Here is a 144,179-nt window from a genome sequence, read left to right as displayed (position 1 = left end):
ATTACCCAAAAAAATTGGGTTATGGAAAATTCACTCTCGAAGAACTTGTGAAAAAGGTAAATAAACAAGTTTTTTCAACTCTCGTTTCTTGACGTGTAGATGACGTGGCTTTGCATTACAGAAAATTGTGATACAGACCGTTTTCCAGGAATGCAACCACCACCCCCCCCCCCCCCCCCATTGTAATGCAGGGGTCACCTGTACTGACACATGATACCTCTTATCACTGTTGCTCCTTGGACAACCCCAAGACAACTCAAATGGAGGACTACTTCCCTAGCTTTCAGAGCAAATCTGGGGAACACAAATGTCGTTTATATTTGTTATACAGTAAAACCCCAATTATCTGCTATCTAATTGTTGGAAATGTCAGTGGGTCCACATCTGGGTCACTGGGGTCCTGCTTCCAATGCTCCCTTTAAAGTCAGTGGGGCCACATTTCCCACACTCCCGTTAAATTTTCCGGTTTTGCTGGAAAATTTATTATACTACTTTGTAACATCTTAAAAAAGTGAATTAAAAGTGCATTGGAGTATTAATTGGAATAAAATCCAATAGTCTGAAAAATCTGCCAGTCTGACACCACCGAAGCCTCGACCATGCCAAATTAAAGGGGTTTAACTTTGAGTTCACACCAGTAAAGCAGGATTTATTGCCCACTCTCAACTACCCTGAGTAGCTGGAGGTCAGCTGCTGTCTTGTATCACAAAGTTCCTGTGTTGACAGTATATACAACAAATTGCACAGAATATAGAATGGCAACGATGTAGAAACAATAAAACTGAGTTTCTGACATTCTTCCAGCTTCGTTGGTCGTGTATTCCTTGAGCAATAGAAAGGGACATTACACATTCTATAGAATGTACATACTGCAATCACAGTACAACAGTACACAGTAGTGATGGAACAGGTAGATTTTTGAACCTAATGGCAGATATATCAAGTAAATTGCTCAGTCTGTGTGCCAACCTTTGTGCCCACTCTGGCTGGCAGCATTAGTAACAAGCCTAACTAAGCTCTTAATGGGTAGATGCTGGATGTAGTCACATTGTAAATGACTTGGTCATACCAGAATGAACTGAGAATCTCCATTAATAATCTAATTTCAAATAATACCATTTATATCCAATTTTCCTTGCACAGCTGCTGTTTCCTTACCTTTTGCATCTGGAGCATCTGGATTACTGCCCCGCTTAATAAGTTTTGCAGCAAAACTGTTCTCATCAAACGAGGTGCCATTCACAACCTGAACGTCATCAAATGGATTCACTGACGGATCAGAATCCACTGTTATATCCTGAAGTGCTAACCACAGTGCAGTATTTCCTTCGTGGTCCTTCAGCTCCAAATCACACCTAGAACAAGCAGTTAAAAATTGGTGCCGAATCCTCCAAGGTATACAACTTGAGTTCAGAATTGGAGAGTTTCCTCTTAGAAGGCAATGATACATTTAATCAAATACTTACCGTTTACACTGCAGTAACTGCGTGAAGACATATTCATTCCCTGCCAATATAGAGGTGTGCAAAGGTGTCCTGTGTAGGGAAGGGAGAGAAATCATCGAGGAAGTGAAATGATACAAACACTTTGTAACTGAAGAGCTGATTATCTCAAATATTCCCAGAAATTCATGTCATATTTTCCAGTTAGAAACAAAATGATGCATCACTCCATTACAAATCCATCACCACAGGATCAAGTGACCACAGTTCCATTTGATGGGTTGAACTGCGAGCATATTTACGATTAAGGTCGAGATCTTGACACCCTCAACTGAAAAAACTAGGATGGTCCAACTTAACCCATGAAGTTGTTACCATCATTTACAAAATTACTTGAATGGAAACCTGCCTCTACACTGCTACCAACTGCAAAGCAGATTCAGAGTTGCATAAACACATAATAAAAGGTACTTTTACTTGGGTAACAAGCACCTGTTTTAAAGCTAATATTTTGCAATGGTAGCCAAATGTATAGGTAGAAACCTCAAATAATTTTCTTTAGCCACTTGGTGGCATCATTTCTGCCCCAAAAATACACTTCATCTGTAAAATGTGCACAATGATGCTTGAATGTATTGTCCATTTGCACATTTTCTAAGAACCAACATTTAATTTCCCATCCCTAGTTGCCCTAGAGGTGGTGGCGGTGAGCTCCCTTCCTGAACTGCTGCAACCCTTGATGTGGAATACCCACAATGCTGTTTGGGAGAGTTCTGGGATTTTGACCTGGGTACGATGAAGGCAGCATATTTCCATGTCAGGATGGTGTGTGGCTTGGAGGGCAACTTCCAAGTGGTGCAAGGCAGATTGCACTATTTGTTAATGAAATTCACATTATACCCAAAGGATTTTTAAAACAGGTTTCAGCCCCTCAATGAGCAATGGCAAGAAAGCTTAAACAGTAATCTTACTCCATACAGACTTTGCAGTGGCTGCATTAAGCTTTGTTGTGTCCCTTAGCATGCTGCCCTGGACATTGGAAGGTGCCAGTCTGCTTTCATGTGATGTGACTATGACTAGGATCCACTATCTCCATCTCTTGCAGAGACTATAGGATACTCCACTTACACACAGATTCAATTTCTTACAAATCATAGGAAAACCAAGCTCCAAACATCAATTTACTGCTCTGAACTCTACTATATTTGAGAAGTGCAAGGTGCCAGAGCTCTTCACATTTTCGAAGATTTTGTTGAAGTCACAGAATTAGTGACAGGAACATTAGCAATCAGCGGCATTGGGTCATGGTATTAATGCGTGCGGCCTAATCCCAAATGGAAACACCCCTTGTAGAGGCAGAACTTTAAACGACACGATGGTTTCCACCTGGGTGAACCAGTAAAACCCTTTACCAAAACAGGTGAAACCCACCAGCTGGATGAGCTGCTCCCCTAGGGCCTCATCAGCTGCCAAGAACTTTGCTTCTGAGTGTTAGGAACATTCAGAAGCACTCATTCAAAAACTATTTAAAATGACCAAAAATGTTAAAAGTCACCTTCTAATCCATTAAAAATATTAAACTATTTCAAAAGTTACCTTCTCTGTGTTATTTTTCCTGTAGTCATCCCTCATCATTTAATGTCCCTCCTATACCAGTTCTAACTTTTAACTGCTGAAAAAAAATGCAGCAAGTTTGTGCTCCAGTGTGGGAGAGCAGCATGTTTGGGACTTCCAAATCCACTTGGGAATTCCATACTTCTTGATGCTGGAGTGGAGACTAAGCGTTGGCATTCCCCAGCAGGTTCTAGCCCATTACATAAATTGACCAAGGAGCATTTGGATTACGCTCTTGCCTCCTCTTCCCTACCTTCCAATGACCCCTTTGGATGTCACTCACTGTGCAACATACCTAAAAAAAAATGATCTCAAATGGTTACTCACCGTCCTTTGCTATCCTGCATATTAGGATTGGCAGCTGCTTCCAGAAGTGCTTGTGCAATACGTGCCATTCCTGCCATTGCTTCTAATGAGTGCCTTTTGAGACTATACGAGGCCACAAGGTGAAGTGATGTCTCCTGCTCTCCATATGTTGCTGCATTTATACAAGCACCATTCCGAATCAAGAAGCTAGCAGAAAATTCGTCACCTGGGTTAAGACAAAATGTTGAACACATTTAGTTCCAAATCCACATACCACTTATTTCACATGTCTATGATCAATATTTGGCTGTATTGTAAAAACTGAAATCATACATCTCAGCATAATGTGCCTAAACAAATGCTGCATTTGGCCAGGGTAAAGGAAATGCATTACAGAACCACCAATGAATCAAGTCCTTCCAGCCAGATTTTCATAACTTTACCATGGAATGTCCAATTAGACAGGAACAGTGTTTCAAAAAAGGATGAAAATAAAACTGCTTAACCAAGTTTAAAAAAAAACAACAGAAAATAATAGAATGTGTAAATCATAAAGAGTTTCAATGTTAATGTGAAGCTGTTCACTGGCACGAACTGGAGGACACAGATTAAGTAATTAAGATAACTGGCAAAAGAAACTACAGTAAGGAGCAAAACAAATGCCATCGAACAGGTTATGATCTGGAATGTAAAACGTAATGAAAACAAATTCAAAGGCTTTGGAAAGGGAACTGGACTAATACTTGAAGCAAAATAAGTTAGTGTGCTGAGGAGAGGAGAGCAGTGGGTTTAATTGTATAGATCTGGGGGTGGGGGGCGGGGGGGAGAGAGAAAGAAAGAGAACCTGGTGGTGTCACAACAGGATGAATGGCCTTCTTTTGTGTATGCCATTCTATTATGATACCGGTCTCTGGTTAGACCATGGAGAATGGCCAAGGACATCTTCCATCGGGGTTGCAAAGCTCAATAGGATGGATCCAGAACTGACTGAGCTCCTCATCCATCAGGACATGAATCCACCAAGTTACAATGAATATCCACAGGAGATCTGCTGGTCCATCTAGAGTATACCTGTAACAGTGCACTACTTACGTCATAGAATCACAATCTCACCTCAGGAAGATCATGATCAGAACCCAAACAGCAAAGTGAAAATCATAATCAGCTAAACTGTCAAATTTAAGTGTTTCATACAAGTATTAGCAGACGAAACTCAGGCTCTTGACTATTCTGCCTATACCCCTGCAAGACTGCCAAAAAGATTCATTATAATCTTTGCGCTTCTTGGCCATTTTCCTCCTTCATCATCATAAATCTATGTGCATGATCAGATTAGCTAGAATTGTAACATCTTACTCAAAACTGATTTATATTAGAAACAACCATTTTCCTGTACAAAAATTTGGCTTTTTGGAGGCCCAGCGTCTGACTTGGAAAGTTTGCTTCACCCTTCAAATTTGGGGAATTTTTAGCTGTTGTTTGCAATCTTTTCAGATGGCAAAAGAAAAAAAAACAGTCATGGTAGTTTAACCAGGCAGAAAAGCATCAATGAATTTATAAGCTCCCACTGGCCAGTTCTGGAGGGAGAAATGCAAGACAGCTGTCCTATTTCCATCTCTTCAACAGCACCTCTGAAACCTGCAAACTTTACCACTTTGAAAATACAAGTGAAGTACAAGGAGGAAAATTCCACCTGCAAGCTCCCCCTCCATGTCACACACTACCCAGACTTGGAAACATACAAACATTCCTTCACCATCACTTGGTCTAAATGTTGAAAAACTCTACCTAAAACAGAGTACCTTCACCAAAGCACTTGTCGTCATCTTCAAGGGAATTAGTGACAGATAACAAAAACATTGCTACTTCGCCAGCAATATTCCACAAGTAATAGAAAAATGCAAAAAAATAACAAAGTGAGGTACAAAGGAGCAAAAAAGGAATTTCCAGTCCTGTTTTGTTCTTAAGAAATGCCTGTATAAAACTGAAGTGACCATTTTCAGTTGTTCTGAGACACGTAGACACTACTCCAGAGTTGGTCTGCAACCAAATGAAGAGCTGCCAGTAAGGATGCTGGTCTTCCATCACCGAAGGATACAAAAGAACCACTGGGGTTTATCAAGCTTTCACTGATATTTTTCTAGTGCAAATCAACTGTCAAATTTATTAAACTCGAAAGTGAGCAAGGGGATTTGTAAAGAATCTCTGGGTTTACAAAGAATAATCGCTGAGCTACTGGCAATTTTCAGCTATTAAATAACCATGAGAGAGGATTACTTTTTGTAACATCACTGAGCATTATTGTGCAGTGCCACAACTGGATGTTTATGTAGGCAAGTTTTAACAAAAAAATAGCTACTGCAACTACAAGTACTAGATCCAGACAGCTCTAATAGAAATGGAGAAAACAGAAGTTCTTGGATGGATTAACAAAACTCGAACTGAAGGAAAAAATTTATAAAGTTGATACATTCTACAACTACAACAATTCCAGAACATGGCCACTGCCCCCGTTCCGCAACTCTTCCCCCTCACTGCCACCCACCCCCCTTCCCAGCAGCTGGTGAAAATAGTCTTTTTTTTAAGACAACATCTAGCCACTGCTGCCTTTCACCTTTCCAGTTAATCTCACCTGCCTTCATCTTCTCAGCTTTTGCCATTTGTTCTCTTTTCTCCCTCATCCGTCACACTCCCTCTGTACTTGTTTAATACCCATCATCTCTCTAGCTTTTTCCAGCTGTGATTAAAAGAGAACAACCTGAAAGATTAGCTTTTTCTCTACCCTTGCTCACATGCTGCCAAGTACACACAGTTCTGGTATTTTGGTTAAATTTCAGTTTTTTTATTTATATTTATATATATATATATATATATATATATATATATATATATTATATATATTTAGCTTTTGCAATTGCAGCATAAACAGGTAGGCCATACCCGTTTAGTATTTACATCTTCATGGGTTGCATAATATTCTATTAAGCCAATTCCACATTAACAAATCACTTCCACAGAGACCATGCTGAACATCAGACGAAACTCTGGACATCTAAACCATCAATACATAGAGCTTCGTCTGTTTGCCGTCACTTTACCTCTTTGGATAGCTTTGTGAAGTAAATTCCAGCCATTCTTATCCACCATGTCAACATCTGCTTTGTTATTAACCAGCGTTGTTGCAATACTCTCTAGCCGTCGAGAGAGCGCCAGATCCAAGGCCAGGTCTCCATTATCATCAAGTTCATTTAGTTTACCAGGCAACTGCAGATTAATAAGATGCTTTTGTGAACGATGTGAGAAACAAAAAGACTTTACACTACTGAATCAAATTGGCCAAAGATTTATGTTGGTACTGTTACTAAACAAGCTTGATTCACTCAGGAAATGCCTTTAAAAAGAGGAAAATATCTGTTCCCAAAATTAACTCTATTCTATTTGCTTTTGTGTCACCTTTTGACCAATTATGTTATGGACTCCAAGTTTTGTAACTTTTAAGCACTGTTGCTTCAATTTATAAAACCCAATAAACTGAGATTGATCATCAGCAATCCAGCATATACATGCAAAAAAAATGGGAATATATATTTTAAATCACAAAACAGAAATAAGTAGCTCCCAAAGATGAAACAAACCTGGGGAATTCTTAGCAAAATTGCTTTCAAGTCAGCTTTTGCTTCAAAGGTTTCATTTGTCAAATCCCATAATTCATTCACAAACTTCAAGTCAAAGAGTATGGAAACAGGCCCTTCCGCCAATTCAATCTTCACTGACTATCAAGCACCCATTTACACAAATCCCGCATTCCCATCACCTACCCCCAGATCCTACCACTCACCTAAACACTGGTGGCAATTTGCAGTGGCCAATTAAACTGCACTTCTATGATATAGGGAGGAATTCAGAGCACCTGGCAAAACAAAGTGCAAACTCCACACAGACAGCACTCACAGTCAGGTCTGAACCTGGGTCTCTAGAGCAGTGAGGCAGTAGCTCTATCAACTGCAACAATGTGCTGCTCCATATCTGCAGCAGCATTCAGTGCAGTTGCAGCTTAGCTTGAAAATCTACAGCAAAAATGTACTCTTTTCAGCTAGCATACGAGGAACTAGACAAGATTGCTCAATGCAACACATATGAAGCTTAAGAATTAAGGATAAGCAGTCACAGACCAATGATATTGGTGTTTAAGGCATTTTGGTTAATAGATATTGTTTCTACCTGAGAGTCCATCGCAATAAGGTGGAGGAACACAACATCTTCTCTTTCCACTTTGATAGCTTTATGCAAAGGGTATTCAGTTTTTGATTTTATCATTTTGTATAACAAAGGAGCAGTCATGCTGCTGAAATCATCTTTCTGCAGATCATCCTGGATAAATACAAATGAATACTTTTAGTATACGACATAGACCAATAGCTAAGTAATCCAAAGCAATTTTTTTTTTATTTATATATATATATAAGAGCTGTTGAGTGATTAAAAAATTAACTGCGAGTTAATGACATAATCACACTGCAAACAGAAAACCAATACTTTTGAACGGTCCAGTGAAAAATGCTTTGGCTTGCTAATCTTCAATGATGTAAGTTAAAATACTCATGTTCAAATCCCTCAATGGGCTTGCCCACTCAACCTTCTCTTTTCCTTGGAACATTGCATTCTTCCAACTCCAGCCTCGTGCACGTTCATGAATTTATTCTCTCCACTTTCGACAACTGGCCCATTATCTTGACAATAGTTACTACTAAACCTAAATGCTATGAATAGTGTTTCTGGGATAAAATATTCCAAGGATAGAGCAGCAAGGAGCCAGAGCAGACAGGTCTGGTCATGAACGTCCTTCACTCTCCAAATGCTTTGGGCATTGATAGCTGATGCAGAATAAAAACAGAAAACAGTGGAAATATTGAACAAGTCAGGTGGCATCAGTAGAGAGAAACAGCTAACATTTTAGATCAATGACAATTGGTTCTGATGAACAGTTAAGGCAATAAGAATAATGCAATTCAGTCCAAATCTGACAGGAGTTACAGACCCATAGTAGAACCAATTACCAACAGACCCAGTGCCAAGGGAACAGCACCAAACCCAATGCTGAGCCTGAATACATGTCCCAGGAGAAAGCAACAAATCAAAATGATCTTGTTTCAGTTATAGGAGCAAAATCTAGATATCTGATCTGAGACTCTGCCGTTTCTAAAGACTGGCTTCTGCCCACATCCAGTCTTTCTAAAAAGGTCATTTACCCAGTTACTACTCCATACCAACCTGGTTTAGTAGTGCAGTTTAGGACCTAGAGGGAGTATTATAATTATTCTTCAAAATATGATTTTAGCTCAATAAGCACAATTTATATACAAGAAATGTTAAGTCCCCTTCATTGATCAGAGCAATTAAGTGCATTTGAGAGCCCCAGTTATTGTGTATAGCATGCTTATTGTGATCTCTTCATTCAGCTCTCAAAGTTTTCTGCAAATTATATTTCTACACATCAATCACAAAGGACAATTCAACATTCTATACATGCTGTGGGTGAGAATTACTTTAGAAAGGCAATAAAAGCTTTACAGAAGACAGTCAATGAAAGTGGAAGAGTGGTGTCAGAGGTAAGAAGGAGAGCTGTGTACAGTTTTGGTGACCCTGTTATAGGAAAGATGTGGTTAAACTGGAAAGTGTGCAGAAAAGATTTACAATGATGTTGCTAGGACTAGAGGGCCTGAGTTGGAAGGAAAGGCTAGATCTTTATTCCTTGGAATGTAGGAGAATAGACCAAATAGAAATGTTTAAAAATTATGAGAGGCACAGATAAGATGGACAGGAACAGTCTTCTCTGCAGGGCAAGGGAATCAAAAACTAGGGGGCATACATTTAGTGGGAGAGGGGAAAGATTTAAAATGGACCCGAGGGGCAACATTTTCCACACAGAGGGTGGTGAGTATATGGAACGAGCTGCCAGAGGAAATGGTAGAAGCAGGTACAATAGTATCATTTAAGAAGCACTTGGATAGGCACATGGAGGGAAGGGGCCTGGAGGGATATGGGCTGAAGGCAGGAAATTGGGACTAGCTGGGTGGATAACATGGTCAATGTGGACTAGTTGGGCCCAAGGGCCAGTATCCATGCTGTATTGCTCTATGGCTCCATGACTCCATAATGAATGGTGACTGGTCTCAGGGAATGGAGAGAGAGATTGGGGTAGATGAAATTGCTGAGAGGTGGCTTTATTATAGCTCAAATCATGAAGCCCTTGTACCGGTTGATTTATTACTATTCACCGAGTAAACCCAGTGACACCGTTTATTGAAGGATCCATAACTTCCGTGGATGGACACGAGTACAGAAGTCTTTCACAGGAACATCTAGCACTGCATTCCAATATTTGATGCTAAATGGAACAAAATTCTACTGTTGGAGAGACTACAGTTGGATTTCTCAGGTACCATGTATGGAACTGCAAAAAATGGAGTATTTATGGCCATCAGATTCTATTATCCAAGGCATGTATTAAAGTAACATGGTCTCTAGAAGTGAAAATGTTCTCCTCCAGACAAACATTCTGAAAGAAAAATACTGCAGATATTGTAGATCAGTCACTGAAAATCATTGAAGCAAAATGCTAACACTGCATCTCTCCACAGATGCTGCCTGCCAGTTTTTCCCAACATTGTGTTTTACCTTCAACTCAGTCAGGGTACACATTTCACAAGGGCAAGTCATGGTGGGAAATATAATCTGTGCTCACTACTAGACATTAACCTGAAATAACTGGACCATTAAAATACTGGTCTATCCTGTATCCAACTCATCCCAATGATTTTTAAACAACCAACTACTTTTGAAGTGAACTGGCTGTTAAATTGGAAGATATACAAAAAAATTTGTTGCCACCAAGTCCTGCAAAAGCAAGTGAATGAATGACCCAAAAGCTAATACAAAATACATATTAAGAGACCAAGTTGGCTACAACATGGAGGGTGGGGGGGGGGGGGGGGGGGGGGGGGGGGGGTGGGTGGAGAGACTTGGCCCTTCAATAGCAAAGGCTTATGTCCAATTGAGGAGTCAAAGACAATTTTAATCTTGCATTTGACCGAAAAACAACCTTTTCCTTAAGGAATGTGCAAGGCAAAAACTGCAGTTACCACTTTTACAGTGGAAATGAACCTCAGCAAACAAGTTCAAACTGGTCCCCTTCTGGGATTATATGACTGAGGATTTAATGTGGAGGGAAAAAAAAACTATTAGATCTCCAATTTATAGTGAAAGTTCTGTGAATATTGTTCATGTAGATAATGTACATAATTTAAAGCAAATCTAACTTCAAAGTTCTGGATGAATTTGTGTTAATAAAGTAATAATATCCAGCGTACTCATCAAGTATACTAAAGTAAACTCTCCAAAAACAAGTTTTCCATAATCCTGAACCTGCTGCATTGCTAAGTTCCACAGTAGCACTTCAATACTACAGACTTGCGAAAGTTAGGAGTGTTACTGAAAGATCTGTTTCTCATCTGAAATTGCACCCAAAGAGAAAGTATTGTCGTCCAAAAATATCCCATTCATTTATTTAACAGAAAGATCTTTACAACTAAATCAACCAAAGTAGATTTTCAGCAGGTCACATCACCAATTTGGGAAATGAGGCACAGGATGTTAAAGTCACCCATTTGATATGGGAACAGAATTTGCTAATGTCACAACAAAAGCAGCATTAAACAGTTGCCAAGATTAAATAAAAAATTCTCAATAACTGAGAAATATGCAGGACAAATACAAAAATATTCTAGACATGTGGCACGAAACATAACTTAGACATAAGCATTATGCCTTAGGTGCCGCTCTCCTGCCAAGTATCTCAAGACATTTCACCACATTGAAGGTGCTACTTAATGCAAGTTATTGTGATCCTGTAACTTACCCAATGGCTGGCTATGATTTCAGAACAGTAATTCAATAATGCAACAGCATTCAGCTCCTCTGCAGTCTGATAGAACCGAATACAGTTCCTAACGTTAACCAGCGACATTACTCCTTTTTCACACCTGTCAGTAGGAAAAGAGTAGGCAATTTACCGTGTCTGCTGATTTTTTTTTAAAATACAGGCACCTCAAAAATATTTTTAGTTGCCAGCAAAAAAAGGGTTAGCATTCAAACATCTTATAATGGTGGGTCACAACATTCATTATACATGCTTATTTCAACAAGAGTGTGCAGTTGAAAATGCCTAGACCCTTCTGGGGTATCAGTATTTTAGCTATGCAGAAACAGACAATAAAATAGAAAATGAATAAAGATACCAGTGTCACAGCACACATAACTCACCAAAAATGTTTGTATTCTCATTAAGGTTTTCAAAACTGACCTACCTTTATAATTTTTGTTTTGAAGTAAAAAGGGAAATGCAGACATGGACTTTAAAAAAAGATATCAGATAATGGATTCATGATAAAGACACACGTTGGAGTTGGAGGACAATTAAATGGACTGCAAACTGGCTAAACAAATAGTTGTGAAAAACTATTCGAATTAAGTGGGAAGTCATGGTTCACAGGAATCAAACCATTATCACTATTATCCATAATTTACATATATAATTTGGATTTGGGAATCAGCACCCTTAAAATTTATGGGTAGAAAACTTGGGAGTATAGTTAATAAATAACAAAGGCTGAAAAAAAAATAACCTAGACTTGCAGAAAAGACATGAAAATTAGTTCTAAATGTAGACAAGTGTGAGAGTTATTTGGAAGGAGGAATAAGAACCATTTACTCCCTGGAAAACTGGTCTATCTGGGGTAGAGGAGCACTAATTCAGTAGTTAAAAAGGTAAAATCATGGCGTAATGAAGCCATACACATAACAGGGGACCATTTCCAGGCAAAGTTTACACTAAACTTCTGTAACCCTGGTTATATCACAATCGAATATTATGCACAATTTTAATACGACAAAAAGGATATGGAAGCCACTGGAAATAGTTCAGAAGATTTACATAAAGAGTATACCAGAAACACAGGGACACTAAGGAGGACCAAAGACACCAGAACACTTCTAGAACAGAGGTAACCAGATTCTGGACTTTAAAAATTATGAAAGGGTTTGATTGTGTGGACATAAAAATATTTGAACCTGGTGAGTTGGGGAAATGAATTGGCAGCATACAAGATAGTTGTGAATAAATCCAATATGGTCTTTGTTACAGTTGGAATGAAGAACTTGCAACCACAGTGGCTGGAGTGTACAGCATAGATACACTTAAGGGGAAGGATAGAACAGGACCTAGTGGTGGGGCCAAATGAGGCAAAGTCAAGATAAATCAGTGAAATAGTCCTATTTCCTGATCTTGGGATTTAAAACCAAAGATTTTCATAAGACTTCAGAATCCCTGTTTGTAAAATATGTAGCAATCATACTTTAGTGCTTTACAGCACACCTTTAACATATATTTCTGCCAAAGTAAATGTTGCTGTGAGTTATGAAACTAATTATAGAGATGCATTTAGACATGTCAAAGCATACTTGAGAATCAAGAACCAAGGAACAATGCCACGTCATTTTGACCACAATTGAACCACATGCAGGTGAATGCAATGCATAAATACTACATGACCCAGTGCTACAAGGAAGCTACAAAAGATGATGCTGACCTTCGCCAGGTTCGTATCATAATCCTGATAATGTGTAGGGAACAGAAGGTCTTGAGAGATAGTGACCATGAGATCAAGTCTAACATGATCTGATATTCAAATATACCAAAGACTAGGAGTATAGAATGTGAAATAAGCCTTTAAGGAAATGCAAAGGAAACAGTTTAGCATTTGACACTGTCCAATATTTCAGAGGCTAAGTGCAATATTTAAGGTTACCTTACATTTTTTATAAATGCATTTTTAGAACCATCAAGAAGAGTTTAAAGAGATAACTTAAAAGCAAGGGAGAAATGACACAAAAGTAAGGTATTTTCCAATCTGTATTTTTGATTACACAACTGCATAAGCAGAGTACTAAATCAAGACAAGTCACAAATGAGATGCAACCGAGGATGGTTCCATGTATCTCAAGAAAAGCCATGAGGGACATCTTCAACCAGAGATAGTTAAAGTTAGTTGCTAAGAAGCTTCCAGCTTGCTATGGGAAAATACATTCATGGTTCCCCTGGCTGGAATGTCTGAACCACAGGCCACAGTCTGAACATAAGGGATCAACCATTCTTACCCAAGGCAAGAAATTTTTTTCAGCCAATGGATATGGAATCTTTGGAAATTCTCTACCCACAAGAGTTGTGGAGGCCACTACTCAGCATATTCAAGACAGACTAGTGTGTTTTTGGATATTAAGGGAAAGGGACCTGGGGGTCAGTGAAGGAAAATGACACTGAATGGGGAAAAAAAGAATCAGCCACATTGAATTGGGAAGTGGGTATAAAAAGGGGTGCAAGACCAACTCCTGCTCCCATTTCTTAAAACTTACAGTCAGTAATATTGACATACATCTACTGGTCTTAAAAGACCAGAAAATTTTTAAACAATCAATGCAGAGCAGAAAAATTGGTGTCTGACAGATTGCTAAATTCCATAGATGAAACAATGAGAGAGAAAGTGTGATTTTGGGGCTCTAATAGCCAGACTTCAGATGTTTCTAGCAAAGTTAAAAGACAAATCTAGGATCAGTGCTAAATCTCTCCTTGTAAGACAATACCCCACAATTGCAGAAATTGATCTAGTGAACATTCTCTCAGTTCCTTCATTCACAAATATTCATGACTCCCCACTAGTGGGAGCATCTACCCCGTCAAGGCCTCTTAGAGTCTTGTGTTTGAATAAGGACACGCTCAGTCTTCTAAACTCCAAGGAATAAAAAGTCACACAGTCCAGCCTCTCTTGATAGGACAACCCTCTCATCCCAGGGATTAGCTGGGTGAATCTCCATTGGATTGCCTGGATTCTTCTCTGCATTCTCTCTCATGCTTCCATATCCCAAATTCAGCAACCAGAACTGCAGTGTGCAATATTCCAAGTGTGTCTAGCATAACTTCTCAATACAATGATTCCAGTGCTAGGTTTGAATTCTTTATTGGCTTGGAGGGGGAACAGTTAGTGAGTGGTGTATTTGTACTGAGACCCTTTGTTCCATCACTTCACCTGGAAGGTACAACTATAGTGCCAAGTGACCTCTCTTCCTACCAAAATGTACAATTTTGCATTCATTTATGTTGATCCTCAACTGCCATTTATTTTCCCATTCCACAAACTTAAGTCTCCTGAAATTTTTCCAGTCCTCAGCATCAACTATTCCACCTCCCCAAATATAGATTCACACATATATTTAGAAACAGCACTTTCGATTCCAAAATTTAAATTGTTGACATACACCATGACCCAAATGTTCCCATTCTTTCCTACTACAAATCTTTTCTCCTCAAAATTCTTCCTCTCCGCTCATAAACCACCAGACCTTTGTTTTTCCTGAACTGAACTTCAAAAAATTTTCCAGATTTGATTACAAATTTAGCAGTGAAATAAATGCCAAATTAAAATCCCAAATGCGTTTCAAGTAAGATCTGCTCCATCAATTTTAAACCTACAGAGGTGAAATATAAACCAGAGTAGACATGAGCTGAGATCTCCTTGTGTGCAGTAAATAATCTACCAATCTCTCTACCTTTCCCGGAGTTGATACAGCTGAAATTGATTGGCCAGTTTCATCAGGTTGATAAGGAACACATCATCTTCCTTCAGTTCCAGATCATCTGTGTAAACCCATCGGAGCATTGACATGGCCACCTCTGGATCAGCATCTAATACGAGAAAGAAACCCATTACATTAGGAAGACTAGCAGTTACAAGTACAAAGGAAAGATCATTTTTAAAGAAAGTTTTAAAAATTGCAGGTGCTGGAAATCTGAAAAAAAACAGAAAATGTTGGAAAGGAGGGGTATTGGAATTCAGGAGTTGTTGAAATTTGTAATCTTTGACACTGGAAAGAAAGGGGAAAAAGTCATTTGTTCCTGTTAAGAATGCAGTGGAACTGCGGCCCTTTCTGCCTTAAGTCACCTTTGATACTGGTTTACTTTTTCCATTCTCCACTAGCAAAGCCTGCTCTGCATTTCATAACGTTTACATTTCTTCCTTTGTATTCTCACTGCCTACCTGCCATCATTTCTAGCTTTTGTTAATTTTCTCACTCCAACTATCCCATTAACCCAGCTAACCTTGCCTATATGGTAATCCTAGCCTCACTTTATCAGAGATATTCCCTTTATCCCATCCATCCCACCCCCACCTTCTCCAAAAGGAATCTAACTTGCTTTCCCTTTCCTAATTCTGATGAAGGGCCTTTGACCACAAACATTAGACCACATCTCCAGAGAGAAATGGAACTAATCTGCTGAGTGCTTCCAGCATTCTTGTTTTTATTCCAGTCAGTTGTTCAGGATGAAAATGACTTCATATACTGAGAGACTTTAGTTAATTGTTTTAAAGGAGCTGGGCATCACCAGCAAACCCAGCATTTATGGCCATCTCTAACCGCCCTGCAGAAGACGGTGAACCATCATCATAAACCATTCCAATCCTTCTGGTGAAGGTGTTCCCACAGAGCTTCAGAGAAGGGATTTCAAGCATTTAGACCCAGGAAAGATGAAGGAATATCAATACATTTCCCAAAGTCAGGGTGGTGTGAACCTGGATGGGAACCCACAGGTTCTGGGTGTTCCCATGCTTCTGAAGCCTTTTTCCTTCTTGATGGTAGAGGTCACAGATTTGTTCGAACCACCTAGATGAGCAACTTAATTGCCTTTTGTAGATGATGCACACTGTATGTTGGTGGTGGAGGGTATAAGTGCCTAGGATGGCAGATGGGCTACTAATTAATCACGTTGCTTTCTCTGGGTGGTATCAAATTTCTTTAATGAAGTTGAAATCGAAAATAAAAGCAGCTATTTACCAACCAGATGAATGGCCCGTGCTTGCTATAATACACTTTCAGCGTAATTTATAATTTTCTAGTCAAAACAAGGGACAACAGGATATAGCTTTTCCTTCTACACAATACTTTCAAAGCTGTACTGCACTTAAGCTGAAAATGTCCAAATGATTCTAGGTTGTACAGACATGACAAATCACCAAGTCAGCTGGATCTAGACCTCTAAATAATTATATATCCAGAAATAGTTTTACAAGTAACAGGGTAACACTGCACAGTGGTTAAAAGGAACAAATAGCTGCTTTCCAACCAAATTCACACAGGCCTTTTCTGTTGAAAGCTGGAAATGCCTCTCAAATCATTTAATACTAAAGCAGCATGTACGGGTAATGACACTTGACTGGTAATCCAAATTCCACTCAGGCAAGATGTGACACCACATTCAATAGATCAACATAAAAGCCACTCTGGTCAGGCCAGCGCCCAAAAAATGATCCTGAACACTAGCAGATTGTCACTATCTAAAGTCTCTTGAAACAATGCTACAGGCAAGCAGAGTGAAGGTGATTGGATAATTCCCATCAATCAAGTTTGATGACAAAATTGAAGACTGCAGATACTAGAATCTGGAACAAGATGACAATATTAGAGGCCTTTTAAGATAATGCTAATATATATTTTGCCTTTTTATGGCACTGATGGCCAAGTCAAAAATTGTCAGAGGTCTAATGTTGCAGAATGTGTAATTTTGGTAAAATCATTCTCCAGGTAGGGCCTTAAGCATGTAGAATCTGATGGGCTTTTACAACAACCTAGTTTCATAGCTACTACTGATGCAAGTTTGTTTTTAAAAATTCCAGATTTATTTAAATCTGAATTTGAATTCTACAGCTGTCAGGGTGAGATTAGAACTCAAAAGCCCCGGCCCTCTGAATGCCAGTGCAGTGACAGCTACTGAACTATATACTTCATGTAACCATTCTCCACTCACTACCTTTCACTGAAAATCAAAAATGGCACTGATTTGATTGAGAGTTGCTGTGGCTTCTGCTTCCAATGCTCTTTGAAAGATATTCCAACCTCCCCCCATGACCTTTGCTGTACAAATTTCTGTCGCTAGGAGACTCATATGCACCTCTAATTCACTGGTTGGCACAGTGCTGTGAATAATCCATGTTATCACTAACCCCATACCAGGTCGACAATGCTTCCAATCCTACAAGGGAAACAGTGCCCATCTCTAGCTGTTCCAAGAACATTAGTTCATCCTTCCCAGTGCCACTAATACCCTAACTATTTGCCTACAAAAAAAGTTCTGTTCCAGTGACTTATAATGCTTAAAAAAAATGGTGCCACTTGAGATAAAATTAACAAACCCAGGGACACTGCTATGCAAAGAGTATACAGTAATTTTACTTGCTTTTGGAAGGAGGAAGATAAGTCATTAAATTAAAAGTAAACAAATTGATTATGGCAATTAATTTTGGAAATAAACTCTGATGTTAAACTGTTCACTTCAAAAGAATTATTTATCACCACTTGGGGTAAAAGATTGCCACTGTTTGTTATTTACAGCTAATAAACAGGAAAAAATGCCTTTTTCAAAATGTTTAAACCCAATGAAGGAGCAATTTCCAACCTTAGCAGTCAAAGTTAAAAGCAAACGGGGTCACAAAGAATTCAGTAGTTAACATTAGATTGATATTTCCCCCACTCTTCAGGGTAACTGATTTACCACCACAATAACATTTCTCTTCAAAAGTTTTACAATAATCCATCTGCAGTATAAAGACCATAAATAGGTACAAAATTGGAACTAATGACCAGTTACATGTGTGACACCTACATCACTTGGGGCAGGGCTCAAAGTGGGGTTATACCGAGAAAGATTAGCAGTCATTGCAGTAAAATATCAAGATTATACACCAAAAATTTCATTGCTTTTTACATGCTAGATTATAAAATGTCTAAAACTCCTACTAAATAACTTTGTATTCCTCCAGGAGTAAACGTTGCACAATAATTTGACCACAAATGGTGCTTACACTCTTCAGAAGGGAAAAAACAAATCATACCAGAGACTTAATGATGTTGCAAGTGACTTTCAAACCTAAACTGGCTGACATGCTTGAGTTTCCATAGGGCAATTTTGTCAACTTTATCACAACAGATGTCATTCTAAAACAGCTTCCTGGTTAGTGTGTCAGATCTTGTCACAGAATGTTTTCAAGCCCAGAGAATTATTCAATTCTTACACTTCTATTAGCAGCACTCCACAAGCTTCTTTCTCACACAGTGAAACTATCCCACTAGAGACTCCACATCAATAATTTCTAAGTATTTTTTTAAACCTCTGCCCTACAAAAAGCATCTGCTCTAAGAATATATTCATTCAAAGGTTAAATGATCCAGACATTTTAAATACTTGCTCTTCTAGGGGCAATAAAGATGGACTATTTTCTAATTTGAGCTATTCATGGCAATCATGTTCTTTATGTCATCTCAGTAAAAATACACTTCACTTCTTCCCAGCTTTCCAAGAAATCAACCCAATTCTATCTTGCTTCATTCAATATACTGACATCATGCTTGTCAGTAGGTCAACTCACTTCAGTACTCAAACTGTTCTAGAGGCCATGATAAATGCAAATTAAAATCACAAACAAAAATTAAATAATGATTTAAAAACCATAAATAAACTTCCTAGAAATCCACTGAGCCAAAGACCCAGTAAACTAAATCCCTACCTACCCCATACAGGAGACCAATAGTCAGTCTGGAATACACAAATTCAGAATGTCAGACTAAAACCTACTAATAAATGTGCACAAACCTGACAGATCTAGCTCATGGGTAGAAGCAAGATTTGCAAGGCTCCAGGTATCACTGCGTGCTGCCAACACAAACTTGTGAACATTGAGGTGCTTTTCTCCAATCTTCACTTTCAGGTCACTGCAAGACACAAAAGATAATTTTGACATCATTATGCTGGCACCATTCACAAACCCACACCAGGAGATGAACAACCAAAAGGCACCACAGACGGTACAATTCACATAATGAGGGAGTTCAACCAATTTGCTTACTTTGCAAAAAAGCTGCAAGGAAACTCAATTTTAAATTAAATATGACTAAGAACAATGTCACAACTCCAAGTTTGGATGGAGTCCAAGCAGTTTAGAAAAGGCAGATGACAAATGGGAAGTGTTTCAAAAACAAAAGCAAAAGAATTAGTGACACTTCAGAAATGCAAGTTGGGTAGAGGCACAGAAACCAAAAGAGGGGGGATAAGAACTGCACAGGGCAAGTGGCCTATTTTAATGCTGATTTGACAGAATGTTCAAGACTAAATATGATCCACAAAGATTGTTAATTACCAAAGCCAGCTCTTCAACTTACCACAAAACTGACCCATAAAGAGGCACACTCAAACCCACTGCCCAGGTGACAATTTACTAACGTGGTGACTACCACCAGTGCATCTTAATTCCAGAGTATATGGCAACGTCACATTGCTCAAATGAATTTGGCACGTCAGTACTTTTGAAAAATATTCAGACAATCAATCCTCACTTATCTTGCATTAGGTAATCTGTTAATTTGGCTAGGTTCTGTTTTTATATGTCCCATATTCTAAATTACCTTCTACAATATCACCTCTCACACCTCCTTTCCAGACCAAAAAGCCCAAATCTATCAGGACCTTCCTGATTACTCAGGATGGGATCATCGTCTCATCTCCTCTGCCCCCAACGCTTGAATACTCCCTTTGTTTCTCAGCGAGGGAAACTGTACACAGACTTTAAGATATCTGACCTAATCATTGCAATGTTTACATTTTGCAAGGCTTCATCATTCCATTTCTTTTGTTAATTCCTGCTTCACGATAGATGAGCAGAATCCAATAATACCCTTAGCAATCTGAGTTCCGGTTATTGCCCGTTGCCTATTCTTTTCCACCTACATTTATACATAGCCTGCTCATTTTTGTTCTGTAATCTCAGATTTCGTAATCTTCTCAGATTACAAATTCAAACATCTTATTTGATTATCCAACTAACAGTTGGCACTCCAGCCAAACCAATAAGTGAATTCAAATTGGGAAGTTTCTACATTAGAATGGTTGCCAACTCTGTGCTGGATTAGATACCATCTCTAAACAGCAGGTTTATGGGCCAGAGTTTACACTTCCATATACTAGTTATAGATTTATTTTCTCTCCTCACTTCTTGCAACCACCACTTTGTGTCTTACAATGTCTTCCCAGCCACATTTGTCAATTAACTTGTACAGATGCTTGAGTGCTGCATTTGCACAAAATGATTTGTGCAAGAAGCACTACTGCAGTGGAAGAGTACTCCAAATCCACTAGAACCCCAGCTGCTGCAGTTCTGATGCTTCAAGGACACAGCACCAAATATCAGAATGTCTGTAGTATTACCTTGCCCATGTTAACTCTTGGGCACAGCTATCAAACTGATACCACTCCTGCTCTTTCCTCAGTGCACCACTTTTCTTTACCCTTCAGCTTTATAAATCCCTCTCAAAAGTCACTACGGCATCTGCTTCCACCATTCTTTTGGGCATTGTATTCCAGATCACTATAAACTTCTCTGCATAATGTTCTTTATGTTGCATCTGCTTTGTCAATGCCCTTAAAAGTGTGAACTCAGATCAATCTGCATCTGGAAATAGTGTCTCACATTATCAAAATACAAATAATTTTTAATAATTATTAAATATCCTCTATTTCATTCTCAAGTAACATGCCCTTCATCCCTGATCCCATTCCAATGAATCTTCTGTCATTTAAGGCCCTCAAATTGTTCTCAAACTGTGGTTCCCACTGTTTTATAAAAGGATTAGCACAATTTCCTTTCTTACTATTATATTAAGGATTTCTTTTTGAAAAAGCATCAGCTTGTCCTGGCACCTTCAAAGATTTGTGGAAACACCAGTCTTTATTCTCAGCTGCCCTACAAAATTTAGTTATTACTTCCTATTTATTCACTTATCGATGCTTTAGTTAGCGTTAAATTTTACTACCCAGTCTCTCAACCACTTCTTTTGGACTATGTATTACACAAATTCAAACAGCACAGAAACAGGCCCTTCAGCCCACCACACCTCTGCTGGCCATCAATTACCCATCCATACTAACCCCATTTACCAGCACTTGGCTCCTAGCTTTTTGTGTTTTGGCAATTCAAGTGCTCTAGATACCCAAATGTTGAGAAAGTACCCAACTCCACCACTCTCAGGCAGCGTTTCAAATCCTAACCACCCTCTAGGTGAAAAAAATTCTTGAGATTCCCTCTAAACTTCTCCCTTACCCTAAAGCCCTTCTAGTTTTTTTTGACCTCGCATCCTAAATATTGTTTACTACATTAAGTTTACAAAATCAAAAGTTGAATTTAACCCCCATACACCCAAATTTAAGTCATTAACATGAAACCAAAACACTGGTCTTATCACCAGCTCCAGAGAACAGTGTTCCACATGTCCTGCTCACCACCACCATCTGTCTTGCATCCCTTGATTTCACATCCATACAATTACTGCTCCTTCAGTCTCCTGGGCTTCAACTTTGTCAACATCCACCATGATATTTTGTCAATTGTACATTAAAGTTTCATATACTGCATCAATCACACTAACCCTCATCAACCCTGTTATTTCAAAAAAAACTCAAGTCAGTCAAACATTAACAGCTTTTAACAAATCCACAGTGGCTTTCACTTACTAACAAAATTTTCCAAATGCTTCTAATTTTTTTTTTGTTAATATCTTCAAGGATTTCTCCCAGCACCAACATTAGGCTGAGAAGATCTTTGTTACCAGGATTATCCTTCTCCGTTTCCTTGAATAGGAACAGGTGTAATTCTCCAGTACTCTGATAAGATTCCCATATTCAAACCAAGGGAGGAAGACTGGCTAGAGTCTCTGCAACTCTCACCCTTATTTCCCTCAGTAACCTTGCATATATACCACCCAAAGGGGGTGACCTTTCTACTTTGGAAACAGTCAACCTTTTAATTACATCCTCTATTTTTACCTTATCCAATATCACTATTGCCACCTCATTCACTTTTAGGGGAACAATGGTTCAACATTCTCATTCCAAGTTCTTAGTTAAACTAACTCAGGCCTGGTCAGTACTTGGATGAGAGGCCAACCAGATGTAGAAGGCTCACTGCCTGGAGGAAACTGATGATCAAAACCGTAAATTGAATTGATGACCTGACAAGAACCTGAGTTATAATACATAGAACATTACAGCACAGTACAGGCCCTTCAGCCCACTATGTTGTTTTATCCTGCTAAGATCTATCCAACCCTTCCCTCCCACATAGCTTCCCCCCCCCCCCCCCCCATTACACTGGCTTAAAAAAAATTCACTGCTACATTGGTAGCATCCTCAAATGAAGACAAAAGTACCCATTTAATACCTTAACTGTGCCCTTCATCTACACAAGATGATCCCTGGTTGGTCCCACACTTTTTGAATGCCCCTGTATTAGCTATCCTATTTTCAATCATAGGATGTTTTTGGGCCCCACTGTTCTTGCTATATTCAGCTAAGTTCTCAACTGTATTATGAACATGTCGTAAGATGTTCTAGACTGTTGTGCATCTAATACTGAGCATTAGATATTCTATAGATCAAAATATAGCCCAGTTTACTTGAGATGGCACCAGACTATGGCAACTCGTTGCAAGCTCCTCTCTGCAGGTCTACTCATTACTTCTACTATAATCTTTCTACTCTTAAATTTAAATTCTGTCACTAAATATTACTAATAACGTTTAGCACCTTATTGTCTACCTGCAATGCACTTCCTCTGTAGCTGTGACACTTTACTCTATATTCTGTTATTGCTTTTACCCTGTACTACCTCAATGCACTGTGTAATGAATTGATCTGTACGAACGATATGCACATTTTTCCACTGTACCCCAGTACAAGTGACAATAATAAACCAATACTTCTATTGCAAAATCTGCAGGGAATGAATAAATCTTCACATTTTTCCCTCCTCTTCCCCATAACCCACTATGAAAACTACCCTTGGTGCTAATTTTATAAATTAGAAGTCTAAGATAATCCATTAAATAGATGCAAATACAAACAATTGGAAGATTACATTAAACATCAAGATTTTTACATTACTGCACCCACTTTATTATTCAATTATTTACACTTAGGATACAGTTAATCTGCTATATCAACTTGCATCTCAATGAGTTGTTCTACAAAAGAGCTTGATCCAAACTAGTTTGTATAGAAGCAAACAAAAAGACACCAAGTGATCAATTACATCAAAAGTTTGCTGCAGTACTACTGAATTTTGATATTCCTATGGCTAATATTTACAGTTTTGACACTAATAATTTAAAGAGTGGAAAAGCTATTATCCCACTTCAACCAAATTAAAGGATTTGTCAGTTTTACCCTTTCAAGTTGAGGCTTCATCACCAAAGATAAACTTTACTACAAAGACTTACCTGTACTGTTCTTGCTGATAAAGCTCTGAGACAATAGCAAGCAATCTGGAAATAAAGGAGTCAGTGGTATTCCCAGCATTGGATGTGGCTGCGAGCAAGGCACATCTTTTCTCGGTCTCTGCCAGCTTCTGTTGCAGCTTCACGTACTCCTGGCGGAGGAGCGCCAGATGCTTCTGTAGCTTGGCCACCTCCTCTGTTAGCAGAACACAGCAACAAATAGGTGGTAAGTCAAACTAAAGACAAAAACCCAACTGATGAGTAACTAAAGCGGGAATTAGTGGGCAGTTACTGTAAAAATGATTTCGCAGAACTTAAATTGCCAAATATGAATCTTGCAACTATTCCCATGGCATCATTTTAACATAAAATCCATAGCTTGAAAGATAGTCAGCTTTGCCACTATTTGCTACTGACTAAACTGGACAACTTATAACTGGAACTCTTTTCTCACTTATCAGCAATGCAGCCACCAGTTTCTCAAAGAGTCATAGTCCAGTTAGCAAAGCAAAAAAAAACTGGAATGACAATTTCAATTCCCTCAGAAATTGGTATTTGAGTGTTGATATCAACAATTACAGTGCTATTATCCTGGTAAACAGACTACAGAACTGGACTAAAGCATTCAGACAATCATTATTTCTTCTGTAAAAGACAATCAGTACACAGAAGTGACAATTACTGCCCAGTGAACCCACTGACCCGATTGGTGTAAGCACAAAGTTAAAACCAATCATATGCAAGTACAAAGTTAAAAGTCTTTAAACCACAAAGGTCTTTAAACCATGCTAAGAACTTCAGATTGATCATTTGGATCCAGGCAATCTTTACTCCCTTTTCCTTAAAACACATGCATATAAATTCAAATTAAACACAACAGCTGTGGCAAGGTTCTGGCATGTGAAAAGTAGCAATATCTGAGACTCAACTAAAACAGTTCATTCCCAATGATATGGAATACTTATTAATTGTCCACTCATGATCACTTAGCAAGCAAGAGAATGAATTGATTCTGATCAGAGCTTATAACTCCGAAACTTGAACTTTTTTTTCTGTTCCCTTTCTTTATTTTTCTATTGCCATCTCAAGGGACAGCTCACCCACTAATATTCATTAGAAATGCACAGCTACCTTGACTATACACCCTCCACCCCTTCTTCTAGTTTCACTGGCTTTGTTGCCTCTGTTCTGACACCTTGCACACCGGTAGTTCTGACACGTTCTTTTCCATCAGCTGCAGTTTTGCCTCCACCATAGTTTGCAGGGGTCCCAAGTGTGTCTGTTCCATCCCCTGTGCTTCTGTTCTTACCTCTCTTATCCTTGTCCTCAAATTCCACCCCACCAACCTCCACATTCGAAAGATCTTCTGTAATTTCTGCCATCTTCCATACAACACTGCCAAAAGGTGCAACCTCCCCTTCCTTCTGTCAACATTCCAAAGAGGCACTTACCTCCACACTTCCCTGGATTGTTAATTGGTTTACTATTGTCATATGTACTGAAATACAGCGAAAAGCTTTTGTTTGCATGTCATCCAGACATCATTACATACACAAGTACATTGAGGTGGTACATAAGGAAAAAAAATGCAGAATGTGTTGTTACAGTTACAGAGAAAGTGCAGTGCAGGTGACAATAAGGTGAAAGGTCCACGATGAGGTAGATTGAGAGATTGAGAGTTTATCTTTGATGTACAAGAGGTCCATTTAAGAAAGCAGCGGATAGAAGCCATCCTTGAGCCTTGGTAGGCATTCTCAAGCTTTTGTATCTTCTGCCTAATGGAAGGGGGTAGGCGGGGGCGGGAAGAGAAGAGAGAATGACTGGGCTGGGAGAGGTCTTTGATTACATTGGCTGCTTTTCCAAGGCAGCGAAAAGTGTAGACAGTCAATGGAGGGGAAACTGGTTTACATGATGGACAGGGGCTGTGTTCACAACTCTCTGCAATTTGTTGCGGTCTTGGGCAGAGCAGCTGCCATACCAAGCTGTGATGCATCTGAATAGGATGCTTTCTATGGTGTATCTGTAAAAACAAAAATTGGTGAGAATCACCAAGGGCACGTCAAATTTCCTCAGCCTTCTAAGGAAGAGGTGCTGGGGTGTTTTCTTGGCCATAGTGTCAACGTGGCTGGACCAAGACAAACTGTTGGTGATATTTACACCCAGCAACTTGAAGCTCTCTTCCATATTCACCAACACCCACTTCCCTCCTCATTGCACCTTCCCACATAACCACAGGGGAACCAATGCCTGGCCTGTTATCCATTCCCACTATGCAGGAACCCAAGAATTCCTTCCAGGTGAAGCAGTGATTCACTCACATTTCTTGCATTTGGTACCAATGAGAGGAGGGGGTGGTCTCCTCTACATTGCAGAGACCAGATTACATAACCACTTTGCAATACATCTCTTTTGCCCACCAGGGTAACCCTGAGCCAGCCAACTCGCAATTCACAATCTGCTTGGCTACCTCAAGAACTGAAGTCCTCCTCCTCCTTCCACTTCCTATCCTTCTGGCCAGCAGAAAATAACAGTGAAAGTTGCAGCTTGTGCAAGACAGGAGATACGAGGAATTTGTTAATTTTCTGGACAACTGGTTGCACACACAAACAAAGCAATAATTCCTCCAGCTGGGGCAGAGTATTTCATCACCATCAATTTCACTAATTACAATGGGCAGAATTCCACTCGTGTGGATCCTCTCACATCTAACCGCCAGTGAATTATGAAACATTCATGCCAGATGTTTCATCAGCCATACAATTTTTGGACAGCAAGTCCAATTGAAGAGAGATACTTGCAATATGTTAGCAACTATTATGTTGCAAATATCCAGGTCCTGTGTTTCAGATTTACTTATCAAGTGCTGCTGGCACACAGCTGGCAGGTACTACCCAATTTTTCCCTTGGGTATACTGGGCGCTGGGGATGTTAGGCTTGGATGACTAAGACTGGGCAACACCGCTAGAAACCTTAGGGGCCTAGTTGCTGATTGCTTTGAAGATCTTTAAAGGAGAATGTTGTCAAGAATGTTAACTTAAAGGAATAAAAATCCACATGCCACCATGACAGCTGTAGAATTTAATACAACCAAAAACAACTAGTCTCAAATGATAAAACCACATTGGGTTCACCCATGTTCGCCAAGGGAGGAAATGCACTAACTTTGCCTGGTCTGGTGTCTTCAGATTCACAATGTGGCTGTTAAACACTCCCTAAAACAACCTAGCAAACCACTCAGTTGTACAAAAACCACTACAAAGCAGGAAACAAAACCAGACGGACAAACCGACATCAACCAAATTCAGTTATAGCAAAGTTGTTCACAGCTTAGTCAACCCTATTTGATTGGTTTATTATTGTCACTTGTACCGAGGTACAGTGAAAAGCTTGTCTTGCAAGCCGATCGTACAGGTCAATTCATTACACAGTGCAGTTACATTGAGTTAGTACAGAGTGCATTGATGTAGTACAGGTAAAAACAATAACAGTTATTGCAGAGATCCCCTCATAAAACAGCTCAAGTCTGTATTGAAAGAGCTGGTCCACTAGCAGCTTGCTGTAGTATGCTCACAGAATCATACCTCACAGATAGGTGCCATCTCCTCCATCACAATCTCTGGATGTGTCTTGTCCCACTAGCAGGACAGATCTGTCACAGAATTTAGCACAGTGGTATACAGTAATTCCCCAATTTACCAACATTTTACTTACTAATTTTCACTACAACACCATTGACTCTTTGGATAGGAATCATTGTAGGAAGCTTTTTCACGATAATGAACCATGAATGCAAGAGCTTGGACTTCATGTTACAGTTTATAGAATATTGGTTAGGCCACACTTAGTACTGTGTGTAGTTCTGGTCACCACACTGCAGGAAGGATGTAATTGCACTGGAGAGGGTGCAGAGGAGATTCACCTGGATTGGCGCATTTCAGTTATGAGGAGAGACTGGATAGGCTGGGTTCAATTTCCCTGGAGCAGAAAAGGCCAAGGGCTGACCTCATACAGGTACAGTATACAAAATCATGGGGTAGATAGTGGCCAACATTCCCACATTTAAGCAGCATCTACACATACACCTGAATCACCAAGGAATAGAAGGGTATGGACCTAATGTGGGTAAATTGATTACTACAGATGGGTGCAGCGGATGGACGTGGTGGTCCAAAGGGCCTGTTCCTATGGCATTTGACTCCATATAGAAATACACTGTACCAAATGTTAAGGGCATTTTGCATAAAGTGTTGGATTTATGACATTTTCCAGGACTACGTCCCTTTTATAAATTCAAGAATGGCTGTACACACAGGAAGCAGCTGAGTCCTCAACATTGCCTCATAACCCCACAAGGACCTGTGTATCAAGGCAAATATGGACAAGAACACCTCCCAGTTACCATCTACCATTGCCTGACAGAACAGTGCAACTCCCTGCTTAGAAATACTTGGAAAAAGCACCAAAAGTAACAAGGGCACAGAACGTATATTGGAGGTGGGACTTCCACATCCATTAGCGAGCAGCCCAGACGGAGCTGACTCCAGTCCTGAAAGATGGACTGGGTCTGCATCAGGAATTGGGTGATTTCAGAGGAGCGGTATATTTACTTGACCACATCTTCACCTATCTGTCAAAACAGCATTAGAAGAGATGATCTCTGAACAATCCTAGAGGAGGCAAAGTTCCAGCTTCACAGCAAAGACGCCCTTCATCACTTTGTGCTGCATTACCAATGTGCTCAATAGGAAACTCAAAACTAATCTCGGAAGCTCAAAGCTTGACATGAGGTGCTGTGAACCACTACCATAATCTTTGGTTTAGAGTACAGATGAGTGTGCCAGGAGCAAGACTAGGTCTACCTAAAAACGAGGCATTAATCTGCCAAAGCTGTAACGAAGGAATAGGTGGACAGTAAACAGCAAAAACTGCATGCAATAGTCAGAGGTTAATGAACCCACAACCAACAGATCAGATCAAAGACCTATGTTGCAGCACATCTAGTCAAGAATGGTGATAGGCAATTAAACGGCTAACTCAAGGAAGAATCTTCATGAATACTTCCATCCTCCAGTATGGCAAGTCCCAGCATGGAAGTGCTAAAGCCTGTTTAGCCAGAAATGCAGAACAGGTGATTCATCTCACCACCACAGATTTCTGCCAACACAGAAGCCAATTTGATTCAAGAAATGGTTAAGAATACTGGATAAATCAAAGGTTATGGTATTGGACAACGTGCCAGGTGTAGTACTGAATGGCAATGCTCCAGAACTAGATATTCCTATAGACAAGCCATTCCAGTACCGTTCCAACACTGGCATCTACCCAACCATGTGAAAAGTTGGGTAGAATATAATGTCTGTGCAGAAAAAAGGTCAATTTGTCCAAGTACCATCCAGAGCACCCTCAATCAGAAGCCAAGTAAAGGAAAATATTTCTATCAAGCAGGACCTTCTCTCCATTACCCTGCTCATTGATACCCAGTTTCATCAAAAATCACAGCTCCAGATCTCAAACACAGCATTGGTTCAAATATGGATCAAAAAGCTCAATTCCAGGTAACTGCCCTTAACATTAAGGCAACATTGGACTATGTGTGGCATTAAGGAGCAACGACAAAAATGAAGACATTGGGCATTAAAACATTTCATTGGCTCATACCTTACACAAGAGAAGCTGGTTGCAGTTGACTGAGGTCAACCATCCTGCCCCCAGGACTTTATTGCAGGAGTTCCATAGGATAATGTCCTGAGCATAACCATCTTCAGCTGCTCCAGCAATGACCTTCCTTCCATCACATGGTCAGAAATGGGAATGCTCCCTGAACATTCCACAATGTACACTTCCATTCACAACTCCCCAAAAAATGATAAAGGACCAGGAGGTACATTGGAACAATACCATTTAGAGGATCCTTACAAGTTGCACTCCATACAGCAACATCTAGACAACATGCAGGCATAGACTAATGAGTGGCAAGTATCATTCACCTCACTGAAGCCCTTTTTGGCATTAGCAGACTGTGCTATTGCATGAAAGTCCCAAGAAAGAGATGCCATTAACCTTACATCGTAATGATCTGTCACCAACATCCTCAATCCCCACACATCGTGACCAACGACCCTTCTGATCCTGTCTTGCGATCACCACCACAATCCTCACCCCAACACTTCCTCTGTACAATGGCAGGAGATTATCAAGGATTCATTCTTCCACACAGTTCCTGAGCCTCAAAACAGTTGGCTATCCTGTTAAAGCAACTGCTCTTTTTCTGGGGTAATCACCAACAAGATAACCAAAAGATCTCATTGCCCACAGCTTGAGCACCCTTGTTTCAGAATATTACAACCCAGCACAGCTTTGTCACATCTACTTCATCAAACCCCTTTACAAATATTGAAGAAGTCTTTTTCAGGTCTATATTTAGTATTTTCTCAAGCTAAGAGCCCTAGCCTCAATTTCAATCCTCAATGGCTCCCAATACTTTTCCTCAATACCCTCCTGTTGAATGGACACTGTGCCCATGAGTCCAAGTATACTCAATGATCGATATCAATTGGAATGGAATTGATTTATTATTATCATAGGCACCGAGGTACAGTGAAAAACTTGTCTTGCATACTGTTCATACGGATCAATTCATTACACAGTGCATCGAGGTAGTACAATGAATGTCACAGCTACAGAGAAAGTGCAGTGCTGGTAGACAATAAAATGCAAGGTCATAACGAGGTAGATTGTGAGGTCAAAAGTTGTACTAGGAAACCATTTAATAGTCTTATAGCAGTGGGATAGAAGCTGTCCTTGAGCCTGCTGGTACATGCTTTCAGGCTTTTGCATCTTCTATCCGATGAGAGAGGGGAGAAGAGAAAGTGTCCGGGGTGGATGGGTGGGGACTTTGATTATACTGGCTGCTTTACTGAGGCAGCGAGAACTGTAGACCGAGTCCATGGAGGGGAGGCTGGTTTTCGAGATGTGCTAAGCTGAGCTGTGTCCATAACTCTCTGCAATTTCCTGCAGTCACAGGCAGAGCAGTTGCCGTACCAAGCCGTGATGCATCTGGACAGGATGCTTTCTGAGATGCATTGATAAAAATTGGTGAGGGTTGACAGGGAGGTGCCAAACTTCTTTAGCTGCCTGTGGAAGTAGAGGCACTGGTGAGCTTTCTTGGCTGTGGCATCTAAGTGGTTGGACCAGGACAGGCTATTGGTGATGTTCAGTCCTAGAAACTTGAAGCTCTCAAACCTCTCAACCTCAACACTGTTGATGTAGACAGGGGCACATGCACCACATCTGTTCCTGTAGTCAATGACCAGATCTTTTATTTTGCTGACACTGAGGGAAAGGTTGTTATCATGACACCATGTCACTAGGCTCTCCATCTCCTTCCTGTACTCTGACTTATCGTTATTTGAGATATAGCCCACTACGGTGGTATCATCTGCAAACTTGTGGATGACAAAAACATTGCCTTTGTATTCAATCTCACTCCACAGATTTGAACCACAGTACCTGCTTTTACACATCACCTCATTGGCTACTTGTAGAAGTTCTTAAATTTTACTTCCAGATTTCTTAACTCCTTTCCAACCAAGAAATAAAACTGGCTAATTTCTGAACCAAACTACCTCACACTTTCCCCTGCAAAGCAAATTTTCTATTTGTTAACAGACACATTCTACATTTCTGTTTCCACTCTACAAATTGGTCATCAGTATCGAAAAGATTCAAGATGGATTTGAAGGAATTCTCTGAGTAATGTCATTCCTTCAGACAACAGTGTAGAATGAAGCAGCCATATATTTCTTCATATTTAATGTACTTAATAATTGAAACCTTCATTAGTTAGTACAAGGATTATGTTTCAAAAGAAGCTAAATAGATGACTGGAAAGTACATAAACTGAATGTTCTGACTGCAAACCTAACGGTAGGGCCCAGACACGCAACCCCTTACCACCCGACACACACCTGTTCCCTCCCTTGCAAGGGAAATGGTTTCAGAACACTGACCCAGAGGGTGTAATGGGAAAAAGGTAATAGGGGCAGGCTGTATGAGAAATAGAAAGGGGTGGGGCAGACAGGAGAGAGAAGAGTTGGCGGCAGAATGAGGAATGCACAGAATACAGGGCGTGTGGGGTTTGGGGGTTGTGGGTCGAGGGAAGATGGAAGCAGGGCTGGCAAAGCAAGGAAAGGGAGGCTTTGAGGCAGGGCTACAGTTTGGGGTGGGGGCAGGGCAGGAGCAGGAGGTTGTGGGGGTGGGAGGGCAGGGGAGAAGAACTGAGAGGTGGGGTGACGGGGGGAGGGTGACGGGGGGAGGGTGACGGGGGGAGGGTGACGGGGGGAGGGTGACGGGGGGAGGGTGACGGGGGGAGGGGGAGAGGTGGGGGGGTGAGGGGGGAGAGGTGGGGGGGGTGAGGGGTGAGAGGTGGGGGGTGAGGGGTGAGAGGTGGTGGGGGTGAGGGGGAGAGGGGGAGAGGTGGGGGGGGTGAGGGGGGAGAGGTGGGGGGTGAGGGGGAGAGGTGGGGGGGGTGAGGGGGAGAGGTGGGGGGGTGAGGGGGGGGAGAAGAGGGGGGGGAGGGTGAGGGTTGGGTGTGCGGCGGAGCGGTGAGTCCTCGAGGAGACCCACGCTCCCTGTCCCAGGGCGGGCGTTGCCCGGCCGGCCGCGGACACCCCGCTCGGAGCGGCAGCGCCGCCGGTTCCCCGCCCGGTCACACCCTCCGCCCATCGGAGCTCCCAGTCCTACCGTCCGCCATGTTGGATCTGTGCAAATCTCGCGATATCTCCCACTCCCGTAGAAATGGGGACGGCGGAGCGCGCGGGAACCGCCTCTTAAAGTCGAACCGTCACCGAACCCCCTCCGCCTCCCCCCCCTCACCCCTCCCCTCCTCCCCTCCCCCTCCCCAACCCCCCCTCCCCCTCCCACCCCCCTCACCCCTCCCCTCCTCCCCTCCCCCTCCCCAACCCCCCCTCCCCCTCCCACCCCCCTCACCCCTCCCCTCCTCCCCTCCCCCTCCCCAACCCCCCCTCCCCCTCCCCAACCCCCCCTCCCACCCCCCCTCCCCCTCCCCAACCCCCCCTCCCACCCCCCCTCAACCCCTCCCCCCCTCCCCCTCCCCAACCCCCCCTCCCCCTCCCCAACCCCCCCTCCCCCTCCCACCCCCCCTCACCCCTCCCCTCCCCCCTCCCCAACCCCCCCTCCCCCTCCCACCCCCCCTCACCCCTCCCCTCCCCCCCTCCCACCCCCCTCACCCCTCCCCTCCCCCCTCCCCAACCCCCCCTCCCCCTCCCACCCCCCTCACCCCTCCCCCCTCCCCCACCCCTCCCCCCCAACCCCCCCTCCCCCTCTCACCCCCCCTCCCCCTCTCACCCCCCTCCCCTCCCCCCCTCCCCCCCAACCCCCCTCCCCCTCTCACCCCCCCCTCACCCCTCCCCCCTCCCCCTCCCCAACCCCCCCCTCCCCCTCCCACCCCCCCTCACCCCTCCCCTCCCCCCCCTCCCACCCCCCCCTCACCCCTCCCCAACCCCCCCTCCCCCTCCCACCCCCCCCACCCCTCACCCCCCCTCCCCCTCACCACCCCTCACCCCCCCTCCCCCTCACCACCCCTCCCCCCTCCCCCACCCCTCCCCCCTCACCCCCCACCCCTCACCCCCCCTCCCCCTCACCACCCCTCACCCCCCCTCCCCCTCACCACCCCTCACCCCTCTCCCCCCCACCCCGACCCCCCCACCCACCCCCACCCCCCTCACCCCCACCCCGACCCCCCTCCCACCCACCCCCACCCCCCTCACCCCACCCCTCACCCCCTCACCCCCACCCCTCCCCCACCCCTCACCCCCTCCCCCCCACACCTCACCCCCGCCCCCCCCTCCCCCACCCCTCACCCCACTCCCCACACCTCACCCCACCCCCTCCCCCACCCTCATCCCCACCCACCCCACCCACCCCCACCCCCAACCCTCATCCCCACCCACCCCCACCCCACCCCCCCACCCCTCATCCCCACTCCCCCCACCCCTCCCCTCCCCCCACACACCCCCTCCCCTCCCCCATTCCTCCCCACCCTTCACCCCCACCCCTCCCCCACCCCCCCACCCTTCACCCCCACCCCTCCCCCACCCCCTCCCCGACACCCCCCACCCACCCCTCCCCCACCCCCTCCCCTCCCCGACACCCCTCACCCCCCCACCCTAACCCCCACCCTCCACCCCTCACCCCACACCCCCCACACCCACCCCTCCCCCTCCCCTCCCCCACCCCTCCCCCTCACCCCCTCCCTCCCCCCACCCCCACCCACCCACACCCCTCAACCCCCCATCCACCCCTCACCCCCCACCCCTCACTGCCCCCCCTCACCACCCCCCACCCCTCACCCACCTCACCCATACCCCCCACCCACACCCCCTCACCCCTCACCCCATAACCTCACCCCCACCCCACCTCACCTCTCCTCCACCCACACCCCTACCCCACCCTCACCCCACCCCCCTCACTCCCACCCTCACCCCACCCACATCCTCACCCCCATCACGCCCGCACCCTCACCCTTAGAACTTAGAAATAAGAAAGGGATGATCAACTTGGTAGGTCTATGTTATGGACCCCCCAGTAGTTAGCTGAAACTTGAGGAGCAGATGTGTTGAGAAATTGCACATAGTTGTGAGAATAGTAGGGTGGTGGTAGTGGGAGATTTTAATTTTCCCGGTATTGACTGGGCCACCCAGAGTGCAAAGGGCCTGGGTGGGGCGGAATTTGTGCGGTGTGCCCAAGACAATTTCCTCATGTAATATATAGAGGAACCTATATGTATTGGTTCCTCTACATATCCTTTTCAAAGACAAAGGAACAGTTGACAAGTGGGAGGCTTTTAAAAGGGCCATATCAAGAGTCCAGGGGCAGCATGTTCCCGTCCAGGTGATGGATAGACATACCAAGTTCAGGGAACCCTGGCTGACGATGGATATTGAGGCTCTGGTCAGGAAAAAAAAGAGAGTGTACGTCGCACTTAGGCAGCTGGGTATGAATTAATCCCTTGACGAAGTTTAAGACCAGGCTTTAGAGGGAAATCAGGAGGTCATGAGATGGATTTGGCAGGCAGGGTTAAAGATAATCCCAAGAGGTTCTTCAGTTATATTAACAGCAAAACGGTGACCAGGGAGAGACTAGGTCCTCTTAAAGACCATCAGGGCCACCTATGTGTGGAACTGCAGGAGATGGCTGAGTTTTTTAATGCCTATTTCTCCTCGGTGTTTACTAAGGAGAATATCATGGAAATGAGGGTAGTGAGGTCTTGGATCATATGCTTATTACGAGGAAGGAGGTATTTGCAGCCTTGGAGCGCGGTAAGGTGGGCAGATCCCCAGGGCCTGACCAAGTGCACCCCCAGACCTCATGGGAGGCCAGGGAAGAAATCACGGAGGCCCTTGTAGAGATATTTGTCATAGAGCAAGACAGCACGGATACAGGCCCTTCGGCCCAACCAGTCTATGCCAACCACAGTGCCCACCCAGCTAGTCCCAATCTCCTGCATTCAGCCCAGTCCCTCCAATCCCCGCCCCTCCATGTACCTATCCAAGTGCTTCGTAAATGATCCTGTTGTACCTGCCTCACCCACTTCCTCTGGCAGCTCGTTCCATACACTCACCACCCTCTGGATGAAAAACTTTCCCCTTTTAAGTCTTTCCCCTCTCAACCTAAGTAAGCCTAGTTCTGGACCCCCCTACCCTGGGGTAAAGACAATTACTATCCTCCTTATCTATGCCTCTCATAATTTTAAACACTTCTATTAGGTCGCCCCTCATTCTCCTACGTTCCAAGGAACAAGGACCCAGCCTGGCCAACCTCTCCCTATAACTCAGGCCCTCTAGTCCTGGCAACATCCTCGTAAATCTTTTCTGCGCTCTTTCCAGTTTAACCACATCTTTCCTATAACAGGGTGACCAAAGCTGTACACATCGCTCCAAGTGCAGACTCAACAACAACTTATACAACTGCAACATAACGTCCCAACTTCTGTACTCAATGCCTTGACTGATGAAGTCCATCGTACTAAACGCCTTTTTCACCACCCTGTCTACCTGTGACGCCACTTTACTACCCATCCCCGCTCACCCTGGAGAAGCTGGTGGCGAGCTTCACCTTCTCGAGCTGTGGCTACGTTCTGGTCTTCTCTCCAAGGGTAGTCTCTGGGTCTTCTAAACGGATTCCATGTGTTCTGTAGTGGCTGATGAGGACAATGTGGAGTGCGCAGACTCGGCCACAGGTGGGGCAGGGGTAGGTTGAATGGGAGGCAGTGCATTTCCATCTGTAGTTCTCCCTGGGCTTTGCCATGCAGCCTGCAAAGAGACTCAAGGTTCCCAGTGCCTTCCTGCGTACTCCTTCTGCTAGTGGGGGAGGTACATTTATTTGAGGGGGCTTTGAGAACATCCTTGAAGTGTTTGTCAGTCCTTCTGGTAATCCTTGCCGTGACAGAGCTTGGAACACAACACCTGCGTCAGGAGTCGGGCATCATGGTCTGTCCAATGGACCAACAAAGCCTTATTACTGGGGAGGCTAGAGAGGATACTGATGTTGGTTCAACTACCCTGCTATTGGATTCGGGGGTGGTTTTGAAGATGACATTGGTGGAGCTCTCCAGCTCTTTGAGGTGCCTTCTGTTGATAGTCTACGTCCCTGAAGCCAGTGATCACTGCCCTCCGAAAGACCCCGACCTTTGTGCCAGGTTTGAGGGATTGGTCTTCAAACGCTCTTTGCCTCAGACGGCCAGTTTCTCTGGACCATTAGAGGCTGATGGTGTATTTCTTCCTCGATGTCTACCTTCACTGACGGGTGACCCCTGAGAAAGTGGTCCATGTTCTCCAAGGTCTTCTTGTTTTCAAAGGAACCAGAGTTGTGCAACAGGGGCAGGTTGGTGGAGGAACTCTGTTCTGTGGATGCTCAGTGTTGGTCCCATTCTCTTGCACACTCCAGTGTCCTTCTGGTAAAGGTGGCTCCCGCAGCACTGCTGGGGAGGGAGCGCCACAATTCAGATGCAATGATGATCAAGGATGGGCTGTGGCTTGGAACGGAATTTGGAGACGGAGGTGTGCTCAAGGGTAGACGTCTGTTTGTGGAGGCGTTAGTGAACTTTGTACATTCAGGGTGGTAGATCAGTAAGTGGGAGAAGTGATGAACGCAGAGTAGGGACAATGGTTTACATGGACTTCAGTAAAGCTTTTGACAAGGTCCGACATGGTCGGCTAATGTTGAAGGTCAAAGCACAAGGGATCTGAGGAGTGTTGGCAAACTGGATCCAAAATGGGCTTGGTGAGAGGAGTGGTGGATGGGTATTTTCCTGACTGGAAGTCTCTCCCAATAGGTGTACCACAGGGATCAAGTGCTGGGACCACTGTTGTTTGTAATATATACCGACTTAGATGAGAATGTTGGTGTTATGATTAGTAAATTTGCAGATGACAGAAAGATTGGTGGAGTTGTAGATAGTATAGAAAGTTGCGTAACATGGATCAAATGGAAGGTTACGTGGAGCATTTGCAGATGGAATTTAATCTATGCGCCTCGTGATTTTATAAACCAGTATAAGGTCACCCCTCAACCTCCAACGTTCCAGTGAGAACAAACCCAGCCTATCCAATTCTCTCCTTATAACTACAGCCTGGTGAATCTCTTCTGCACTCTCTCTATTGCTATCAGATCTTTCCTATAGTGTGGTAACCAGAACTGTACACAATACACTAAGTGCGGTCTAACCAATGTTGTGTACAGCTGCCACATGATAGCCCAACGTTTTTACTCAATGCCTTGGCCTATGAGGAAAGCATATCAAATACCTTTCTCACAACCTTATCAACGCTTTCAGGGAGCTATGGATTTGCACCCCAAGGTCTTTCTGTATATCAACACTCCTCAGGTCCTTGCCATTTATACATCCTGGAGATGCAAGAGACTGCAGCTGCTGGAAATATGGATCAATGCACAAAGGAGCTGGAGGAACTCAGCGGGTCGGGCAGCATTTGTGGAGTTCTCAATATGTCCTACCAGAATCTGACCTCCCAAAGTGCACTACCTCACACTTCTCTGGATTAAATTCCATCTGCAAATGCTCCACGTAACCTTCCATCTGATCCATGTTACGCAACTTTCTATGCTATCTACAGCTCCACCAATCTTTCTGTCATCTGCAAATCTACTAATCATAATTTGCTTCGTCATTAGCTACTGGCGAAGTTCCAGAAGACTGGAGGGTAGTTAATGTTGTTCCTTTGTTCAAGAAGGGTGGCAAGGACAGGCCAGTGAACTACAGACCGGTGAGCCTGACTTCAATTGTAGGGAAGTTACTGGAGGGAATTCTGAGGGGCAAGATCTACCACCACCTGGATAGTCAAGGCCTGATCAGGAATCATCAGTGTGGATTTGTACACGGGAGGTAATGTCTGATGAATCTTTTGGAGTTTTTCAAAGAGGTAACTAAATGGATAGATGAAGGTAGGGCAGTGGATGTTGTCTGTATGGACTTTAGTAAGGTCTTTGACAAGGTCCCGCACGGCAGGCCGGTCTGGAAGGTTAGGTCACATAGGATTCTGGGGGAGCTAGCGAGGTGGATTCAGAATTGGCTCGATGGTAGGAAGCAGAGGGTGATGGTTGAAGGTCGATTCTCTGATTGGAGGCCTGTGACGGTGGCCAGTGTTGGGACTTCTGTTATTCATTATGAATGTAAATGATTTGGATATGAATGTACATGGCACGATTAACAAGTTTGCTCATGGTACTAAATTAGGGGTCCTGTTGATAGTGAAGCAGGTTACAATGAATTGCAAAGAGATCTTGATCAGTTAGGGAGATATGCTGAGGAATGGCAGATGGATTTCAACTTGGATAAATGTGAGGTGATGCATTTTGGACATTCAAACCAGGGTAGGACGTATACAGTGAATGGCAGGGCACTAACGAGTGTTGTGGAACAGAAGGACCTGGGAGTACAAGCGCACAGTTCGCTGAAAGTGGCCGCACAAGTAGACAGGGTGGTGAAGAAGGCGTTTAGCGTGCTGGCCTTCAGTCAGGGCATTGAGTTTAAGAGTAGGGACGTTATGTTGCAGTTATATAAGTCATTGGTGAGGCTACACTTGGAGTATTGTGTACAGTTTTGTTCACCCTGTTATAGGAAAGACATTGTCAAGCTGGAGGGGGTGCAGAAGAGATTTACGAGGGTGCTACTTGAACTAGAGGGCCTGAGTTATGGGGAGAGGTTGGCCATGTTGGAGCATAGGAGAATGAGGAGTGACCTCATAAAAGTTTATAAGGTCATGAGGGATGAGGATAAGGTGGACGGTCATAGCCTTTTCCCCCAGGTTGAGGAGTCCAAAACTAAAGGGCACAGATACAAGATAAGAGGGGAGAGGTTTAAAAGGGACCTGAGAGGTAATTTATTTACACAGAGGGTAGTGAGTACCTGGAATGAGCTGCCAGAGGAAGTGGTCGAGGCAGGTACAATTGCAACATTTAAGAGGCATTTGTACAGGTACATGGAGGGGAGGGCCTTGGAGGGCTATGGGCTGAACGAGGGCAACTGGGACTAGCAGGGAGGATGCTGTGGTCAGCATGGACCAGTTGGGCTGAAGGGCCTGTTTCTGTGCTGTATTACTCTATGACTCTACTATCTGGAAAACTAGCACCTGGGTTCAGAACCCACAGCCACATGTATCTGCTTGCTTGTTTCAAAGGGAGAAGTGGGAAATAAGAAACTTGCACTTGTTTTGCATGTCATGGCCTGGGATGTAAAGTGTACTAGTCTCAGTGTGGGTCTTGTTATAATTTAGGAACCAATCAGGGTTCCAGACAATCTGACAAAAGGAAGTAATAGAATAGCCAGATAACTTCCTTAAGTGATTTTATTTACTCATTTTTGGGATCTGTGCGTCACTAGCAAGGCCAGCATTTCTTGACCAGCCCTAAGTACCCATGAGAAAGTGGTGGTAGGAAGTCACCTTGAACTGCTGCAGATCTTCTGGTGAAGGTGCTCCTGCAGTGCTGTTGGGCAAGGCATTCCTGGATTTAGACCCAGCAATGACAAAGGACCAGCAACATACTTCCAGGTCCGGATGATGTGCGACTGGAGAGAAACCCATGCACCTACTGCCCTTATTCTACTTTGTGGTCGAGGTTGCCAGTTCAGGACATACTGTCAGACTACATTGGGTGAGTAACTGCAGTGCACTTCCTTGCTGGAACACACTGCAGCTACTGTGCGTTGGTGGTGGATGAGGTGCTAATCAAGCAGGTTGATTTATCCTGGGTGGTGTAAAGAAGGCTACTGAATCTACACAGATCCAGGCAAGCAGAGACTATTCCATCATGTTCTGATTTATGCATTGGGATCACAAGACAAGACAAGGGAGCAGAAGTAGGCCATTCGGCCCATCGAGTCTGCTCGATGTCACCGAGGTCAGGAGGCGAGTCACCCACCACAGAATACCCAGCCTCTGACCACGGTATCACGTGGCTGGAACAATTGAGCTTCTAGTAAATGGTGAGCCCCCACCCGGGATATAAATGGTGGGGGATTTGACAAATGTAATGCCATTAAATCTCATGAGAGGCTGGATAGACTCTCTCTTGATGGAGATGGTCTTTGCCCGCAACTTTTGAGACACAATGCTACTTGCCATTTATCAGCCCATGCCTGAATGCTGCTTGTAAGCATGGACTGCTTCATTTGCTGATTAGAATTGAACATTGTGCAATCAACCGTGAACATCCTCACTTTTGACCTTGGGATGGAAGGAAGGTCATTGATAAAGCAGCAAAAGATTGTTGGGCCTAGGACACTGCCCTGGGGAGCTCTTACAGTGATGCCCTGGGGCTGGGACGATTCACTTGTGACCACCACGACCAACGAGTCCACCAGAAACCCAATCCCTGTACAGACTGAGGATTGCACCAACCCTCCTCTCAATTTTTCTTGCTGCAATACTGCCCCTCACCTCCAACAAGCTTCCCTCTGAAGTAAGGCTAATCTAAGGGATGAACAGATAACTGTACACTCCAGAACCAAGGTGACTCTAACCTCAGTCAATGTACTGCTGTACAGAGAACACTTTTGTACATGTGCACTTGGAGGCTGAACTCCAAGTCATCAATTCATTCACTGAAGTGTATGGGAGAATGAACCTGATACTAAACCACTCTGCCCTACAGCACGGCACTGATGCCGTCCATAAAGATCCACAACTGGACACTGGGAAGAAAGAAACAATATTAGAAATACTCAGCAGGTCAGGAAGCATCTGGGAGGAGAGAAACAGACCCAATATTTCAGGTTCAGAACCTTTCATCAGGATTAGGTTTATTATCACTGAGATATATGTTGTGAAACTTGTTGTTTTGCGACATAAAATTACTATAAATTACAAAATAAATAAATAGTGCAAAAAAAAGGAAATAATGAAGTAGTTTTCATGGATCATTCAGAAATCTGATGGCGGAGGGGAAGAAGCTGTTCCTGAAACATTGAGTGCGGGTCTTCAGGCTCCTGTACCTCCTCCCCGACGGTAGTAACGAGAAGAGGGCGTGTCCCGGATGGTGAGGGTCCTCAGTGATGGATGCTGCCTTCTTGAAGAACTGCCTCTTGAAGGTGTCCTCGATGGTGGGGAGGGTTGTGCCTGTGACGGATCTGGCTGAGTCTACAACCCTCTGCAGCCTCTTTCGATCCTGTGCATTGGAGCCTCCGTACCAAGCGGTGATGCAACCAGTCAGAATGCTCTCCACCGTACATCTGTAGAAATTTGCAAGTCTTTGGTGACGTACCAAATCTCCTCAAACTCCTAACAAAGTAGAGCCGCAGGCATGCCTTCTTCGTGATTCCATCAATTTTATTGATACTTAAATAGACATATCAATCTTTTCTGGCCAATTTGGTACCTAATGTGCAAGTACAGCAACTGTTTTAATGCCAGGATACTTGGCACAGTGCAGCTTCTGGAGGAGCAGGTCAATTTACTGCAAAATGCAGGCCACAGTATTTCAGTGTGTGAAAATCCCATAAGTAGTATTTGATATGATTGGACTCTGCATAAACTCAATCCATGGTTACAATTTGTACTTATTAGTTTAAGTGACCAGTTGCAATTAATAGGCTTGAAGAGGGCTTGTATACAAGCATTTCTAGTAATTTCTTGCAAAATATGTAATCAAATTTAATAAACTTTTTGAATTAATTTAAACTACTTTCCCAAAAAGACTGTTTTACCATAGGTTCTCAGTGCTATTGACTCTTAGCCATCTGAGATTCTACCAACAATAGTGGTGTCATCGGCGAATTTATAGATGTGTTTGAGCTGTCCTTAGACACACAGTCATCAGTGTGGAGAAGGTAGAGCAGTGGGTTAAGCACGCATCCTTGAGGTGCACCTGTGTTGATTGTTAGCGAGGAGGAGGTGACTGTGGTCTCCCGACAAGGAAGTCGAGGATCCAGTTGCAGAGGGAGGCACAGAGGCCCAGGTTTTGAAGCCTGTTGATTAATACTGAGGGGACGATGGTGTTGAATGCCAAGCTATAATCGATAAAGAGCAGCCTGACGTATGTTTTGCTGTTGTCTAGGTGTTGCAAAGCAGCGTGGAGAGCCAGTGAGATTGTGTCTATTGAAGACCCATTGTGGCGGTAGGCAAACTGCAGCGGGTCCAGGTCCTTGCTCAGGCAGGAGTTAATTCTAGCCATGACCAACCGGGCAATAGAACTGACCAATTCTAATACAAACTAGAAAACCAGCTATCTGATTTTTTAACTTCAATATTAGAGCTGTAATGTACGAAGTCAGAAAATGAGATGCTGTTCGTTGAAATATTGGGCTTCAATGGAACAGTGTAAGAGACCAAAGGTAGAGAAGTCAGAGCGGAAGTGGGGTGGAGAACTAAAGTGTCAGGCAACTGAAGCTCAGGTCACCCTGCAGAGTGAATGGAGGTGTTCTACTGAACAGTCATGCAACCTGTGTTTGGTTTCTCCAGTGCTGAGGTGACCCCCTCATCAGCAATAATGCAGTAGACTAAATTGGAAGAAATGCAAGTAAGTCATTGCTTCACTTGGAAGGAATGTTTGGGTCCCCGGATGGTGGGAAGAGGTTAAAGGACAGGTCTTGTATTTGCTGTGATTACGTGGAAAGGCGCCGAGATGGGGACTGGCTATTGGTAGAGGTGGAAGAGTGAATTAGGTCAGGGTAACAGTCCCTTTGGAATGCTGACAGGAGGGCAAGATGCTTCTGGTGAAAGCAACACATTGACGGCGACATCGTTTGAATGTGGAAACTGGTGGGGTGGAATGTGAGAAGAAGGATAATCCTATCCTTGCAATGGGGTGGAGGTGGGGATGAGGACAGGAATAAGAACAGGGAATGGAACAGACATGGTTGGGACCCCCACCAACTATGGTGGAGTGGAAACCGTGGCTGAGGTATCAGAGGCATCGATGTAGAAAGTACACGAATAGATACAAGACTGGAGAAACTGGGAGAATGGAATGGCATTCTTATTGGTAACGGTTAGGGGGAGAGTGTAGTCAATGTAGCCGTGAAAGTCTGTGGGCTTCTAATGGATATTAGCTGCTGACCTATCCCTGAGATGGAGATCGAGACACCGAGAAAGGTCAGAGATGGACCGTGTGGAAGTGAGAGTAGGGTGGGAGCAGAGGTGATGAAATCTTCATCCTTCAATGAGAGCAGGAGCAACACATCTATAGTTACCCATATACTGGACAAGGTGTTGATAGAGGGGGCTTGAGGAGGCCTGACACAAGGACCATTGCTCCTATTCCCACAGAGACAGACATGGCATCTACCCAGGTGGGTTCCCAGAGCTACGTCTTTTGATTTGCAGGAAGTGAATGGGGTTAAAGAAGTTGTAAGTGAGAGAACAAGTTCAGCCAGGTGGTGTTGGAGGGGTCCAAGATGAAGAGCTGTTTAAGATCAGGAAACTGTCACAGTAATGAAGGATGTCAAAAGTGTGAAGTAAGGGGACAAGGGGGGGGAAGAATAAATAGACAATAGACAATAGGAGCAGAAGTAGACCATTCGGCCCTTCGAGTTTTCACCGCCATTTTGAGATCATGGCTGATCCTCAACAATCAATATCCTGTTCCTGCCTCGTCCCCATATCCCTTGATTCCCCTGTCTATAAGAAACCTATCTAGCTCCTTCTTGAAAGTGCCCAGAGAATTGGCCTCCACTGCCCTCTGAGGCAGTGCATTCCACAAATTCACAACCCTCTGGGAGAAGAAGTTTTTCCTCACCTCTGTCCTAAATGGCCTAGCCCTTATTCTTAAATCATGCCCCCTGGTCCTGGACCTAAAGGTAGGAAGAAATAAGTTCTTTGGGGAAAGAAGCTGAAACCAATACTGTCTCAGTAACCAACAAATCCATTGGTAGGATAAGCAAACGAAGGCCAGAACCCCCCGCTTCCAGGGTAATTACACTCAGCATTTGATAGGCAGGGCACCGACTCCACACTCCCAGAACAGGCTGTCTGCTGCCAAGCTCAGACACAGCAAGAGGGGTCCGCAATGACAGACAATATGCTTCAGGAATATTTCAAAAGTCTAACATCCTCACCCTTGTCCGTGACTGCTTAAAGTGGTGAAGCAGCATCCTGGAAGGCTCCAAGAACCTTGTCTCTATAATGGCAGAACAAGGGAGCAAACAAAGAGAGAGGAAGGAGGGCAGAACCTACTAAACAACCCACCCGCCCATCCTATCAAGCACCTCCTGTTCACCCGTGGCAGTATCTATGGGTTCCATGTTGGCCTCTTACCTCAGAACTGCAAGTCATTCTCCACCCCAAGGGACTTCCTAAAAAGAATTGGTACATAATCGGACTTCCTAAAAAGAATTGGTACATAATCAGGAAAACTTCCTGCTCTTCAAAACGACCCTCTGGATCTCCTGCATTCAGCTGAGAGAGCAAACTGAGCCTTTTCTGAAAACTCCCTCAGAACTGCACAGAAGCACAAGCTTTCATTCTGTGTTCAATTCTCTGGGGCATGAATTTACAACCCCTACCTTCCCTATCCCCTGCAAGTTTCTGTCTTAGGTGCAAGAGGTCCAACAATGATCCACAGCCAACACCTATACGTAAATGAGGGGGCAGTTTAAAAAACGAAGGGCAGGCACGGTTAGAGTAATGCTTTATAGCGCTAGTAACCCGGGTTCAATTCCAGCCGCTGTCTGTAAGGAGTTTGTACGTTCTCCCCATGTCTGCGTGGGTTTCCTCCCACATTCCAAAAAGACGTACGGGTTAGGAAGTTGTGGGCGTGCTACGTTGGCGCTGGAAGCGTGGCGACACTTGCGGGCTGCCCCCAGAACACTCTACGCAAAAGATGTCTTTCACTGTGTGTTTTGATGTACTTGTGACTAATAAAGAAATCTTAAAAAAGTAAAATCTAAATTGTTTTGCTATGCCAGGTTTGAGGCTTCACCTTATCTCTGAGATGGCAGGACTACTGTATGAGGAGACATTAAATCGAATAGTTTTAATATTCACGATAACTTTGAAGAAATGAGAGGAGGTCAAAGTGAAACTTGCTCAATTCTGCTTAGGCCACACAAGTTGATGTGGGGAGGATGTTTCTCCTGGGTGAGGTATCCAGAAAGAGTGGTTACAGTCTTGGGGTATAGGACAAGAGATTTAGGACTGTGATGAGGAGAAATTTCTTCATTCAGAGTGTGTGGAATTTACTACCACAGAGGGCCATGGAGGTTAAGTCACTGAATATTGTTCATTAGGTAAATTTCTAAACATTATTGGGGGAAGCAGGAAGACAGAGGATCAACCACAGAATAGCTGGAAGAGCTTAATGTCCTACTCCTGCTCTTCTGTGATTCTAGGGAGAACAAACTAGAGGGGTAAAAACCGAGGAATATCCAGTTTATTATTATCCTGCTGCCTTATTCACACTTAGTCAGAAAAAATTCCCTTCTATCCTTTAATATGTTATTTCCTGTTGTTCAGAAATGATGTGGTTGTTTTATGAGCTACTACCTAAAAACAATGGTCATGGAGGTTAAGGAAATGTGAACACAGTTGTGAACAGGTGTGTGCAGCACCAAACTTTTGACACCGTGACACAATGCAGTTTTACTAGCAGGGAATCATTGTCACACCACAGAGAAAAAAATCATTCAGCCCATCAGGTGCGTGTACAACCCCTTCCTCAGCAGTCACTCTCACCTCACCTCTGGAATTCAGCTCTTTGGTTCGTGTTTGAACCGAGGCTGTGATGGGGTCTGGAGTGGAGTGGTCCTGGCAAAACCCAGACTGCGCTTCACAAACTGATTATTGGAGATCAAGTGCTTGATGGCACTGTTGAGGACACCTTCCATAATTCTGCTGATGATTGAGAGTAGATTGATTGCACAGCAATTAGACTGGATTTATCCTGCCTTTTGAGATCCTTGTATACCTGGGGAATTTTCCACATTTAGGGCAGATGTCGGTGTTGTAACTACAGGATGAACTTGGGCAGGGTGCAGCTAGTTCTGGGGCACGTCTCTTCAGCATGACAGCCAAGTATTGTCTGGCCCCATAGCCTTTGATGATGCAGTGCTCTTGGCTTTTTACTGTTACAAGGTAGGGTGAATCAAATTGGCTGGTCTGTTTTTTGTGATGGTGGAGTTGTCAGGAGGAAGGCAAGAGGGATTATCCACCTAACACTTCTGATTGAAGATGGATGCAATGCTTTAGCCATTGCTATCAGCACTCACACGTTAGACCCTGCCAACATTAAGGATCAGCATATTTTTGGAAATTTCTCATCCCAGTAGCTGTATAATTCCCCACCACCAATCATGACCAGATGCAGCAGGACTGCAGACCTGCGACCTATTGATTGTGGGATCGCTTATCTTTGTCGCTTGAATATTCCTTTTGCAGTTTAACACAGATTTTAGGGTACAGTTAGTGCTGTACACTTCTGCAGTGCTTCCTGGATGCCCGGTTTTGGGCTGCCAGGTGTATTCTGAGTCCATCCAATTTAGCACTAACACAATGGAAGGTGCCCTCAGTGTGAAGATGGAACGTTGCCTCATTCTTATCTTTGCTGTAATGGATGGATGGATCTGCAATGGGGAGACTAGTAAAGGCGAAGTCAAGCTGATTTATCCCTTGTGTAGCATGCTCACCACCAGCTCACACCTAGTCTGGGAGCTATACCCTTAAGGACTCGGCCAGTGCTAGTGCTACCAAGCCACTCCTGGTATTGGAAGTCTCCCACCAGAGTATGTTTTTGTGCTCTTGCTATCTTCAGTGCATCCTTATGGAATTGTTCAACATGGAGTTGCACTGATTCCTCAGCTGAAGTTGGATGGTAGGTAGTATTTTGACCTGATGCCATGAGGCTTTGAGAGTCAATTTTGAGGAACAGGGCACATTGTCGACGTGGGTGGTCAATCCAACTTCTTCTCTGATATAATTGAATGCTTTGCCAGGCCATTCAAAGGCCAGTTACAGCCAACCACTTTATGGATCTGCAGCGACATATAGACCTCACCAGTTATGGGCAGCAAATTCTTTTCCCTGAAAGACATTTACAACAAATAGTCACAACTATTGAGACTTCTTAAAAAATGCCCCAATTATTTAATTAAATGCATTTAAATCCCCCTAGTGGACACGAAGGGATTTGATTCGTGACTCTGGATTGTTCGTCCAGCCACTGGCTGACGTGTGGTACATTATCAAATCTCAACTGCTGTAGCTGAAAATCAGAAGTCCAGAAGCTGGAAATCTGAAGCAGAAAATGCTGGAAAATTTCAGCAGGTCAGGCAGCACCTGTGAAAAGAGAACAGTCAATGTTTCAGGTCTTCGATCCTTCACACCTGAAACAGTAACCATTTCTCTTTCCACAGATGCTGCGTGGACCACTGAGTTTTCCCAGTATTTTCTATTTTCACTGCTGTAGCTGGCTGGTCGAGGAACGGAAGTGCAGGCAACAGGACGAAGGGAAGCTGAAGACAATGGGTGGAACCTATTATTGAACCCTGAAGGTGAGACCCCCCCCAGCACATTCCCTGCACTTGAAAGATACCAAAGCGCTATTCAAAGACGGTCAAGGGACTTCTCACTGGTGTTCTAATATATATCATTCAACCAGCATTACTTAAAACAGCTTATCTGGGATCAACATACTCCTGTTTGCAGTTTGCAAAATGGTAGTCATATTTCCCTATTGCATTCACAGCTTATTATTTCATTGTGTATAAAATACTTTGGGACATCTCAGCACTACATAAAACCTTTCTTTAATCACACAGCACATTCCCAATGAACTGCGCAATCAAAAAGGAGCTTCCACAGTAGATGATTCAACATTCAAATTGGGTAAAATGACACATATTCCCTGTGAAATTCAAGGAGCTTTCTGGCAGACCCATTTCCGCCAAGGGCTTCTGTACTTTTTTTCTTTCAGAAGGAGTTCACAACCCCTGTAACTGAAGGAGAGGTAACATATCCCAGGCCTCTAATATTAGCTAGCCACCACGAGGAAGTGAGAAACGTACACAATTTTCTGGGCAGGACACACAATGCAATCCAATGAGGCTGCATCTATTAGCCCGAAATCATCAGCCTCCAACCCTCATGACTATTGCACCATAAAAGTTCAGTGTGAAGTGCCCTGTAAGATTCCAGATTTGAACCATGGCAGAGAACAGCATCTCAAGAGTACTAAAAATATTCTAAGGGACATCACAGAGCCAAGGAAGGAGATATTTGCACAAATAACCAAATGTCATCGCGGTAAGTTTCATGCAATGTCTTAAAGGTGCAAAGGGTACACTTCGACTCGGTTATTCAAAACTTCTACACTGCTACCGTTTCCAGAATTAGGTTATTTTTAAATGAAATCTGATTCTGAGTTGCCTCCTGCATTTCTACCAGGAGCACCTGTCACTCATTCCCAAGCAATAAAGTGGTGCTGGTCCAAACACACGGGAAACTTCATGCTGTTATCATGTGATGGCAGCTCATGAGCTACATTGCGACTACTGGACGGAGCTACGGGGATCCTGTGGCTTCCAGTACTACCTCTGCTTCCAATGCTTCTGTTTGTTGGTGCCCTCTGATTGTTTCTTCAGAAGTGACAACCAGAATCAGATGGCACTTCACACACGAACACATGTACACCTCTTGAGAACAGCCTGAAAGAACCTGCAGTCACTGATGTAATATGGCACATCTGCCTCATCTCACTGAAGTCCCACGAATACCAGTGAGGTGAATAACTAATTTATGTGCTTCAGTGCCGTTGGCTGATAGCTGGACATTGACCAAGACAGCAGGGTGAACATCCTGCTCTTATTTCAAAATAGATCAGCAGGATCTTTTACATCCAGCAGATGTGGCAAATCCATCAGCGATGTCAGCAAAAACTCAGTACCACTCAGTAATAGTGTTTGTAGTGGTTTTATTTATCCTGAGTCAGACTCAGAAGCACTACCGTAAGCTACAGCTGATTAAATGAAAGGCAAAGATACCGCAGCTGCTGGAAATCTGAAATAAAGATGCTGGAAACACTCATCAAGTCGGACTTTATCTGTGGAAAGAGAAACAAAGTTAACACTTCAGGTCAAAGACCTTTCATTGGTCAGTCATTCGCCCATTCATTCACTTTGCAGGAGTGGGAAGGAGTTAAAGGAGCAAGCCTCGTTGCTCCTTTAACGAGGGTCATATGCTTGTAGACACCAAATTACAACTAATTAAATAAAGTGGGGATGCAGGATCAGGCGATGTGTTGCAGCTGCATGATGTGGGAGCTGGTGGATCCCATTGTGGTTCCTGATGACCACATCTGCAGCAAGTGTTGGTTGCTTGAGGAACATGGGTTCAAAGTTGATGACCTGGAATCTGAGCTTCAAACACTGTGATGCGTCAGGGAGGGGGAGAGTTACCTGGGCGCTGTGTTTCAGGAGGCAGTCACACCCATTAGATTAACTACTTCAAATTTGGTCAGTGGTCAGGGACAAGAGGGTGTGACTGTGAGTGAGGCAGGTAGGGGGATCCAAGAGGTAGTGCTGGAGGAGCCTCAGCTCTTGAGCTTGTCCACCAGGTCTGAGATTCTCGCTCCCTGTGTGGACAAGAGTGAGGGCTGTAGGAAGGATGAGCAACTGAATTGTGGCACCATGGTTCAGGGAGCCACTCGAAGAGGGAGAAAAATGCAGTTGTAATTGGGGATAGTATAGTCAGGGTAATAGGTACAATTCTCTGTCACAAGGATTGAGAGTCCCGAAGGCTGGGTTGCCTGCCTGGACCGCAGGTTCAGGACATCTCATCTGACCTGCAGAGGAATTTGGAGTGGGAGGGGAAAGATCCAGTTTTCATGGTCCATGTGGGTACCAATGATGTAGGTAGAACAAGGAAAGATGTTCTGCTGAGGGAATTTGAACAGCTAGGGACTAAATTAAAAAAACAGAACCAAGAAGGTAATAATCTCTGGATTGTTACCTGAGGCACGTGCAAATTGGCACAAGGTGAATAAGTTTAGAGAGTTAAATGCGCAGCTCAGAGATTGGGAGAAGTGGGTTTGAATTCGTGGGACATCGGCACCAGTATTGGGGAAGGAGGGAGCTGTTCCGATGGGACAGGCTCCATCTGAACCACGCTGGGACCAGGGTCCTGGCGAATTGCATAACTAGGGCTATGGATAGGGCTTTCAACTAGTAGGAGGGTGGGTTCAACAGATTGGAAAAGTATGGATAAAGTAAAAGGGAAGGAGAGTGTAGGAGAGGTTACTGGTATCTCCGGAATAAAAAAAGAGACAGGTTAGAAAGGAATAAGAATTTAACTTCAGGCAACATGGAGACAAATTTGAGGAGAGGTGGTGAATACAGGACTGAAGGTGTTGTACTTGAATGCACGCAGTATACAAAACAAGGTGGATGAGCTTATACTGCAGTCAGAAATTGGCAGGTACAACGTTGCAGCTGAAAGAAGATCAGAGCTGGGAGCTAAACATCTGAGGATACACATCCTATGGAAAAGACAGGCAGGTGGGCAGAGGGGAGGGGGTGGCTCTGTTGGTAAAAAATGAAATCAAATCCTTAGCAAGAAGTGACATGGGATCAGAAGATGTAGAATCCTTGTGGGTAGAGTTAAGACCTGATGGTAGTTGTATACAGGTCTCCGAATGGTAGCCAGGATATGGGGTACAAATTACAACAGGAGACAGAAAAGGCATGTAAGAGAGGCAATGTTACGGTGGTCATCAGGGACTTCAATATGCAGGTAGACTGGGAAAATCAGGTTGGCATTGGATCCCAAGAAATTTGTAGAATGCCTACAAGATGGCTTTTTAGAGCAGCTTGTGGTTAAACCCACCAGGGAAAAGGCAATTTTGGATTTGGTGTTGTGCAATGAACCAGATTTGATTAGGGGGCTTAAGGTAAAGGAACCCTTGGGAGGTAGTGATCATAATATGATAGAATTCACCCTGCAGTTTCAGTGGGACAAACTAAAACTGATGTATCAGTATTACAGATGAGTAAAGGTAACTACAGAGGCACGAGAGAGGAGCTGGCCAAATTGATTGGAAGGGGACTCTAGCAGGGATACAGTAGACCAGCAATGGCAGGAGTTTCTGGGAGTAATTCGGAAGACGCAAGATCAGTTCATCCCACAGAAGCAGCATCCTAAAGGGAGGATGAGGGAACTGTGGCTGACAAGGGAAGTCAAAGACAGTGCAAAAGCAAAAGAGAGGGCATACAATATTGCAAAAACTAGCGGGAAGCTGGAGGATTGAGAAGCTTTTAAAAACCAACAGAAGGCGACTAAAAAAGCAATAAGGGGAGAAAAGATGAAACGTATAAGCTAAGAGTTTTTTCAGATGTACAAAGAGTAAAAGAGAGGCAAGAGTGGACATTGGATAGCTGGAAAATGTTGCTGGAGAGATAGTAATGGGGAACAAAGAAATGGCAGAGGAACTGAATAAGTATTTTGCGTCAGTCTTCACTGCAGAAGACACCAGCAACATGCTAGAAATTCGAGAGAGTTGGGGGGCAGAAGTGAGTGTAGTTGCTATTACAAAGGAGAAGGTGCTTGGGAAGCTGAAAGGTCTGAAGTCCCAGGGGAAACGTGTGTGGTCACAGGGAGAATGTGCAAACTCCACACAGATTTAAAGCGGAGGTTGATAGGTTCTTGGTTAGTAAGGCTGTCAAAGGTTACGGGGAGAAGGCAGGAGAATGGAATTGAGAGGGAAAAATAAATCAGCCATGATCGAATGGCGGAGAAGACCTGATGGGCCGAATGGCTTAATTCTGCTCTTATGTCTTATTGGAACTGGGAAAGAGAGAGACAATGTAGCTTTAAGCTGTAGAGAAGATTGAGGAAGGGATGGATAGAACAAGGGTCAAACATATTATTAAGACCAATTTCATTTCCACCTTGTGACAGTTTAGTGAGTCAATTGTCCATCTTTTTCTTGAACAGGCAAGTTGGGAATGGAGAGGGGGAAAGGTCACTTATTGTATCTTCAACTGAGAAGATTAATTTACACAACTAGATCCTCAACCTTGTGGTATCTATATGTCTGCATCAATGATTAAAAGTTAAATGCCTCATGAAGTATCAAGTAACGAGGCATGCAATTGAATTGATGTTATGCCTTTTCACTTTAAATTGTTTCTTTTGTTTTTTTTCAGGGTCATCAGATGGTCAAATTTTTCTCATCACGATGGCAGCAAAGTAGCAATACATTTTTTAAAAAGTGCTACAAAGGATAGATACTGACAACTAGTGGGAGAGAGCCATGAATGGTCAAAAAGATGCAGCTTGAGGTGGTTCATAGGTAAATCAGGATGAAGGGGTTCAGGAAAGGAACATCAAAGAGATGGGGGTCAATGTGGTTGAATGAGGGAAGATACAAGAGGGCCCGCTGTCAGTCTTAGGGAAGGGTGTGGAGGTGAGATGGGAGAGAATTGAGCTTGGAAGATGAGTAAAAGCATTAGGGAGGTAAAGTCAGAGTAGGTGAAATGATGGGTGAATGAGATTTACTGAATGCAAAGATAAATTTTGAACTTCACAGATTTATTTTCATTCACAATTTCACCATGTTGCCTTCTGCAACCAACTGTCTACTCCACAAAGGCCTCCAGCACATAGAGCAAGCGTCCATGATAACCAAAACAGTTTTCTTTGGTTGTCCTTGACACTGCCCTACCAAATGTTCACGTTTGGCAAACTGAGAAAAAACAATTTCTCACCCTGGTGGAAAACTGTCTCTGTGACAATTCCCTCCCACAGAAGACAATTACCTCTTTCAAAAGCAAAATGCCATGGATGCTGAACATCTGGAGGAAATAAAACCATAAAATGTTGCACCTAGTGGATCAGGCAGCATCAGTATTTCACATCAATGTTAATATTTCTGCTTACTTAGTTTTTTTTGATAGTGTTAGTGCTGATTTCTGCTCTTGCTTCAAACTGGGAAATGTTACCAAAGATACTTCAAGTTTGATCCTTCTGTGTTGTGTTATGTTATACTTTTCTCCATTCTGGCGTAAAGCTGTCAATTAATGAAAATCCAAAGAAAACAAAATGCTGGATACAGTCAGTAGGTCAGGTAAATCTGTGAAGAGAGTTAACTTTTCAAGCCAAAGACTCTTTGTAAGGCTGTCCACCAACATCCAGGATCCACTTATACACCTTTCAGATACAAATACTGTGCTTCAGAGGCACTTGATGGACACTTAAGTAGGCAAGGCATAGAAGGGTACGGACCTAATGCTGGCAGACAGAATTAGTAGATGTGCATGATTCTACCATGGATGACATGAATAATGGTGTCTGTTCCAATCCCTGCACTTATGTTCGTTTCTTCCCACTACCCTGACGAGCATCCCTTCCCAAAACCACAACGTGGTTCCCTTCAGCTGCATTCTATTCCATCAGCTCTGCCATTACTGTCACCTCAGTGCCACCAGCACATCCTTCCCTCCTATCTTCCCCCCCACTTCAGAATTCCAAGGATTCCCTCTGCAGCACTACGGTCTACAATCGTGCTCAAAATCTCCTATGTACAGCACCTTCCTATGCCAACATAGGAAATGTAACAGCTCCCCTTCCCAACATCCATATCCCCATTTCAAGGTGAAATGGCAATTTACTAGTACTTGCTTCAATTTTCTGCCTGTATGGTCCATCTCCCCCAGTGAAACCAGTAGAGATTGGATGACTGGTTTGCTTAACATCTCCATTCAGTCTGCAAATATGATCTGTCACATTTTGTCACCTGCCACTTTAATTCTTTGTTCCACTATCTCTTTTGATTAGATACTTCAAAAGTTTCTGCATTCAACAAGAGTTGAACAAATTCGGATCACAACTACTACTCCTATTTATTTGTCGTCAGTAAAAACCTATTGCCATTTATAATGCAGCTGAACTTGTTTATTTGACCCTGTACAGTACCAACCCCTTCAGTTCTGTAGCATCATGCCTATCCATTGATGCTCAATTTCTCCTGCCTGCCACCTTAATCGAGGGCCTTTCCTTGCCTCTAGGTTTCTCTATTCTTTCTCTCACGCTTTTCTACTTCTGGAAAAGTGTTATAGCCCGTAAATATTAACACCAATGCTCTCCTGAGATGTTGCCCAACCAGTTCAGAACCCCCACCCCTGTATTTTGTCTACATACAGCAACTGGAATCATCCCAGTGGTTAGGATCATCTGTCACCCATGTCATTAGACCACTGGAAACAGCACACCACCATTTCCACTACTATTAACTCAATATGCATCTATCAAGACCTCCATGGAAGAATGCTGCTTCAATGGAACTCTAACAAATACCCATACTCATTTAAGTCTCTTGCCTACTATATTACGCCACTTAGAATATACCTACAAAGAATAGTATTATGTAATTAATTCTCAAGGCCTGTTCTGCCACTTGGATAAATCCTGGCTAACTTTGTTCCATAATCCCTTCAAATCAAAACCTTTCTTGTAGGTTCTAATGAAGTGCCTTTAAAAACATGGCTCCAAAATTTCATCACTCAATACAGTAAACTACTTACTAATTACCTCGTCTCCCATTTGTCCTGCCTTCTCCCATTAGATTTTATCATTTCAAATATTTATTTACAGCACCTTTTAGATCATCTCGTAACAGTCCAAACGTCAAGGAAGCAGAAGCCAGAACTACAAACATATTAGGAATACACCTAGTATGCCCAAGGACTGCACCAGGAACATATTAAGAATATACCTGCAATACATCAGGGTTGTTTTATTATTCATTTACAGGATGTTGCATTTAACGCTCTAACGTCTTGGAACTGTGTTGGTGAGACATCAACTTAAACAGCTATGCTGTTAAATAGGGAATTCTGGAATTTGACCTGGTAACATTGAAAGGATTTCAATGCATCCAAGTTAGGATGACACAAGGGGAGCTGGAGATGATGGTCTACCCAAGGACCTGCTTCCCTTATCCTTCTGGGTCAATGTTGCAGGAATGAGTATTAAGGCCTTGGCAAGTTGGTACACAGCATCTTCCAAACAAACATATGGATAGTTAGTCTTTTGAAGTACCAAATCAAGTAGATTACTTAGTCCTGGATTGTGTGGGGAATGTACATCAGGAATAAACTCTATCAAGATTGGAAGCTGGGGGAAAATGGTAATGGAACCTATACTACAGGTGTATGCAGTGGAGAATTAGGAGTGCCAAGGATTTGACTTGCATCACTGTTGTTCCAGATTTTAATTCCTGTACTATAATGCAAACTTCATTTTGGCAATTTCACCTCATATTAAAGACCTAGGGTATTACTCTCGTTGGAGGTGTAGTGTCCAAAACAGGACAATATGCAAGACACTAGCTGGATTCAGGCAGTAATACTCAATTTATAACTCTGTACGTGATTATATACTTAAGGCTTCTTTACACTTGTGAGATGAACATACAAAGCTTTGCTCCAGGGGAAAAGGCTTTCAATCCAAGCACAAACAACACATCCTTCAAGGAAAATACAAATTTTCAGCCTATTAATATCAACGAGCAGAGTGCAGTGTGAATTTAGGCTCCAGCTCAATGTTCAGTTCTCACTGAATGAATCCATTTGGGAGGTTACAAAATAATCCCAGGATTTTCAGCAGCGATGCTAGTTAGCATTTAATTCATTTCTCCTTCCATTCATTAGTGGACACACAAGCAACCTTTGCAGTTGGACTGAAGTTGATAGCCATCTGTACATTAACAAGTGGCCAAAAAAAAGTAATTGAAGTTTTGCACTGAAATAAAAAGCAAAAACCTAATAATGCTCTTGCAAATTTCTATAGATGTATGGTGGAGGGCATTCTGACTGGTTGCATCACCACCTGGTACAGAGGCTCCAATGTATAGGATCATAAGAGGCTACAGACTCAGCCAGCTCCAACACGGGCACAACCCTCCCCACCATCAAGATCATCTTCATGAGGGAGTGCCTCAAGAGGCAGCATCCCTCATTAAAGACCCTCACCATCCGGGACATGCTGTCTTCTTGTTACTACCGTCAGGGTGGAGGTATAGGAGCCTGAACACCCAGAATCAACTATTCAGGAGCAGCTTCTTCCCCTCCATCATCAGATTGCTCACAGTACACGAACACTACCGCATTGTTCCTTTTTTGCACTATTTATTTTGTAATTTATAGTAATTTTGTCTTTGCCTTGTACTGCTGTCACAAAACAACAAAATTTCACCTCATGTAAGACAGTGATAATAAATCTGATTCTAATTCACTTTAAATAATTAATTAGAATCAACTATGGAAGCCTTTGAGGTGGAACTGGTTCTTTGCCTTTTCCTTCAAAAATAAAATTCTGGAGGAAACAAGATGCTGATGCAAGTGCCTCATTTTGGTGGAAGTTTATAAAATGGACCAGAAGAGTGTGGTACACCCACTGGCCCTCTCACACGAGTCCTCAGTTTCCACAGATGCATCAGAGGTAGGAAATGGGACGTCATTAACTTCAGGGATGTAAATAGGGGAATGAACCCTAAAGAGAAATTAGAGTGGTAGAGGACTGAAGAAAGCTCATTGTTCACATTTTAAAAATATACACACACGCACACACAAAGAAAGAATGTTTGCTTAACTTTCACATGCAAAATAAATGGAGACAAATTCTTCAAATCATTTTATTCAAAAGTTAATTTTCTAATGAAACCAATTTACTGCTTTTGATAATTACAGACTTTTACAGAAGCACACAAGAGTGAAAAGCATTCAACCATTCTATTTGCAACATCCTCATCTATGGAACGGCTCAGGCTGCCTCAAGAATCAGAGTTCCTGGTTTTTGGCTACTTTCAATATCAGAAGTCTACTTGAGATGCTTTCGACTTGAAGGAAAATACCTCCTCCTGCTTTAAGTGAAGAGATACGCCACAGTTATCATTAATTCTGATACTTCGCACCAGATCTGATGTAAAAGGCATAAAGTTGGTAGACATGTGACGATCCACCCTAGAGGCACTCAGTGAGTGTCAGCATCTTTGGAGGGAAATGGACAGTTGACAATTCGGGTCAAGACCCTTCAGTTTAGATGAAGGGTTTTGACTCAAAACATTGAACGTCCATTTTCCTCCACCGATACTGCCGCACCCACCAAGTTCCTCCAGCAGCTTGTTGTCTTGCTCCAGATTCCAGCATCTGCAGTCTCTTGTGTGTCTCTCTGAGACGATTCATCAGCCTGGGTTCTAGGATGTCAAGTCTGATAGACAGAAAGGCAGTAGGCTAGGCCTCTTCTTTGGAATGTGAAGTAACCTTACTGAAAAAGCAGGATGGATCCAACAGATTGGATGCAGTTATGCTGTTTCCCCTGGAGTTTAGAACTAGGTAATAACAGCTCTGCCAGACTGAAATGAGGAAGAATTTCTTCACTCAAGGGAGGCTCTGAAACTGATCACATTCAAATCAAATGGATAGGTTTCATAAGGATATTGGAGTAGGACGGCCGTGATCTCGATGAATGGTGGAGCCAGAGGGGGATAATAGCCAACTCTTATTTACTATGTGCATGGTACATTTGGAACCAATAAATACAACTACATTCTCCTTTTATTGTCTACCTCCAATACAATTTAACAATCTATCACTTGTTTGCCTGCTATCTTCTCTAGGGCAGCCAACAGTACTGAGAATGACCAACTTAAACCAAGGCCAGGAGTGCTTCGTCTTCATTGGCTCCAGTGTTCATCTTAAGCCAGATCAATTCCTATCTCTGAAATACTGGATTGCTCAGTTTTCCCTCAGAGGATTACTAATGCAGCTTGTATTTTATCTTACACTTTCACTGCTGCTCTGTGATCATCAGTCCCCAGTATCTGCCCAGTTACAGCTGGGAGGATTCAAAAACAATGCAGTGAATGGCCAGATCAGCAGTGTACAAGACTGAAGTCTCAGTACTGATAGCAGTGGTGCAGCTCATAGAGCTCCTGCCTCACAGCACCAGAGATCCAAGTACAGTACCAACCTTGGGTGGTGTCTGAGTGGAGTTCACACATTCTCCCTATGACCATGTGGATTTCCTTCCACATCCCAAAGACAAGCAGGTTGGTAGGTTAATCAGCCACTGTAAAATGCCCCTGGCATGTAGATGAGTGGTAGACTCTATGGGGGTGGGACGGAAGAGGAGGGGAGTTAAGAGTGTAGGGCAAATGAAGAGTGGGATTAATATAGCATTAGTGCAAATGCATGGCTGATGGTCAGCACGTGAACTGAGGCCTATTTCTGTGCTGTATTTCTCTGATTCAATTTAACAAGCTCTTATGCTAGGTTTCTGCTTTTGTTCCAAGATACCAAAGAATGAGCTTCTTGCCAACACGAATAACTATTCTACAATCATGAATTCCAACAGGATTGGCTAGGAGAGCACAACCTGCTGCAAAGAAATGAAAGAATTTATAAAATGATGACTACATGTGGCCAAACCTAGAATTACATTGCAGTGCTTCTCTAATGCCTTCCACTGCCTCAGAGCTGAACCATCTACTAAAATCACACCATTTACTTTCCTCACCCACCTCATTCTAGGAAGTTGTGACAGGCTTTGATACAACTTAAGCCAACTAAGGCATGTTGGATTTCCAGTGTCAACAGTATTATGTACATTAGGTTTTCCCTTCTGTCACTGCTAGGAATGTTAGCTTTATACCATTCTGAATTCTGGGATCTGATTTTACATCTAGAAGGCAGCAAGCACATGTGGTTTACTGTAGGTTGCATGATGCAGGAGGATTCTGCACCCCCCACCCCCGAAGGCTGGAAGTAACCAATAGCTTGTGTTGGGCTACTTAATTAAATCATTATCCACTTCACCAGATTCTTCAATTGCATCAATTATACTTCAGTTTTTGAAGATTTGAATTTTAGAGCTGTGTAGGAGAGGAAATGGAAACCTCCATTTACAATAATTTATACTTATCAAATATCTTCTCAGTGCTTTGCTACTGGAAAAACACCAGCCTCTCCCATATAACATTGAAGATGAAATGTTGAAGATGCCAAATTACAGTTACGGCCAGCTCACTTTCAGGTTTCGAGTTAAACCATCCATTAAGGTTGCAGTAACCAAGTTAGAATGGGCAAAAGTTACTGGGTGGAGGGCAGCAGGGGGGCAGACACGAGAATAATGCAGAGAGGTATAATCTTGAACTCTGAAAATAAATGTGTACAAAACCTCAGTGAATTGGATAAGCATTAGAAAATTTACAGGGTATGGTTAATGGGCAAGGAAAGGTGGGCAAAAAGCAAGGGAATTTGACCAACTGGATAGTTCTATAAACAATGGCCAAATGGTCTCCTGTGCCATAATTCCTGTTTAAATTTTGTCCATACAAGGCTACTACAGCACACTAAGTTGGCAGTGTGGCTTAGGCACAAGTTTAACTCCCATTATTTCTCAGGTTTGAAATCATGACAGGTATAAATAAGTTGGATGGTAGGCTTCCTTCCCACATTAGGGGAGTCTAATACTAGAAGGCATAAGGTTTAAGGTGAGAGGGTAAAGATTCAAAGGGGACCCGAGAGGCAAGATTCTTTCCCTCTCTTCCCCCCCCCCCCCCAACACACACACACACACACACACACACACACACACACACACACACAGAGGTTGGTGGGTATATGGAACAAGTTGCCAGAGGAACTGGTAGAGTGGGTACAATTACAAATGTTTAAAGACATTTGGACAGGTTCATGGATATGCAAGGTTCAGAGGGATATCAGCAAAATGCAGGCAAGTGGGACTAGTTCAGGAAGACTCCTTGGTCGGCGTGAACGAGTTGGGTCGATGGGCCCCGTTTCTGTGCTGCATAACTACAACTATGATCTCATTTGCAAAAAAATTTAAAGGAGCTCATGCAGTAAAATGGAGACACGAGAGACTGCAGATGCTGGAATCTGGAGCACCTCAAAGCACAGGAGGAACCCAGCAGGTCAGGCAGCATCTATGGAGAGAAACGGACCATAACATTGTGGGTTGAGACCCATCATCCGGACTGAAAGGGGGAGATGGCCAGTAGAAAAAGGAGGAGGGAAGGGGTGGAGCAAGGGCTGGCAGGTGATGGGGCGATAGGCAGGTGAGGGAGGGGGGAGTGGGAATGATGTCAGAAGCTGGGAGGTGACAGGCGCAAGTGACAAAGGCCTGAATATTTTGGAAGCTGGTAGGAAGGTGGAGCATGAAATAAAAAAAGGAGGGAAGTGGGGAGGGGAACCAGTGGGAGGGATGTGTGGGCGATGGGCAGAGGGAGAGGGTGGGGGGGAGGGGTAAGTGCAGGGCGATGAGGGCTGGGTGGATCAGGAGGAGAGAGAAAACAAGGGGAAAACGGGACGGGGGGAGCAGTTACCAGAAGTCTGAGAATTCTATGTTCATGCCTGGCTCTCAGAAATGCATACTTTGCAATCACCCACAACCCAAATAGAAATAGGATCAGCCATGATCATATTGAATGGTAGGGCAGTTGAGGGTCAAGTGCAACCACCCAGCTATTTACTTTATTGCATTTTATGATCAAGAACACACTCGTCTTCTTGCAAGAATGCCAATCTTATATTTTTGTTCTCTCTTACCTCCTCTCCCCCAGTTGCTCACTGACAACCGATCCATAAACTGCTGATGATCTTTACTGTGACCATAGCAATATTTGGAAAGGATTTACAATTAAGTCAGGATGCTTGGCAGTAGGTTTAGTTGTAATCAAATACTGATTTAGCTCTACCTGTGGAACCTTTTGCCTGATTAGCCTCCCAGATCTTTATCCCGAGTATGAATAATTGTGGGGTCCCCACAGGATCAGCCAGCTCTTCAAGCACTCTCAAAAGGAGTCAACGTTGACAGATTTGAGGAGCTTTTGGCTTTTCCTGAAGTCCAGGAATTCACTTTACAGCTGAAACAGAAAACAAATTGACCCCAGAAAGCCATAAAACCGATCCCCATGTTCTGCCCACCAAAGACACCACTGTCTGCTTTAAAATATTCACTTCTCCCTTAAAAGATGCAATGGCCTTTACCTTAGCCACGTCACATAACAAAATAACCTACACTCCAATTCTGCACAATCACCCAACAGTTCTTACTCAGATTGTAATTTAATCCCCATATCTTCTGCAGCCTTCTGCCAAATCACCTAAAATTTCCAAACTTTAAGCATTGGTATTTCAACAATACCAAGTGTTGTTACCATTCTTTCTACCTCAAACTTTGTTGGGGGCTTATTCCAAACTGGTGCAGGACCCAGAATACTGAACCTTTGGAATTCTTCCCCTCCCCCTCAATCAAAAAATAAAAATCACCCAAGTATAAATTCAATAGGTTTTTGGATACTAATCTAAGGATTTCAGATTGCAGACAAAAGATCAGCCACAACATTAATGACGGAGCAAATAAAGGCTAGGTGGCCTTCTCCTGCTTGTATTGATGTTCTTGGACAGCAGATTCAGGAGTTCAAATCTAAACCTCACCAGTTCTGACATTATACCAATACATTCAGAGAACAGTTTATACTGCTGCATTGGTAGCACACTACTTATTAACTACTTTCAAGCATGTCGACCATTTAGTGGTCTGACACAGCAAAATGGACATTTAAATGAAACAGAGTTGTATAGAATGTTAATGCTAAGAAGTGTTCATGGTTTCTTGAACTGGATGAGCAGAACTTGTGAACTTTTGAAAGTAAACTAAATGTCAGCATTGCATCAAGTTTTTAAATGCAACTGCCTTTGCAAGATGTAATACTTGATGAATAGCTTGATGTAGCAATGGCATGTCGCACCAAGATATTTCTGGCAGAAAGGGTGTTGGTTTCTTAGGTCACATGCAGTTTCTTGGCCTGGATGACACGATTAAGTCTTGTGAGCTATTGAATAAAGTAGCTCATAAGCATCAAATACCACAGATTTGATCAATCTCTATAACCAACAAGGAACCCAAAACCCCCTAAGAGCTACAAACTTGCATAAAAATCTAGACTTAGAAAATAAATTCATTAGCGTATTCATGGTCATATCCAGAACTTGATATCCTTCCTTTATAGAGCACCAACATAGTATTAAGAGCCCTTTGATGCAAAAATCAAAGCACGTTTCCTTACATAAACAGCTTAGTTCAAATTGCCTAGGGTATACCTTTGTTCTGGGTTTCTAGAGGCATGAATTCCCTTCCATTATTTTGAAATCTGAAATAATGTCACTTCTGAACAAGCAAGGAATCAAGTCTAGGATTTTTTTAAAAAACTAGGTTACAGATACAACTTGTTTCTTGGTTTTGATAATGTTGCATCTTATGAGCAGCTTGTTCAACCATAGCCCTAAATGCCCAAAGCTATTTCATCTTCCCTCCAAATTTTACGAAATAAGTTTTTTCCCCCCAGTTTCAGCAGGCTTTAACAAAAAAGCTGAGGGCTTAAATAACAGATCAAAAATTGTCCTGTATTCTGATTTAAAGACCCAGTGCACCTCAATTTATAATTGTACCAGATTCCAAAATGAAGTTTCATACTGGTTTGAGTTTAAATATAGTGTTCATTTTGGAATCACTGATATTAAACTTCTCCAATTCTTAAATTTATATTGGCCGTTTCACACAGGCTTAGAAAGTCACAGCGTAAGTTTCATTAAGTACATTATTCACAAGGACAACCAAGAAAACAGCACAAGATTATACCAGTCATGCTTTTTGCACACCTGCTATTCTGAATGCCATGGAACAGATATTTAAGATCCTGCACAAGAGATTCAAGCAGCAAAAATAGATCAATGGAGTTTTATGCCAACATCTTAACTGTGTTCAAGCCCACTATAAATGTCATCTTTGGAAAAACTACAAGCTCTTGCATTAAAATATGGTGGTTTGGTTAGAGTTCAATCTGCTTGCATCCTGGTTTTCAATTTAATAGCAACGTGTGTATATTTTAAACAAAAACCAGGTGCATCTGAGCGCCTTTACATAATTGAAACCGACAACTCTTATTGGAAAAGAATTGTATTTTGGAAGAACTTTCACTACATGTGACAGAATTCCAAAAATCAAATTACATGAAAATATACATCACCATTTGTCTTTGTACATCAGGCAGAAAATCTGCAGTATAGCTAGAAAGGAAAACACAACATCCTCCAACTGCCCACTTAGAAGGGTGAAAGTCTACACCTAAACATGCAAACCTACTCCAGACATTCTTCACAGAAACCAAGCTTCAGAAAAATTTGGTTCATCAGTTGGGCAGTGAAGACTAATGAATTCACCTGCCTAATTACAAATTCAGGTATAAACTTTAACCCATCACTGTAAAACCAGAAGAATTAGCATCTTAAATACATGTGAAGATCGGCAATACATGGTCAAAATATCAGAGGGCACCCATGTGTTAATGCAGTGCCAGAACAGCTGGTTAAAACATTCACTGTGGAATCCATTTTAAAAACTGAGAAATGCAACTTATTTTTACAGTGCAGGACCCATTTTTTAAACAACTTTTTTTTAATAGTAAATTAAGAAAAATGAATGCACAAAGCCCCCTTGCTAAAATTTTTTAGAATTTACACGATTTTCTAACTAAGCTGTAATTTGGTACAATGCATATTGTGGGCATCTAAGACTGTATATAGAATATCCAGATAATGTGCTATGTACAGTTCTTTACAATTACTCCTGAAGATCAAAGCAGTTCACAGGAATCCTGATGCATCATTGTTTTCATCCCTTTCCCCACCCCCCCAAAGTTGGCACAATAGGCTTTACTCCACAATGATGGCAAAAATTCACTCATTGCTCCATAACGCCAATCCAGGATTATCAACTTTTACTAGTTTGAAGTCCAACAGTTGGTGGCTTGAGTGCAGAAAGTCAGTGCCATGTTAGTTCTTAATTGGAGACCTGCAACTCAGAAACTTCCCATTAGTTTATTGCTACTTTAAGAAATCCAAACAGGAACAATAATGCATATACTATACTGTCAAAAGAAGTCACAACTCCAGCATGCACATGGACATGTACATTAATTAGGTATTGGCAGCTGCAAAATTGTCCCCATTAGAAAAAAAAAGTTTCCAGACTAAAACAGAGCCACAGATTTGCTTCCTATAAACATTGTTCTCCTTATACAGCAACAATAATTTTGACTTGCTGCAAGAAATCAAGCGACATCTGAAATCATTTAAAAATAAATGTTTTGGCTCAAAACACTATCAATTGGCTAAATTCCAGAATTCCAAGGTCATCCAAAAGAACAATTGCAATCACTACAATAATCCTGCAACCAATAGAAAATGGGCAAGGTATAACCTGCTTCAGGACAGTGACACAACAAACTACCACAACCCACAAAAAAAAGTACTTGCTAATCTTTTCCTCAAAGTAGAGACCTAGCTTTTATTTGACATATTAAACAATCGCGATCAGCTAACCCAACAATTTTCCAGTGTCTCTCACTCCACAATGATCTTTATCTTCATTCATCTGGACAGATAAATAATTCAAACCAATACGTTCAATTTTCATTTTTCTGCAATTTATCTTCTGTAATTAAGAAATGCAACTTTCAGAATACAGCTGTAGCTTTTGTAAAGGAAATGCATGCATTGAAGATCTTTTACATTATCCACAGAAAAATTGGTACCAGGGAGGTTGTGTCATCCGTAACTCATTTCTACATCCACTGCTCTATTGAGAGAAAGGCAGCACAAAAAGAAAAACACAAACCCATCCAATCTGGGTTTGGTCTTGGCCAGTAAACTCTGCCTTAACAGAACAATGAAATTCTATTGTGTACATATTTTGCTGTCTCCTGGCAAGTCTATCTGCTGATGACAGAATTTGGCACTTGGCTGTGGAAAAGATCACAAGGTACTGGTGGAAGACTCTTGGGATGGTGCTGTCTGAGAGAAACACATGCAAGTTACTTGGATAAAATCTGCCAGCCTACAAGCAGCAAGGAGTAAAAGTTGATGGTTTCCAGTCTTGTTGTTTGACCTCTGGCATTTAAACATTAAAAGGTAGGTTCTCAAGAGACTGCATTATTGGGTTATTAAACTAAAACACCAACAACTTATCAGTACAATACCTTTAATATTGTTAAACATCCCAAGGCACTTTGCCAGGGGTGGGCCAGAAGGGGGCAAACAAAATGATACCATTTGCTTATTTGTCCTGGTCTTGGCTATGTCTCAATAGGGATTCTCGCTTTGTATTAGCAACTTCAATTAGTGTTTCAATGTGCTCCACATGAACTGAAAAAGTACAATGGCCAGTACATTTTTTGGATTAATCATTTTGGACAAGGCCAGACTTCCTTTGCTACCATTAAACCCCTCCTAAAAGTTGCAAAAAAGTGTTTGAAACACAAGTATAAAATGTCACACGAATCATCAATTCAACTGCATGAAAATCTCCATGTAACCACATAATCACACATCAAATTTGAAAGATTTAACTAAAAGATTAAGCAAAAAGTGTGTCATATTTAGCAAAAAACTTCTGGAAGAACTCAGTTGGTTGAGCAGCATCTCTGGAGGCAAAGGGATGGTTGACATTTTGGGTTGAAACCCTGCAGCTGCTAGTCGTCTGTGGCACCATGCTGAAGTACTGGCGCTGGGAGCTTTACAATGTTCCCCACAGAAGTCCAGGTAATGGCTCATGCTATATTTCTTGTAACATATTGGTGTCACAACACTAAAAACCTTGTCATTAAACAACGGACATTTATACAGTGCCCGAATTGGCACATGGTCTGCTGTAAAGCAGTCTTGTAGTGATAAGTATTGCCTTCCAATCACGATCTGTGCTGTTACTGCTTTATCATCATTTAACCATCTCTGATCATACATGAACCAAAAACATTTTAAGATAATATTGTTACCAATTTTTTCCTTACCCTGAAACGAGCTTCCTGGCAAATAAATTCATTCAAATGCAGTCTCCTGACTTTTTCTTACACAACGTGCAACTTTCCTTTTGAATTCACCATTGCGGTCTTCCCTCCACTCTTTCTGCAAGTAGTAATTCAAAACAGACTAATAATTCAAATCAGCACATCCTAATTTATCCCCAATGCCAAAAACTGAAGCTGTCAACTTGCAGTATGGAGATAGAAACATCACAGCACATTAAGATGCCCATTACTTTTTCCTTTAATGATGTAATCCCTTTCCCACTCAAACTTTGTTTACATATGCATGGGGTGTCCCAAAACAGTTAGTGGAAAAAATACTATAGCAGTGTAGGAAAATACATCTTATTTAGTAAATAGCAAAGCCATTATTACAGATTCTGTGAATGTCCCTTTAAGATAGAGCATAGTGGTGTGTGTGTCTGTGTGGCATGCTTATGTCAACAGAAGATAAAGGACGTAATGACATTGTTGAAGAAGTCAGTCTAAGTCAGTCAGAGAAGAGAGAGAGAAAAGGGAGAGAGACACCAGCCTGCTAGTTTCTCTACCGATGGATGAGAAACAATAACTGTGTCTGTCACTACACTCCACGTATGGAAATTGGGAGTAATCCGGTGGAGTGCACTTTGTTGCTGACCTACAGAGGGAAACAGGTATTTGTGTGGACGACCATGATTCAGATGCTTTTCGGGGTGAGGTAGTCACTACCGAGTAAACACTGAGGTGTCGTTTGGGTTCCATCATGGAACATTTGGATTTCGGAATTACTCTCCCCATGTTCTCTACATCTACGTCTTATCTTCAGACAACGGTGGTTGTTGAAGAAGCCTTTGCTCATGTTTCACCTTATGGCTTGCTGAACTGAACTTTAAGAACCCTTCCTGGACTTGGGAGTTTGGGACTTTGCCACACACACTCACTAAGAGTTTAGTTTTTGGGGTTAATGTTCAAGGTTTAACATTTTTACTTTTATGTTTCTTATTATCATAAGTAGTTATTAATAAAGTAGTCTTTAAACACCGAATCATGACTCTGTTTCTTTTGTTGCTGGTTCGTAACAAAATTAAAACTAACAAAATGCATGCTCAGGTAATGAGAACAGTTAATGCTGATGTTAGCCAAGACTTGGCAATTCTGTATTGAAAGGCAGATACAAAGGGCATCACTGAGGCAGAAAGAACACACCAGTTTTGCACATCTGCATTAGTGTCTAGTGTTCAGGTCACTGGAGTGGGCTGCAACTCCCAACTAGGCACATTGACAAATTAGAACTGAATTGCAATACTCACAACTGTCTGCCTCAACTCACTATATTTAAAAGTTCTAGGAATCATACTTACTGTACCAACTGATGGCGCAGAAACAGAATGGTCACATGAAGAAGTGACCATTATAAGCTTACAAAGCAAAACTGCAAAAGGACACATACTACATCAAGTTAAACTGAAGGTTAGTCAAGAGGATTTTTAAAAAACAGACACTAGGTTGAATGTGTTCAGAGCATGAAGAACGCAAAATCTTTGCTCAGAACCAAGTCACAACAATTCCAGAGCATCAGGTGAGTTTGAATTAGAGCCAGAGCTAGATGCTAGCTGTGAAGGAATCTCAACATACAAGACAGGTAAGAGAAATTCACTGGGGATTGCAATTTAGAGGAAAAGGCAAAATGAGCAAGCGCCAGAATCTGTACAACACAAGATATTTCAAATTGTTAAGCAAAATTCCTAGTGCGAAGTACAAAACTTCAAGTTATATTCTAATTGTGCACGTCATGCTCAGGCAATGAATTGAGGCAGGAACCAGGAACAGTTACTGATCCATCATGGTTGACAGGAGAGAGAAAACAAAAATCAATACATTAACTTCTACCAGTAGATGATCCTGAGCAGGAATGCAAAAGGGTCCACAAAGTGGATTCGCTCTAATTTGGCCACATTAACCCCCCCAGTAAATCAGAAAATGAAACTTTTCCCCCTAATCATTTAGTCAAACTAGAAAGGTTGGGCTAAATTAGAAACATCAATACTTGAAGCAAAAGGAGACAAAAACTCTGTAGCAAATTTGTTACAAGTTTGAGTTGTTATATAGCAATTATTTGTCAAAAAGCCCAGTTTTAAAAAGTCAAAGGATGAAGGTCATTACCACCAAAATGAAATGGAGGTAGAGTTTCATTCAAGATCCCATGAAACCATTGACAAAGGCTAAAAGAAAGCTTTAAGCATAATTTTCCACGGCCTGATCCCAAGTAGCATTTACAAATTAAGAGATCTCAGTAGGAAACATTAGTGATGTGCAACAAATCTTTTCCCCCTGACAGTCCATGTATATGCCGAGGGGTGCCAGATTATTCAAGGGAATAATCCAAGCACAGGAATTATTACAATATGCAAAACTGAAGTTGAAGTTGATAGTTATCCCCCAGTTTAGTGCAGTAATACTCCTATCAGAAATGTGAAGGCAGCGATTTACAGATATGCAGCAAAAGGGGCGGGGGGAGATAAAATGGGTTGGTAAGATCACCTTGGAGATCTGAATGTCAGATCTATTCCATTCCTGTTATGTGGTAGATCCCAGGAATGAATCAGCCATTTAATACTGCTTCCCGAGGAAGACACGTTGGCTTAAACACCAAATTCCGCACTCTTTAGTACCCATGTAATCCTTGATGTACTTCAAATTTCTAAATATCTCTTTTTTAAAAAAAAATCCACAATCTGATGACTTGCAACCAAAAAGTATTGAAATAATTCCACTCAGGTGCACTAACATGTATAAAACCAATTGTGAGCATTTCATCACCTCTACAATTTGACATTTTGGATTTAACAATTCTGGCTTAAGAATTTAGTGATTTGGATTCAATTTCAGATATGAGCAGGCTTTCTAAAAGCATTCTTGACATTACTGCTCATTATGGCGGTGAGCAACATTACTGATAAACCTTGTGAAAGAGGATAATGATGCATGAAATTGGAATCAATGTTAGAGCCAAAATTCTGACCAAAAGAAGCTCTTACCGCTGCATCCACATTAGCCGGCGAGTCTCCATTTGGATCTGCCAACATTGAAATCACACTGATAAGAATCGTCTCCACGGTGTGGATTGGCAGCCAGCGCTCTTCAGGCTTTTCATATCCATATTTATCCTCACCAGGCTCATGAAGAATAGAGATGCATACCTCACCATTCTTATCAACTTTAACAGAGCAAGAAAGATTAAGTTACAAAATCTATTGTTTATATCACTCATCAACAGATTGATACATTGAAAACTCCTCTTTGGAACCAACCTTTTATATTCGATTCACTGTCACTAAATTATGCTTAGTTAAAACTGAAATCATTTACAACGAAAGGATATGGAGAAAGTGCAACTGGAATTAAAACTGATCAATACCAAAAGAATACACACAATCCCCACGTTATAGCAGTTTAAATTAAATTAAAATTTTATTTACAGCGCGGTAACAGGCCCTTCCGGCCCAACGAGTCCGTGCCGCCCATTTTAAACCCAAGTTAACCTACCCGTACATCTTTGCAATGTGGGAGGAAACCGGAGCACCCGGAGGAAACCCACGCAGACACGGGAGAACGTACAAACTCCTTACAGACAGCGACGGGAATCAAAACCCGATCGCTGGCGCTGTAATAGCGTTGCACTAACCGCTACGCTACCGTGCCATTTGCCTTTACAGAACTCGCAGATCACTACCCAAATATTTGACATATGGAATACAATTTGCTCTCACAGAATGTGTGGGAAAGAGTAAATAAAGCAACATAATTTCTACCCCCCTCAAACTCTTTTCTTGACACATGCACAAATGACACAGCTTCACGTTACGGTAAATTGCAATACGGACTGTTTGAGGAACAGAAACTTCCTCATAAAGCAGGGGTCACCTGTAATTGTAAAATATGGTACCAGAAAACATTGTTAAAACTGAAGGAAAAAATGTTCATTATTGATGAAGGCTATACTAAACAGAGCACACCCAATTTTTTTTTGATATTAGTAACACAGAAAAAGGCAAACAAAGCCTGCTAGCCCAGGTGAACTGTACAGCCTTGTTGCCTGTACAGAGATAACATCTTGTAATGACCAAGGTTAGATACAGCTTTATTGTCAGTCAACAAATCAATTGATGTCCATGTTCACAGGATAGGAATGGGGGATTTAGAGGTGAGGTGGGGTTTGGACCAGAGGAGAGGGCAAAAGCAGGGAAAGGAAGAAAATATGGGGATGAAAAGATGCTTGGGGTTTGGCCATTAGAAAAATGTTCACAGGGCATACATTCAGCAATGACTTGTTCTCTCTCCAGTCAGTTTGTTTCTTTAAATTCACCTCATCACCACAGCCATTCACAAATCCTGTGCTCACTTTAGGTCAATTTTGCTTGGCCTACTTATTTTTAAGTCCAAAGACTCTCCAACCTTCTGAACAAAACTTTCAATTTAAACCAATTTACATCATTCTATTTCTTTTTGCACATGAAGATGCCCTCTGGTTTCTCGGGATGCCAACTAACCCAAATTATTTTCAGATCTTTCTTCATTTTTTAATTGGGCAATAGCAAGTATTTGGCCTTTACACCTTTGCTACCATGGAAGTAGGAAGGTAGCATCTTTGGTTCAAATGCCATTGAAACATCCACCTTCAAACTCAAGCTACCCCATATGATAAAAGTAAAAATGCCCGAATGAGAGTTTTGAGGTTTTAAGAGAAACCCAAGAGCAAGACTAATCCTCAATATTACCCTTCCATGCAGAAACAGAAAATGCCCTCACCTCTGTTGAATAGCAAATTCACATTACTGCAGTATTTTGGTCAAGTGACTTCTTCCACCAGAAAATGTGCGCACATTTTACGATTCAATGTGGCAACTTATAGCTTGTATGTCTGGAGAAAATAACCACTCGGACTAGCAGAAATTTGGCAAAATGAAACCTGTATACAAGCTCTGGACATAGGATTGCAACAAGTTTAAAATCAAGAATTACTTTGCCCGAGAGCACCCTTATCACTGACTCAAGCAGTTTAAAAGTGATTTACCAGTCTCAGGGCAAATAGAATTGAACAACATTCCAGTCATTGACAAACCCACCACTTGACCATCAAGTTGCCCAGTGGGAAGCTACCTTTTGGGACTGGTCCATCTGGACAAACCACATCAGGAATTAGATGCAATAATCATGAAGGAAGAGTGATAATATTTCAGTTAGGATACTACGTGATGTTCAGAGAGGGTCGGAGCCTGCTTCTTGGTATGAGGTTAGAGGAATGAGAGGTGCTATCAATAGCTCAGGCAGTTATTTTGGAGATGGTACACATTGCATGGGGCAATGAAGGTAATGGACATGTGCCAATCACACTGATCTGGCTGGTGTAGAACTGTTACTGAAGCTGCACGCAGCCTTGACAAGCAGCTAGTGCAAACCTGCTTTCTCACTCTTCATTCCCTGAAAGCGCTCCATTTTTGGTCTTGAAGTTGGGCATCTCACACCGCCATATGGAATGCCTGATTTGACTTGAGTTCTACGACATTCAAAACCTTGAGAAAAGTTCATAGAACACAAGGTTTCAGCTGGCCATAAGTATCAACCGTTTTACCACTCAATGGGATGGATTTATCCTTACTCCACTACATTGCCTCTCATACATCCACGACCAAATGCTGGAATAAAATTCACCTGGCACAACAGCAGGTACAAATTATCTGGCATACAATGGCATATACTTATTGTGCCAACTGCATCACACAAATTAGAGCTTTACAAGAATAGATTGTTCTGAACTGCAAAATTGTGCTTCCCCTGATTACCTTCTTTCCCACCAATCCCCTAATCCATAGCCAAGCTCTTCCACCACTGCTGACTTTGCTCTCACCATTTGGGTGCCAGATTTCTGTGATGAATTTCATCTTTGGCGGCCTGAGGGGATAGTCTTTGGGGAAGGTGAGATGAGCTTTGAACACACCACCTTCACTGTGGATAAAAGTTACAATAATTAGTTCCTGCAACAACACATCATTTACAGAAAATATCAAACTGAACAGTTATGAAACTATACACTGCTGACATAAAACATTGCAAAACTCCCCAGTTGAAACAGTCTACATTGAGCAACACGAACTATTTCACTCCTACATCAAATCACTATGACAGATTTGATGCAGGCAATTTAGATACCATGCTTCCTTCCCTCACCATCCCTTTTAACCTCCCCCACCAACAACTACCCCCTTGCCACAAACAGCAAGTTTGTACCTCTAATTTCTTTTTCTATCTTTTTATTAATTTTCAGATTAATACATATAACATCGGTAATTATACATGTAATACAAAGATCAGAAGGACAACCACGACATATATAATCAAAGAATAAAAAAATATTCTAGGCCCCACTGTTTCTTGGTAAACGAATATATTACAAAAAGAAAGTCAAAAGGAGAAAAAAAGATTATAAAAAAACCCAAATTGGGAAAAAATTGTAAGTAATAAAACAAAACAAAAACAAAACTGGACTGATATTTCTTGATGAACAAAGAGCATTATTATGTTGTCAACTCCGCTCCTCTAAATTCAAAGATTATTGAAAAGGGACCTACATCATATGAAAATATTGAATAAATGGACTCCAAACTTCCTCAAATTTAAGTGAAGAATCAATAGAGCCACTCCTAATTTTTCCTAAGTTTAAACATGATATAGTTTGAGAAAATCATTGAAAAGTGGTGGGGGGTATTGGATCCTTCCATTTAGACAAAATGGATCGCTTGGCCATTAATGTAACAAAGGCAATCATACAACAAGCAGCAGCAAATAGGTGGTCAGATTCCATCATTGGTAATCCAAAAATTGCAGTGATTGGGTGAGGTTGTAAATCAATATTCAATACAGTTGAAATAATGTTGAAAATGTCCTTCCAATATTTTTCCAAGAGGACAGGACCAAAACGTGTCAGGGAAGCCACCTCCGATTTACATCAATCAAATATAGGATTTATATGGTGATAAAAACGGGCTAACTTGTCCTTCGACATATGGGTCCTGTGAACCACCTTAAATTGTATCAAAGAGTGTCTGGCACACATTGAAGATGTATTAACTAATTGAAGAATTTTCTTCCATGTCTCTGTGGGTAAAAGTATCTGGAGTTCTCTTTCCCATTCATTCTTAATTTTATCAAGTGTCTCTGGACGTATTTTCATAATTAGATCATAAATTATTGTTATCAAGCCCTTCTGATAGGGATTGAAGCCTAAAATTTTTTTCTGTAATTTCAATTTTATATGGAGTAGGAAAAGAAGGCATAGTAACTTTTAAAAAATTTCTAATCTATAAGTATCGAAAAAAGTGTGATTTTGTACCTCTAATTTTGTGCCTGCTAGAATTTTAGTCGCAAAACTGGTTTGGGGGAAACAGTGTCATCAATCAAATAGTTATATCCCACTGCTCGATCACTTGGGCGTGAAGGTATTATTGAGATTCTCTCCATTTAGAGGGAGATGTCAGAAACCAAGATCAATCAATGGAGGTTAAAAAAAACAGTAGTAGAATCCATTAAAGTAGAAACATTGACCAAGCTACAGCTAGAATATGGGCATCCTAATTTGCAGATCATCAAGCCCATGGAAAGAGTTTTAAAAGTTTTGAAGTAACAGGAGCTCAATTGAAAGCAATTAGATAACACATCAGCCAGCCAGACCATAGAGAACACTAATCTAGGCATTACTGGTAAAGGTCTTGCCTCTCAAGTGCAATCTAGGCTGACAAAGTGAAACACTAAGGAATCCTGCATTGTTGGAGCTATTGTATTCTGCAGAAGATATAGAACAGACTTGCCCTTAACAGGATGGGGAGAGAAACCCTATTGCTCTAAGTGAGCAGGGGGTGTCCTCCCAGGTCCCAGACAATATCCGGTCAACTAACATTAGAATTTCCAATTGTTATCCCATTGCTATTTGTGTAACCTTGAGGTCAGCTTGAACACAGCATTTCATACATTACAGGACGACTGCACTCCAAAATACTTTAATTGTAAAGGTAGTTTAAGGTCGTGAAGCAGGACTACAAAATATATTCCCCTTAATCTTAGAGTACAAAGGAGATGGGAAATACTAAATATCACAGCATTTGTGATCATGTCTCAATACCTCTGCCATTTTGTGATCAAAATTACACACAATCTACTCTTCAAACGTGAACATGGAGATTAACCTGGGAGTACAAGCTACAGAGCAGAAATGACTGCAGATGCAGTGATATGCCATTGCTATTGTTTACTTCATACGTCTTCAGATACATCTAGACAGTAAAATGCCACAGGCACCCACATGGCACAATATACGGTTGATTTGGCGATTCATTTTTTAAATATCCAAAATGAAAACTTCACAAGGCAGACATCAAGAGATTTCACCATAGGAAGTTTAGTACATTATAAATAAACAATTAAAACAAACCACCAATATCTGACAAAGTCCTATCAACATTAAGACAGAAGGCAAGCAACTTGCCAAATATTATACAGATATTGATATCTGTGCAGTTACCAGATTAGCAAATAGGACTCTGCTACCAAACTGGCAAGTTGGTAGATCACAATTGTGTAAAATCCCACAAATGCTTCATTATATGATAAGTGACCAATTAATTGGCTGAATCTAGTTTTTATACTTGGATATTAAGGCCAACACAAACAAGTGGGCATCACTTGCATTCATTCTGGTTCATTTTGAAAGTACAAATATAAAAGAATAAAAATGTGTCAAGTTCTAACTTATAACAGATATTGTGACAGTCACGTGAAATTCAAAGTCACAAAGACAGTGGCATCTGTTCAAAGCCATTAAAATAGTAATAAGAGTCACTTTTGCTCAATATTGAAGTGCAACAACATAGGAATTGCATAATAATTTATCTGCTTGCATCTCAGGAGACCATACTGCAATAAAAAAAAGTGCTCTGCAATGCTACAACCACAATTTTACTTTTAATCCTTTGTACCAGAAGGGAAAACTAGCAGCTGATGCTCATCCAGAGATATTATATAACAGGAGAAAGCTCAAATCTTGCTAATCAAATTTCCACCCTTGCCACAGAACCGAACAATCCTAATCCACATCACAAACTGCATCCTCCGTGACTGGGGCATGCATGGTCCCACAGCATCTTTTGTCACTGCTTTGCAGCTTAAACACAATTTCCACACCTTTTCAATGCTTCGCTTTCCAGTGCAGCAATTGCTTGGTTTAACTCTTTCCCATCTCAATCTAACGATTCGTACTAGCAATTCCCATACCTTTACCTCAAGTTCCCCAAAAGACATCTTGACAACATAGTCCATCAAGGACATCTCAAACTTCTCCAATGCCTTTGTAATCAGATATTTAATTTTGAATCTGCTGCCTTGCTCTAGTTAAGCTAGAGGAAGAACAACATCTTTGGCTGTATCCTATTCTACTAATTCCACCATTATAACATCACACACTCCAACTTCTCCAGACAGTCTCAGAGTTAAATGTTCTGAACTTGGGAACCACAATTGGACGTCTTCTCCAAAACAAAAAAGCTTCATGCTCCATGCACTTCCATCCCTTTAGCTCATGAAGGCTGTAAAATATAGCTGGACTTCTGATGGAACTTAATGTCCCTTCAAGCAAAAAACCCACTTAAGTTATTAAGAATTTCACTACACATTCAGCCTTTTACTTGTGGGGCACAGTGCTTTGCAACTAATTACTTCTCTACAGGGGAAAACATGAATGATTAATCCATTTCTGATGGAGTAGGCAAGGGAATAGCAGGGACATCATGACTTGAATTCCATATTTTGCAGCAGTCCACCCAATTAAGAGAAGTTGGTGAGAATACATGTTAATATTCTATGTACTGATCACCAATGGGAGCTTTTTATTATAGAGGATATGCTGTTTACAAGTGACATTGTGCCTCAATCATCAACTTCCCAATTGCATAAAATGGCACAGCATTGCAGAGATGAACACCATGCTCTGCCCAGTTTTCAAAATGCAGTAATTTGGTCACATCCTTTGTTACATGCTATATCAACTAACTTTATCCAAGTCTTGAGGTAGGCAAGATGCATCACAATGCAAGGACATATTTCAGGATGTGACAGCATAGGAATACAAAAGACAACTTAAGATGCAATGAAGATGTGCGTCAAAATCTGAAAAATATAAGCACAAGCACCATCACAATGAAAAAAATGAATTTATAGTAATTTTATGTCTTTGCACTGTACTGTTGCCACAAAACAAATTTCACATCATACAAGTCAGTGATAATAAAAAATGGTTTCTAAAACTTTCCCCATCATGAGTTCGTCAAAGTGGGCTGGTCTATCCCTCTATTTTTGAACAGGGGTATAACACTTGTAATTTTCCCAGAATTCAGGCACCACTGCTGAACCTATGGCCAGGGCCTCAGCAATTTCCTCCCTTAATTCTCTCCATGAACTAGGATGCAGCTATACCAATAGGTCTACTATGTCTTGGTATTTCCTGCCATCATGGATGACAAGGCACTCCAACTCTATTTCATTTCCTGCAACACCCTGCTCTTCTGATAAGATACCTGCCTGTCTACCACCTCCTTTCATGCATCCTATGCCACAAACACTGCACAACTTGTTTCATAGGACATCCATGTTCAGTCAGCATGCTTGACCAGAACCAGTGTGCTCACTTTAAATTTTCATATTGTTCTCAGGTCTCCTAAGCTGTTCCACTGAGGCAACACAAACAAGGAACAACAGCTTATCCTTCAAAATGAACACAATATGGAATCCTAGACTCTAACCCAGGCTGGAGAGCTTAGCTTTAGATAGGCCACATTCAGAGACAAACCTACGGACAGAATTGAAATAACTAGGTAATGCCCTTGTCAAACGTACTAGGTGTTCTCAACGTTGTAAATGACAGATTGATTTTACATAGACATGTTACATAGACTGGAGCACTAACCATGCTCCAGTCACCTTACTTTTCTGGACAAAGTACCTTACCTTTAAGAGATTGCTATAATTTCCATTTCCTTAACTCCCTACAATGGTTTATTGAGTAAATGGACTTTTACAAGTAGGTGACATGAGAGACTGCAGATGATGGAAATCTGGAGCAACACACAAAATGCTGGAGGAACTCAGCAGTTCAGGCAGCATCTATGGAGGGAAAGGGACAGTTGATGTTTCCAGTCAAGACCCTTCATCAGGATTAGAAAGAGGGGAGAATGTGTGTGTAGGAAGATGAAACAAGAGCTGGTGGGTGATGGGTGGATACAGGTGAGGGGGATGAGAGGCAGGTAAGGGAGGGGGAAGAGTAGGAATGATACAAGAAGCTGGGAGCTGATAGGTGGAGGTGAGAAGGGCTGAAGATGGAACCTGACAGGAAAGGACAGTGGACCATGGAATAAAAGGGAAGGAAGTGAGGAGAGGAACTGGAGGAATGTGTGGGTGATGGGCAGATCGAGAAGGGGAAGGGAAGGGGTAATGGGGCTGGTGGGATGAAGGGGGAAAAAAGGTGGGGGGGTAAAACAAAGGGGAGTGGTTACCAGAAGTTAGAGAAAAATCAATGTCCATGCTCTCAGGTTGGGAGACTACAAAGGCAGAATATGCAGTGCTGTTCCTCAGGCAGCGTATGGGATGCTAATGCTGTTGCTACTAGCCTCAACTTAGCAGTAGAGGTGGCTGTGGACAGACATGTCAGTGTGGGAATGGGAAGTGTAATTAAAATGGCTGGCCACCAGGTGATCCTGGCTGTTACAGTGGATGGAGCAAAGGTGCTCAACAAAGCAATCTCCCAATCTGCGTTGCGTCTCACTGATAAGGCTGCACTGGGAGTACCATATACAATAAATGATACTGATGGATTCATGCATGAAGGACTGCCTCACCTGGAAGGACTGTTTAGGGCCCTGAATGGTGGTGAGGGAGGTGGTGTAGGGGCAGGTGTAACATTTAATGTAGTTGCAAGGATAAGTGCCCAGAGGGGGATCGATGGGGTGGGATGAGTGGACAAAGGAGTCACAGGGAAAGCAATCCCTGCCGAAAGTGGAGAGGGGAGGGAAGGTGTGCCTGTTGGTGGGATCTTGAATGATATGTTGAATGTGTAGGCTCATGGGGTGGTAGGTGAGGATAAGAGGAACTCTATCTCTCGTCTTTTGGGGGGGGGGGGGGGGGAGAAGAGGGAGGGGAGAAGAAGAGGGATGGAGGACAAATGTATGGGAGATAGAAGAGGATGTGGGTGAGGGCCACCTCGATAGCAGTGTTTTCTGAAAAAAATGGACATCTCGGATGTCCTGGAGTGGAAAGCCTCATCATGAGGACAGATGCAGCAGAGACAGAGGAACTGAGAGAAAGGAATTGCAACCTTGCAACTGACAGGGTGGGAAGCGGAGTAGTCGGGGTAACTGTGGGAGTCAGTGGGTTTGTAGATGTCATCAAGTAACCATTGTAACCACATGCAAAATAGTTATTTTACAAGTCATCATTTTTGCTGCAAATCCTAACTTGGTTGAGTGTTGTCAATAAAACGCTACAGATAATGATTCAGCTATTCCCATTTACAACCTTTCTAAATTCATGTTCTTTTGACCATTACCATCTATGTGTTATGCAATCTGAACTTCTGCAATCTTTACTTTGTTCTCTTCTTCCCTTCCTTAACCACGTTAAATTGGAGATCACCCATTTCTCAGTACATTTAGTGCTGAAAAATAGGTGATCAACTTTTTCCTCAGTTCTTATAAAAATGAAATCAACATTGAATGATCTGAGAATTTCCAGCATTTTACCTTTACTATCCCCAATTAAGATCTTCATAAAGCTAGATCATCTGGTCACATCATCGATAAAGAACCTACAGCTAAACAGCCCAGGAACAAAATTCACATGCAACATTTTAAGCAGCACCATAGCTTTCTCATTGATAAAACATTGTCAGCATATCTATTTCAGAAATCTCACTGTAGTGGGACTTCCAAAAGATAAAACATAGCATAATGACACTCCTCAAAACAGGTCATTAGTGCAATACTTACTATAGAGTGTCAGGAGGACCTATGATAAGTACTTCCCATCTGTATAGGTCATTGTCATCGATCAATCCTGCTGAGAAACCATCAACAGGATTCTTGTTCAGCTCTAAAAAGACAAATAGACAATAGTTATATTTTTAGACATTTTCCAGTACTTCACAAAAAGCATTCACATAGAAACAGAAAACCTACAGCACAATTCAGGCCCTTCAGCCCACAAAGCTGTGCCAAACATATCCCTACCTTAGAGACCCATAAGCCCCCTATTTTTCTCAGCTCCATGTACCTATCCAAAAGACTCTTAAAAGACCCTATCATATCCGCCTCCACCACCGTTGCCGGCAGCCCATTCCACGCATTCACCACTGAGTAAAAAAACTTACCCGACATCTCCCCTATACCCACTCCCTAGCACCTTAAACCTACGTTCTCTTGTGGCAACCATTTCAGCCCTAGGAAAAAGCCTCCGACTATCTACCCGATCAATACACTTCATCTTATACACGTCTATCAGGTCCCCCATCATCCTCTGTCGCTCCAAGGAGAAAAGACAGAGTTCCCTCAACCTGCTTTCATAAGGCATGCTCCCCAATCCAGGCAGCATCCTTGTAAATCTCCTCTGCACCCTTTCTATGGCTTCCACATCCTTCCTGTAGTGAGGTGACCAGCACTGAGCACAGCATTCCAAGTGGGGTCTGACTAGGGTCCTATATAGCTGCAGCATTACCTCTTGACTCCTAAATTCAATTCCGCAGTTGATGAAGGACAATACACCATATGCCTTCCTAACCAGAGTCAACCTGTGAAGCTGCTTTGAGCGTCCTATGGACTCGGACCCCAAGATCCTTCTGATTCTCCACACTGCTTAGAGTCCTACCATTAATACTATATTCTGCCATCATATTTGACCTACCAAAATGAACCACTTCACACTTATCTGGGTTGAACTCCATCTGTCACTTCTCAGCCCAGCTTTGCATCCTATTTACGTCCCACTGTAACCTCTGGCAGCCCTCCACAACACCTCCAACCTTTGTGTCATCCGCAAACTTACTAACCCATCCCTCCACTTCCTCAGCCAGGTAGTTTATAAAAATCACAAGGAGTAAGGGTCCCAGAACAGATCCCTGAGGTACACTACTGGTCACCGATCTCCATGCAGAATACAACCCTTCAACAACCACTCTTTGCCTTCTGTGGGCCAGCCAGTTCTGGATCCACATTGCAATGTCCCCTTGGATACCATGCCTCCTTACTTTCTCAATGAGCCTTGCATGGGGTACCTATATCAAACACCTTGCTGAAATCCATATACACTACATCTACTGCTCTCCCTTCATTGATGTGTTTAGTCACATCCTCAAAAAAATCCAATCAGGCTCGTAAGGCAGGACATACCCTTGACAAAGCCATGCTGACTATTCCTAATCATATTATACCTCTCCAAATGTTCACAAATCCTGCTTCTCAGGATCTCTCCATCAGCTTACCAACCACTGGTCTATAATTTCCTGGGCTCTCTCTACTCCCTTTCTTGAATAAGGGAACAACATCCACAACCCTCCAATCCTCTGGGCATTTACTGGGCAAAACTTACAACTAGTATTGTATTAATCCAATAATGACCAAGTACAAACAAAGTTGATGAAAGTGTACAGTATTTCTTTGAAAGTCACTTTTTTTTTTAAAATTGCAGAGCTGGAAAAGCTTGAAGAATTGCATTTCTTCAACCTTACCCTCATTCTAAACACTGCAATCAAACCATCAAGCTTCCAGATTTTTGCAACCATTTACACCATTGCAACACTTGTGCACACCACCACCAGAACAACATCTCCAAAATTCTTGACACTGTGAAAGAAATACCTCAAGGACAATGAGTTGATAACAATTAAACAAGCATTCATAATCAAACAGCAATGCCCTGCTGACAAACTCCTAACAGCAAATTCCTATGCACAAGTCAGCAGTTTGTTCCTGAATGAACTGAACAAAAGTTAGAGTTATTTACTGGGAGGAAAACAAACTCAGATGGGACTGGACACAGTTCAAGATGACACTGCAAGTTTAAGGCTAGTTAAATATAACTGCAGTTAAATATAACCCACAGACAATGCTAGTTAAGCATGCAGGTCCTATTGTCCTTGCAATCCTGAACAATCCCATTCAACCATGCTGTATCCAAACCCTCGACAAAATTCATCAATGACAGCCCCCTTCAAGCCTGCACGTTTAAGATCAGTCATTAGCTCATTCTTTCTTGATACGTTGCACTGGAACATTAGTCTGGTCACTCTACATCAATACCTGGACAGCCTTCACATGTTGGCAGTGAAACTGAACATTACAAGTTCAAACATACATGTCAATACTGGTATTGGTTTGCCAGTACCTGCCAGAACAATCCAAACCCAAGTCAGTATCGTGCAGCACAGAAACAGGTCTTTCAGCCCACCATGCCCACAGACTATTATACTTATCTAATCCCATTTACCCACATTTATTCTGTATGTATCGGTGATTCACGTGCTGCCTAGATGCTTCTTAAATGAGAGTATCTGACTCCACCACTTCCTCAGGCAACATTTCATATTCCAAGCACTATGGGGGGAAAAAATTCCCATTCAGATCCCCCCTAAACCTATCTTATACTGATCCCTCTTGTTTTAGACACCCTCGCCATGGGGAGAAAGAATATCATGCTATCTATGCTCGGATACATCATGACTTGGTATGGCAACTGCTCTGTCTATGAACGCAAGAGACTGCAGACTTGTGGACACAGCTCAGCACATCACAGAAACCAGACTCCCCTCCATGGACTGCCTACACTTCTCACTGCCTCAGTAAAGCAGCCAACATAATCAAAGACCCCACCCACCCCCGGACATTCTCTCTTCTCCCTCCTATCGGGCAGGAGATACAAAAGCCTGAAAGCACGTACCACCAGCTGAAGGACAGCTTCTCTCCTGCTGTTGTAAGACAATTGAATGGTTCTAGTATGATAAGATGGACTCTTGACCTCAATTATTTCCTTGCACCTTATCACTGCACTCTAACTGTATTCTGCATTCTGTTGTTTTCCTTTGTATTACCTCAATGCACTGATGTAATGAAATGACGTGTATGGATGGCATGCAAAACAAAGTTTTTCCACTGCTAATACACCAACTTACACTGGCTGGTCAGGATGAAACAGCCACAGAGGCCAGTGTCTTTGTACTATACTGCTGCTGCAAAACAACAAATTTCATGTCATACAAATCAGTGATAATAAACCAGATTCTGATTCAGTAGGATGTTGTCAATCAAGCAGTAAATTTAAAGGAATGCAACGAGTAGACCAAACCCCAGCTCTGAGATAATACCCACTGTGAAACTATTGAAAGCTGCTAAACTGGTGGAACCTCAAGCAGTCTCTCTATATGGTCTGGCTACCTGACCACGTTGAGTTTGGGTCAGGGTGTAATTTTATACCAGAGCAGACATCTTCACAATTTCTTGCTGTTTACCTGCATGTTTACATCATGCTTCATGAAGTAGCACACTGGGGTCCTTCTGTATGCAGACGAGTTTTTCCACTGTTTAAGAACTTTGTAGGAAGAATTGCAAAACAATTTCTCCATTTTATTCTCTGTCTGCCACCTTCTTACTCACAAAACTATCTAAGCTTTGTCCTTTCATCCAAGGATGCTGATGAATTCAACATACCAAGCAAATAACACAAATTGTGAATAGCTGCCTGTTCATTGTGATAACTCTGTATCAGTTGTCTAGACTTGAAAACAACCTGTTCTTCCCATTATCCAGGCTGCTGGACTCTTTGCAACTCACTTGGATTCAAGCAATCTGCTAACAGGACTCAGTCAAATTCAGTTTTTCCCTCTGCCCATCTCTTAAGTAGCAATTTCTTTAATAAAACAGCTTTTAGTTTTCTTACATTTGTTATCTTCCAGTCTGCTGGGACAATTCTAGAATCCAGTAATTCTGAAAAAATTTATGCACTTACAGGAGAAATACTAACCTGTAGAAATAGTAATTTTCCTTGGGAACCACATTTCTGCTTCTATAAAGTTCTGATTCCCTCTTCCTCTTCCCACCTCTATTAAATTTAAGTTCTGGAAAGATCGGAGGTAAAAATACTCAGGCTTCCTACTCAACTAGATTATAAACATACTGATAATGATTCATTCCCTCATTTAGGAAGGAGAGGAGTTATTTCTGAATAGAAAGCACATTTGCTAAGAACTGATTTTAAATTGTTTGTCATTGTTTATCTACTGGCAAGGCTTCGATCCAATTTATCTACAAGCACAAGGCTCTAGTTACCAGCTAATCAGTCTTTCTTAACTGCATACAATTTCCTATTACCCACCAACATCCCCCTCGTTCCCCAAAGAATCCTTAACCAAATTACTAGTAAACTACTTTTACTTTCCTTTGTTGATTTCTTGGCATATTGTTCCAAAAAAAAATCCACTTCTAGCAATTTGATTTGCCGCGTCCATTAAGATTAAAGCACAATTTGCACATTACTTTTAGAACATAGAACAGTACAGCACAGGAACAGGTCCTTCAACCCACGATATTGTGCCAAACTAATTAAACACTTAACTAACCCCTTCTGCCTACACAATGTCCATATACCTACATTCTCTGCACAGAGACTCTTAAACACCTCTATCGTATTTGCCTCTACTACCACCCCTGCAGCACATTCCATGCACCCACCACTGTGTAAAAAAGACCTGTCCCAGACATCTTTGAACTTGCCCCCTCTCACCCTAGATGCATGCCCTCTAGTATTAGACATCTCAACCCTGGGAAAGATACTGGCTGTCTACTGTACACCCCTCAATCTTACGAGCTTCTATCAGGTCTCGCCTCAGCCTCCGCTGCTTCAGAGAAAACAACCCAAGTTTGTCCAACCTCTCCTTATAGCACATGCCCTCTAATCCAGGCAGTATCCTGGTGAACCTCTTCTGCACCCTCTCCAAAGCCTCCACATTCTTCTTATAATGGGGCAACCAGAATTCAACGCAATACTCCAGATGCAACCTAACCAGTGTTTTATAAAAACTGCAACACAACTCTGACTAACTCAGTGCCTCGATTAATAAAGGCAAGCATGTCATATGCCTTCTTTACCACCCCAATCTGTGCAGCCACTTTCAGGGAGCTATGGACTTGGACCCCAAGATCATTCTGTACATCAACACTGTACAGGTCTTGTCATTAACAGTGTACTGCCCCTTTCCATTTGATCTCCCAAAGTGCAACACCTCACACTTGGCCAGATGAAACTCCATCTGCCATTTCTCTGCACCACATCTGCAACTGATCTATACTCTGCTGTATCTTTTCATGAAATTCTGCACCCTTTTCTCTCCAAACTTTCCTGCGTCCTCACCACAAAATTCAGCGTCAGAAGTTTGCAAAGGAACATCTAAACAAGCCTGATGCATTTTGGGAACAAGTCCTGTGGACTGATGAAGTTAAAATAGAACTTTTTGGCCACAATGAGCGAAGGTATGTTTGGAGGAAAAAAAGCATGAAAAGAACACCTCTCCAACTGTTAAGCACAGGGGTGGATCGATCATGCTTTGGGCTTGTGTTGCAGCCAGTAGAACATTTCACTGAACAGGGAACATTTCACTGGTAGAGGGAAGAATGAATTCAATTAAATACCAGCAAATTCTGGAAGCAAACATCACACCATCTGTAAAAAAAAAGCTGAAGATGAAAAGAGGATGGCTTCTACAACAGGATAACAATCCTAAACACCTCAAAATCCACAATGGACTACCTCAAGAGGCACAAGCTGAAGGTTTTGCCATGGCCCTCACAGTCCCCTGACCTAAACATCATCGAAAATCTGTGGATAGACCTCAAGAGTAGTGCATGCAAGACTGCCCAAGAATCTCACAGAACTAGAAGACTTTTAACTAGAAGACTTTTGCAAGGAAAAATAGGCGAAAATCCCTCAAACAAGAATTGAAAGACTCTTAGCTGGCTACAGAAAGCATTTACAAGCTGTGATACTTGCCAAAGGGGGCGTTACTAAGTACTGACCATGCAGGGTGCCCAAACTTTTGCTTCAGGCCCTTTTCCTTTTGTTATTTTGAAACTGTAAAAGATGGAAATAAAAGTAATCTTGCTTAAAATATCAAAGAAATGTGTCAACTTTAACTTTATGCCATTTTGGAAATCAGGTCATCTTTTACTCGCTTAGCTATTCACAGTAACAGAAATTTTGACTAGGGGTGCCCAAACTTTTGCATGCCACTGTGCGTGCAACCTTGATTTATCCTTCCAAAATGCAACACCTCACACTTGTCTGCATTAAATTCCATCTGCCATTTTCTGGCCCATTTTTCCAGTTGGTCCAGATCCCTCTACAACCTTTGAAAGTCTTCCTCACTGTCCACAATGCTTCCAATTGTAGTGTCATCAGCAAACTTGCTAATCCAATTTACCACATTATCATCTAGATCATTGATATAGACAACAAACAACAATGGACCCAGCACAGATCCCTGAGGCACACCACTAGTCACAGGCTTCCAGTCTGAGAAAATCATCCATTACCACTGTGTCTTCTCCCATACTGCCAATTTCGAATCCAGTTTACAACCTTTCCATGGATACCTAGTGTCTGAACCTTCTGAACTAACCTCCCATGTGGGACCTTGTCAAAGGCCTTACTAAAGTCCATGTAGACAACATCCACAGCCTTTCCTTCATCTACTTTCTTGGTAACCTCCTCGGAAAACTCTACAAGATTCGTTAAACACTATCTACCACGCACAAAGCCACGCTGACTATCCTTAATCAGCCCTTGACTGTCCAAATACCTATATATCTGATCTCTCAGAACACCTTCCAATAATTCACCTACTACTGATGTCAGGCTCACCGGCCTGTAATTACCTGGTTTACTTTTAGAGCCTTTTTTAAACAACAGAACAACATGAGCTACCCTCCAGTCTTCCGGCACCGCACCTGTGGCTAAGGACATTTTAAATGTATCTGCCAGGGCCCCTGCAATTTCTACACCAGTCTCTCTCAAGGTCTGAGGAAATATCATGTCAGGCCCAGAGGATTTATCTACCTTTATTCACTGTAAGGCAGCAAGCACCTTCTCCTCTTTAATCTCTATGTTCCATAATACTACTGCTTGTTACCCTTCCTTCCATATCCACTATGCCAGTTTCCTGAGTAAATACTGATGCAAAAAAACTGTTTAAGGTCTCCCCCATCTCCTGAGGCTCCACACATAGACAACCACTCTGATCTGCTAGGGGACCAATTTTGTCCCTTACTATCCTTTTACTCTTAATATACTTGCAGAAACCCTTCGGGTTTACCTTCACATTATCTGCCAGAGCAACTTCATGTCTTCTTTTTGCCTTCCTGATTTCCTTTTTTAGTATTTTCTTACATTTTCTATACTCTTCAAGTACCTCATTTGTTCCTAGTTGCCTATACCTGCTATACACCTCTTTTTCTTAACCAGATCCGCCGATATCCCTTGAAAACCAAGGTTCCCCATGTCTGTTAGCTTTGCCTTTAATCCTGGCAGGAACATGCAAACTCTGCACTCTCAAAATTTCACCTTTGAAGGCCTTCCACTTACTGAACACATCCTTGCCAGGAAACAACTTATCCGATTCCACTCTTCCTAGATCCTTTCTCATTTCCACAAAATTGGCCTTTCTCCAATTTAGAACCTCAACTCAAGGACCAGACCTATCCTTATCCATAAGGAACTTGAAACTAATGACATTATGGTCACCGGACCCAAAATGCTCACCTATACATACTGCTGTCACCTGACCTGTCTGGTTCCCTCTCATTGGTACTTCTATATATTTAGAAAACTTTCCTGAACACATTTGACAAACTCCAAGCCATCCAGCCCTTTCACAATGTGGGAGTCCCAGTCAATGTGGAAAGTTAAAATCCCCTACTATTACAACCTTCTGTTTCTTACATCAGTCTGCTATCTCTCTACAGATTTGCTCCTCCAATTCTCTGACTATTGGGAGGTCTACAACCCTATTAGTGTGATCACACCTTTCCCATTCACAGTTCCACCCATATGGCCTCTGTAGACGAGCCCACCAGGCTGTCCTGTCTACGCACAGCTGTGATATTTTCCCCGACTAGTAACGCCACACCTCCCCCTTTCATCCCTCCCCCCATCATGTCTGAAACAACAGAACCCTGGAACATTAAGCGGCCAGTCCTGCCCCTCCTGCAACCAAGTCTCACTAATAGCAATAATGTTGTAATCCCATGTGCCAATCCACGCCCTAAGCTCATCTGCCTTACCTACAATACTTTTTGCATAGAAATGTTCTTAAGTGCATCTATTTCAATCATGTACAAATCTTTGATTTCCATCAGAACATGCTGACCTCACTTGACCTTTAACCTCCTCCACTTCACTATCTGCTCTAACTGCTTCACTATCTTCTCTGGTCCCCCCCCCCCCCCCCGACAGCACTAGCAAACCCACCCGCAAGTAGGTTAGTCCCCCTCCAGTTCAGGTGCAAACTGTCCTGTCGGAACAGGTCCCACCTTCCCTGGAAGGAAGCCCAATTGTCCAGAAACATGAAGCCCTCCCTCCTGCACCATCTCTTTAGCCACGTATTTAGCTGCATTATCTTCCTATTTCTAGCCTCACTAGCACATGGCACGGGTAGCAATCCTGAGATTGCAACCTTGGAGGTCCTGCCCTTCAACTTTGCAACTAAGTCTGTACTCTCTTTGCAGGACCTCCTCCTCCTTCCTATCCACGTCATTGGTCCCTACATGGACCACAACATCTGGCTGCTTACCCTCCCTCCTGAGAACATCCAGAACTCGATCAGAGATATCACGGACCCTGGCACTAGGGAGGCAACAGACCATCCGGGATTCTCGGTCTCTCCCACAGAACCTCCTATCTGTCCCCCTAACTATCGAATCCCTTATCACTACTGCTCTCCACTTTTCCCTCTTTCCTTTCTGAGCTGAGGGTCCAGTCTCGGTGCCAGAGACGTGACCTAGTTATCCTCTTGCTCTTGATGCATATATATAATGCCTTGGGACTCTTTCATCCTACTCACCAAGGACTTTATGGCTGCTCCCAATTCCCTTCTTGAGTTTTTCTTCTAGCTTCTTTAATAATCCTCAAGGGCTCCATTTGATTTTACCTTCCTAAACCTTACACATTTTCTTTTTCCTTCTTGACTAAATTCACCACCTCTCTCATCATCCAAGGTTCCCTTATCTTGCCACCTTTGTCCTTCCTTCTTATTGGAACATACTTATCCTGTACTTTGTGCTGTTGGTCTTTAAACACCCTCCACATGTCATATATAGACTTGCACAAAAACAGCTGTTCCCAGTTAATCCTCCCCAATTCCTCTCATCACTTGCCCTGCTCCAATTTAATACTCTCCCACAAGTTCCAAGCTTATCCTTACCAATAGCCATCTTAAAACTTGAGTTGTGATCACTGTTCCTGAAATGTTCTTCCACCGAAAGGTCAGTCACCTGGCTAGGCTCATTTCCCAACACCAAGTCCAGAATGGCCCCTCCTCTAGATGGACTATCTACATACTGCTTTAAGAAACCCTCCTGGATGCACCCAACAAATTCTGCCTTGTCTAAATCTCTTGTACTGAGGAGGTCCTTGTCTATATTGGGGAAGTTGAAGTCACCCATGACAACAACTCTGCTGTTTTTAACCTTTCCCTAATCCGCCTGCATATCTGTTCCTCAATGTCCCAGTGGCTATTGCGGGGTGAGTCTGTAGCATTTTCTAAAATCTTCTCATTTCTTCATTTTTTTCCCCCCAATCACATTGCTGAAATCCAAACTACAAATCTCAGTTTCCTCTCATTCTCTCTCTCAACTCTTCTAGTTCTCTAAAACTCATGTTGTTAATTATCATCTGCCTTTTCAAGTACCTTACCCACATTCATTCATTTCCATTTTTAATGCCTAATTGTCAGGTACAGCAGCAATTTTAATCTGCAGCCTTGAACACCACTGTGTTTAACAACTGTTAGGTCAAACACATCTTTCAATCTACTTTGTTACAAATAATTTGCAGATTCAGATACACTTTTTTTAAAAAAAAGCCATTTCCTCCTCAAATTTATTGTGCAAAAATATACTATTACAATTGATCTTAACAAGTGATGAAGGAATGACCTATTTCTCAAATTGCTACTGGCTCCATGTTCTCATTCTGATCCTTGATATCTACCTCATTTACACACTGCATTCCCCCTCCAACTTTAACTTGAAGCAGCCAGCAGATTCACAGCTGGGTCCAAGTAGTGTCCCTTCCTGAAATATGTCGAGAACTGGTATAGATGTCCCACAAGTCAAAATTCCTTCTCACACACATCCCCAAGCCATGAATTTAACTCCAATTAGTTAATGTGTCAATTTCCATGTAGCTTGTGATTTGAAGGGTAATTTCAGATTGCTCCCAACATTAATTTGTCCCTAGCCTCAGTCCCAGCAGAACCTCATTCCCATCGTTTTTCCCATGGGAACTACGTACGAGAACTGGCTCTTCCCCTCCTCCACCGTTCTTTTCTAGCTGAGATGTCCATAAGTCTAACATGGATTCTAGGAATCTGATATTTTTCTCTGCATCAACTTGGCAGACTATATTTTCCCATATTACTATTACAATCCTTTCCACTTCCTGCATTGTGTCCCAAGGCAAATGGTGTTGTCAGATTGCTCATTCTTCCTTTAGTCTTTGTTCACATCTGTAACAGCAGCGATTTGGATTAACGTCAAAGCTCCTGCGTCACCCTATCTTGGATCTGCACTTTTGCCCAAGATTACACCCAGTCCATTACCACCGCCCAGATCCAAGGCACGATTCTGCCTCCCAGATCAAATTGTTTGAGTAAACCTTCTCCCCACTTAATGCCTGCAGAACAATTGCTGTGGACTCTCCACTTTGTTGAGTTAACCCTTTTCAAATCTGCTTGATATATTCAATCAAGGCTTCTATTCAGTTGATTTAATCTATAAAGATTACTTGATATTCATTCCTCACTACAAGCTTATACAAAAAAAAGCACCTTGCACTAGTTTTAGATAAAATTCAACTGCCCAAGCTCATGCAGCCCCAAGAATTAGAGGAACAAAGCAGAAACATAGGAGTAAGGCCACTTGGCCTTCAAGCCTGCCACACCATTCAATACGATCATGCTGACCAACTCTAGCCTCAGCTCTTCTGTGCAAGTTCCTCATAGCCTCAATTTGCCAATCTTAAAAATTTATTCACCTCCACCTTAAGTACTTCTAATGACCTAGCCTCCATAACCCTGTGGTAGATAATCCCAGAGATTCATGTCCTCTGTTTAAAGAAATTTCTATGCATCTCAGTTTTAAATGACCAGCCCCTTTACCCCTGCCCAAATGTTCAACCTTGGCACAGCTGCGCTTGTGTGAACACATTTGGCATTCCTATTAGCAAGCATAACTGCAGAGAAAAAAAGTTGTCTGCCTCAAGGATATAATGCCAACAGATCAATGCATCAAAAGGTCATAAAAATTTTCACGGTCTAGGGTAATTGAATGCTTTCATTGTTATGGACAGGTGCTGCTATAGCACAAGCCTAAGTTGAGCACTATGACTGGCTATTAAATTAGGAGTTTATTCCATACAAATTTGATAAACTACTGGTTTGTGCAACATTGCTAACAGATTAATGTCGCCCACATTAGATATGAATATAAAATAATGAAGGCCATTGATAGCATAGTCAGTCTTTTTCCTCATGGTGGAAATGTCAAAGTACTAGAGGGTGTAGGTTTCAGGAGAGAGGGGAACATTTAAAAATTAGATTTGCTAGCAAGTAGTTTCTTTTTTTAAACATTAAAAAGTGAGTAGACTTAAGTAGATTTTCCATTAGCTGTGAAGCACTATGGAAGTTTTCCATGTTCATAGAATCATAATCATACAACACGGAAACAGGCTCTTTGGTCCAACTGGTCATGCTGTCCAAGCTAGTCCCATTTGCCCACGTTAGACCCATAACCATCTAAAACTTTCCTATCCATGTACCTGTCCAACTGTCTTTATAAAAAGTATCAACCACTTCCTCTGGCAGCATGTACGACCCTGTGTAAAAATAAGTTGCCCAAGTTCCTATTAAACCTTTCCCCACTCACCTTAGACCTATGGCCTCTAGTTCTCGATTCCCCAACCCTGGGGAAAAGACTGAGTACATTCACCCTATCTATGCCCCTCATGATTTTATACACCTCAATAAGATCACCTCTCAGTCTCCTAAAGTCCCATCCAGTCCAACCTTTCCCTTTGGTGGTCATGAGAAAAGCCTGCTTTGTGATTATATCCAGCCAACTGATTTGACCTGGAATCTCCAAACAGATTTCAGGTAATATATTTTTTTAATGTCTCTAAGCCAGTTTCTATTGTAGTGGGAGAAAAGTATACAACTAGAACCCTACAGCATTAGAACCAAAATAGAGCCAGAGTAAACCACTCAACCCATCAACCCTCCATTCGATATCACAACTGAGCTGCCCCCAGGCGTCAACTCCTTTTCTGTGCTAGTTTTAGGGATACTCTTCAATGTCCACAGATTATGCTCATTGTTCCCCACAGTAACGTCTCATGCAGTAGATAAATTGTGCAGAGAAGCAAACAAGCCAGTTTCATTTACTGGCATTTGCAGTCTTAGCTTAAAGGAATATTTTGCCAAATACACAAGATTCAAGAGAGCAGAGATAATGGATATGCAATTCCAGCTTACCTTCCATCAACTTTCAAACCCCTATCCACATGCCCAACACAAACCACACAAAAACAACATCTCCCATGAATCAGCATTGGCTGCAGAGAAAAAATATTCTCTTTGGATTAACAGACAAGGATTTTCATTGTGCACACAAAGTCAATTACTATCACATCACACATTTCAGTAAAAGACTACACTATCGAACTGGATCAGATGACCTTTACCTGAAGCAAACTGCAACAGCAAAGTGAACCGAGTTGAAATGAGAAAGCTCAGCACAGTAAATTTATTCTGTTTTTCCATCTATTCTGAAAGTTAATCAGCATAATAATGATAGACAAATTCATGCTATTTTCAGGGGTTTTGACCATCTTAATCAAGCTCGAGACAAAAAGTTGTTGCTGCTCAAGCTCTATTCCTTAGCAGGTAGAATATGCCTCTGTAGCAGTCAAGTACCAGGAATATTTAAGAAACTAAAGAATTTAGTCATTGGAGAGAAAAGAGACAAGCAGAATCTTTGGTATCAAGTTGGCTTCAAAATGATATTCTTGCCTGTAGTAGAATGGGACCTCTGATGGCCTCAGGAAGAGAATACCCAAAAGTTAGATAGATCCACATATTTGGATCCTGTTCAGCCAGACCACATAATCCGCAAAATGTTTAAACATTCAAGACTCAGTTCCGGATTAAACCAAAAAAATCATTACGTAGCTAAATACTTTAATCTTCAGTATCCGCGTATACAGACACCTCAATCCTCAGTTTTGCATGGTTCTAAATGTTAAGACTCAAGTAGGTTTTGGGAGTGAAAGCAATATTACAGGCAACCCACGTCAGAGGGGTTGCATTCCTACAAAACAGCTGTATCATGATTTTCTGTAATACAAAGCCACGTCATCTGTGCATGCTTCAAGGAAATGCATTGAAAAATGTATTTATTTTTCCCCCGACAAATTATATGAGAACAAGTTTTACTCAAATTTTTGGGTAGTGATTTGTGAATTCTTTAAGGGCAGATTTCTGTTAACTGAAAGGCCATAATGCAGGGGTCACCCGTAATCAAATTTAATTCAGAGATCAGGATTAAATTGACGTGCATGAATGTTTTGGTTGCATGAACAAGCCAAATCCAAAAAAATATCCCCAGCCCGTGCCAAGATGATAGTCCTGTCGGACTAGAGTTGAACTGCAACCAAAATTTTCAGGAGGTCTGATGAATATCCAGCACCGTCTGTTCAAGGAAGAGCACACATTATGTACAACTAGGAGATACAGAACAAAGCATGCAAAAAGAAACTTCAGTACATGGCAGCAACCACTATACTTAAATGTACTTTCATCTATATTTCAATTACTACATTGTCCTTCACTTCAAAATGGGAATTGATCAAGACAAGCAACAAGGGTCTGTATGGACCATTGTACAAATGGGCAGAAGTAGCCCAATTAGCTCAGTCTATGCTGCTATTCAGTGAAACCATGGCCGACGTGTGACACAACATCTGGCTCTTTGCTATATCCCTTATCAGCTTTAGTTAACAAAAACAACTTTAAGATTTAAAGTGAACAAGGTACAAAATTAGTATATCTACCAAACTCTGAATAAGTGTTTCCTAAATCCACAGCTGAAAAGCCCAGATGTACATTTATATGCTAGAGAGAGAAATTCCCCAGGTGCAGGAACAACAGGATTGTCATGGCGGGGGACTAACTTCCACAGTATTGACTGGGACTTCCTTAATACAAGCAGCTTAGATGGGGCGGGATTTCTTCAGTGTATCCAAGAGGGGGTTCTTGAAATAGTACATCCAGAGTCCAACTAGAGGAGAGAACATACTGGACCTAGTTTTGGGAAATGAGCCAGGTCAGGTGACAGACCTGATAGTGGTGAACATTTTGGGAGTAGTGTCCACAACCCATTATGTTTTTAGTTATGAGCAAGGATAAAATTGGATATTGTGAGAAGGCATTAGATGGGGGGGGGGGGTGTAGGGGGCAAATTACGACAAGATAGGCCAGGAGCTAAAGGGGCATTGATTGGGTGCAGATGCTGCCAGACAAGTCCACATCTGACATGTGGGAGTTGTTTAAAGACCAGCTGATTAGAGTTCAGGATCAGCAGGTTTCGATAAGGAGCAAGGACAAGGATGGTAAGGCAAGGGAATCTTGGATGATCCGAGAGGTCCTAAACTTAGTCAGGAAGAAAAAGGAAGCATACACAAGGTTTAGGAAGCTAAAAAAAATAATCAGACTAGGCCCTTGTGGAATATAAAGATAGCAGCAAAGTGCTCAAACAGGCAATTAGGAAGGCCAATGGAGGCCATGAAATGTCCTTGGCAAGCAAGGTTAAGGGTAATCGAGGCATTTTATACTTATATTAAGAAAAAAAAAGGATAACTAAGGGGAGGGTCGGTCCACTCAAGGATAAAGGAGGGAATTTGTACTTTAGAGTCAGATCAAGTGGCTGAGATACTAAAGGAGTACTTTGTGTCGGTAATTACCGAGGAAAAATTGGAGGATAGTGAAAACAGAGTGGAGTATGCTAATGTGCTGAGATATCAAGATTAAGGAGGAGGCGGCGGCAGTGTTGGATATTCTAAAAAGCATCAAGGTGCACAAGTCCCTAGGGCCTGATGGCATATATCCCAGAATACTGAAAGTAGTGAGGAGATTGCTGGGGCTTTGACAAGGGTCTTTCTGTCCTCACTAGCAACAGGTGAGGTTCCAGAGGACTGGAGAGTAGCAAATGTTGTGCCTTCATTCAAGAAGAGAAATAGGGATAATCCAAGTAATTATAGGCTAGTGAGCCTCATGTCAGTGGTAGGAAAGCTAATGGAGAGGATACTGAGGGATAGGATTTATGCACATTTGGAAAGGCATGTACTGCTTAGGGACAGTCAGTATGGCTTTATGCAGAGTAGGTCATATCTTACCAACTCGATTGAGTTTTGAGGTGACGAAGCTGACTGAGGCCAGCTCACAGTGCTCCCTTGGTCCATTTCAAATCTTTTATTGATGGGATCATTTGGCAGGGCAGGGAGAGAGACAAACAGAATGGAAGACAGCATTTTCTCTGGACACAGCTTCAAGCATCTGCTATGCACGTCACAGCAAAAGGAATACAATTTCAAACTGGAAGGGTCCTGAACCACAACTTGCCATGGTAACTAGGTGGCTTGGTTCAAATTAATGTTTCTTTACAATTATTGGACCATTTGTACCCATGTGCTTCAGCAGCACAGATCTAACCCTGCAAAAGGATAAAATGGCTGAATTATGCTCAATACCTTAACTCACTCAAAAGTAGATCTACACTTCAATTGATAAATCCAAAATGTTTGGAATGGAAACACATGCTAGAGGCTTGAACTCCAGCATCCTGTTAAAAGGTGAATATAGATAATATACAAATGCAAATTCCAGTGGAAATATCAAGCCTAATCCAAATAGATTAATTAAAATGCCAAAATGGAAAAAATAGGTATTCAAAAGTAGTTGACTGATTACAGATTACATACATTCTGGCATGGGCTAAAGGTGCATAAATAAAAAGTGTTGAATGCAAAAGCAAAAAGAGATAGTTTGGGAGAATATTTATGAATCGCAATTGGCATCTACATTAGTGAAAGTTAGGGAAAGGAAATATTGACTGTAGACTGCATGGTATCAAAAGGGTATCAAAAATTGCCAAAGAAACTTCAACCCTCATACTATTCATTGTTCTTTTTAAAGAAGGGAATAAAAATTGCTCTAATTGAAGAGCTTCACTGAGCCACTAACCTACAGGAGTCCCAAAGAATATAACAGCCAGACTAAGTCTACTATAGATGGCAAGTGAGCCACAAAAGAGTCACTTCTCCAATCACGGCAGATGCATCTGACCATGAGTGTTTTGGGAGTAACCTTGGAACAATTCTGTTTTCATACCAACGAGCCTCCATAGAGTTCTTTAGCACTATAATCAAAATCAGACACAGTGGCTGAGAGTATTGAATATAACTCAAGCATGGCACCAGACAACACCCCATGAGTAGTACCAAAAACTGAGCTCCAGACTATTTGCAGTTCCAGCCAAACACTTGATTTGCATAGGCATGTTCTTTCCACACCAAAAAAAAACCACCGGGAAAAATTTAATCTAGTTCATTATTGTCCAGTCTACTCAATCATCAGCAGTGATGGAAAATGTCAGTGACAAGTAGCACAATAGCTTCTCAGTGCTCAGACTGAGTTCCACCAGGACAACTCTGCTCCAAACCACTTAATAGCCTGGGCTATTAAGCAAAGGGAGAGTGGCTGCACACCAAAGCAACATTTGATAGTGTGTGCCATCAAACCATGCATCCTGTAACTAAAAGGATTTTGCTTCTCAACTCAAACTTTCCACCACCTATTAGGCAATTAGAACTGATTGAATACTTTCCATTTGCCATGAGTGGATTTCCAACATTCAAGCAGCTCATTACGGTCCAGGACAAATTATTTTTTGATTGAAACCATATCTACCATCTAAACATTCAGTTGCTAAACCAGCATGCAAAATGTTCTGCAGTTCTATCCTAAACCAATTGGATAGCCACTCTCACACCCACAACAAACCCAGAAAGATACATGGAAGTACCATCACTGGCAAGTTCCCCACCTCCAACCTGGAAATACGCCATCACACCCTCTCTCTCACAGATCTCCTAACCAACAATCGAAAAACTTTTACCAGAAGAACTGTAGGATAAGGCAGTAGCTCCCCGTCACCTTCAAGGAGAATAGAAAAATACAAGTGAATATTAACAAACCATTTTGTTTCACCAGCACTCAAACACGGGCAAATTCTTGGCGATCCTGACTCAACCAAATTATTTTCCAGCACAATAGTGCTCCCAGAACTCAGACCATTCCAACAAATTCTAGCAAACCTCAGTTAGTATTGTAGCGGACCTAACTTCCACCTCCAGATACACTTCCCAAATATTAGCACTCAAAGCATTATATCACTCCCCATTCCAGTGGCCAAAACTTGAACATTTGAAGTCAAATCTCACTAAGTTTTAACCACAATGATTTCTGCTAGAAAACATCAATAATATTCAAGTCCTTCTAGAAACAATAGTCAAGTGTAGCCATTACACATGCCAACAGACCTGGATCAGACAATACCTTATATTTTAAGTAGCTTTATATCAAATCATGGAACAGTTCATTAAAAAGCTAAATCCAAGTTGTTTTATAATCTACCATAGCTCGATGTTACTTCCTAAATTACTGCTCAGCCACTCACCTGGCCTCTCAAACAAAAAAGCACAATTTACCCATGTAGATAACTAAAAATAACAGATCAAGGACAAATCACTTAATTGTTGGGTTATCCAAATCCAAGGACGCATTACAAATGGTTCCTCAATGTTAAAGCTGCATGCTTGGAAAAACTAGCCAGACAGAATTTGAGATTTAATGCTGGCATGCATCAAAATCAATGTAGCAAGTTTCCAGGCCACAGGAAAATTAAGATTTCACAATTTTTTTTTGTCAAGGCCTCTGGGATAGAAAGGGGGTGCTACCCAACTTAAATTCCATTGAACAAGTCTTAGGGAAAAGAAAAGGGGCTTAAAAAAAATGTCCTCTTCTTAACTGCTTTTCAATGACCCAAGTTGCAAAGCACAAATAGAACAGAGGTGTAATATCGCCAGTCTAGGTTTACATGGCCCAGTGAACATATTACGACTTATGACTTGAGTCAGTACATATAGAAGTTGGGAAAGAAGAAATGAGGAAGCTTCTGCAAATACACAAGGAGATAATGAATACCAAAAATTCAATTAGCTATACCCCATAACATTTCTGAAATATAGAAATCTAACGTTTGAATTAATCCACACTACAAACATTCCTTAAATGCAAGGTAGTAAATCTCATTCCAAAATAGTCTGAAAGCATTTTGTCCAAAAGTTTTGAGCTTCCATGATGCACCAGAATAACTAGGTCTACCTGCGTCAGACCACACAGGTTCCCTTCAACTCTGCATCATAACAGACTGTGGTTTCAGCTTTTGGCAGCCAGCAAACTGTAGACTTGCAATACATGCCCTGACAGCAGAACTTATGCCTATTGACCTGCACTCATTCCCAACCCAAGTTCAAGATCACCACCAGCAAAACCAAAAGATTCTATACAGCATTTCCAGTAGCTTTTGCATCACCATATTGCAAATTAACCCAGAATTTGCAGTCAGGAGTTTTTAGTGTAGCAATCTAAGTGTACCATTATAATGAACAAAACTTGAGTGGCTGGTATATACATAGTTAAACATTAATCTGAAGCTGCTATCAGCCATTTCCTGCTTCTCTGCAGGATATATTGCTTTGGGGCCTTCTCCAGTGTAATCTTTGGAAATAATAAACTGGAGGACATTTGGACATCTGTACTGTACTCACTGAAAAACAGTATTACTCTTCATTGTATATGGTTTTTGAAAATACGCAAATCATAATCACTATCCCCCTTAAGACTTTGTTACAGAATTTCATTCCCTTCAATATTTCAAAAAATATTTAAAGCTTATGTTTCCATTTCATTGGTTTCAATCTTTTCCATGCTCTAGAAAATATGTTCAAATTGGAAAAAAAGAGTTCGTACTTCCTGCTTTGCTGTCCAAGAATACTTCAATACAACTGGGTATTCAACTTGTTGAAATCATTTGCTATTTGCCAGAGATCCCTTGGAGTTACTGCCCAACAGCAAAGGAAAAACCAGGCTGAAAACTGCAAAATCTGTGCACAACTTGCTCCACGGGTGATCACTTTGCTGCCGGCCTAAAATTTGGACTATTTATTCATTTCACATCGACACCTTCCTTCCCCCTGCTATTTTCCCTCCTCTAAACTTGGAACTTTTGTAAAGCACCATTTTTTGACCTTCGAATGCTAAATTTCAGACAATGAGGCTTGAAAGTGGACAGTTCTACCATAGTAACAGATGAATTACACTCCAGAAATTTATAACCTTAGACAACAATATCAAAGCACAAAATCAAGTCTAAAAGTGCACTCGTTGTCAACAAGCAAGCTAGCAGACAATTCTTGTTAATGATCTCATTTGTCTCCCACCACAGTAAAAATGCAAGTCTCTACAACTGAATTCTCAGAATAAACAAACCCAGAAATACTCAAATAAAAGAACATGGTTTGTCAAGTAAAAGCTAAATACCACGGGTGGAGTTCTGATTTTTTTTTGTTTGTTTTAAGTCCCAAGCCTCAGATTCATTCTACAAGTAACAAGAATTTTTTCTTTATCCTGCACGTTCCTTGTCATGCAAGCACTATGATAATGGCAAAAAAAAAGGTACACTAGTGCCTTAGAGCTCAACCTCCTTTCCCAAGAGTCAAATAGTGGAATCAGTGCTAAAGCGATCATTTAGAGGTGCATTACCAACAGCAATGCTGCAACAGGCACGGTACAAAACATCACTATCTCTGACACTGGGAAATGATCGAGGGCAGTCTTCGGCAGTCTTCTGCCAGTGCTACTGAAGCAATGAAACAGTTAAAATGGCACCAATGCATGGCAAGATGGAGTACACAAGTGAGACAATGTCAATGAAGATGGTGTTGAGTTGGCTGGCACAGCGAGTGCCGTCATTAGTGGGGGCAAGCAGCACCTACTCCATGTTGACAGACCACACAGATCATGCACATTCTCCCTTATCACCTCCTGCTGGTGATGATGGAAGTTCCCATCTCCCCCTCTATAGTTACAAGCTCAAATGGTGAAGTATGTGCAGCCAAAAGTATCTATGACACCTAAACAGGAGATGATGAGAAAGACCATTGGATCTGAGCAGAACTGCTAGACAGCAGTATGCCCATTCTCAAAATGCTGAACAGGATTCAGTCTCAAGTACAGCATCTCAGCACTGAGAGACTGCACCACTTTCCCCCTTACCAGCTCTCATAGGTAGCCTCTGCACACTGCCTGTGGTTCACTTCACAAAGTATCACAAGATCATCATTTCACAGCTGCAGTCAAGGCAGAGGTTCATGACAGTTTCCCAACACAGCAGCCTGTAGCCCATATGGGAGTCTTTTTCAAATAATGGGGTACCTACCTGAAAATTGCTGGATTCAGCATCAAGAACAAATGAATCAGCACTTGTGGGGCACCAGTGCATGGCATCTTAAATTATTACGAGGATTATACACCAAAAAGAGAACATAATGGCAGGGGATTGGTGGTGGTAGTAGTAGTAGTAGTATAGAAAAACAACTGTTCTGCATGCTCAATGTGGAACTGAGTTCTGAATTGCGACCACTGAAAGCCAAACACTATTTTAAACTAGTTTTTAAATTCAAAAGATCTAGATATTGAAAAGGGACTTAGTTCCTTTTAAAAGCTGACAAATCAACAGGCAAAGGCTTAAGATAAGCAGGCCTTGCCCAGGATGACGTTGAGCTTTGTTATTACAGCTGACTCATCAGGCAAACAAAGTAGGCAATCATGCCATTCACTTGTGCATTGTACATGGTAGAAAGGCTTTGGGGTGCCAGGGAGCAAGTTACTCACCACAGGATACCGAATTCTGTGTGATGGCTCCCTCCTCCCTACCCCAAGGATGATGATGGTGGGGGACTTGCTGATGGTAATGCAGTTATGAAGGGTAGGTGTTAGATCACCTCAAAGTAATTAACCTATATGGCACTTGATCTGAATGTTACTTCACACTATTGCCTGAATGCAGCCTAGGCCTCAAAAAGAGAAAATGCTGGAAAAACTCTAGTCAGGAAGCCTCTGTGGAAAAAAGTCAACAGTCAAAGGAAAACCTCAAAACTTAGAAATGAAAGGGTCACAGACCCAGAACATTGACCATTTCTCTTTCCACAGTTGCTGTCTGACCTGCTGAGTGTTTCCAGCATTGTGTTTTTGTTTCAGTTTTCCAGTATCTTCAGTTTTTTAAATTTTCATTCACTGCCTGCACCCTGCAGGTATATTGTGCTTCATTTATTGAAGAGTTGTGACGGGAAGCAAATGCTGTGCAATCAGCAAAAAATTTCAATTCTTATCATAATGGAAGAAAGGTCATTGATATAGCAGATGAAGATGATTGAGCCTACTGTAACCTTCCTATATTACTTCAAAAATATTTTATTGGTTAGAAATAATTTTCCACATTTGAAGTAATGAATAACACTATAGAAATCTAAATTATCCTTGCACTTGAACTATTAGATGCTGGGAAATTTGTAAAGAGATGTTTTGTAAAGTATCTGCAGCCTTTTGTATTAACTGACTTGAATGCAAATTCCAGCATCAAAATCCACACTTGAGCAACTGAAGTTTACTAATAAGGGGAAAGCTGCAGTTGCAGTAAAAAGTATTTACTGCTGAGCCCGCATTTTTTTTGGGGGGGGGGGGTGGGGGGCAGGGACAAGAAAAATAACCCTCAATATTTAGACCTGAAATTAAATTTATCAAATATTTTATGATCTGAGTAGATGAAAAAATTCTTGATATAATCATGTCTGGTTGGGGGGGGGGGGGGGGAAGCATGGTGAAGTGCGCGGCAATAGGGAAAAGTGGCAAAGGGATGGAATAAAAATAACATGGGTCATAGTGATAAGAGTGACACGGTAAAAAAAAATCCGAAAATGCTGGAAACACTCAGCAGCTCAGGCAGCATCTGTGCAGAGGCCGAGTTAACGTTTCATGTCAGAAAACCTGCATCAGATTTTCAGCCCGAAACAAACTCTCTCACACCCCAGGTGCTACCTCACCTGTAAACTTTTGCAGCAAGATTTTTACTTCTGATTTCTAGCTTCTGCAGTTTCAGATTTTCAAATATTGTACCAAAAACATCAAAACATTGTAACCAATGGTTACAATATGTGCAACAAAATGGCGATGATAATCCTTCCAAGCATATTATAGTTTAACAGGTTTTATTTCTCCCATCTCTCAACCAGAACTACCAGCAGCCTGTAGATTTGCTCACTGTAGTTACATATATGCTAATTAAAATCAAACATACCAAGTAAACACAACAATGTTGTATCAATGATATTGGGTGCTTTAACAATTGCTTTAGGTCACAATTCTGACTGTTTTGTTACCGTTTGACAGCTTTTCTTGCACTCTACATGTCAGTTTTACTTATTTGGTGATATTCAATCCAAAATGACATTAACTTCAGCAATATGATTGCTTAATCTTACAGCAGTTGGGTGAAGACAGACAGAACACCTGTTAACTGGACAAATAAAAGTTGCTATTTGAGCCAAATACCACTTTTTGCAGAGATTACAATTTGGAATGCAAGAACCAAGACCACACCTCTACTGAACCTTGCACAACTTCCAGCAGCACTTACTGTAAAATCTAGTGCAAGATTTACATTTGGTGATTTCAGTCTTGGAAAAATAGCATTCTTGGAAAAATAACCAGGGTTTCTCCCTTTATCCCACCCCCTCCAAGTTATTCATTATACCCAACAAGTTCCTCACTTTGCAAACAGTACAGAAAACTTACCACCCAGATGGCAAGGACTGAAAAGCTCAAAACTTACTCTTACACTTGTAGTATATGGATATCAGAGCAGGCAAGTACACAGGTCTCTACTATCAAAGGGTGGAAGGACAGGTTTTACATCAATGAAACATGACAAGCCAAACTGAACCCTTTGCAGATGTTGCAACCCAGCTTGGGAAGTCAATTACTACCCACCAACCCAAAGGCATTTTATCCTCTTCAAAAAGTTCCAAGAAAGTCAACAAACACCAGATTTCTATGTCAAGTTTACCTATTCTATGATCCATTTCCTTTGGTATAATCTAAAGAAAAGGCAAAAAACTAAAGATGTTGCCCTTTGTTACACTGGAAATCCAATCAACCCAAAATGTCAGCTTCAGTTCCCTCCACAGGTGCTGCCTGACCTGCTAAGTATTTCCAACATTTTGTTTATTTATGGCACATAATCATTTATATTATCACTCTGCCATGAGTATCAAAAGCAATCCTGTTAAAAAAAACAATGGTACCATTGCAAAATTGTTTAATTTGGCAGAAGAAAATCTAAACAGTGAGAGATTGCAGACCTGGGGGTTGAAAAGGGAGCTAAGTGTCCTAGTGCATGTTTCCCAAAAGACTGCATCCTAGGTGGAAACAGCCAGTTTAGTTGCTCCATCGTCATTCTATCTGCTCCATGATAAACAAATATGGGAGCAGCAATCACTAAAGATAACACCTATTCATCCAAGATGGGTACCAATGTACAAATTCAACAGCTTGGATTTTATCTGTCCTTAGAAGATTTGTTTGGAACTGCAAGTTATTCCCCAAACTGAAAATTATACTCCAAAGTATCACAGATGGCATATGGAAGACCTACAAATACAAAAATGTGGTATTTTAAACACAATCAGAGCTAGGAGGTACTACATAAACATTTTCATCCTTTCCCATAATTAACTGCAGTTGGCAACTCCCCTGCTGCTCACTGACGAACTAACACGTTGCTCTGCAATAGCTTGTTTTGTGGAAAACAAACAGAATCACTATTATGCATGCATTAGGACACAATGAAGAGCAATTTTACAGCAAAATAAAACTAATAAACATTTCTTCCACCAATTATTAAAACTGGTTTTGAGTAGCTTCAAATATAAAGAGCAATGCTAGCAGTTTTGTTTTTAAAATAAAAAGTGTCCTAATCTACTGGATTCAGTGTTAGCTATGAAGTCCCCCCCTCCACCCAATCTGTACTCCAGCCCATTAAAAAAACTGCTTATTCAAGTAGTTTAATTTTAACTGGCCCCTGACCACCCAGCAGCTGTGGTTTTGTGGCAATAAAATGCAGTGGTGCCAGTTTCCTGATTAACATTCCGAATACAAAACAATTCTCAACACCAAGTCCATGCAAGAGTTCAACAGCCGAAAGCAAAAATAATAGAACAGTGGTTTAAAACACAAATGCTTGAGGACTAGAACCATAAACTACAAGATCATGAACAAATGCTCCCAATGTAGTCACAGCAAAAACCACAGACAGGTTGACTAATGATTTAAGTATTCTACACAAGGTAGAAAACAAAATTAGGATGAGCTAATTGCAGTAAAACTAATAACATGCTATCTGACTATTCGTAAACCAGTTTGTTTGGCATCTGGTTCACTGGGTGCCAATTCTTGTGCTTCCTTTTAATAGACCAGGCCCCCGATTCCCACGCTCCTTTTAAATTCACCTGGTTCTGTTTCCCCACATTCCCTTGAAACTCACCAGATTCACTGGAATTTTGTTTTAAATGTTACACGGTAGAACAAAAGTGAATTAAAACCTTGGATTATTTTTAGGAACATCCAACAATCCATAAAATCAACAAATGCTGTAACAAAGTCTCAAGTGTGTTGTATTAACAGTTTTACAGGTCTAGCCTTTTCTTCAGCCAAAAGCACAAGTTTTTTTTAAAAAAAGGTTCTTTTAACTTAATATTTCTAAAATTAAACTATTCGCTTTTACCAAATGACCAGAACCTTTTAGACACTACAGCAAAACAAGTTGGCAGACAAATAAATACAAGAGATTAATTACAGCCACAAAGGAAACCAATAAGGTTGGGGTTTTTCCCTCTAGAAGTGCCAAAGCATTTCAAGATTCAGATCTGTGGAATTTGGAAGGCACTCAACTGGACAGATGTAGATGGGAAAATCCACAAGTAAGAGCCATAAAGGAGAATCACCAAAGTGACAATTTAATTTGGTAGGTGGAATGAAGAAATTGCTACCACATAGGTTAGAGGAAGAACAGCATAGTTCTAACAAGACTAAGCCACCAGTTTTACTCGTTCCAAGAACTTGAAAGTCACTGGCATTTCCAAATTATTGTCTATCCTTAATTGCCCTGAACAGAGGTAGAAAGCAAGAGTCAACCTTGGTGTCTGGAGTTAAAGATCAGACCAGCCAAGGATGACTGTTCTCCTTCTCAGAAGGATGTTGGTGACCAATTTTTAAACAAAGGAAGTTTTTGTTTTATTAGTCATCACTACTTAGGAAAAAAGCTTGAAATTAAATTCCTCAGCTACTATAGCGGAATCCAAACTCATGTCTCTGAAGCAATCCTGGCCTCTGGAAGCTCATTCAGCATTTTAACCAATATGTCACCATACTCAAATGGAGAAAGGAGGATATATTCATAAGGTGAAAGGAAGGCACAAGGAGGAAACTAGCTTTATGGAATTTCAGTACCACTGATCTGTTGAGCCAAAGGGCTTCTATGTTCTAAGCTATACGTAAAAAAAAATGTTGACAGACAATTCTTTAAGATCCTGTGATACTGCAACCTACTGAAGGGCAAAGGCCCTAGATTCTCCCATTTTAAAACTTAAGTAACAAACTTAAAACCTGGATTTATCTTTCAACCATTATCTGGTCACAACATTGCTCTTCTTGAGGATATTTGTACTAATTTGCACATTAGAAAAGTGCCCACACTCCAAAAGTGCTTCATTAGCTAGCAAGACACTTTGAAATGTCAATGTCACAAGAAGCACTACATAAAAAAACTAAAACATTTACATTCAAAGAAACTGCAACTCTCAATAACTTTGGAATATCTTGCTTTGAAAAGTATGGAAAAAAAACAAATTTAAATGTATTGAATCGTCAGAATAAAGTGAAAGAGCATTACATCTTCTCTACAGTTCATAAACATTCCAGCATGTCATCTACCAATGTGACAAGAACATCTCAAAGTGGGTGGAAATCTAACTACATCTCTGCTGGAAGGATATTTTGAACAAATTCTGAAATCTATTCATAGTACAAACAATATGATAAGCAGATGAATCAAGTTAAATGCAAACAGGAAAACAAAATATACAAGCGAAATTGTACAAGGATTTGGACAACTTGATCAATGCGCGACTACCAAGAAATAGACAAACTGAACAGAAATGTGTGGATTGCAGTAAATTTACATAACTGAGAAAGACTCCAGCTCCGAAGGGAGGGAGAACATGGATACATGTGGAAATATAGCGACTACGTTCACCAAACTCCTGTAATGCAGTTTAAAATCTATTCACTTCCCAGCGGATCTTATCCACTACTATTCATTTGTATCGCCAGCAAGGCCAACATTTATTACCCCTCTATTGCCCATGAACAAGTACTGGGGAACCACCCTAAACTGCTGCCACCATTCTCCAGAAGATACTGCCATGGTGCTGTTACATAGAATTCCAAGATTTAGATTCTGAAATATGTTGCCATTCCTCCTTGTTACAGTCAGTATTGGATACAACTCAGGGGAACTTATATGGTGGTGTTCTTGTATTCCTACTACCTTCTCCCTTCTTGTGGAAGAAGTCACAGATTTAGAGATACAATTAAATAAACATTGGCATATTGCTGCAGTACATTTTGTACACTGCAATCAAACTAGTATTTAGGTGGGAAACTGGGTGCCAATGAAGGGTGGTGTTTTGACAAGTTTTCACCTAGACAAGTAGAAGAACATTCCACTACCTTTCAAGAGATGTCAGACACAGATATTGGAAGGAAATTCAAAATAGGAACACATTTGGAATAAGTAATTGAGAGGTACAAAAGCAATGTATCAGATTTGTAAATTTGTACCATATAGATGGAAAATAATGGTCGCTCCTCACAAGCACAAGTTTTGTATGATCCAGATTTAAAATGACAGCACTGTTTATCATAATGTATTTGGGCTCTCAGGAATTAGAAATTTAGTTAAATACAATGAATAAACCCAACATTTGCTGCTTCATAAATTGTGTCATATTCCTCTGAAAGTAATTAAAAACAGCAAAGGATTTCATACCAACAATAATTTGTGGCCTCTTGTGTAAGGGGAGTTGGGGTTGGGTGCGGGAGGGCACAGATTTCTGAGGCTGTGAAGGGTGGAAACTACAGAACAGATTTAAAGTAAACTGGAACGCTACCTGAAAGAGATAGTGGAAGTTGGTTCAATAGTACTTTCAAATGAAATTTTGGATATGTACTTGCAAATCAAATTGCTGACATTTTAAAAGTGCCAACTTCTACTTCCAAATTCCACAATGGCATTTGTCAGCAATAGATCAACAGGTAATAATATTGCCAGAGTCAGAATGCCTTTTAATTCTTATTTCAGAGATTTGACCACATAGCTGAGGCAATGCAAGCAGGATTAATATGATTTCTAGTGCTCCCAGCCATTTGCAAATTTTAGGAAAATTCAATGATTTTTTTTCTGCAAAAGTGTGTGGATTTACTCATGTCACCCTGACTCAGATAAAAGAATGTGAGCAAACAAGACTCAGTGGCATCTTACAAATATGTTAAAATGAGACCCTAGCTATCTGATACAAATACAAAATGTAAAAGCAATATTAAGATGAGGGACTTATTCTCAGAGACCTAGCTAATATTTATCCCTTAATCCATATCTTGGAAACAAATCAGTTTGCTATCAAAGGTCACCGAGAGTTTGCTGTGCATAAACTGACGACTGGCATTTTTTACTTATAACCTGCACTACACTTCAGTTTATCCCACTATCAAGTGCTTTAGAACGGTCTGGGGGGTTACGCCAGGCACAAAGAACAAATTTCGATTTGATCAATTTAGGTTAACATAGAACATTACAGCACAATACAGGCCCTTCGGCCCACAATGTTATGCCAACCTTTAAACCACGCCTAAAACTACCTAACCCCTTCCTCCCACATATCCCTCTATTTTAAATTCCTCCATATGCTTATCTAGCAATCTCTTGAATTTGACCAATGTACCTGCCTCCACCACCGCCCCAGGCAGTGCATTCCATGCCCCAAGCACTCTCTGGGTAAAAACCTTCCTCTGATATCTCCCTTGAACTTCCCACCCATTACTTTAAAGCCATGCCCTCTTGTATTAAGCATTGGTGCCCTGGGAAAGAGGCACTGGCTGTCCACTCTATCTATTCCTCTTAATATTTTGTACACATCTATCATGTCTCCTCTCATCCTCCTTCTCTCCAAAGAGTAAAGCCCTAGCTCCCTTAGTCTCTCCTCATAATGCATACTCTCTAAACCAGGCAGCATCCTGGTAAATCTCCTCTGCACCCTTTCCAACACTTCCACATCCTTCCTATAATGAGGCGACCAGAACTGGACACAGTACTCTAAGTGTGGTCTAACCAGAGTTTTGTAGAGCTGCATCATTTCTTGCATGAAACTGCAAGATTATGCACAGATTAATGGGAGAAGAAATCAATCAAGAAACTAAGAGTCACTTAAAAAAGTCTTTGCAGATTGAAATATCTTCCAAATTTATACATTCAAATGGAAGTATCCAGGAACTTAAAAGTTCACCACACCTCAACTGGCCACAGTCAGACACTGGTAAGCTTAATGCAAAGCAGCAATAAATTATACCAAGAATTAGCAGTTGCTGAACATATCAATTCAGTGATGGGTCATATAGACAACCACGACAATGCTATCAACCCTAACAGATCAGACTTTAAAAATGTGCATTTTTAAAAAGCTTAGTCTCAATTTTCATTTTCAACAACATCTAAGTTGTGAAACTGTTTTATCAAGTTAGAGTAATTTAATCACCGACTTGTTTTTCTGTCTCCCAAACTCTCCTTTCAAGAAGAGTAGTCATTTAGGATCCAATCTCATCTCAGCAGGGACCTCATATTGCATGAATGCATAGCCAAAGTTACTATCTTGCTACACAAGGCCAGAATCCTGGTCAATTTTTCTCCATCCCTGATAGAAAGATAAGGTATTTTGGCCCCACCCCCTGTGCCTCTTAACAAATCAACTTTTAAAAAAACTAGTAAAATTGTGGATAAATGGCCTCCAATTAGTCAAAAGGGTGGAGCTCTCCTGTATGTCAATTTGAAATTATCACAGTTAGGCAGGCAGTAAACAGGGCAGAGAATCTTTTGGCAAACGCTAACCTAAATGCAGGTGATAATCAGGCAAGTACACAGGATCAAATGACATTCAGTTTTGGCTTACCCCAGCTAATATTTTGTCATAGTTTCGCTTATTTATACTTCACACCTTAGCAAAAGGGACAAAACAAGGAAATTAAAAATTTATCCAGTTTGTAAAAAGTGTTGTTATTATGCAGCCATTTAAAAGCCAAGCAGCTCTAAAAGCAGTTTGCAGTCACAGCACTTTTGAAACAAACTGAATTCTGGACACTTTTCAATGGGCTGGATTCCTGGTACTAAGTTACACAGTGAACCAAGTATTTTGTAAAGCAAAATACATTTTTAATACAACACAAGCAGTTATCTTTGCTTTTGATATACATGTGGAACTAAGTATTTAATGCTTTCCATAATGGTGATATATGTAGTTGTGGTAAACTTCTAGGCTGTGTTGTTCCTGTACAGTGTGTATATATACATATACACACACATATTTTTGAACAAGATCCAACTGCCTTTTAATAACTTACCCATGTGGCTGGTCTTCAATTTGAACCTAGACAAAATATTGGCAGGCTCTTCAATTGTGGAGACAGGGAACATTATGTAGCTGGCACAACAGAACAGAAACTTTAATCAATGCCCCAATGATATCTAACACATCCAATGTCAACTGTGATTCCTTACCCACCACCACAATCTGATTCAAACAAGGGTGTAAATAATAATATTCTTGTTCTATATGGGTCAAAATAATAGGAGTAATTTTACACTTCAGCCAATTTCACTGAAAGCTGCAATCCCAAATCACATTCATCCAGTTTGCATTGTGTCAGTTTTAAAACAGAATCCAAAGAAACCTCAAATCATGCAAATGTAGTTTTAAGCTTCGCTTTGCTTCCTGAACACCACTAAAAACTCAAGTCAAGTGGTTAGATACTTATATGATCATGGATTACTTTGAACTCACAGGAATGGAGAAGGTCACCTGGCCTCTCAAGCTTGCCCCACCATTCAATATCATGGCTGATCTGCCCCAGGCCTCAATTCCTCAAAGTTGAGGGGCTAGTCTTAGAGATGAATCAGGACATTTGACTGGTCATAACTTGCCATTCACATTCTTCCAGCAGAGACAACAAATTAACAAGCAAAATATCCCCCCCTCTCCAAACCCCTTCCAGAAATCTAAAAGTGAACATCTTGTGGTGATGGGTGAACAGTACATAGATTGTGCTGACAGTACATAGACTGAATGTTTCATATTTGACTCAAGAACAAAATGAGTCATAATTCCACCTTGATTTCCATACCTCAACTCAATTACTTGTTGGGGAAAACTTTTCCTTTTTTCTATTATCCTGTATGTGAACAGCTTTTTGACATTACCTCTGATAGGCCCCAAGTGTTCATAGTTATGAACTCTTCACCATTCCCCCACCAGAAATCTCCCAGCAATCTTAAACCCCTCAGTCTAAGGGAATAAAACTGCGATCTTGAAGTGGAGCCTTAACTATTCTAGCCAAGCACTATTCTGGTGAATCAGCACTGCATCCACCACACCTTACCCACTCCACGTCAATACATCATCTCAGCAGTTCCTCTAAAGCACGTCATACTCCAGAAAGAATCTGTAGCATGACACCCAGTCCTTTTTGATGTAGTCCTTAAAATAATGGTCAACACTTCATTAGCTCTTTTAGTTATTCTCCCACCACCCCCAAATAGGTCCACCAGCTTTAAATTCTTATTTGCAACTCAAATCTATTCCTAATCTTTCTTGTATCCAAAGTGGATGACCGAATACAAACTCCATTTGCCAATTTTGCTCAAACATGCAGTTCATTAATGTTCTCTTGCAATACAAGGTAAAGCACATGGCGTTGGGATTAATATACTGGCACAGATAGAGGACTGGCTAGCTAAAACAGGGTCAAGATAAATGGGTCATTTTTGGCTTGGCAAACAGTAACTAGTGGGGTGCCTCAGCTCAACAATTTATGATCTATATTAATGACTTGGATTAAGGGACTAAGTGTACTGCAACCAAATGCATATTATACAAAAGAAAAGTGTGTTAGCAAGCTGTGAAGAGGACACAGAGCCTGCATAGGGATTCTGATAGGTTAACTAGGCAAGTCAGCAAATAGAAAAATGTTAAGTGGGAGAATGCTAGATTACTAGGCAAGTTAGCAAATAGAAAAATGTTAAGTGGGAGAATGCAAGATTACCCATTCTTCAGGAGGAAGAATGAAAAAATTAAAATGGAATTAAACTACAAAATGTTGCAGCACAGGGGGATCTGCGCCCAAGAGCATGAAAAAAAACTGAGTTGGCATACTGGTATGGAATGATTAGGAAGTATGCCCATTATTGCAAGAGGTATGGAATATAAAATGGGAAATCTTTGATGCAAACTTGCTGGGTGCTGGTGAGACAGCACCTGAAATACTGTGCAGTTTTGTTCACATAGTTAAGGGAGGATACATTTGCATTTAAGTCAATGCAGAGAAGACTTATTGGCCAATTTCTAGGACAAAGAGTTTGAGGAAGTTGGGCCTAAACTCACTGGAGTTTAGAAGAACACGTGATCATCTTAAAACATACACAATCCTGAGAGGGGTGGGGTGTGGTGGTGGTGGTGACATATGGTTGTCAAGAGTATACTTCCCCCTGTCGAGGTTTTTAGAACTAGAGGGCACTCATTTAAAACAAAAAGGGAGGAATCTCTCTTCCAAGGCAGGCACTCTGCAATTCTAATCCCAAGATCTGTAGAGGTGGGGGGGAAGGTCACTGAATATATTCACGGTACAGACCAAAATACTTGAGCTACAAGGGAGGCAAGGAGTATGGGGGAGAGCAGAAGAGTGTTGGTGCGGCCAAGATTGGCTGAAACTTGATCACATCAATGGTAGACTCAGTATGAGGGACCAGTTGACCAACACCTACTTCTAATGTTTTTAGTGACTCACTTCTACACTATTTACAATGCCATCAATGCAAGTGTTATTATCAATAAACATAGATGCATGGTTTTCCATTCTTTCACCCACACCATTCTGTCCCCCAATAGAAATCCCTGGGGAAAGTCTCTATGTTGCTAATTTGGATAAATACTGTTTATCCACACTCACTGTACCATTTCAAAAAAAATTACCTTATCCAATTCTAGGCATTTTATTATAGGCATTTATGTGGAATGTGAATCCTACAGAAATAACATGTATATACTATGTTGACCAGTTACCTCTTCAAGAAAAATAATTGATTCTTTAACCACATCATGCATTTCACACATCCATGCTAATGCTCTGCTCAGCTTGTGTCCAGATACTCAATTCCCTGACCCTTAACATTTAAGAACTTTCCCCACATATGGTAGACTAATAAGGTTGCAAATGCTGGTTTTCCCTCTTAACGTTAAATAGAGGGCCTGATTTTCTTTTAAAATACAAGGAGATAATGCAAACTTGTAATGTTTAGAAAGATCACAATTAGTACACAAATTCCCTCATCTACTCCAAATGGCCTGGGTTAGCCTCTTAATAAACGTCTATCAAGCTCTACTTGACACCATTTTAATTTCCCTAGTATTTTTCCTCATCCTCCACTGTGAAGACCAATAAGAATATCTATTACCTACCATTTTCCAATTATAACTATCACTAATTTCTGGCATTGGGCAACCACAATTGATGTCTGCTCAGGCATAAAACAAACTCAACCTGGCCACAACTTTTTGAACATGACACAGTTGGCTCCCATTAGATTTAGGTTAGATAGCCAGGTTCTTAGTCACATTAAAGTGAACCACACATTGTGTTAAAGCTTTAACATGCCCTTGATATTCATTGTTTTGTTTTCCACCCTCATTCAAGGCCATTACCACCTCTGATCTTTAAAAGTCTCCCAGCCCATGTGTTCTCAGAAAAATAACAGGATAAGGCCATTCTTCAAGTCTGCTCCATTATTTAATGCAATCTTCTACCTTCATTCCATATTCCCCCGCTTCCAACACTTTTCACATCTTGTGTCAATTTATCCATTTCCTTCTTACAGATATATTTAGCAACTTGGCCCACACAGCCCTTTGTGGTAGAGAATGCCACAGGTTCTTCACCTTACCAGTGAAGATATTGCTCCATAGTCCAAGGCACCTTAGCTTGTTGGCCATTTTGTTCAATTCTTGTTGATTCAAAGACCATAAAACATAGGAGCAGAATTAGGCCATTCAGCCCATCGAGTCTGCTCCAGCATTTGATCATGGCTGATTTTTTTTCCTCTCATATTTTCAACACTTTATGATCTGATACTTCAGCCATGACCTTTAACATCAAATCATATCTGATTCCTAATCAACCCACCCCTTCTTTTGATTTCCCATTATTCACTTGAAACTCACTTCATGACAGGCAATATGTTGCAATGCCACACACATTTGAAGCTTTCAACCAACAGCCGTCAGTTTAATCAGGCACTAACAAACAGAAGAATATCAATGTCCTGCTAGCATTTTATACAAGACTATATAAAATAACAGAACGCTACTCCTCCAGACTGGACAGAAAACTTCAGGCATCTCTATTATTTCCTACCCCCTTCCATACTCTCCCCATGGAGATATCCTTTCCACTTACACCAGAGAAACCTGTCCTGTCAATATCACACTGCAGCTAGTAAAACAAAAAAAAAACAGAAAATACTGGAAACGCTCAACAAATCAGGAAAGAGAACATTTCCAGCATTTTCTGTGTTGACTTCAGATTTCCAGCATCTCCAGGTTGTTTTGGCATTACCCCAAATGGCTTTCTCTCTCTAAAAAAAAAGATCTGCTCTTACACGTTATTCCAGAGAGATTGTTAAAGACCGTTCACGGCAAGGGATGAATTCCAACTAGCTGAAGCATTTACGGTACGTGTGCGATTTATTTAGAGAGAGAGAGAGAGAGAGAGAGAGAGAGAGAGAGAGGCTGCTCCTTTAACACAAGCCATCAGCAGAGGCGCAGGCTCTGACACAGCCCTGCTGCTGCTACCTGACACGCCGGGCGCCGTGCGCATGCGCGGGCGGGAGCCGGTCCATGTGTGACGGGTGAAGGGGGGGGGTGGGGAGGAGGGAGAGGAGAGCGGGAAGGGGGGGTGGGGGCTTGTGGTGGACGGGGAGGAAGACGGGCGGCAGAGGGGGGGGAGGAAGACGGGCGGCAGAGGGGGGGGAGGAAGACGGGCGGCAGGAAGCACGGCGGCGATCGCACAAAGGAGCGGGGCCTCTGGCTTCAGCAGGCGGCGAGGACCGACATCCCCTCCTCGGGAGGCGGGCGGCGACGTTACACAGGCCTTGATTAGGGGATAAGTTGGCGCGACGCCCGCCCGGTGTTGTGCAACGGCCGCCGCCGCCTCAGGCTGAGAAAGGTGACCGGGGCGCTCACCCACACGGGGGGGGGGGGGGGGAACGGGCGCCGCCAACGCGTACCTGCCAGTTGCCTGCGGAGTAGGAGGGCCGACTGCGGCTCTGTCATGTTACCCGGCCGTGAAGCGCACAAAGGCTGCGATCGGCGCCGACGCCACCAGCTCCCGACCGACCGACCGACCGCCCGCTCCCTCCTCAAGTTTTCTCCTCTCCGGCCCGCTCCGCGCATGCGCGCCGCGAACAGCCGCGGTTCTCACCCCCCCCCCCCCGTGCGCACTAACCCGACGGGCCACTCGGCCCGCCCCCTCCTCCCATTCCTCCGCTCCGGATTGGTGCACTTGGCCACAGCGGAGCCGGGTTCCCGGGACCGGATTGGCTCTATTGGTGGTGACGGACAAGGCGGACGTCCTGGCCCGGAGAGCGTGTGTCAAGTGCGGCTGAGCCGGGCTCTGGTGTGTGCTGCTCTCCTTCCCTACCCCCAAATTTGGTCGGAAATGCACAGCGCCGTGCAGATTGGTAGCGCAACTTGTTTCCTAAATTAATTGCCGGGGTTTTTTTTAATGCTCTGCTGCTGATGAAATCCGAGATCGTTGCGGTTGATAGTTATTGGCGAACACTTGCTTGTTAGCATGGTGCTTTATCACTCCAAGTACAACATACAACTCTTACTATGTACCTTCAGTAAAAGCAATGACATATCTTTTGCTTTCAGATCGGAGAACCATTGGAGAAAGTTGGTTGAAGACGTTGGCACCTTACCCAAAGGAGGAGTTAGCCCAGGCCAAAAGAAATAAATGAGTGCAGATTGACTCTCTCGCGTTACGGAAATTCGCCCTTACTGAATTCACAAAGCACTATCCAAAAAAAAATTGAAATACGGAATAAAATCAGCTCTCACCGAATTTTTGTTGGGGGGGGGGAGTAAATGCATAAACACAAAATTATTCTATTCAATTTACATTCCCTTAAGCACGTGCAGCTGACGCGGCTTCGCGTTACGGAAATAGCGATTCGAACGCCCCCGCAACGCAGGGGTCGTATGTATGTACTCAGCGACAATAAAATCAATGCGGGTTGATAGAGACCCTAGTGGAATAACTTGCAGTGCGTGCAAAGTAATACATATGAAACACAGAACTCTAAAAGGTAATATAAACAGAAAATGTTGCCTCAGCAGGTCAGGCGACATCTGGAACAAGAAATTGACGTCTTTTCAGGTCGAAAGCCTAGTCAAAATCCTATAACGAAAATATTCAGGTTTTCTAGGCTTGGCCTCACCATTTTCCTTACCCAATTTGTGGACCCTTGTATCCACCCTCTGGTCTAAATAAATCACTTCTGCGCAAACGTCCATTTCCTGTTATTAAGAATGTTATGTTCATGAAGATTCCCGAATATCTTTTCAAGTATTAAGAGATTTTCCTTCAGTTTTCCTTTAATGTCTTGGTCAAGGTGGCCTTAAATATTTTGGATGATAGCAAGCTATTCTAAGTAAATAAAGGCTTATGATTGATTGTGAGATAATGATAAGACTATTGAACAGTTCCCTTATACAATGAGATGGACTATGACCTCACGATCTACCTTGTGACCTTGCACCTTATTGCACTGCACTTTCTCTGTAGCTGTGACACTTTAATCTGTACTGTTATTGTTTTTACCTGTACCACATCAATGCACTCTGTACTAACTCAATGTAACTGCACTGTGTAATTGACCTGTAGGATTGGTATGCAAGACAAGTTTTTCGCTGTACCTCGGTACAAGTGACAATAATATACCAATACCAATGTTGGATTCTCTTATCAAAATTTAATTGTGCAAATGTTTATAAAACACCTAACTTGAGGGCAGCCTTGTCCCTTGGCAATTCATCAGACACATCCTGTGATGGCAATAAGTATTGTCCATGGCTTGCTTGAGAGTTACCTTATTGTTTCTGCAAAACCAGACTTCTATCAGCTTTGAGACAGCCTTTTCCCAAATGAATTGGTCTGTTGGTGTGGTCAGCTACTATGATTGGTAGACACAAGAGACTGCAGATACTGGAATCTGGAGCAACAAACAATTTGCTGGAGGAATTCAGTGGGTAGAGCAGCATCTGTGGGAGATGATGCAGGGTTTCGACCTGAAACATTGACAATTCCTTTCCTCCCACAGATGCAGCTTGACCTGCTGAGTTCCTCCAGCATATTCTTTGTTGCACTATGATTGGTAGTTTCATGTTTTGAACATGATGAGAAGCTACAGTGCATCTGATACAGGATTTTCAGTGTTACATCAGACTATGTCTGTTTCAAAATAAAAAAAAAATGCATGCTGGACATCTGAAACAAAAACACAAAATTCTACAAATGCACAGCAAGTCAGGCAGCATCTGTGGAGAGAGAAATTGTTAACATTTCAGGTCCAATTCAATGTGTATTTTGTTAGTGGTACTCCTTCATGGATGTAACTCTGCCCGTAATCAAGCAGACAGCAGCTATTTCAATGTTCATTTCAATATCTGGTCACTAACTTGCACTTTAATTTTAAAGTTGTAAGATTTGTCATTGTCACAAGTAGCATTTATGCACCTTAAGATACACTCTTAATGATGTACTATCCTTTACTTTGTGGCTTATAGAGTCCCATGCTTGGGACAATGGTGATGCGCGACTGGCAGACTTTCCAGACTATTGGATGTTACTCCTATTCATACCCCATCACACTTTTAATTCACTTCTCTACGATATTACATAGTAGTGTAATAAATATTCAGTGAACCAAGTGAGTTTCAAGAATCACATGAAACAAAGCTCCAGTGAATTGATAAGGATCAAGAGAAAGGGGCTCTGGTGATCTTAAAAGGAATGTGGGAGCTGGGCCCCAATGAGTTTATAGGAGCATGGGAATGGAGCCCCAGTAAGTATATATGGGAGCAGGGACCCAGTGAGTTTATAAGGAGCATGGGAATGGGGCCCCATGAGTTTGTAAGGAACATGGGAATGTGCCTTGGTGGGTTGATTAGGAATGTGGAAGCAGAGCTCCAGTGAGTTTATGAAGAGCATGAGAGTGGAGCCCCAATGAGTTCATAAGGAATAGGGACTCAGTGAGTTCACAAGGAGTGAGGGAACGGGTTTCCAGTGAGTTTGTAAGGAATGTGGGAGCATGGACCCAGTGAGTTCATGAGGACCATGTAAATGGGGCCCAGGTGAGTTTATGAGGAGCATGGGAAACATCACTGGTGAGCCAAATGCCAATCCATCAGCGTTTCTATACAATTGGATAGCAGCTTATCAAAGTTTTACTGTATTGTGAATCTACGTGGCTTGCAATCCTAGGCCAGCCTTACAAAATGAGACTGTATGCTCCATCTTTTGAAGGATTTCACTGCTCTGAATTGGCATATTTGAAACAGATGATCACCATTACATGGGTAGCAGCTTTCTCCAGTGGGGTGGCACGTTGGTGCAGACCTTTTGCTTCACTACTTGACAGACTTGGATTTGATCCTGACATCTGGTGCTGTGTGGAGTTTACATGTCCTCCCTGTGACTGTGGGTTTCCTCCAGTTTGGTCCCACATCCCAAAGGTGTGGCAGTGCATTAGCTGACCACAGTAAATTGCCTTTTGGTATATGTAGGTGGCCAAAGAATCAAGGGAGAGTTAATGGGTGTGTGAGTGAGAGTAAGTCGCCAGGCTACAGTGAAATAAGGAGAGGGCAATGGGACTGATGGGATTGCTCTGCTGGGATCTGGCATGGATTGGATGGGCCAAATGGCTTCATTCACTATCATAAGAAGTTTTGCCTTTATAGCCAAACTCACTCACATGACTTGGTCTTAGTATGTGAGTTCCTGACTGCTCCTCTCATTTTCCTTTATACAGCATTGAAATATTCACTGATCAAAACTCTTTAACAGTTGTCATCTTCATTGATATGACAATAATTTGCATGCTCAAAAGTTAAATGATATTTATTTAATAACTTTGATTTAAGTCACTCACCTATTAAACTGCAGACGAAATTGTCCTCCAGTCCTTGATTCAGGAAGGCACCAGAATTAGTGTTTACACACAACTATATGATTACTGATCGCCCTTGGCTTTCTGGTTCCAGATTTGTGGCTTTCTATGATTAGGTTCAGGTTCAGGATTAAACTCAAACTGGAATCTCTCTACCACCTCATTGAATAAAACATCTTTGCCTTGAGTGATGCCAGGAGATCCAGCAAAGGGCACATTTATCTATGTCCGTCCCCATTAGTAAGACTGTTATCAGGACAGTTATCTTGTGCTTTCATAGGCATTCTGAGCAAGCACATCTTCATCTTCATGTTCAATAATATTAGCTGTGCATTCTACATAAAAACAGAAGAGCTCACATGCTTTATCATAAATGCCACAGTTCCTTACGTGGTCTGATTGGATCTGAGTTGCCATTCTTAGCTGCCCCATTACTGCTTTAAGGGTTACAAGACTTTAACTGATGATCAGCATTCACTACCCATGAGTTCTCTCACTGAACTCGAATCCTGTCACTTCAAGTTTACACATAGAAGTTACTGATTGAATGGGAATTTTCAGACTTATCCTATCAGTATGAGTATACAGTTGCTGGATGTATTCAACTTTGTTGTTTGGGCAGCTTCAATTCTTTTCCGTTCCATCCTGACCACCAGTATAATGAATATCCCCAGCGAGTCCCTAGTTTCTAATGGAGTAACATGCACAGTTACACTTGGAAAGTGTGGAGAGCCTTTAATAAATGTGCCTGATCCAGTCAAGGTTCTGAGATTGCACACAAACACACAATGATATATACATGTGGTCAAGTATGTCGTACAGAGTTGTCCGATATCTTTGCATATACCGCAGGTGCCAACTTTTCAGGATTACACCAGAACCTTTGAGAATCGTTCAGCAAAACTTTGCTTTAAGTAACTTAGGAGAAAGAAAAACAGGGACATTAAGAAAATTAGTTTGTTTCCTGTTTGAATATTCTATTTACTAATTAAATGGCTTTTTGATTGGCAACAGAAGCTGTGAGGAATAATGTATTTGGCGACCAATGGCTGAAGCTTGGGGATGGGTCATCAGGGAAGATGACGCCGAGGAGGTCATGTGCTGATATCTCTTGGAATCTGCCCAAGCAGTATTGGCAACCCTGAGAGGCATGACTTCAATGCTGGTTTTCCCAAACTACCACCCTAATGTGTTTTTGATCTCTGCGCAACTGTAAGAGATTGGCACTTCATCAAGAGAATGGGAAGCATTTGTATACTTCTCAGTAGTTACAATTAAACCTGTTCTGAGGATGATCTAGAAATAGATCTCCTACTTTATCTCTTTTCTAAAGATTCATACACTGGAAAAGGACCCAAAAGGATGCAAGTGTACCTTTTTATAAAAGAATAGCAAGAAATGTCTTAAACAAAGATATGCACATATAATACCTTTCATGTTGTCAGGATATTCCTGCACTATTAACAAAACGGCAGCTAATTTTCACATACCAAGCTCCCAGAAGCAACAGTGTATTAATCACCAATTAATCTGAGTTTTTTAAAATAATGTCGATTGAATTATAAATGTCGTCTCCGCTGCTCTTCTTAAAAATAATGGCATGGTATCTTACATTCATCCAAGAGAACAGACTGAAGGTCTCGTGTGAAAAATATGCAGGACTCCTTTAATACTCCATCGGAGTGTCAGCCTAGATTGTGCTCAAGTCTTTGGAGTGGGGCTTGAATAAAAAATGTTGTGACTTAAAGGCATGTGTGGTCCCCACGAGGCCACAGTTGACACTTATGTGTGCATGACATACAATGAAGTGCACTCACTGTAAGAAAACAAGGCAGCAATTTTGCACATAGATTCCATTAAACACAATAAACTCTGCTCCTTACATGGTGTGCCAGAGCAATTTCCTGCTCCTGGGATCTTTAATGTCCTCTCTAACCACTAGAGTAAGTGCAGTAATATTTAATCCAAAGATGAAATCTATGATATGAAAGTAAGAAATAGGGCAGCACAGTGATGAAAGTAATGGAGATGCTGCCTCACAGTGCCAGTGACCCAGGTTCGATCCTGACCTCAGGTGATGTCCATGTGGAGTTTGCACGTTCTCCCTGTGACCATGTAGGTTGCCTTCGGTGCTCTGGTTTCCTCCCACATCCCAAAGATATGCAGGTTGGTCGATTAATTGGCCATAGCAAGTTGCCCTTAGTGTATAGTTGAGTGGTACAGTCTGTGGGGAGTTGATGGGGACTTCAGAAGAATAAAATAGGAGTAGAGTAGGATTGGTATAAATGGGTGCTCAATGGTCAGCCTGGACTCGGTGTGAGGAAGGTCCTGTTTCTGCCAGGCCAGTCTGCATTCAATAATATTGTGGCTAATCCAATCTTGGCCTCAACACATTCCCAGCCTCTCCATAACCCTTGCAGTGATGTTGTTATGCTGCATGAGGTTGCGCTGGGACATCAGTTTAAATTATATGACTGCTTCCCAGGATGAGGTTTATTCCCAAAAAGTTCTGATCCATAATTCAGAGTAGCACCAATAGAGCTAAATGGACAACATCAGGTGGAGATATTTAATGACACAGTGCAAAGATTTACCAACTGACAAGAATCTTCTACATTTGGTGATTTGAACTGTGTAAGCTAATTTCTTGCCCTCATTTAACTAAGCCTCCAGATTTGTGTGCTGATAGTTACATAAACACTACATCCCTGCAGTATTTGCAGCACATGTCTCTTGAAATGGGAGCTAGGAAGCTCCATTGTAGAAGGAGATCCAATAGCATTTTATTGGGAATATTTACAATTTTAGTACAGTATATTAGTCAATGTATTTTTACATAATTCCTGTAATTTACTGTATATTAATATTTCTTTCAATGATTTTTTTTGTGAATCCTTTTAATCCTTAAGGTAATTTTTAAATTGTTTTTAGGGATCTTGGCATCATTGGCAAAGCCAGCAGTTATTGCCCATCCCTTACTTCTCTTGAGAAGTTGGTGGTGAGCCACCTTCTTGAACCGTTGCAGTCCCTCAGGTAAAGGTGCTCCCACAGTGCTGTTGGGTAGAGAGTTCCAGGATTTAGACCCAGCAACAATGAAGGATGGCGATATGTTTACAATTCAGGATGGTGCACAACTTGGAGGGGAACTTGCAAAAGGGGTGGTGTCCCCATGCGTCTGTTGCCCTTGTCTTGATGGTAGGATTCACAGGTTTGGGAGGTGTTGTCAGAGCAGCTTGGTTGACAAACATTTGGTTGAGTATACACTTCAACCACTGTGCGTCAGTGGTGGAGGGAATTGTTCTTTCAGTACCTCACATTCGATATTCCATTACTGATCTGGTATACAAGAAAGCAAAACAAGGCAGAGATATCTGACCATGTCTGCAGGTCTAACACCTGCCCATGATCAAATAAAGAAACCCCTGATTCATCATGTTAATAGTCAGTAGAGCAGAGCCTTGCTGTTAAAACAGATTCAACCAACCAGAGTAGGGACTGTTAATGTAAAGACAGGTTAGCATTATTCCTGAGATTCATTTCTGTTGTCCTCACCTACAAGTCACTCAAGCATGAGCTAACATGACCTTTGTTTTATTTGTTTGCTAAGTAACATAACTGTTCACGATCACTTGTCTGGTCAATCCAAATTACAATTTCTGAGTAATTATAAAATCTACAATGATTACCAGTCTTCTTCCTTCCTTGGATGCCAGATCCTCCCCTATATAATGATTGTAAAAGCCAAAAAATAAATTGCTTTTGATCGTTTAAAAAGATTCCTATTCTTTGACACTGTGCAAGTGTGCAGTTGCCCTTCAGCAGCTAAAGCCTATAAACTGTGTCATTACACTTCAAAGCCATTAGAGTAGTGTTGTCTGTCACCTAACACTGGGTTTGAAAGTCCCAGGAACAGCATGATCTTCAATTTTACGAATAGCTTTGAGAACTTTCCTTGTGTAATGCTGCACTTGCTCAATTTTAGTCAACTCATCCATTACAAGTTCTGGCTGAACCAGCACTTAGCCTGTGACCTTAGCAGCCAACATTTAAGGGACTTACTGAAATATGTTTAGCACTGTTCCAGCTGCTGCTCATGTTGCTGCTTAAACAATGGATAATGCAATGTCGGGGCAATAGTGTTCCCAGGGAAGTCAGACTGGTGAAGGTTGGTGAAGACCAGTACCCATAGAAAGCATGTTCTTCATGCAGCAGGGTAACAGAGATCTGCCAGGTGCTCCTGCCAGGGAGGTCTCTGTGCAGTATTACTACATGAGTGCAGGCTGCCTTCTCTTTGGGGAAGCTTGCACAGCTAGTCTGCTTACCGCTCTGGGCTGGAGGAAAAGTAGATGAATTCTTCTCTCAGGTCTGGAGTTTGGATGACATTCTTGATGCAGCAGTGAGCAGCAAACTATGAAATATAGCAGTGATCGGTAACAGAAGCCAGGAATTATCCTGAGATTAGGAAGGTGAGGATGATTGTGACCTTGATCTCCATGGGCAGGCATGGTAGTGTAGCGGTTAGCGTAATGCTTTACAGCGCCAGTGACCCGGGTTCAATTCCGGCCACTGTCTGTAAGGAGTTTGTACGTTCTCCATATAACTGCATGGGTTTCCTCCGGGTGCTCCGGTTTCCTCCCACATTCCAAAGACTTAGGGGTTAGGAAGTTGCGGGCATGGTATGTTGGCGCCGGCAGCGTGGCAACACTTGCGGACTGCCCCCAGAACACTTGACGCAAAAAAAGATGCATTTCACTGTGTGTTTCGATGTACATGTGATTAATAAAGATATATTATCTTACCTTATCTTATGATCAAAGCATCCAGGATATATGTGAGCCTGCATTTGAGGTTGCAGTAGGTCACAGAACTTAGCATAGGGAAAGTCTATAAATTGAGTGTTGGCCCTTTAAATAGCACAGTTTCAGGATATTCAGAGCTAGTTTTGTTCTGTGAGTAGACAAGAACTGCTAGTTTTCAGATAAATGATGTTGCATTTTGAACACTGCAATACAATTGATGTCAATAGGAGAAGTTTTACACTGGAAAGAAAGGTGCTAAGCAAATAAGTATTCTGCCAAGGTAGTCAGGAGTCAAGTTTCCCAGCAAGCGATAAGACACCCAGAAATGTTCATGGTTTTGTTCTGCTCCAGTCCAAACCAATTTTTCAACTGCATAACAACACTTTTTTTCAGAGTTGTCTTAAGGAATTTCTCGGCCCATTGCACCATGTACAATTGTGTTATGCTCAATTTGGCTGTCACCTTTTCTAAATGACAACAGTAATTTCATTTCAAATGCATTTAATTAACTATAGGGTATTTTGAGATTCCCTGAGGCCATGAAAGAGTCCAAATAAATGTAAATCCTTTCTAATTTACTATCTGTTATATGAATACAATTACATGCCTGGCTCTGCAATCCCACAAAAGGTTACTGTAAAACAGTAGATCAGTTCCAGATCTACAATACTGAATAATTACCTCAAACACTGCAGCCAATTCATAGAAGGGTAGAGGAAGTTGGACAATGAATAAGCCAAACTTGGGCTTATTTACCTGCTTGCAGCAACTTATGGAGTGCCACTGGCAGTGAACAGTACAGCTTCTCTTCCTGATTTCTCAGCTATGGGTCACAATCATATAGTAGTTGTACAGCACAGAAACAGGCCCTTCAGCCCACCATGTTCATGCCAATGTTTTTGCCCATCTACACTCATCGCATTTGCCCACACTAGATCCGTATCCTTCTATGCCTTGCCTACTTAAATAGCTATCTAAATGTCTCTTAAACGTAGTGATTGTAGTTGACTCCACCAACATGCCTGGTGGTGAGTTCCAGATATCAACCACTCTCTGTGCAAACAAAACCTTCCCCTCAAATCCCCTTTAAGACTGCCTCCTCCCACCTTAAACCTGTGCCCTCCAGTTTTGACACCCCTACCATGTGAAAACAACTCTGACTAGTTACCCTATCTATGCCTCTTATAATTTTATATACCTCTATCAGGTCATCCCTCAGTCTCTTTCATTCCAGGGAAAATAAGCCAGTCTTTCCAATCTCTCCCCAATTCTAAAGCCCTACAGTCAAGGCAACATTCTCTGCACACTCTCCAGCGAAACACATCCTTCCTGTAGTGTGCCAACCAGAACTACACACAATAATCCAACTGCAATCTAACTACTATTTTGTAAAGTTGCAACATGCCAACTTCTATATTTCTATGCCCTGACCTGTGAAAGCAAGCATGCGATATTCCTTCTTCACCACCCTATCTAACCTGTGTACCACTTTGAGGGAATTATGGACTTGAACCCAAGGTCCCTCTATTCATCAACATTCCTTCGTGCCCTACCATTTACTGTATATGTCCTACCCCTATTTGACTTCCCAAAATGCATCACCTCACACTTGCTGGGGTTAAATTCCATCTGCCAGTGCTCCACCCAACTTTTCATCTGATCTATATCATGCTGGAGCCTTATACAACCCTTCTTGTTATCCAAAACATCATCTATTTTCATGTCATCTGCAAATTTACTAATCTTATCTTCTACATTCACATCCAAGTCATTAATATATATCACAAACAACAAACGTGCCAGCACTGATCCCTGTGGCACACCACTGGTCACAGACTTCCGATCAGAAAATCATCCTTCTACCACTATGCTTTACTTCCCATCACTAAACTAGTTGGATCCAATTTGCCAGCTCACCTTGGATCCCATGTGACTGAACCTTCGGGATCAGCCTACCATGCAGGACCTTGTCAAAGTCAGTCAAAGTCAAAGTTGAGTTTATTGTCATATGCACACATACACATGTGTGCACAGGTGCAATGAAAAACCTACTTGCAGCAGCATCACAGGCACATAGCATCAAACAAGCAGCATTCACAAGAAAAAAAATTAAACATATACACAATTTTTACAAGAAAGAACACAATTAGAACAAAAAAAAAGTCAATTTTAGTGCAACGTGGTCATAGTGTTGCTAAACTGCAGTGATTAGGGTTGTGCCGGTTGGTTCAAGAACGGAATGGTTGAAGGGAAGTAGCAGTTCTTGAACCTGGTGGTGTGGGACTTCAGGCTTCTGTACCTCCTGCCCGATGGGAGCTGCGAGAAGATGGCATGGTCCAGATGGTGGGGATCTTTGATGATGGATGTTGCCTTCTTGAGGCAGTGGCTCCCACAGATACTACCGATAGTGGGGATGGATGTGCCCCTGATGTATTGGGCAAAGTCCACCACTCTCTACAGCTTCTTATGTTCCTGCACATTCAAATTGCCGTACCAGACCAGCATGCAACCAGTCAAAGGGTGTGGCACAGAATAATAGTCAAAAAAGGGGAACCAGTAGGTTGTAAGGTATTATCAATCTATATTACAGAGAGTAGCTGGAGTCAGCTTCCAGTGAATATAGGAACATGTTTCAGAGCAAAAACTGGCTCCAAGACCCTCCAAGTTTGTCCTGCTACTCAAAAAGATCATGACTAATCTCCTCCCTCAACTCCACTTTCCCACCTAATCCTTATGTCCCTTGGTTTATTTGATTACAAAAATCTGTTGATCACATCCTTGGATACATTCAATGATCTAGTATCTACAGTTCTTGGGTATAGAATTCAAAAGATTCACAACTCTAAGCAAACAAAAAAATCTTCTTGACCTCCATCCTAAATGTCTGACCTCTTAACCCGAGTCTATGCACTCTAGTTCTGGGTGGCCAAGGAAAACAACCTCCCAACATTCACCAAGTCAGGCCCCTCAAAAACTTATACATTTCAATAAGACAAGTTTAAAATTTTTAAATGTCTTTATAATATAAGCTATTCTACTTAATCTTTCTTCCTGGGGCTCGCAGATAAGTACATAAATTAAAGGGAATATTCTTGAATCAAGTTCTCAGCACTGGATTGGGACCTACTCAGGAGTGGCTTATTTATATTGGGCTGCTGAAAAGATAGCAATGCTTTCAAAACTGAGTTGGGTTGAGAGTGCCAACGATAGACACATTTGGAATCACGTTGATGAATTTCTTCTGACAGGGTTGTAAAGCTATGTTGACAAATTATCGGCACAGTGTGAGTCAGACCAGAACTGTCTGGAGTGGCAAAATTTGACCCAAGAACTCTTTTGATTCTGGAAAATAATCAATTTTATGCAGGTAGCATAGAAAATTGATGCTTTGTTATCAGATTTCTAAGCTAAACAGGTTTTCTATTCTTACCAAAATGAATAACCTGACATTTTCTGACATTACATTGTATCTACCAACTTCCCTATCCAAAAGAGGTTCATACAAATAACATTGCGAGTAATAGGTAAAAGATTGATAAACAAATTGATAAAGGCAAGATGGAATATGAGCGTAGAATGGCAAGAAATATAAGAATAGATTGCAAGAGCTTTTATATATACATAAAAAAGACTAGTGAGAGCAAATGTCGGTTCCTTACAAACAGTGTCAGGAGAACTTATAGTGAGGAAAATGGAACTGGCAACAGTATTAAACAATTATCTTATGTCTGTCTTCACGGAAGAAGACACGCAAAACCTGTCAGATAAATTGGAGAATCAAGCGTGTGGTGAGAATGAGAAACTGAAGGAACTAATTATTAGTCAAAAAATAGTAATAGAGAAATTGGTGAGCCTGGAAACTAATAAATCACAGGGATCTGATGATCTATATGGCACAGTTTTGAAAGAGGTAGCTTTAGAGATAGTGCATGCCCTGATGATCATCTTCCAAGTTTCTTGTTGATTCTGGATGTGTTCCTGTGAGTTGGAGGCCAGCAAATATGATCCACTATTTAAGAAAGAAGGGAGAGTGAATTTATGAAAGGAAAATCCTGTTTGACTAATTTGCTGAAGAATAGATAAGGGGGGACCAGTGGCTGTGGTGTATTTGGATTTCTGGAAGGCTTGTGACAAGGTCCCACACAGGTGGTTGGTGAACAAGTTTGGGGCGTGGAATTGGGGGCAATGTACTGACATAGACTGAGAATTGGTTAACAAACAGAAAGCAAAGAGTTGGAATAAATGGATCTTCTAAGTTTGGCAGGCGATGACTAATGGGTTACTGTAGCAATCAGTGTTTGGGCCCCAACTATTCGTGAGCTAAGATGATGATAGGTAATATTTTAAAGTTTGCTGATAATACTAAATTAGGTGGGAGTTGAGTATGGAGGAGGATGTAAGAAGGTTTCAAGGGGAAATTGAAAGACTGTGTAAGTGGGAAAGGGCATGGTTGCAGGAATATAATGTGGAAATTTGTAAGGTCTTCCACTTTGGCATAATATCACAGAAAAAAAAGCATTTGTTGGATAGTGAGAGATTGAATAGTGTTGATTTTCAAAGGGGACTGGGTGTGCTTGTTTGTACATAGGTCACAGTCATGTTCATTCAAGTCAGAGATTGCTAGATTTCTGGACATTAAGTATGACATTAAGTGTATGGGGATAGTTCTGGAAATGGTACCAACAGAGAAGATCAGCTACGATCTTAAAGGGCTCCTAGATCTTCTTCTGATGATTGGACAAACAGTTTTATTTCCTGAAGAATACCGTTATACCAAGACCAGTTGTTTCCTTTTGAAATTCAAATTTCCATTTTAATGTTGATTCTTGAGGACAAGAAACAACGGCGAGAGCAGTGTTGCCCGTAAACATTCACAGGTGTCCGAAGAAGGTGAAGGTACCGCAGTGGTTTGAGACAATTAAGCAGACTGCTGTGTCACTGCTGGATCACCACTGGATCACCACTGGGTCACTGCTGGATCACTGCTGAGTCACTGCTGGATCACTGCTAAGTCATTGTTGGATCACTGCTGGGTCACTGCTGTGTCACTGCTGGATCACTGCTGGACCACTGCTGGGTCACTGCTGGCTCACTGCTGAGTCGCTGCTGGATCACTGTTGGGTCACTTCTGGGTCATTGCTGGACCGCTGCTGGGTCACTGCTGGACTGCTGCTGGGTCACTGTTGGGTCACTTCTGGGTCATTGCTGGACCGCTGCTGGGTCACTGCTGGACTGCTGCTGGGTCACTGCTGGACCACTGCTGGACCACTGCTGGGTCACTGCTGCATCACTGCTGGGTCACGGCTGGGTCACTGCTCGACCACTCCAAGGCACTTATGTCAACCAAAATTGTAAAGCAAAAAACTGTAGATATTGAAAATCTGACAAAAGTGGACACTACTGGAAATACTCAACAGGTCAGGCAGCACCTGTCATGTTAATTCTGGTTTTCTCCATTGATACTGGGTATTTCCAGCATTTTTTAATTGCAGTAGTTTGTACACATATTTCCAACATTTGTTTTTTTTTCTCCTCTGACCTCACTGCCTCCTATTTGCATCTCCTACTTACAGATCATTGGCATTTAACAAGCTGTCTCCACCCTTCCTCACCTGACGGCAATAATGTTTGTGCCAAAGTCTCCCTCAGTCTCCACTCTATCACGTCATCTCTCCACCCCTCCCCGCTCTGCAACTAAACCATGTTTGTTTTCTAACATTTCCTAGTTACATGAGAGGTTATTGATCTGAAATATTAACTGTGTTCCTCTCTTCACAGGTGCTGCCTCACCTGCTGAATATTTGGGATTGGAATTGGTTTATTATTGTCACTTGTACCGAGGGACAGTGAAAAACTTGATTTGCATACCGTCCATACAGATCGATTCACTACACAGTGCATTGAGGTAGTAGAGGGTAAAACAATACAGAATGCAGAGTAAAGTGTCACAGCTACAGAGAAAGTGCGGTGCAGGTAGACAATAAGGTGCAAGGTCATAATGAGGTCGTTCCTGGAGGTCGGAAGATCACCAACCCTGTAAGATTTAAAAGAACATTATTAGTAATTCTATTATCTGTTGTTATCTTAGTTAGGTCTACCAAGCTGGCGAGCAACTAGGGTCACATGGAGGCTAGTAGATCTCTCTATTGCAAAAGATGACTGAAGAGTGTATGAAGGGAACAAAACAATTGGCAGCACCAATTGTTAAAGGTAGGACGTGGGACTGCTGAATAAGTGTCAAAACATGACTTCCAAAACATTTCATATCTTCTTCACCCCAGACAGAATCCTTAGGGCAAGAGAGCATAAAATAGTAACCAAGTTTTGATAGTGACAGGTGGGTGGTTGGGTGAGATTGGGTGTTGAATTGTTTCATTGCCTTTGTGCATGCTTTCTCTATAAATTCTTTATGCTGGGACTTCAGTAGGTCATAAGGCAGTCTGCAAACTCAACACATATGGAATCAGTGATCACTGGTGGGGCACCTTCAGCAGAAAGGATATCAAATCTATCACTGAAGCAGGCAAAGGTAATCTGGATCAGAGCCAAAATAAAATCAGAAAATACTGGAAACACTCAGCAGGTCAGGCAGTATCTGCATAGAGAGAAACATTCAATGTTTCAGGTGGAAAAACATTTGTCATAACTGGAGAAGAGAAGATGGGAGGACGGAACGGATAGGACAAAGGGAATCACTCTGATGGGGGTGAGAGCAAGTTTTGATGATATTGGGATGGTTCTTAGTGATTGGAGAACTGCAAGTTCAAAAAAGGGGTAGATTAGTCTGAGTCAGGGAAGTAGAAAAGTCAAAACAGGCAATATTGAGTTGGCAATTAGCAATGAATAGATCTGGAGAGGTTAGGATACCTAACCTGGTGAGTGTTTAGAGCATTTTCCATTTTTATTTCTGATTTCCAACATTCGTACTTCTTTGATGTTTGCTTACTTTGGATCAGGATTATGTTCTTCATCCAAAATGTCTTTTTTTTTCAATCTTTTTATTAGTTTTCAAATTAATACAGATTGATATATAGCATCAATATTTATACATGTAATACAAAGAGATCAGGATAACAATCATAGCATATATAATCATAAAGAACAACAAAATATAAAAAAAATCCGTAGATCCAACAATCTCTTAGTAAATGAATATAATATAAAAGAAAGGAAAGAAAAAGATTTATTATATAGATTAAAAACAAAACCAAATCAATAAAAAAATTATAAACAATATAAACTAAACAAAAAAAAACTTTTCAAAAGAAAAACAAACAACAAAAAAAGGGAAAAAAAAACTGGGCTAAAATTTCTCAGTAGAAACAGAGCAATATTATGTCGTCAAGTCCGTTCCTCCAAGTTGGAAAGTTATTGAAATGGGATCTACATCATGTGAAAATATTGAATAAATGGACTCCAAATATCTTCAAATTTAAGCGAAGGATCAACAGTACCACTCCTAATTTTTTCCAAGTTTAAACATGATATAGTTTGCAAAACGTCATTACCAAGGAAAGTAGATTGCTGCAGGTTTGCCTTTAGGGTTAATTTTAAGATCAGCATCTGTCAGCAGCTACTGAGGTTGCAGAACCAGTTGTGTACCATAGTCAGAGATTCAGTGTAAAGAAAATCGTGATACGGACAGTTTTCTAGGAATGCAACCCCTCCGTAACGCGGGGATCACCTGTATAGTCCTGCTCTGATTACAGGAATTCTTCAGAACCTATTGAAGACATTGAATACTGAGAACAATTTGTTTCTGTAGTATTTGAGATAACCATGTGGGAATGTCTCTCTCCAATTGAGAGCACTTGAAGTCAATGGAATTGAATTTCAGAAGTGGAGTAGAATATGCAGCTGTAATGAATCATATTATTGCAAGCACCTGAGATGAATTTCCACTTCTGAGTCTGACACAATGAGGACTGTTGCCAGTCAGGTCTCACTGCTTTTGTAAGTTTTGTAAGAAAGTTATTGGTCGTGCAATAGCACAACTAGTAGAGCCACTGCCTTCTCACAGTGCCAATCCTGACCTTGGCAGCTGTCTGTGTGGAGTTTCCACATTCTCCCTGTGACAGCCTGTGCTTCCTCCAGAAGCTCCAGTTTTCTCCCATATCTCAAAGCTATGCAGGTTGGTAGATTAATTGACCATCGTAAATTGCCCCTAGTGTGTGGGTGAGTGGTAGAATCTGGGAAGAGCTGATGAGAATGTAGAAAGAATTTAAAATAAAAGGGATTAATGTAGGATTAAGTGTAAATGGCTGGTGCAGACTAGGTGGGCTTCTGTGACTGAAGCTCAAATTCTGACACCAGATATGACATAGAGCCTTGAAAGGTGAAAAATTACTGATGTTATAAATGTGAAATAAAAACAGATAATTCTGTAAGTACTCAGCAGTCCAGTGGTATCCGCGGTGAGAGAAACAGAGTTAATGTTCCAGACTGATGACATTTTGTCAGAAAGGTAAGGTTAGAAATCAATGATGTTTTAAGGTTCAGAGGAGACAAGGGGTCAAAAGAACAGAGGGAGTGTCTGTGATAGGGTGGAGGGTAAGAGCAGCTTCCTTTGATCACCCAGATACACTAGCCTAGATATTCTACATGTGGTGCTATGTTTTTTTTTGTGTGCCATGTGATTGAATTTTATCAAAAATCTGACTGTTACTGCCCAAATGCATGGATTCTCTGGGCATATGCAACTTTGTCAGGCAGCATACAACTCTGGTCTGATATCACTTGTGCAAAATTTTCCAGAGCTCGCACTCTAAGGCCGGGCTCACTGGAAGGCTAAGGCCAGCACCAGCACTTTTAAGGGGCGCAACTTCATCTGGGCCACTGCCGAAGATCAAGGTATTCAACTTTGTTCAGGTAGGTTTTTCTTTAACACTTCTTTCTTGGTAATTGCTCTGCTCCATCCTTTCTCCCCATCATTGGCCTTACATCCCCTGATCCCAAATCTCACCAGAATCAGGTTTATTATCGTCGACATATGTTGTGAAATTTGTTGTTTTGCAGCAGCAGTAAAGTGCATGCATAAATAAATAAATAAATAAATAAATAGTGCGGAACAGGAATAACAAGAGAGTGTTCATGGACCGTTCAGAAGTCTGATGGCTGAGGGGAAGGAGCTGTTCCTAAAGCATTGAGTTTTGGTCTTCAGGATCCTGTATCTCCTCCCCGATGCTGGTAACGAGAAGAGGGCATGTCCCAGATGGTGAGGGTCCTTAGTGATGGATGTCGCCTTCTTGAGGCACTGCCTCTTGAAGATGTCCTTGATGGCGGGGAGAGTTGTGCCCGTGATGGAGCTGGCTGGCTGTCTCTTTCGATCCTGTGCATTGGAGCCTCCATACCAGGCGGTAATGCAACCAGTCAGAATGCTCTCCACCGTACATCTGTAGAAATTTGCAGGAGTCTTTGGTGCAATACCAAATCTCACACCAAAGACACACCAATCCTCTCCCTAACTGTATCCCCTCCTTCATTTCCCCAACCCTCCCATATGATCATCTCCATGACCAATCCCTCCCCAAATGACCAACTAATAACCTTCCTATCAAACTCCGTAAACCTTCCCCTGCTGTGATCGTCTCTGCATCCCCTGCTGACCTCTCCCCTGCTGTCATCCTCTCTCCCTGGATGCAGTTCTCTCTCTTCCCACAATCCCCTCTACCCCCTTGTAGTCATCTTGTTGTGTCCTTCCTTCCCCTTTCCCTTCAATCCATTGCCTACCTAATACCCTCTAATGAGCTCCCCAGTGGCTGGATCCTGTGGACGAAAGGCCCAGGTGCATGTTTAACCTCCTTGCAATAACACCAATATTTAATTTACCTTCCTACTTTTCTGCTGCATCCACTTGCTGATTTTCATTGTGAAAGAATTCTCTGAGTATCTTCACAGATCCTTCAACCTCCATATCCAGAAATCTCATCATTCATCTAATTGCTTCTTGGGGTGCATACAATGGCTTTAAAGCCTGCTTTGTAAAAACAACCAAACATCAATTTGTTGTACATTTTGGAATGCTTATTTCCTTAGAGACCTAACAGAGTGTTATATGAATGTAAACTGAATGTTCATATTATTTCCTATCTATATAGTTTTTTTCTCATTCATCTAAGCCATTAGTTCTATCAGAATTCCACCCTGTTCAACAAGCACAAAGTATTCTACTCTTCCCCATCTTTCCAAAATATTGACCCTTCTTAAGCACCCATAACTTCAGTGATACTCTTACCAGATGAGAGCAGAGCTGTTGTAGTATCTATGAAAGTTTATACCTTTAAGAACCAAGGGTACCATGTGGGATAGCTTTTGATACATTATTGTACCAGCCACTGATGTCACTTGGAAGTTGCCTATCTTCAATAAAGGCCATCCAGTTACCAACCAAACATCCTTTACTGAAGAAAGGCATTAGCAGGCGGAGAGTTAAGCAGGGGACACACAGAGACTTCTCAAGGACTTAAGGAGCCTATGGACTGAATTGGAAATAAAGATGGAATTTTGGGACAGAGATGAGAAAAAAATTCTTCACTCAGAGGTAACTAATGTTTGCACTGTTCACTCAAGAAGGCTTAAAGGAGAGTCAGTCACTGAAAGTATTCAGGACAGAGATTGATAATTTTTTGATATTAAGGGAATCAAGAGGTAAGGGGTTAGTGCAGGAAAGTGGCACTGAGGTGAGAAATCAGCCATGATCTTATTGAATGGCCTACCCCACTTCTATTTCTCATGTTCTTATGTTGCTGCTTCAGGGAGAACAGGGCAGCAATCATGCGTGAAATTAATGGAGAATAGGTTTCTGTAAGGCAGAATGGCTATGAGGTGGATACTTTGGGGAGCTCAAGAAATGCGCCAGATCTCAGCTCTTGCCCTGTATGTGGAATGAGTAGAATTGTTGCTGACAGTGAACAATATCGGGGGAGGTCACAGCTCATAGTGCAAAAGAAGAAGGTGATACTGTTACTCAGAGAAGGGCTAGAGACATACGAGACATTGGTTAGCCTATTCAAATTAGGAATAAGATCTCAAATGAAGACCTGGTAGTGACCTTAAAGACCTTTTAATCCACCACCTACAGAGATCTTACACATGTGACAAGGCAAACAGGCACTAGAGGAAACAGATGGTGAATATATGGCCAGGCTAAAGGCATTGGCAAAATGACGCCATTTGAAGACTTTTTTTTAGACCAGGTGCTGCAGGAGCATTTGGTATGTGGAGATGATTCAGATGAAATTATTTTCTACAGAGAAAGTATAAGATTGCCACCATGAGGCAACTTGGCTTGGGGTGTGACTCTATAGAGCAAGTGTTGGGTTCTAACTGAGGGCAGTAATGGTGGTGTCCCCTTCTTTCTCCACAGAGATCACAGGAAGTGACTTTAGCAGGAAATCCTTGGGTCATGAGGGCCCAAGAGACGGGATGGACTGATCCTGCCACGGAGGGAAGCAGCCATGGAGGGGCGCTGTAGGACTGGGGTAACTGAGTAACCCCAAAAATTAACATTATAGTCACCGTCATTCTTTGGGGTCGCCAGCACTTCAGCCATTACAAGGTCACAGAGCCACAGGGAGATAATGGAAGCACTGGGAGTCAGGAACTAAGTAATGAAGATGGGCCAACCAATGACGACTACAACTGATTGCTCTCCATGTGTGTTTAAGCAGTTGTTCGATAAGATTCTATTTGTAAGCAGCAATATTAAGAGCAATGTGAGAGGGCTGTGGGGAGGGTCTTGTAAATTCTTGGGGCTATGTCGTTTGCTGTGGTTCAGGGGTATGAAGAGGAATATTAAAGTGATTATGGATGGCTGACGCTGATGGGAAGTGTGGGCTGGGTTCTGGATTCCAACTGTGCGGTGACCCACAATGTTGCACAGTATCCAGGGCCTGCAGAAGCTTTTGCCACAGCACACCATTATGTGGATCAGTGACATTATTGGCTCAAGGCCTATATTCATACTTGTCTGGGAGGCAAGCCCAATATTGTCAACCGAGACCGGTTCTATGCCCTTAAGCACATGAGGAGGAGAAGCTGTACAAATTAGAACAGAATGGGTGTTGATCAACACGTATGACAGTAATTGTGCAAGCCCAGGAACAGGCATCCCAGACAGACTGATTAACATGTGGGGACCATGAATAGATGAGCTCATGTAGATGCTGGAAATCTGAAACAAAACCAGAATATTTTGGAAACACTCAACAGGTCAGGCAGCATCTGTGGAGAGAGAAACGTCTAATCCAAGCATTTGATTTGCTTCATCTCTGAAGTCTGACACAAGTTCAAGCTCGAGGGATGTTTGCAGCTCTGTGGTACATAATATTCTGAATTTCAAGGTGTTCGTTCACAAATACAAAACCTTTCATGGCTCCAGCATCCTAAGTTTGCAGCAACTTCACTAGAACTTAAGCTTTCAAACCAATATTGCTGGAATATTGAAATATGAACTGAGTTGACCAAGGCAGATTTATCACACTTATGGAGTATGAAGACCAGTGGTCGCAAATGCTTATTAGAATTCCTGAAGGCAGATCAGGGAGCTAGATGTGCTCAGATAGGTAATTATTTTTGCCAAAACACTAGGGCTTAAGGAGGTTATGAGAACATATCAGCTTACATTTCAAGTTCCTGGCCTCAGCTGCTCTACTGGGAAACCTGAGCTGTTTTATTCCTACCAAAGAGAGGCTTTAAACTTCCCAGTATCAAGGGAAAGATTAGTCAGGGACTCAAGGGCACCACTGTGGCACAGGAGGTAGTACTGCTGCCTCACAGCTCCAGAGACTGGGGTTCAATCCTGACCTCCGGAGCTGCCTGTGTGGCGATTGCACATTTTCCCTGTGACCGTGTGAGTGTCCTCCGGATGCTCCGGATTCCTCCCACATCCCATAGACAAGACAATCGATAGGTTGACACGAGAGATTGACAAGTTAGTTGACTACTGTAAATTCCCTCAGTGTGGGTGGGTGGTTAGAGACTCAGTGGGAAGTTGATGGGCATGTGTGAGATAATAGGTTACAGGGAAATAAATTGGGAATAGGATTGTGGAGGTCAAAGATAATGTTAAATTGAAAAGTAGGGCATACAAAGGAGCAAGGGCTGGTGGTGGGCCAGAGGACTGGGAAATGTTTGGGATCCAGCAGCGAAAGACTAACAAGTTCTTAAGGAGGGGGAACATTGATTTTGAGAGAAAACTTGACTGTAATATCAGAAGAAACAGTAAGAGTTTCTATGGATAAATAAATTGGAAGAAGGTGGCTAAGGTAGGTGTGGAACTTCTCAGGGCAGGCACGGTAGTGTAGTGGTTAGCGTAACGCTTTACAGCGCCAGTGACCCGGGTTCAATTCTGGCCGTTGTCTGTAAGGAGTTTGTACGTTCTCCCCGTGTCTGCATGGGTTTCCTCCAGGTGCTCCAGTTTCCTCCCACATTCCAAAAGGTGTAGGGTTAGGAAGTTGTGGGTGTGCTACGTTGGCGCCAGAAGCGTGGCAACACTTGCAGGCTGCCCCAGAACACTCTACACAAAGATGCATTTCACTGTGTGTTTCAATGTACATGTGACTAATAACAATATCTTATCTTATCTAGAGAAAGTGGATGGTGAATTATAACAAGAAACAAAGAAATGGCAGATATGTTAAATCAATTTTTGCATCAGTCTTCACCGTGGAGGACACTGCAAATATCCCTAAGATAACAGATAGGCTAATTTCAAAGAACAGAGAGAAACCTGTAAAATCCCAATCACAAGAAATAGTGTATTAGAGAAACTCACAGGGCTAAAGCTGGATAAATCAGCAGGACCGGATGGACTTCACCCAAGGGTTTTTAAAGGAAGTGGGTGCAGAGGGTGGACCCATTAGCTAAATTTTTCAAAATTCGCTGAATTCAGGGAGGGTACCAGAAGATTAGAAAACAGCCAATGTGACTCCCTTGTTCAAAAAGGAAGACAGAAGGCAGGGAACAATAGGCCAGTTGGTTTAAACCTATTGTTGGCAAGATGCTAGAGTCAATAATCAAAGCAGAAATAACTAATCATTTTGGAAAGCTGAATATAATCAAGCCTGGCCAATGCGGTTTTATGAAAGGTAAATTATATTTGACAAATTTGCTCGAATTCTTTGAGGATGTGACAGGGAGAGTTGATAGAGGGGAACCTGTAGATGTAGTGTATTTAGATTTCCAAAAGGCACTTGACAAGGTGCCACATAAGAGTGTGGTGCATAAATTAAGAGCCCATGGTATCAGAGGAAGTGTGTAGGCCTGGACTGAAAACTCGTTGTTACACAAAAAAAAAGAGTTGGAATAAACAGGTCCTTTTCAGTCTGGAGGGATGTAACTAGTGGAGTACCCCAGGAATCTGTTCTTGGCCCTCAGTTGTTTACTGTTTAGATTAATGACCTGGATGAGGGAAAAAACACAAAGTTTCCAAGTTTGCTGATGAAACAAAAGTAGGTGGAGGGACACGTTGTGATGAGGACATTGTGATTCTGCAATCGGATATGGATAGATTGAATGATTGGGCAAAAACCTGGCAAATGAAGTTTAATGTGGGGAAAGGGAACTTATCCACTTTGGTAAGGGAAATCAAAAGGTGGATTATCATCTAAATGGAGGAAGACTGCAAATAAGTGAAGTTTGGAGGGTTTCAGGTGTTCTAGTGCATGAATCATAAAAAGTTAGCAGGCAGGTCCAACAAGTAGTTAAGAAGGCAAACAGCATGTTGGCCGTTATTGCAAAGGGATTGAAGTTTAAAAAATAGGGTGGTGTGATATTATGGTTGAACAGGGTGTTAGTGAGGCCACACCTGGAATACAGTGCATAGTTTCGGTCTTCTTACCTAAGAAAAGGACTAGCATTGGAGACTTCTTAGACAGCACCTACCAAACCCACGACCTCTACCAGCTAGAAGGACAAGGGCAGCAAAAGCACGGGGAACACCACCCGCTGGAAGTTTCCTTCCAAGCCACACACCATCCTGACTTGGAAATATGTCGCTGGGTCAAAATCCTGGAACTCTCTCTCTAACAGCATTGTAGGTATACCCCCACCTCAAGAATTGCAGCAGTTGAAGAAGATAGTTTACCACCACCTTCTCAAGGGCAACTAGGAATGGGCAATAAAATGCTGGCTCAACCTGCAAAGTCCACACCCCTTTAAATGAATAAAAAAACTCGTGCTCTTATTTTTTTGTATTCTTGCTTTGAAAGCCAGCATAGACAAAACGTATTGAATGGCCTCCTCTTATGTCATGAAAAGTAAGAGGAATATGAGAAAAAGCAGATGCTCTCACTAATCCCTTCTCTTCTCAGAATGCACAAAAATACATAAATGATCACAGACTTATACATGTATAACTCATGCGCTTGCATACACACAGAGTGCTCTGATGATTCTGTGCCCTCAGCTGACAGAGAAAGTCAGTCAATTTCAATATCCTTCAAGTGTTCCCAAGCACTTAAAAAAATGTTTCACTGTGAAATGAAATAAATTAGACCTGAAGGTTTATGAGATACAGCACGAATATGTTGGACTGAGGTCACCTGCAGGCTTTATCATTGGTCCATGCAATCAGTTACCAATGGTGTTATAAAGGCAACCATATTTTATCACATTGGTGTAGTTAAAGTTGAAAATTGCTGTTGTATACATAAAAAGGCAGTGAAAAACTGGCTACTCATTCCCTATCAATTGTTTCTGCAAAACTGGTATAATCCAATTTTCCCCTAGCAGTAGGAAGAAATGCAAAACAGACAAACTGACCAAAAAGAAGAGCAAGAAACATGGAAAAATTGTACTGAGAGAGAACGAGAGAGAAACAGATTGTTGCTGCAATATGTGGGGCCGGAGACAGGGCCTGCTGTGGTGCCATTAATTATAAGATGTATGCAACTCTGAATTCCTGCAAAAAGATCTAGAGGGGCCAAACAGCAAAGTAGTGTTGATTTGTTTCTTTTTTCTTCGGTGCATGTTTGTAATGGGAGTAAGACAAATTCCATGGGAGCAGGAACTTATAAAGTTGAAACACCTTTGGGGCTTATTTAATAATAAGATAAAAATATTTCCAAAGTTTGCATCGCGAATGAATTTTTCAGTGTTCTAATCCACCATTAGGAAAATAATCAGTGGATGCAACACAAATTTCAATTCATTAGCAGGCAGCAGTCTGCAGGCTGTGCCCCTCAGAGCAGGGACTGCAAGCACACAAGAACAAACTGACAGCATGGTATAGTATGGAAAGCCAGAAGGAGATTGCGGAGGGAACAACGTGAACATTTTCAGGTGGTGTCATGGAGGCTTGTGCTTGTTCACAGGATCATAATCTACAAATGGAGGCCATTCAACCCATTATAACAGTTCCAACCCTTTGCAAGAACTATCTAACTACATAATTCCTGCTTTGTCCAGAGAGGTGTGCAGCTTTTTCCTTTACAATATTTATCCAATTACATTTGGAAAAATGTTATTGAATCTGTTTCCACCACCCTTTCCAGCATTGGATTCCAGATCAATGGCAGCTAGTTGCATTAAAAACAATCTTATTCCCTCTCACTGGTTCCCTTTTCCTATTATTTCATCGATAATTTGCTCTCCTCCTACCTCAATGAATGCCATCTCACCAAAAATAAACCAATGCACCAAACACAGCTTTCATCAGTGAATGGAGTTGCAACATTCTGCTACATTTTTTGAAGCTGAAAACTCGTCTTTTATTCAAAAGGCCAGAAATAATAATCCATCAGGACTTGTAGCCTAACACTGTGAAACAGATAGCACATCAATGGGAGAAATGGAAACTGCAGCACTGTGATATTTTGGGAACAGTTTTCCCTGAACTGTGCCTAACACAAGAACAAGAAATCTTACTACACAGGTCTCTAGCATCACTGGTATGCAGTTAACGTTAATACACTCTGCATAAAAGCAATGCAATACGAATTCAATTCAATTAGGCAAAGGCTGATCTGTAGCTCAAACCTATTCATCCAGCTCTACTCCCTATACCTTGATAGATTTGCCTGACAAAAATTCCAGTTGAACCTCTAACATCACAGCCATTTCAATGAAAGTAAGCAGACAAGTCTAATCTCATTGGGATTCTTCTGTAGTCTCTAAGCTACAACAGTCTCCAAATGATAAACCTTTTAAAAAATAAACAGCTCTTAAAAACTTCCCCATGGAGCGAAGTAAAGCATAGCTGCTTTCCATAACACCACAATAGTCAAATTCACACTGCTTAACTTCACCGTTCCCAATCTACCTTTCCTGATCTCCCAGTTTTCACTCTTGGGGAGCCAACTGATATTCAACCTCACAAAGTGAGTAAGCTGTCTCTGACAGTACTTCCACATTTTGTGATTCTGCCCCAGGGCCTAATTTGGGGTTGGTCTGAGGTGCACATATTCTCTGCCCCTCAATGTTATGCAGTCAAAGTGGACTATAAGCAAGGTTATATTTCAAGGTTAGTGCTTCAAGCAACTGGATTGAAGGCTAAATATATCTTTCTTTCACCTCTCTTTTCTTCCTTTCCTGTCTGAAGGTTGGTAACTCGTTGTCCCATTGTCCTGTTGTAACTTACCCACTGAGCCATGACTTAGGTCTGAGACAAGACCCAAGGTAAAGTATGCAGTCCATGCAGTGAGAGGACATCATGAAAGCCGCCAATCCTGGGTAGATAGATCCTGACAAAGTTTATTACCTCACTCTTTCTTTCAACTGTTCAACCCCATTTCTACCAGCTCACCAGACATGTCCTTCTAAATGCTGAGAAGATACTAGTGCAAGATGCCAGTGCAGGAATACCAGGATCGCATTACAAATGATATTTGCAGGTGCCAAGAGCACTTTGGCAGCACCTGCCCCTATCCACAAGTATAGTATGACAGAGGCTACACTCAGTCAAAAGGCCTTTGGGAAGAAAATAAAAAGCTACTTATTTTGCTACCTAAATTCTCAAGGAACCATTTGCCAGTGTTACCAAACCACCTGGCACCCTGCCTAATTTGCTTCCCCTTGTCGGGGGATATGAGATTTTTGGAGAAATTTCAACAGAAACCTTGTTAGTTCTTTGCTTATGGGAAAGGTCTTTAACCAATATTGGGTATTCTGGACTTGCCAGAGAAAACCTTCTTAACAGAGAAGGAGAAGATGGAAGAACTATCATCTATTCCCTCACAGGCATAAATGAAACAGCTTGGGAACCCCTAATTCCAGCCCTCATTGGGTAGTCTTCCCAATTCTTCACCCGGATCCTGAGCCTTATCCTAAGACCTTACTGACTTTTTAGGAACCCCTGCTGAAAATCTGGCTAATTGTTGTTGGGTTTCCTTTCAAGAAATGGTAACCATAGTTTAACAGTAGTTAATTGGTTGTGAAACGCTTTGGTCCTAAGGCCATTAAAGGCACGAAAAAAAACATTCTGCTATATACCATCCAAGGCTCATTTTCATTTAAGCAGCAGAATCAGGCTGTCTTTGTGTTAGGACCAGGATGTTTTGTTTTCTCGCCTTCTGTATGTAGAGTGTATAACTGGGAGCTCTCATGGGAAAAATAAGAAGGAATAATCGCAGCACTTCACGCTTGCTTAAAGAGCTAAATGACAGAGAGAAATGTGTGATAATTGAATCATTATGAAATATCCCTATAATAATGCTGTATGTTTTTAATAAAAGGAATATTTTATTCTATGCATAATCTTTGTTTCAATTACACAAGTCACTGAGTAAAATTACGTCATTAAGTGGTAAGTAATGTGTTAATTTAATGATTAATATGTCTCTCACATTGATAGTATTTTTTACCAAGGTGACCTCCCCACTTGAAAACCAGTGAAGATCACTGAACTAGACAAACAATAACCTGATATAATTGCAGTCACAGTACCATACATTTTAGTCAACACCTCACACTCCTCTATCATGATCTCTGGGTACATCGTCTCAAAAATAGGACAGACCCACCAGATATGTTGGTACAATGGCATAGAGGTGGGAGAGGAGGTAGGGTAGATAGAGGTAGGGTGGGTGATCCAAGGAGTCCCCACCATTGACCCCAGACCCTATGATGTCTCAAGTTATCAAGTCAAACTCGGGCAAGAAAAGTCCTCCTTATTACCACCAACTGTCCTCCCTCAGCTGATGAACCAGTGCCCCTCCATGTTGAACAACACTTGGAAGAAGCACCGAAAGTAGCAAAGGCACAGAATACACCCTGGGTGGGGTCTTCAATGTCCATCACCAAGAGTGGCCTGGTAGCAACATCACTGAGCGAGCTGGTTAAGGCCCAGGTTCATAGCTACCAAGCTGGTGATAAGAATAAACCTATTAATATCATCCTCACCAATCTCCCCATTGCAGGCACATGCATCTACTGGTAAGCATGGCCACTTCAAAAATCTTGTTGATATAAAATCCATCCCCATACTGAGGATACCTTTTACCACCATATCAAACTGAATTAACTCAGAACAGATCTGTATCTCATAAAGAGGCATCCATGACACCCCAAAGGCATTCAGTAGCAGCAGAACTGTAACTGTAACTCACCACGACCTGTAAACCAGTGTGTCAGTACATCCCTCATCCAAACATTACCACTGAGCTAAGAGATTAACTCCGGTCTAGTGAGAGGTATAGAACAGCATGCCAGGAACAGAACCTGGTGAACCAAAAACTGAGAGGCCATCCTGGCCAAATTACAACACAGTACCACGGTCCCAACAAACATTGAAAGGGGCATGCAAAAGACAGAGCAAAGCAATCCCACAACCAACAGATCAAATCAAAGCTCTTGCCATTGTGCTACAAGCTAGTCTTCACCCATTTAGATTCATTCCAATAATACCAAAACTTGGGTAAGAGTATGGGATATAGCGAAGGCTATGGGATAATGTCCGAACTTATACTGGAACTGGATGAACTTCAAGCCAAGCTGCTCCAATACTGTTACAGCATTGGAATCTACCCAACAATGCAGAGAATTGCTGAGGTACATCCTGTTTACATAAAGCACAAAAAACCTAAACCACCAACCCCCAATCAGTCCACTCTCAATCAACAGCAAAATGGCAGAAGATGGTGTCTATAGTACTCTTAAATGGTACTTGCTAGTGACTGGATCACCATTTTACAGTGTGATTTTCATCAAGGCCACCCAGCTTCAGAACATATTGCAGCTTTGGTCCAAACACTGACAAAGAAACTGAGTCTCCAACGTGCTGTGGGGGTGACTGTCCTTGATACTGAGGGAACATTTGACCAAGTGTGGCTGCAGTATCCACCACCTGAAAAATGGACTGCAGCAACTCGTGGAGTTAGAGAGAGATACAGCACTGAAACAGCCCCTTTGGCCACTAACCATCAAGCACCCATTTTTCACTCAAGTCCTTCCCTAACCTATTTTATTCTCCCCACATTCCCATTTACAGTAGCCAATTAACCTACCAACCTGCATGTATTTGGGATGTTGGAGGAAACCGGAGCCCTGGAGGAACCCACACAGTCACAGGGAGAAAGCAGAAATTCCACACAGATGGTTCTGGAGGTCAGAACTGAACTGAGTTGCTGGAGCTGTGAGCCAGCAGCTTTATTAGGTTTGGATTCACCACTGCGCTGCCCAACTTGCCAAGGATTTTTCCAAACCTGCGACCTTCAGTACGTAGAAGGGCAAGGGCAGCAAGTGCATTTGAACAGCACCACCAGCAAGTTCCCTTCAAAAATGTGCACTAACCTAATATAGAAATATATCATCTTTCCTTCATTGGTGCTGGATCTAAGCTTAACTCAACCCAAGCATTGTGGAATAATCTTTACTAGAAGGACTTCAGCAGTTCAAGGCAGTGGGTCACCACGATCTTCTCAAGGGTAATTAGGGATGAGCAATAAATGCTGTCCTCATCAGCAATGCCCACAGTCCATAAATGAAAATAAAGTTCAAAGCTGATTTCAGTGCAAGTTCTGGTTTGAAGGTAGCAAATGTTACACCATCATTCAAGAAAGGAATGAGAAAGAGAATAGGGC

At 41.9% G+C, this 144,179-nt stretch overlaps 2 protein-coding genes and 1 long non-coding RNA gene across 4 annotated transcripts in view; 1 reads left to right on the top strand and 2 right to left on the bottom strand.

Annotated features, from left to right (window-relative positions):
* ankfy1 (ankyrin repeat and FYVE domain containing 1) overlaps nt 1-32,588 on the bottom strand; it is a 70,494-nt gene extending 37,906 nt beyond the window's left edge. The window contains exons 1-10 of the mRNA XM_052035668.1: nt 32,532-32,588; nt 23,793-23,985; nt 19,120-19,238; nt 15,024-15,159; nt 11,281-11,404; nt 7,584-7,733; nt 6,461-6,626; nt 3,384-3,588; nt 1,467-1,535; nt 1,159-1,355 (exon numbers count right to left, since the gene is read on the bottom strand). Of these exons, the coding sequence (XP_051891628.1) occupies nt 1,159-1,355; nt 1,467-1,535; nt 3,384-3,588; nt 6,461-6,626; nt 7,584-7,733; nt 11,281-11,404; nt 15,024-15,159; nt 19,120-19,238; nt 23,793-23,985; nt 32,532-32,541 (1,369 nt within the window). The 5' untranslated portion in view covers nt 32,542-32,588. The remainder of the gene's footprint in view (nt 1-1,158; nt 1,356-1,466; nt 1,536-3,383; nt 3,589-6,460; nt 6,627-7,583; nt 7,734-11,280; nt 11,405-15,023; nt 15,160-19,119; nt 19,239-23,792; nt 23,986-32,531) is intronic.
* A 24,340-nt stretch (nt 32,589-56,928) lies between these two features.
* On the bottom strand, nt 56,929-114,598 carry ube2g1a (ubiquitin-conjugating enzyme E2G 1a (UBC7 homolog, yeast)). Of its 2 annotated transcripts, none has more exons than XM_052035278.1 (6): nt 114,419-114,598; nt 79,259-79,361; nt 72,082-72,179; nt 69,212-69,390; nt 66,180-66,294; nt 56,929-64,197 (listed from the first exon to the last, which is right to left on the bottom strand). In XM_052035278.1, exons 1-5 carry the CDS (start codon nt 114,582-114,584, stop codon nt 66,208-66,210), a joined length of 633 nt encoding a protein of 210 aa, XP_051891238.1. In that variant the 5' UTR covers nt 114,585-114,598; the 3' UTR covers nt 56,929-64,197; nt 66,180-66,207. The 2 variants fall into 2 exon arrangements, with proteins under 2 accessions (XP_051891238.1, XP_051891236.1); XM_052035276.1 differs by having other exon boundaries at nt 56,929-64,183.
* On the top strand, nt 114,178-115,282 carry LOC127581184 (uncharacterized). The gene is made up of 2 exons (XR_007957925.1): nt 114,178-114,357; nt 115,068-115,282. It is a non-coding gene; the product is annotated as an uncharacterized LOC127581184 (long non-coding RNA).
* The last annotated feature ends 28,897 nt before the right edge of the window (nt 115,283-144,179 follow it).

The sequence above is a fragment of the Pristis pectinata genome, chromosome 21 (genome assembly GCF_009764475.1).
Source record: "Pristis pectinata isolate sPriPec2 chromosome 21, sPriPec2.1.pri, whole genome shotgun sequence".
Taxonomy (NCBI): Eukaryota; Metazoa; Chordata; class Chondrichthyes; order Rhinopristiformes; family Pristidae; genus Pristis; species Pristis pectinata.
This window is presented reverse-complemented; position numbering and strand designations above follow the sequence as displayed.

Bases quoted from the DNA above. Each gene is read 5' to 3' on its own strand.
- ube2g1a (XM_052035278.1), bottom strand. From the start codon at position 114,584: ATGCGCGGAGCGGGCCGGAGAGGAGAAAACTTGAGGAGGGAGCGGGCG. The intron at 69,391-72,081 runs GTGAGAGCAAAG...GCTCTGTTAAAG, and splicing joins AGAAATCTGGCACCCAAATG to TTGATAAGAATGGTGAGGTA. The intron at 66,295-69,211 runs GTAAGAGCTTCT...TACTACTTGCAG, and splicing joins CGGCTAATGTGGATGCAGCG to AAAGAGTGGAGGGAAGACCG.